This window comes from Camelus ferus, chromosome 14, assembly GCF_009834535.1.
Source record: "Camelus ferus isolate YT-003-E chromosome 14, BCGSAC_Cfer_1.0, whole genome shotgun sequence".
Taxonomy (NCBI): domain Eukaryota; kingdom Metazoa; phylum Chordata; class Mammalia; order Artiodactyla; family Camelidae; genus Camelus; species Camelus ferus.
In genome coordinates this window covers 16,822,399-16,943,183 of record NC_045709.1, presented here as the reverse complement: position 1 = coordinate 16,943,183, position 120,785 = coordinate 16,822,399, and the positions used below count along the sequence as shown (strand labels likewise).

Here is a 120,785-nt window from a genome sequence, read left to right as displayed (position 1 = left end):
AGTTCTGTTTCTGACTCACTCTAGCCCTTTAAATTACTCACTTCCTGTCTCTGATGGCATTTGCTTGTTTATAAAGCAAGGTGACACCTGAGGGCTGATAACAACTGAAAGCTTATAAAAGATTTCAGAGCACCGTGAGCTGTGTAAATGCTAGATGTTGTTTTCAATAAGGAAAGTGAGTGAGTGGAAACTGCTAAGCTCTCCCATGCACTGCTAACTACTTTGTCAAATTTAAAAAGTACTTAAAACCACCCCAAGAGGGGTCTTGGTATTCACTCTTCCTCATGAGTCATTTCGTATGAGGAACAATGAATAAGACAAGAAGCCAGGATTCTGGGTGATGGGGGAGTGGGGTGGAGTGGGGCTGTCTCTCTCCTTCTGATTCCCACTTTCAGTGTATTTAACTATGTGCCTGCAAAGGGAACGATGCATAAATTATTAGTACCCAAAGGCAGTTCCTGTGAAGGGAAGACAGTGTGTAACTGTTGCAGTGACGTTTCCTTCCAAGGGGTGCTGAGTGGAGCCAAGTTCCTTGTGGATGTTTACTCCCCCTGTGGAGGCGGGTCTTCCCTCCAGCATCGCTCCTCAGTTTCTGAGCAACACCCTGAGGCAGGAGGGGGGCCTTGTCTTTCTCCTCCAGCCAAGCCCGGGTAAGCAGTGAGTGCTGTTGGTCCCCTGGCCTCCCCCACCACGAGCACCTTGCAGATCAGAAATAATTAGCTGATTCATTCCATGGCCAGAGGCATGAGGCAATGCCAAATGCCAATTAGCTTGGCATGTAAGTACACAGCTTCCCAGCAGTCAGGTCTAATGTTAATATAAGCACTAAAAAATGGCAGGTAGTCTGGGGAGTAAAGTTCCTTTTGTAGAACATGACTGGCTTCAGGCCTAAAAGTGAGGCCCTTGATATGTTAGCTTTTCTCTTGGGCTTTCATAATAATGCACCGCGTGCTACCTAACATTAAGGATTTTAGCTGAGCCTTTTATCTTTCCATTTGTGGGAGGAAAAATGGTAGGGTATGGGTGACACTCTTGTCCCTGTCCACTTAAAGACAAAGATGGTGGGCTCTTCCCTGTCACCCTGATGGGTGTTCAGAGGTCCCCTTTGCTGACAAGTGTCCTGAGGGCCCTGTTGGGTGGAGGCTACGCTGGTGGCAGGGCAGGGTGGATCAACAGCCCGTCCTGCGGGCGTTGCTGGAAGTGAGGGAGGAAGGTCCCAGCAAGTATAGATCGGTTGGTCGACAGCAGCAGGTGTGGGGACTGGGCCATGTACTGTTCTCATTCCGAGAAAAGGTTTTCGTTCTCTCTTGGGAAGGACCAGCCTTACCCTCAGGTGGGCCTCCTTCCAATGCTGAAAAGACCAAAAAGCTGTAAAGTTGTGTTCAGGCATTTCTAAAAAGCTCAAATATTCATACATAGCCACATATATAAAATATGCACACACAGCATGTAACTGTTTACAATGTGTGTATGTAACACCAACACACACGTATATATGTATTTTACACACATTATACATATATGTTTGTGTACATTCTCATATTCTCAAGGCAATATCAGATCTTGAGAAACTCCTTCTCTAACTATGTTTTTTCTGGGCAACATGGGAATCACCTTCTTAGCATCTGCTTTCAAAGACTATCACACAGGAGAAAGCAGTTCTTTCCAGCTTACGACAGCATACATGATACTAAAACTGGAATAGGCCATTTGGGTTTTTTCCTCAATTTATATTTCATTTTGAGAAATAGTATCTTGGAAAAAATACTTCTGGTATACTAAATGGTGAGGGCCTGGTGCTGTGAGTACACTTTGGGATGTGTCTACTGCCATAGGAAGTGGGTGGGGGCTGGGGCAGTCAGAGCCCAATTAACTCCAGGAGACTCCCAGCCCCCTTGTATCCAGTCCACGGCTAAATGCCTGTACATCTGCAGACCCCACCTTTATGACCAGACCCCAGAACACGCTGCTGACAACTCCTTCCCCTGCTGAACACCCTCCCCTGACAACTATCGTGCACTTAAACAGCTACAACAAACTGAAGCTCAGAGAAGCACTACAGGAAGATCTCAGACCTTCAGAATGCTCAGGGACCTCTGGGGCTGGTAGCCTTGAAACTGCCACTTTATTTACCTTTTGCATGGTATGGGCATGATCCCAGAAGGCTGGTCTGCAAAGGTAATCTGCCTCCATACTTTAAAGGGCAACCCTTTGCTCTGACAAAATTATGGGCCTCTTAGCTTCTTGGATATTCTATCTAAAATTATAATGGTTTTCTAATTGATAAATGTCAAGCCTGAGCTTCTCAGGTTAATATTTTACATGGCAAATGAGATCTTTGGACATGGCTATTATAGGCATATAAGCCCATGATACACCGAATAGCCTTGTGAACACGGTACGTTAGGATTGCATGCAATTGTGTTCATTTTGGACGCTGTCTTACAACCTATGGACAGGAATCAGTTATGAGCTGGGTTGCAGAGCTCAGTAGAAGCCCCTGGTGATTGAACATACCGAATATATTTCTACAGAACCTGTTCCTAAGTTCTTTTGACAGGTCAACTAACAATTTTTAAGGCAAGAGAGGGATGTATTCTCAGCCCTCTCCTTTACATTTATAGTTTAGTGACCTGAAAACACATACACACCCCAAACAGCAAACAGGTGCCACTCTTCCTGGAAATGCCAGCTGATTGGCGGAGACCACTCTGAACACTGTAGTGCAAGAACTGTGAAGTGGTCAGTGGGAAACATGGTAGTTGATTAGATAGCCATAAAGGGTATGGGCAGTGAGAGGGGCTGGGGGTGATTTGCTGGATAAATACAAGGGCTCTTCTTGGGAGGAGAAGCCAAGGTAGGTGAAGAATCAAATATCACATCGACTTAGGTGTCCAGTCTGTCGGATATATTTTTATTTCATCCAAGCCCGTTAAAACAACTGCAGCAGGCATTCAGCGCATAGTAATAGCCGTCTCAAAACTTCGGAAGTTCAACTAGAATGTGTGTAGTGAGTGTAAAACAAGTGACTCAGTTTAAGGTAGGAAATGGGAAAGAAAATTGGTAAATTCATTGTAAGCTAGTTATATATGAAGCAATTAAGTTAAATTCATATATTATCTCTAAACTTACAGTTGCCATATTTCATGATTTCCCACTGTTAACCTAAACATGTTTCACAAACCTTAACCTTCATAAACAAACTATGCATTTTAATAGGGTAAAGACATGTTTGTGGTAAGATAATTTCATAAGAGGGCCCTTATCTCTTTGCATTGGATAGCAGGAAAGAAATCTGTCACTTGCGAAAGAAAATAGAAATAAGTCAAATTTATATTCCTTGAGAACTTTGCCTCAATCTGATTAGTTAGCAAATAGTTTTTCTTTTAATTGTTTAGTTCACTAGGCCATAAATTCAGCTTCCTTATCAGCACAGAGCAAGGCATTCTATAGCGCAGCAGCCAGAATAAACAAAAGCACCTGAAGCCCAAGTGATTTGCTTCAGTTTCCCTGTGAGAGAGTCATAAAGCTGACTCTCTTCTTAAATAGAAGCTTGTGTTTCTGATTTCGTATTTTCCTTTCTTAGAGAAGGGCTTGTATTCTACTTGCCCACAGAAAAACCAAACAAATATTAAGATGCTTTCAGACAGCAACTGAATCACTTAGAAACTGCATTTGGCCGCCAGCCACGAAGACCTGACGCTAGTGACTTAAGCAAATTAGGTTATTTTCTTTGTCATCAGAGAAGGATGGGTGTTGGCCCATGCGCAGTGCCTCTGTGCATTGTGAAGGACCCATGCTCCTTGTAACTCCGTGCTCTTCCATTTTTGGTATGCGACTTTCCTCTCGAACTTGCCTCATGGTGCAAGATGGAAGGAGTTTCAGCAGCCATCGTGTCTCCATTCTAGGGAGGAAGTAGGAAGAAGAGGGTCTGGAAATCTTCCTGGAAGCCATCCTGGAAATCACACCTAACAACTGACGGTATTCTGGATGACTCTCAGCCTCTCCTGTCTCCATGACCCTCAGGCACTGGATCAACTCTGCGTTAGGCTTGAAGCAGCCTGCCATTGCCTTGCCTCCTGCCTGCGCGCAGGGCCTGGGGTATCCAGGCTTCTCCATCGCCACCCTTGCACGAGGAGCAGCCGAGGCTGCCTGACACCCACACATGTGTGATTTGACTGTGGGAGAGTTACTCCTCCGTGGGTCAGGCTTTGGCTAAGGGGAAGTGAGAGCCGTCAGATCCGCTGGTGGTCTTGGAAGGTTTTGGCTGCTGCTGTTGTGAAGTGACTCAAGAGGCTTTAGAGCTGGGGGGGGCCCATTTCCCCCAAAGTACTCGGCCGTGTGGAGGAGCTGGGAAACCTGATGAAACTTACCCTTCCTAAGACTCAGTTCACCTGTAAAATTCACAGATTGGTTATGATGAATAAATAACATAATGGGCATGAAATGTGAACCACACAGCAAATGAGCAGTAAATGGTCTGTATGATTACAAGAGTTTTCCATTCCCTGGCTTTAATTCTAGAACATGAATCCCTCCTGCCATGGACGCCAAACCATAGTAGGGGGAGAGTCACAGCTGCAGTGCCTCTGGCTCCCAGGGAAGATGTTCCTTCTGTGTTCAGCACTGAAGCTCCAGTTCTGGCTCCGTTGTCAAAGCTGCAGTCAGTCCATCTCCCTGCAAGAATTCAGGGATATTTCACGACATTGGCATTTTAATTCTCTCCTTGTCAGCTTTCCTACTGCATATGATACATACACAGGCTGCAGAATTTGGATAGTAAGTTAATGGAGGATTAAGCCTGCAGACTCTGGGGTCTCAATCACTATGACTGATGAATAGGGGGCAGGGCTCCGTGAGCTGGCCTGGCAGATAAAGACCTTGCACATTTTGGCTGTGTTCAGGGTAGGCCCTTGTGTAGGGACCTGCAGCTGCCCAAAGACTGCCCTGTTATCACTTTCAGTTTCCCCAGATCAGGACAGAGAGTGGTCTGGCAGATTATCCAGTCTGCATTTGAACATCAGCTCAGCCACTTACTAGCTTTGTGACCTCGTGGAAGTCATTAAATGTCTCTCCAGCTCAGTTTATTGTTTCATCTGGGAAGTAGGTGCTATGACCTGCCTATCATGGAACATATATTCAATAAATGATAACCACTATTATTAGTAAACTGGGTTCATCTTTGAGTATATGTATGTGTGTGTGTATATATATATGTATTTAAAGCAGATTTATTGAGGTTTAGTTTAGGTACAGTAAAATTCATTCATTTAAAGTGTATGGTTTGAGGAGTTTTGGCAAATGTATATCCATGTAATCACCACTACAATCAAGACAGAGAACATTTTTATCGCCGTCCTCCAAAATTTCTTTATACTTCTTTGTAGTCAATCCCTGACCCCCATCCCTGGCCTCAGACAATCAGTGATTTGCTGTCATTAGTTTCTGCTTTTTCTAGAATTGCATAAAAATGGAATCATATACTATGGTCTTTTGTGTCTGGCTTATTTCTCCTTGAATAATGTTTTTGAGATTTATCCGTATTATGCATATATTAGTAGTTTGTTTCTTTTTATTGCTGAATAGAATTCAGTTTATCAGTTGATGGACTTTTGGGATGTCTGCAGCTTAGGGCTATAAATTACAATGCTGCTGTGAACATTCGTATGCAATATGGGCACATATACTTTAATTTCTCTTGGGTTGATACCTAGGACTGGAATTGTTAGGTTATATGGTATGTTGAATTTGATTAAAACAAAACTACAAACTGTCTTTCAAAGTGGCTGTACCAATTTGCGTTTCCACCAACAATGCATAAGATTTAGAGTTGCTTGAACTCCTCACCGCTACTTGGTATTGCCATTTCTTTTAATTTTACTGTTCCAATGTGTGAATGGAGATATCTTATTCTGGTTTTAATTTTTTATTTCTCTGATAACCAGTGATGCTGAGCATCTTTTCATGTACTCATTGGCCACTAGTATATCTTCTTTTGTGAAATGCCCAATCTTCTGTCCATTTTTAAATTGGATTGTTTCTCTTCTTATTGTCATGCCGTGGTGAGTCGATTTCTGGACTCTATTCTCTTCCATTGGTCCATATGCCTGTGCTTCTGCCAACATCATACTGACTTAGCTTTATCATAAGTTTAAGATTGGACAGTATAAGTCTTCTAACTTTCTTTTTCAAAGTATTTTGGTGTTTCTAGGTCCTTTGCAATCCCAAATAAATTTTAGAATCATCTAGTGATTTTCTACAAAATGTCTGCTGGGATTTTGATTGAGATTGCATTGAGTGGATAAGTTACTTTAAGAAGAAGTGGCATCTTAATGAGATTAAATCTTCCAATTCACAACATGGTATATTTAGCCAGTTATTTAGATTGTCTTTAATTTCTCTCAGTTAATGTCTTGTAGTTTTCAATATAAAGATAGTGTGTATGTTTGATGAAATGTACTCTTAAGTATTTTTTTGATGTTACCAGTAAATGGGTTTTTTTCCCCCTAAATTTCACTTTCTAATTGTTTGTTGCTGCTATATAGAAATTCAGTTGATTTTTGTATATTGACCTTGATACCTGTGACCTTACTAAATTCACTTATTAGTTCTAGGAGCAGCTCTGTAAATCTTTGGGATTTTATATATATATGTAATATGATTATCTAAAAATATAGATGGTTTAGTTTCTTTCCAAACTGCCTGCTTTTGTTTCCTTTTCTTGCCTATTGTATGACTAGGACTTCTAGTAAGTTGCTGAATTGAAGTAAGGGTAGTAGACATATTTACCTTGTTACTGATCTTAAACAGAAAGCATTCAGTCTTTAACCATTAAGAATGATGTCAGTTGTAAGAGTCTCGTAAATTCTATCAGGTTGAGAAAATTTCCTTTTATTTCTAGTTTGCTTAGAACTTTTATCATAGATGTGTGTTTAATTTTGTCAAGTAGATTTTCTGCATCTGTTGAGATAGTTACAGGGTTTTTCCACTTTAGTATATTAGTATGGTGAATTATATTAATCTATTTTCAGATATTAAGCCAACCTTGCATTCCTGAAATAAAACTTACTTGTTTTTAATGCATTATTCTTTGTATACATTGCAGAATTGAGTTTGCTAATATATTTTTAAACGATTTTTGTATTTATATTTATAAGTGATATTCTTTTCTTATATCTTTGAATGTTTTTGGTATCAGTAATATGGGTTAATGATATAAATTAAGAAGTGTGGTAAGCTAAATAATGGTGCTCAAACTCCAGAATTCTTGATTATCATCTTATATATAAGTAAAATTTTGCTAGTATGATTAAGTTAAGATTCTTGAAATGGGGAGATTATCTTGGATTGTCATGATTGTCTGTAAATGCAATCATAAGTGACTTTACAAGTAATAGGCAGAGGGAGATCTCACACAGATTGCAAAGGAGAAGGCATACAGAAGAGGAGGAGGAAGTGTGTCTATAGAGGCATAGATTGGAGTAATGTGGCCACATGCCAAGGAACGCTGGCAGCCACTAGCTGCTGCAAGAGTTAAGAAAAGGATTCCAGCAAGAGACTCTGGAGGGAGTGCAGCCCAACTCACCCATTGATTTTGGCCCATTGGTGCTGTTTTTGGATTTCTGGCCTCCAGAATTGTGAGGGAATAAAGTTCTGTTGTCTTAAGCCAGCAGGTTTATGGTAATTTGTTACATTAGCCTCAGGAAACTAATAGAGGAAGTATTCCCTTCTGTATATTCTGGAATATTTTGTGTAGGATTGGTATTATTTCTTCTTTAAATGTTAGAATTCGCATGTGAAACTCTGGGGTATACTTTTTTATGCAAAGAATGTAAATTATAATTTCAATTAAAAAAAATTAACACAGAGCCATTGAGGTTCTCTATGTTATCCTGAGTTAGTTTTGGCTATTTGCATCTTTCAAAGACTTTTTCCACTTCATCTATATAGTTGGGCTTATTGGCATAAAGTTATTAATAATATTTCCTATCGTCTTTCAAATTTCTGTAGAATCTGTGGTAAAGTCCTCTCTTTCACTCTGGATGTTGGTAATTTGTTTCTTCTCTCTTTTGTTCTTGATCAATATAAGTAGATGTATATCTATTTCATTAATCTTTTCAGAGAACTTTATTTTAGATTCATTGATTTCCCCTATTGTTTAATTTTTATTTTTAAATTTCTGATATTATTTTCTTTCTTTTACTTATTTTGGACTTAACCGATTCTTTTTTTTTAGGTTCTTAAAGGGAAATTTTAAATTTATTTTATTTTATTTTCCCTTTTTCAGTTTCATTAGGTAGAAATTAAAGGGGAATTTTAGATCATTGATTTTAGGCTTTTCTTCATTTCAATTACAAGCATTTGAAACTATAGTTTCCCTATACACATTTCTTTAGCTTAAGTTTTGATATCTTGTATTTTCAGTTTAATTTAGTTCAGAATATCTTCTAATTTGTGATTTATTTCTCTCATCCTTGGGTTATTAAGAAATATATTGCTTAATTTCTAAATTGATAGATATACTCCAGATATGTTTCTGTTATTAAATTCTAATTTTGTTCTCTAGTGGGTCAGAAAACACATGCTATATGAATTCAGTCCTTTTATATTTACTGAGATTATTTTGGCCAGGCACATGATCTATCTTGGTATCTGTTCCACATGCACTTGAAAATACTGCTGTTGGTAGGTGGAGCATCAGTAAATAATTTGATCACATTGGTTGGTAGTTTTGCTCAAGTTTTCTATATTTTTACTGATTTCATGTTTACTTGTTCTGTCAATTACTGAGAGAAGAGTGTGAAAATCTTGGCTCTGACTGTTCTCTGTTTCATTTTAGAGCTTCTGCTTTACATATTGTGGAGCTCTTTTATTAGGTGTCATACATGTATGATTGTTATGTCTTAACTTTTTCCTGTCTCTGGAAGTTTCCTTGTCTTAAAGTCTATCTTTTCTGACATTAATAGTCTCCATCTTTCTTATGTTTACTGTTTTTATGATATGTCTTTTTCATTATTTTACTTTCCATCCATTCCTACCTTTGTATTTTAAATGCTTCTATGATAGCATATAGCTGAGTATTGCTGTTTATATAGTCTGAATATCTTTATCTTTTGATCAGAGTGTTATTACATTAATGTAATTAATGATGTACTTGAATTTAAGTCTACCATCTTGTCATTTGTTTTCAACATACATTGTCTCTTTTTGTTCCTCTGCTAACTCCTTTCCTGTTTTTTTTTTTTTTTTTTTTGGTGAATGAAATGCTTTTAGTAGCATTTTAATTCATCTATTGGCTTTTTAGATACATTTCTTTGCAATTAGTGCTTGCTCCAGGGATAGCAACATGCATCTTTTACTTATCAGAATTTAATTAAGTTATAGTAGGAAACTTGCATCAGTATATGGAGCCACACGCATTTGTATTTTAATACTCTTGTTGGTTTTTATTTGATGAACTGCTATTAATTTTTGTTTTTGATATATGCTAGTTGCATAATAGAATGACCTTTTTAAATGTGAACCTACTGAGGGATTTCCAAAAGAACGTCTGGGGAGGAAATTAGAGGGGTGCATGTGGTGTGACACCATACATATAGAATATAAAAGGCAGAGGGACTTCAGAGAGGTTGCGGCTGATGGAGAATGGGAGAGGGGAACGTTGCTGCAGAAGGCAGGACAGAGCTGAGGCTCAACCACGCATGACCTATGGCTTCTGAAAGATAAGGAAAATTGGAGACTGGGTGTGTGGGTAAAGTTTGGAAACTCAGTTGAGGCACTTTTTAACTTAAGAGATAAAATTAACAAAATAATGTGTTAATAGGGAAAAGTATGTTTTACTAGGACCTTGACTATTTTACAATCTGAGGATAAGCTGAGCTACAGAAAACCAGTGAAGATTCCTGGAGACATTTATAGAAAAAAAATACAATGTAATGAAATAAATAAACGAAAAAGAATGAATGTAACTAGAATGTTGCCATAATTAAGAAATCTAGTTACTAGCCCCATTTTACAGATGAGAAAATGGACTCTTTGTGTTTTTGCATAATGTATAAAGTTAGGTTAAATTAACAAATTCTTGGTTTGTTATAAAAAAAAATTTCCCCTTGTAAAACACTAGCAAGTGAATTGTGTTCCGCCCTGGGTTTTTCTTTTCTTATTTGTCTGAATGTTTGTCTCTTCCTGAGGAAGGTCTTAACTACTGTACCTGTGCTGCTTCTTGAAAAAGCATCCTTAATCGCCAAGCAGATGCGCCAGCGGCAAAGGAAAACAAGAAGTCTTGAGCAGCTCATTAGATGAACCCTAGGATAGGACTGGTTGCATTTAATTCTCAAGGCCCTCTTATTATATTTCTCTTTAAGAGAGAAATTGCAGTATGGTTCTTGTAGTGTAGTTCTTCTGCACTGGGAGATTGTCTTGTCTTGGGAAATTTTAAGATTTCATTTTGACTTTTAATGTGCCAGCCAAGTTATTTAAAGAGTCAAGTAAAAATCTTACGTATTAGGATGATGAAAAGTGTTTTAACTACTTTAAACAATTTAAATCACTTACCATTGGGGGTAAATTGAGAAAGATAAAATGGATAAAGAAGCCCAGGTATGCTGGCACATGGTATTGTCATGGTTGAAATTGGACATGATGATGTTCCAAAATTTAATTGAGTGTAATCAGCTGCAGCATGTAGCCCAGGACTGCAAGAATCCTGTAGCCAAGACTCCTCAGCCAGTGGCAGTCGCAGCATTCGTCTCAACAATAGCCTACATTTTATCATCTCTTGCCCTCAGCTGCTGACAGAGGACCTTCCCCTTTGTCCGCATTTTTAATTTGAATTCGACCTTAAATAATACGTTTGGAAAACACACCAACATAATGCTCTTCTCAAAGGAGAAAAGCCTCTGGTATCCCCTATACTCCATCTCTTAAGCACATACTCAAAGTGGGAGATTATTTTTATTGATTCAATCATTCATTTATTGGTTAACACATATCAAGCATCTGCTTTGTTCCAAGTAGTATGCTAGGAATATAGAGTATTTAGAAATGAAAAAGAGATAATCTCACTGAGGTGCTCACTTCACGTGCTTCTGTGAGATCTTGTTTAGAGGTTCTAATAGGACAGATAAGCGTTGAGTGTGCCTAGGAATCCTCTTTCTTCCTAGGGAAGGAATATCTTTTCTCAATGAACCTGATATTTGGGTAAGAGCACATGATCCAGATCAGCTGACCAAGTCTGGTTTCCAAGAAAGTGACTGATACTATGGCCAGATAACCCTTATTTCTTAAAACAAAACAAAGCCTAGCAGGAAGACAGACATGTAATGCACAGAGTTAGTGTAGTGTGATGAGTGACTGTGTGAGGGCTGCAGAAGCAGAGGAGAAAGTGGCAGAGAGGGGTTGCTGGCTGGCTTCATAGATGGCCTCTTGGAGTAGGCAGCCCTGGGCTTTAGAAGAGCTGGGAGCTCACTGGGACGTGAACGTGGGAGAGCATTGCTGGCAGGATGAACATCTTGTGCCTCTGAATAGCATTTATCACATTCTGCTGTATGGCTTTTTGCCTTCCTCCCTCAGACCATGGGCTCCTCCAGGCCTGAGAGGGCTGTGTCTTAATTGTCTTTGCGTCCTATGCTCTAGCAGTGTGTTTTCAAATTGCTGTTTTAGCTCGATGGACTAAAGGTGCACTGAAAACGTCTTCTAATAGATTTCATAATGGTGCGAGGGTATATGCAGACCTTTCCCCACTCAGTATGAATAGACAGTGTGAAGTCAAAGACTGTTTCAAACCCTGGTTCACCAGTCATTGGGTCATATAATCTTGAGCACGATACCCTCCCTGAAACTTTTCCTTATAAGAAAAATGAGAAAAATACCTACTTTACACCTTGTCTTGAAGACTGAATGAGATAATGCGTATGACGTGACTGGCATATTCACTGACATCTTGCTCCATATTAATTCCCCATGCCCATGTATAACATGCTCCTTAAACTGACTTGGAATTTAGTTGCTACATTTGTTGGAGGAAAAAATTAAGGACCTGGAATATAGCTCACCAAAGAAGAAAAATTCTGCTCATGTGAAAAGTAAACATGTTTATAGCTTCATACACATTCATACACGTTGTTATATATCTGCATATTGCAAATAGTTGTGCTTCGATGATTCTCTTGGGGAGGATGCTTTAGTTGACTGATGGTTATACATGCATCCCAGGTGTGTTCTGGTAAGGCAGCATCTGGAAGTCAGGAGGCTATTTGCAGGATGCCATGAACATTTGAAATGTTAAATTTAAAAATACTGAATATATATTTTGCTGCAGAATCATTGTGATAAGTAATAACCCAGGAGAAAAGAATTCTCCTTGTTTAAGAATATAATTTTGGGGAGAAAAATCTAAATATTCTCTCCACGAATCTCTGTGAATCAGGAAGAGCTGGCTGTTGTTTGGTTTAGGGATGTGGTAGCGCCCCCATTTTCCTTGGCAGCAGAGTTTGACAATCTCTGGTCTGTTAGATTAAACTGTTTCAGTGCAAACCAGTTCTAAATCACTTTAAATATTTCTTAAACTGGTATCTTTCTAAATATTGACCCAGCCTTGAGAGCGGTGTGCCATTTTGGGGAATAGTCAATTTCTGGAATAATAGTAGAAGATTTAGTTTAAGCACTCAGGGTATATATCATTGAATGATATAAATGGCCACTTTCCTCTTATCTGTCCACCCAATTCAACATCATTTTTGAAGAGGGGAATAATTAATTCCATATCAAGGCTCCAAATCTTATGAGTCCTCCAACTACTTATTCCCCGCAGGGACCGAAGAGAAGAAGCTGACACTCAGGAGCATTATCTTTGATGGACAGTATTTTCCACGTTCTGTCCTGGTTCAGCAGCATCTAAGAGCCAACCTCAGACTTGGCCACTGGATGGAGGTATTTTTGTGTTCTCCCTGTTATGTGTCTCCCTTGATTAAAACACCCAGGACAGCAGGTTTAAGTGGCTTGATCTGTGTGAGAGACTTAACATTCCTAGGAAACACTTGTAAGTAAGAGGTGAGTGGATCCTTTGGGACTAAAGAAGGCCTCATTCCTCTGAAGAATGTTACAGCATGACTCCCAGTTCTATCTACTTCTCCAGCCATATCTTCTGGTGCATCTTCTCTCTCTAACACACCCTATGCTCCAGCTGTGTTGAGCTGTTAGTGATGAATTCAGGAGGAATTCACAGAGATACAGAAGAGAAATACGCTGCAAACACATTTAGTCTTTGCACATGCTATTCCTTTGCTTGGAATATCCTTCACCCCAGTATCTGCAGGAAAGCTCCTATTAATCCTTCAAAACCCTCCTCAAGTGTCACCTATTCTGTGAAGTTTTCTTCAACATCCCAAGAAGTTAGATGATTTTTTCCTCTGAGCTCTACCAGCACATTTAGTATTTCAATCTTAGTACTTATCACACTGTTTTATAATTTACCTGCTTATCTGTCTGTTTCTCTGGGACATGCGTTGTTAGTTGCCTACCAAAAACCTTTCCCCATCTCTTCTTATGGGTAGAATTTTTAAAAAATTTCCTTGTTTCCAGTGAGGGCCTTGAGGGTATAGAGGGTTTAAATTTCACGGACTCACACAGCTAGTAGATAATGGAGCTGAAATTAGACCCTGGTCTCTAAGTCCAGAAGGCCACTCTGCCTCAGGGCATTTGCAGATTAACTTTTTTTTTTTATTTTTAAAATGAAAAGAAAATTAAAGTATAGTTTAAAAATCGAAGTATAGTTGCTGTACAATATTATATAGGTTTACAGGTGTACAATATGGTGATTTACAATTTTTAAAGGTTTTACTCTGTTTATAGTTATTATAAAATATTGGTTATTTCCTCATGTTGTACAATGTATCCTTGTAGCTTATCTCATACCTGATAGTTTGTACCTCTTATCCCCCTACTCCTGCATTACCCCTCCCCCTTCCCTCTCCCCACTGGTGACCACTAGTTTGTTCTCTATATCTGTGAGCCTGCTTCTTTTTTGTGATATTCACTAGTTTGTTATTGTTTTTTAGATTTCACATATATGTGACATCATACAGTATTTGTCTTTCTCTGACTTATTTCACTCAGCATAATGCCCTCCTAGTCCATCCATGTTGCTGCAAATGGCAAAATTTCATTCTTTTTTTATGACTGAGTAATATTCCATTGTACATGTATATGCCACATCTTCTTTATCTGTTCATCTGTTGATGGACCACTTAGGTTGCTTCCATATCTTGGCAATTGTAAATAATGCTGCTATGAACATTGGGGTGCATGTATTTTTTCTAATGTTGGTGTTGTTCAGGTATCCAACTTCAGGGAAGACTCAGCCTCCTCCTCAGCCCCTGAAAGTGAGTTTTGAATAACCTAAGTCAATGATGGCAATTCTAGTCTGCCTGCCAGTAATTGGTTTCAGTTTGAGTGTGTGATGGAGTTTTGGCCAACAACGGGAAATCAGCCATGGGGGGCGTTTCTGAAGCTTGATTGTGCATATGAATCACCTGGGATTTTGCTACAAGGCACATTCTGAGCCTGCGGGTCTGGGATGATGCTGAGGGTCTGTGTTTCTAACAAGCTCCCAGGGAGGTAGATCTGCATGCTGCAGCCTGAGGACCACACTGAGTAGTAAGCTAAGGGGGCTTCTGGGTTAAGTTTCTTTACTTTTAAAAGGAGACATGAGAGAAAATTTCCTTTAAAGCCTCTGACATCAGCTGGTGACGTGTTGCCTGCAGCTGCTGCAGGAGTCTTGCAGTGGGCAAGGAAGTAGCTGGCATGCAGAGAATGGCAGAGGGCAAAGATGGAGAAAAACCCTGGTCTGGAGCCAGTGCTGTCAAAGTGTGGGATTGATCAACCCGGGAACCACCCAACCTTGGCACATTGTATTATGTTCTGGAGGTATTCTTTTACGAAGTGTTTATTTCAGTTATGTATGTGTGTGTAGTAGATGTACTGGGTCATGATGTAAAATGTCTTTCTGACTATGGGCTATGGTCACAAATACTCAAAAACACTAGCCTGGCCAAAGGGCCACTTGTCCCTCTGGGGGACGACACAAGAGCACTGCACTCCCACGGGAGGCGAAGCTGGTTCCCTGAGCTCTGCCCGCCAGACAGGGCTCTGTGACATCCCACACGCATTCTGTCTCTCTCCAGTCACCAAGCCCCCTGCCCAGAGGTCCAGCCCAGGGACTATTTCCTTTCCAAATCTTCCCTTACTTCCTGGGGATGCGGCACTCACTCTGCAGTTTCTTCATTCAGCTGCTGCCTGTACTTGGCACTGAGGCTGCTCTGAGTCCTGTGAGTGGATGGGCCTCTTGCTTGCTAGCTGGCTCCAGGCCAGACCACGTGGATCCAAACCAGGGCTATTTGACCCTTGGGTCCAGCTGTCCGTGCCCTGCCCCCGTGGTAAATGGACCGAGTCAGCGCTGGGGGCTCAAGGAGCTTTAACCAGTTAGCGGCCTGGAGTTTGGACCGGATCTTGCTGTGCCTGCTTCTTGGAGTGCTGAGGAAGGGGCACATTTAATGACAGGACTTCGGTCCTGAATTTGAGGCATCACTCTGGAGACTTTTTGAGACTGTTGGGAGGAACACCAGCCCTGCAAAGCCTCTCCTGGGAGAGGGTGGAGAAACCCAGCTCCCCATTTCTTTCCCTCCCTCCTTGTCCCAAGCCCCACCACCATTCCTGTCTCTACTGGTTCTGCAAATCTGGGTGAAATCTGAGGTGCTGGCAGGAGAGGTGTTAGTACTTTTCATTTTTCCTCTACGGTCTTCCTCCACCTGGCTCTGCACGAGGAAATCTGACCCATGTGCCAAGGCAGAGCTCCCACAGCACCCAGGCTGTGAAAACTCCCCCAGTCTTCCTTTCCAGAATTAACTGTGCTTTCCGCTTGGCCCCTCAGGGTTTTGTTTGTGCCTTTATTTGAGCTCGTATCACATGCTGCCTTATTGCAGTTTTTGGGTTTCTCTCTGGCCTCCTCTATGTGCTTCTGACCTCCTTGAAACTGTGTTTTATTCATCTTAAAACATGCTGGGCATGCAGGAGGTGCTACACACATTGTAGGATTGATGTGCTTTTATTTTTAGGGTTAAAAATCATCATTGACATGAGTGGTCAATTGATTTTCAACAGGGGTGCCAAGATCATTCAGTAGGAGAAAGGACAGTGTTTTCAAAAAGTGGTGTTGAAAAAATGTGTATCCACGTGCAAAAGAAAGAAGTTGGACCCTTACGTTATAGCATATACAAAACTTGACTCAAAATGGGTTATAGACCCAAATGTAAGTGCTAAAGCTATAGAACTCTTTGAAGAAAACATAGGGGAAAGTCTTCATAATATTGAATTTAGTGATAAATTCTTGGCTATGGCACCAGAGGCACAGGTTAAAAAAATACATATATATGTATAAAGTGGACTTCATCAAAATAAAAAACTTTGTGCATTAAAGAATGCTATCAAGAAAGTGAGAAGACCACCCACAAAGTGGAAGAAAACATTTGAAACCATATATCTTAGGAGATGGAGTAGGGGCTTGCTCCGTCCACTCCATGCATTGACCTGGTATTACAGTATTTCCAGGAACGGTGCACCCTCTTCGGGGGAAAATAAACGATCGTGGAAAAGAAAAAAAAAAAGAGAGAAAAAAACCCCATATATCTGACAAGGGATTAATGTTGAGAATATATATGAAACTTTTATAACTCAGTGACAAAAATACAAACAATTTGATGCAAAAAAATGGGCAAAGGACTTGAATGGACATTTCTCCAAAGAAGATACACAGATGGGCAACAATCACATGAAAATCACTAATAATTAAAGAAATGCAAATCAAATCCACAATGAGATACCACATACACCCATTAGGATGGCTATTATAAAAAAAAAAGATGATAACAAGTTCTGGGGAGAGGATGTGGAGAAACTGGAACCCTTGTGCACTGCTGGTGGGAATGTAAAATGGTACCATCTCTAAGGAAAGCCGTCTAGATGTTAAATTTTTTGCTTTAATTTCAAAAAATTAAAAATAGTAAAATAGCAATTTCACTTTTGGGTATATATTTGAAAGAACTGAAAATTGGAGTTATGTTTAGTGGGTACAGAGTTTCAGTTTGGGATGATGAAAAAGTTCTGGAGATGGATGGTGGTGACAGTTGTACAACAGTATGCATGTACTTAATACCACTGAACTGTACACCTAAAAATGGTTAAAATGGTCAACTTATGCTACATTCATTTTAACACAACACAACACAACACAACAGAATGGTCAGTGAGTTGCTAGTCTAGACAGTAGGGATAAGATGGTTTTCTCTCCTACTGAATGGAGAAAAAGGATCAAGGCATTTTCGAGGGCTCAGGGTCCTAGGGGGCTGTGGCATGCCTTAAACATGGCCCACTTCTCTGTCTGCCCTCAAAGCCTCCTGCATCTCCACAGAGATTCAGAAAGTTGCTCAGTATCCAAGTTGTGCTGTAAGCCTGTGGTTCTGGAGTGCCCCAGGGCTCCTGGAGTTTCCAAGAACCACAGTCCGGGGGAGGGACAGAGTTCCATCACAGCGATTTTGGTTCAGAAATTCCACTATAGAAGGAGGCTGAGACTGCCTTTCCACGTCCTGAGTTGGCTGGAGCGTGAACCACCACCATGAAGCCGCGTCAGGGCCTGTGTGAGGAGCCCGCGGGGTAGCTCGTATTGGTCAAGGCACCTTCTCAGGACAGGAGCGTCCCATGGGGTGCTGACTCACGGGAGCCTGTTCCCCAGGAGGACTGATCTGTTGCTGTGGTGGCCTGTGATGCTGAAGTGTCAGCTCTCCAGGGGACTGACTCAGAAACAGTGACCTCTAAGCTGGCAGTGCTTCTTGATCTAAGACCTGGCTTTGAATCCCCGTGCTCGCACCTGGTGAAGGAGTCATTCTTGAAAAAAATGCTGACTTTTCCCTTTGAAAGAGAAAATGCTCTCCATTTAGCCTAAATGAGATAAGTTTGTTCTTGTTGTTTTTAATCCGTGGCTATTCGTTGAACCATGGTTTCTGCATTGCCTTCATCTCATTCTCTTATTCTTAACTTGGAGCCTCCTCCTCACCTTCCTTGGACTTTGATGCGATGTCCCACCTCAAACAGATTCCCTTTATCTTCCAAAGGCCCTTCCAAGACCTCGAAGCCCCTGTTCACCAGGCTGTGGCCCAATGTGACCTGGTATCTGGCTGGCCACAGGGGAACTTGTTAAAACCAGGCATGTCTAGGCCCCATAACCTTTGATTCAGTGGCTCTGGAGTGGGATCCAGGGGGCTGCGTATTTTAAAAACAACTTTATTGACATATAATTCACAAGGAGGGTTGTATTTTAAGCAGCACCTCTGATGACCTGATGAGCAGCCAGATTTGGGGACCTAACCTGAGGTGGAGGTCAGCCAGACCAGGCACTGCTCCAGGACGTACAGAGGGAACAAGTCCAACAACAAAAAAAATCCCACTCCCGTGAAGCGTGCGTTCTAGTCAGGCAGTTACAGTCTAGTCTATCAGTAGGGAAATGACATAATTGCAGATGCTGAAAAGTGCTATGGATGAAACACGGTCATGTGAAATAGAGTTGCTGGGGAGGAACTTTTGGGGGAATCCAGGCAGATGCTCTGAGCAAGTAGAGACGTGAATGATGAAAGAGGCAGCCATGTGAGGAGGGGGGAAGAGGGTCCCAGACAGAGGTAAAATCAAATGCCAAAGTCCCACAGGAGGGTGAGCTAGGCAGGGCCAGGGACTGAAAGCAGTCAGGTGGCTGGAGCATGGTGGGGGTGGGCGAGCAGAGGAGGATGACCTTATAGAGGTAGGCATCAGCACACTGTGAAGGCCCTCCACCCCGGGTCATGGCTTGAATTTTGAAAAGATCTTTATAAAGATCACACGGCTGCCATGTGAAGGATAGACTAGGGGCACATGAAGAAAAGGGGCTGTTGCAGAAATTTAGGTGGGAGCTAATGGGAACTAGGGGGTTGGGGTCATGCCAGTGGAGATGCGGAGAAGGGGTCAGACCTGGGATCTGTTTTATAGGAAGAACTGAAGAACCTACTAGTGGATTAGATATTGAGTATGAAGAAAAGAGGGCAATTGAGGATAGCTCCTAGGATTTTGGGCTGATCAAATAGAAAGAGGTACCATTTCTTAAGATGGAGAAGTCTTAAGGGTGTGAGATAGCAGATTTGGGGGAGAAAATTATTTGGATTGTGCTAATTTTGAGGTACCTATTGGGCATCCAACTTAAGAAGTGAATAGTTGGATTTACAAGCCTGGGTCTGATGGAAGAGTTCAGAGGTGGAAACATTTGAGAGTCAACAGAGTACAGATGGGCTTTCAAGCTGTGGGACTGGGTGAGATCATGGCAGGGATGGGGGAGAATATGGACAGAGAAGACGACCAGAGACGCGGGTCACTCTAACATTTAGAGGTTTGGAGACAGCTGAGTTGATGGAGAATGCGTATGTTGCTAGGTAGAAGAGAACCAGGTGAGTGTGTGTCATGGGAGCCTAGAGAAGGCAGCTTTCAAAGAGAGCTGTCATCCTTGTTGGATGCTGCCGAGGGAAGAAGTGAAAATGGACAAAGAATTGACCAACGTCTTTGGCAAGATGTAGGTCTTCAGCGGCTCCAGTGAGAGTTGTTTTAGTGGTAGGGGCAAAAGCATAACTTCAGCAGAATGAAAAAGTCCTTTGTCGTAATTCTGTGAGGACAACTCCTTTCCCTCACCCTGAGAGTGTTTAACTTGCAAGATGGAAACTCTGCTCTCGTTAAACCACAGCTCCCCACGCCCACTCCCCTCAGCCCCTGACAGCCACCATTCTATTTTCTGTTTCTACGAATTTGACTATTGTAGATACATAGAAGTGGAACCTCACAGTATTCATCCATTTGTGACTGGCTTATTTCACTTAGCATAATGTCCTCTAGGATCACCCATGTTGTGGCATGTGTCATATTTCTTTCATTTTAAGGCTGAATATATTTTTCTGGGCTTATTTATTTTATGTTCTGTTCCCCTCCCTGCCACAGTTTCAGACACACAGTTGTACCCTTTGTTATTTGTCCTTGTCTCAGGGATTTTTGCATTTGCATTACATTTTTCTTTAGTCAAACCAAGCTGCTAACAGGGTGAGGAGTTGGTATAAAGAGTATTCAATGAAAATTACACGAAGACAGTCTAGAAATATCACTAGTGCAAATCCATTTGTGATGCAAATTCCTGAGAACAGATAACTGGTGAAACTCAAAGAAGAACAAGTTGAAAATTATTGCTTCTGCACTTTTCTGAAATCTAAGCCATCCAAGACATAGCTCAAGATTGGTGGGGGTGGAGCACACTGGGGGCGGGCAGGAAAGGAGGGAAGTTTTTGGTGTAGCAAAGGAGAGATGATTCCCTCAGGACAGGAAGACACAGAGATCAGGGGGTGAAGGAAGGCAAGGACCTCAGAGGGATGGTGGGTGGAGGCTTGAGGCTTCTGGGCTCCAGGACTTGGCAGAGACCCAGTGCCTCATCTGTGGGACGGGAGGCAGGAGTTCAAGGGACCGTGTGAGCTTGGATCTGCGAATACCACAGCAACTGCCATAGACTGGGGGGAGGGGACCTCGCTCCCTTTTCCAGAAACTTCCTTAGCTTCCTAGAGTTGATTCTAGGGCAATAATAATTGACATCAAATTTCTTCCAATCTGTTAGGATGAGCTTCAATTCAAAATTAAGGTGACCTAAATAGAGTGGCACTTCCTTTGCACCTGAGTTTGTGGACTGAAATTCATTCCCACTATGCTCTGAGTTATCTTCAATCTCTCTTCTAAATGAAAAGCGTTGTCATTATCTTATGTGCATCAGGGCATAGGGGTTCATAGAACAGTGGAATAATAGATGTGAAAAGTTATAAACACCGAATAAATGGAAAGGGAGAAACAGCAATGTCCTGCTCAGAATGACAACTTCCATCTCATTAATCCAGAAAGCGCCAACAAGCCTGAGACCTGGCCAAACCAGAGCGAGTAGTTCTCTTTAATAGTATATGATCAACAATATCAGCCTGAATAGGTTAATATCTTTTATAATCAGAAGTTCCTAGAGAGCAGGAACTGGTAGGGAGCCCAGCTCCACAGGTCACCACCAATGTGCAAAAATTGTTTACAATTTTTGTTAAACAGAGAGGAAGGGAGGGAAGAAAGGAGAACAAAAGCTTGCTTTCTCTGCCTCCTTCCTGAAATTCTACCTTGCATCCTAATAATGTAAACACTCCTGGGAAGAGAAGGCTAGAATAAGACAAGCTGTTATCAATCATTTATATTTACACTTGGCTCTTTCACAGGACCTGAGCAGATTTGCTGGAAAGTGTAAACCCTGTGAGCGGTTAGAAGCAGCTTCCCGCTAGGGAAAAGCACCTTCCCTTCCCCTAAAAAATGTAGGGCGATGAGAAGAGATTTGCTTGACCCGGAAAACTGGCTCGGGGCATTCTCATCAGTACCAGACCAATGTGCTTTTGATGCAGATGGTAATTTTATAATTTCTACAAGTAATGGTTCAGGTGTTCACCCTACACTCTAGAGTTTCAGGCTTCAATCTCCTAACAGTTTAATTTTCGGAGGGTCATTTGTTTTTGCCAGAAGGCATTCTTTGGGTTGGCAGCCAGACTCACTTGAGCACAGGCAAGCCTGCACGTCGCAGTGCCTTATCCAAATGGAAAAAGTGCAGAGGAAATATTAATCAGGTGTGAATCTCACAGATGAGAGAATTGTGAGGGGTGGCCGGGGCAGCGGAGAAGCAGCATCTGTCTAGTGTTTGCTAGAGCACCGAGCCCAGAAGGATGGGTTGCCTAGCAGCTCCCAGTCACTCCAGCCCAGTGCTAGGCAACAAGATGCAATCTGTCAGGCGCAGCCCATCTGCATTTTCTCCTGGTTTCTAGAAGACACGCAGGTATTTCAGAAGCATCTAATTAGCTTCTATCTCATTCACTTTACCGTCTATATCAGGTATCCTCCTCTGTTCCTCACAACCCCCACCCCTGTCTGCTGTTCAAATGCAGTTCCCACATAGGCGGGGACCTAAATCTTGCAGGGAAATTTTGTGCATTTCAGAAAACAGGAAAATGAGAATTTGTCATTTGGGTTACATTAGGCATTTTCCACTTTTCATTCAGCCAGGTCTCTGTGGTCATTTTCAAGGCTTCTTACCAACATACAAACTGTTAGATGTGCAAAAAGAAGTCTGCTGATGGGTGCTAAGGAAACCAGGACCCATATTTTATTATGGGAGCAACCATCCAACTGCCTTCTTGCTCCCGCACTGAAGGGAGGGAAGAGGGGACGGTGGTGCCAGGCTTTTCTGATTTCTGTGGCCAGTCAGTAGTCTTCACCACATTCTTTCTATGTGTTAATCCTTTTTTGCTGTTTAATTTTCATGCTAATTATTATTATTCTGTTTTGCAGTTGAGGAAACAAAGGCTTAGGAAGTCCAAGTCTCCAAGACACATAGTTCTTTAGTGGCTTAAGTGTCACCTTGATTTTATGAGACATAGTCTCTGCTCATTGGGAAAACTCTATTCTAGTTGAGAAACCTGTAATGATTCTGAAATACACACACACAAACACACACACACATACGCACACATACATATACACACACACATTAAAAAAAAAATTGAGACCATATGTAATAAAGAGGGATTCAAGAAAGTGTCCTGAATCTTCTTCCAGGGAAACCAATAAAGGGCAGAGCATCTTGGGTTCTGCAGGCCAGCTTTCATCTTCAGGTGGCAGTGAAAAACTGGAAGCCACGGGGAGCCTAGACTGCACTCTGCCCCAGGTTTTGGTTGAGCTCAGCTCACAGGGTCACAAGCTCTGCTCTGCCTGGATCTTCATCTGCACCCATCTCTGCAGGCTGTCCTGGGGCTGAACAAACTACCACCAGTCCAGAAACGGGGTTGAAAATGAGATAAATATTAATCCTTCCTGGCACTGCAGTGCCCAGTTCCCCAAGGAGGAACTAAAAAACACAGGGGAAATCAAGTAACCTCGAGAATAGAAAGGAGGGGAAAAAAGAATAAGCTTGCTTCAAGGTCAAAATAAATGAGAATTTACAACTGTGTGAACTTTCACTTCATTTTTAGAATAGCCCAGGGAAAAGTTCATTGCTTCTGGAAAAGAGTCTTACGACATTTGAATGCTGTAATACCTCAGCGCCCCCCACCACTATGGCTTTGTTAAGGTGTTGATTCTCAGACCACCTATGAAGCGTGATTATGTAGGGCAATGATCTTAAACTTTTATATGCTTATAAGTCATCTTGCCAAAATTCAGATTCTTGGGTGAAGTGGGTAGACTGGTGGTGGGGCCCAAGGGTCTGCATTTCTAACAAGCTCCCAGGTGACACCGATTTTGCTGTCTCAAGCACCGTACTTTGAGCAGCAAGGCTGTCAGGGCTTCCTGATTGGAGTGAGACACTGGGCCAGAGGACCCCACAGGTCTTTTCTGACTGTTATTTAAGATCAGAGTATGATTGAAACTGAAACCATCATAGGTACAAAAATTGGCAGACTCACTAAATTTCGCTCTCTTTGTTCTCTGAAAAATTCCCTGTCAACAGAGCCTTGTTTTTCTTCCCCAGCAGCAATGAGGTTTGAAGTGATGCTTGACATCATGGTGTAGAACCTCTCTGAACCTTTGCCACAGGTCTTTGCAGTAGCTGTTACTACTTTTATGTTCAAGGTGAGGAAGCTGACAGTCAGTGCTGGAGTCAGGGCTAGCACCCGGATCATTTGTTTTCAAGCCCTAAGTTGTACCTCTAAACCGCATATAAACACCTCACAGACCCTCGAGAAAGGGAGAGGGAGCAGGTGTTTATAAACTCAGCTGTGACCAGTCTGCTGGGGTCGTGGCAGTTACTCTGGGCTGGGGGTGAGGGTTGCAGGGAGAAGCAGTGTTAGACCAGTCACCTCTGGGGAGAGATAGAAAGTTCGGTGTGACCCTCTCTATCTAGTGCCTCCTTTTTCTTGGCCTTCCCTTCACGTGCACTCCCTGAACAACCACACACAGGCAGGCTGCTCTCAGTCCTTCTGGTGGGGCCTGGTGGGCCTAGAGGAATAGGACTGGACTCCATTCAAAATGAGATACATTTAATTTATTAGTTTCCTTGTTCCAGTAGTGATTTAAAGACATTAATAACAATTCCTGTATTCCCATTTCCAGGGTAGCTGGGAAGACTTTTGAGAAAAGATTGTTCAACTGCAAAAACAGAATTTCTGACAGTGGAGCTTGAGAGATTTTCATTAATGTGCGTGGGAAGGGGGTTAGTGATGGAGGGAGGGTATGAGGCGGGAACATCGCTGCCCGCAGGTACTCAGATCCATCCCAGCAGGGCCTACTCAGGTCAGGGGAGAGGGCAAGGCCCCCACTCAGCACCACTATGTACTGTGGCTTTTGAAAGATGCTTGACACCATTAAAAAAAACTCATAGTAGGTGAGTTTATTCAACTGGGTTTGGAAATGGCCATGGGGTATGAACACAGTCTGCGAAGAAGTAAACACTGATTAACAGCGATGTCTGCTGGGCTGCTCCGGGGACCTTTATTACATTTTATCTAACAGCCTCATTAACGGTCTAGAAGAGGTAGATGCTAACAGAACTTTAATTAAATTCATGGTGGATATTAAATTGGGAGTGATTGTGAATCTAAGGGAAGGCAGAAAGGCAACCCAAGAGGCCTGAGAAGTAGAAGACAAAATAAAATTCCGCATTAACAGGTGGAGGGAAATGCCTTTGAAACACAACTTGCATGGAAATAACGAGGGTTTCAGTTGTTGGCTTACTGTGTGCCCGACGCTATGCTGGGTGCTTTGAAGGTGCTGGCTCATTTGTTCTTCCCAACAACACACTGGGGCAGGTGCTCTTGGAACTCTCATTTTGCAGGTGAGAAGACTGAGGCAGGAAGAGGTGAAGTGGCTTGCAGAAGGCACTCAGGTGATAAATGGTCTAGAAATTAGAAAAAAATCCCCTTCAGTCTTTCTGTCTTGTATTTTTTTCCTGTCGAGTTACAAGGCAGTAGTGAAACCATGCTTTTAAAATGTTTCTGGTTATTTGGTTTTAGTGGAAATGTGTATTTTGTGTGTTAGCCTAAGAATGACCCATTTAAAGAAGAGCTTTTCAAACAGAGATGTTCATAGTATCCAGTTCATTACCGCCATGCATTTGGGCAACGAGTCAGCCTTCTCTGAATGGGGAAGCCCATCACAAAGCTGAATGTGTGAGCAGGGCCCTGGTCTTCTTTGCTCACTGCTGTGTCATCCAGCTTCTAGAAAAGCACCAGGCACACAGGAGATGTTCCAGAAATAATTATTAAATGCACTTCTATTAGGCCACGTTGATTTTGCCTCAGCTTCAGTTTGGAATTCAGAAAGCATTAGGTAGAGGTTTTAATGGCAGAGAGAAGGGACGTGGGTGCCAGGTCATGATGCACTTCTGCTCTGAGCACTTAGAGATTTGAGCTGTGGCACAATTACCATTTTTAATGTCTAACCTGGGCAAGGATCTGATGAGGGTTTCCTTGCTCAGAAGAGGGCTTGTGGCTGTGACACAGGTTTGGGAGAATCAAGTGAGAGTAGGGTGGAGAAGGCGTCTGTCAACTGTGAGGCACAGAACAGGCGCCAGTTGTCATCACACAGTCAGAACCTTGCACAGTGTTTATCAAACATGATGGCACCCCCAGGCCACTGTTTGGAAAACAGTTACACTAGTTTAACCACTCAAATAAATTTACTGTAACACCAAGAGAGGCCAGGATAGCTCACCACTTAAGAACAGATGGCAACAGACGATGCTTTCTTCCCAGGTGAGTTTCAGAATCTTTGGGGCTAGGGCCCAGGAATTTTGTTTTTAGAAAAGGTTCTGTGTGATTGTGATGTTCTACCAGGTTTGAGAATAACGAGAAAAGCTGCTTCCTAAGGGGAGAGGCAGAAGGGGTAGGGCTGGGAGGACCAATGGCCAGGAGGCAAGGAAGTGGCTAACAATGCCAAAGGTTGGGGAATTCTGGAGGACCTTGAATTTTAGAGGGGAAGAAGTCATAGGAAGTGGTGCCAAAGTCAAGGTCAGGGTGAATGCAGAGCCTGCCATTTGTTGGCCAGCGGAGGGCCAGGCAGGTGTTTAGTGCCTCTATCAGGAGAACAGGGCAGGGTAGAGCTCAGAGGTAGAGCACATGTTTAGCATGCATGAGGTCCTGGGTTCGATCCTTAGTACCTCCATTAAAAATAAATAAATAAACCTGATTATATAAATAATAATAGAATAATAAAAGAAATGGGGGACATGGAAAGGATTTGTATCCAGAAGGGCCCCACAGGGTCCTGCTCGGTTTCATTCGTACACAGACCACACCATCATCACCTGCCTGGCATCTTCAGGAGTCCCCAGTGATGTCTTCTATCGGGAGAGGAAGTGGAATCACTAGTTCTAGTAACTGAACATGGTCTTGCAAATAGAGGAGAGTTGTCTCTAGGGTCCTCCTATACTGAGAGTTATTAACTAGTGTCCCCCTTTTCATTGACCCTCTGACCCATTTCCCCAAGACCAGAGGTGGGTGTAAATTGTGGTCATTCATTGATTCAGCAACCATTAGTTGAGCTCCTACTATGTGCCAGGCCCTGGAAATTCGGCAGGGAGCAAAAGAGACGGGTTCCCTGCCCTCTTGGGAGCTCACAGGGAAGTGGGGGAGACAGACACGAATGACATAATTCGATAAATGCATATACAATTTAAAAATCTGTACATGCCACGAAGGAAATGTCCATGAGATTTTACAGAAGGGCCTGCTGTGGTGCGAGTGTCTGTGATGGTGATCATGAAGGATGTTCTAGCTGGGATCAAAGGGCAGTTGGCCAGGTGAGGGGTGGGGAAAGAGTGTTCCGGGCCGAGGGAGAACTTGTGCAAAGTGCTGGGAGTGAGGCAGACCAGCAGGGCTGGAAAGAGCTGCAGGGTGTTTAGGCTGAAAGGAGGCCTGGCAGGGCCCATGCACAGGGTGGCTGAGGTCAGGGTTTGGACCTCCGTCCACAGGGAAGTGGGAGACCTTGGAGATTTTGAAAGGAAGGGTGGTGGTGGGGATGCGGTGTATGTATCAGAGAAGGGCAGAGAGGCCACGTCAGTTTTCTAGAGCTGAATGTCTCAGTTCTGAAGACTGCAAGGCTGAGATCAGGCCGTCAGCAGGGCTGGTTTCTCCTGAGGCTTCTTTCCTTGGCTTGTAGACGGCTGTCTTCTCCCTGTGTTCTCGCACAGTCTTCCCTCTGCGTGTGTCTGCATCCTCAAGTCCTCTATCTTATAAGGACACCAGTCCTGTTGGATTATAGCCCACCCTCATGACCTCATTTTACATGAATCACCGCTTTAAAGGCCCTGTCTCCAAATACAGTCAAATCCTAAGGTCCTGGGTGTCAGGACTGCAACATAGAGAATTCGGGGTAGGGGGACACAATTCAGCCTGTAACAGAAGTGTAAGTGGATTTGCGTTTTAAAGGGCTTCTCTGGCTCTTGGGAGGAAAGTGAATGAAGGGACGAGCCTGAAAGCAGGAGGCAACAGAAGTGCCTGTGATGGCCCAGGCTTGGCTGACGCCTCACACTGTGACACCTAACACCTGTCCCAGGCAGGGTTTCAACCCTCCGTCCTGTCTCCTGTTACGACTGTGTTGCATTTTCATGCAGAATATTCTAATGCTATGAAAACTTAAACGTTGTCTTACCAGCTATACTTTTTAAAACATCAAAGGAGACACTACAAAATTTTACACTGGAGTAGTACCATTGAGATTGAGTTTTAAAAAATCTAAAAAAAAAAAAAAAAAGAAAGAAAGAAAGACAGAAAGAAAGAAATCCCCCAGTCATCTAAAGGCAAAAGGGAATCATTTTTTGTAACTTAATTATGGAAACACCAGATAAACAGAATGATTTTATATTATCGCATTTTTGCTAAAATGTCACTTGAAATAAAAATAAATGAACAGTTACTAGCTGTTCTTTAAAATGTACTTGTCTGACTTGTCAATGTTTTAGAGGATGAAAGACGGAAGAAAATCATGCTACTTAGCTACTGAAAATTCATCTTAGTTTTCTAGTACTTGATAATATAAGAAAATCTGGAGCAGCAAATCAGAACAAATCAGAATCATCTCCCAATTCAAATCATCACCATCATCACCACATATTTATCATAAGGAAGTGCTCTTTAAGGTGTTAAAAGGCAGCAGTAGTGAAGAAGCACATCCGGAAAATAAGCTGTGGCCCAGGATGGGGAAAATGACAGGCATCAGAATTCATTCACACAGTCATTCAACAATGTGTATTTTGTACCCACTGTGTGCAGCAGCCAACCTCACATGTGGTGATGGGCCACCTGCGTTAGCATCACCTGGGAAACACATCACAAATGCAAATTCTTGGGCCTCATCCCAGACCAAATCCAAACATCTGGACAAAAGGCTGAGGCATCAGACATCAGAAGTCACTGCGGATAATTCTTAAGCTCAGCAAAGTTTGAGGGCCACTGTCAGAGATAAATGTGTGTTGTGCTCTGTGGGAGGAAAGAAGGGAAGTCAATTCCATGCATCTGCCCTGAGGATTTTCTGTTGGGTGCGGAAGCCTACATGGAAACGTGCGTAAGGAAACACACCACAGCATAGAATTTCTCGACTTCAAGAGAACACAGCTTTCGTTAGCCTAATCCTTCCACTTTGCAACGATCAGCTAACACCAAGAGGGCTAGCTAAGCCAGGGTCATGCTTGAGGGCGTGATGGGAATTGAACCCAGGCCTCTGGTTCAGCATTTGGTCCACTTTCTGGTGACACCTTGACCTCTAAGCTCATGTTGCCTCAAATACACTCAGACAATTAAGTAGCACACGGTCCTTCCAAAGAGGGGGGTTAGCTTCTACTTGAGTTGCTTGGTTTTGTTCTTTAAGGGGACACATAATCCTTGCTCTTTTTCAACTTTGAAATAATAAAATCATGCAAGCATTCTGCAAAGCATGGCCCTGAGAAAAGCACACCATCTGTGCTGGTTGTTGACTAGAACATGGACTGGAAAAAAAAAAGGTCATCCAGGCGGTGCTCATGCCTGTTGAGCTTCACTGATTCCTGGAATTCTGAAGTAGCCTCCTGGAATTAATTTTTAACTTACCTAGGTATGTTTCTTAAAATAAAATTTTGATCTTTCTAAGGAAAAACATAAAGGGATGGGAGATTATTTTGTCCTAAAAGACTGAGGGGGAGTTACCATCATCTAGAATGCAAAATGTTTTGTGAAAAACTAGAAAAGAAATAGTTATATTACATTGTGAGGGATTTAACTCTGAAGAAGGGAACCACCACCAGATAGAAAGTGTTGCCGTCTCTTTGTCAGGTGGACTTTGAAGACAAATGGACTATCCCCTCTCTTGCACTTTTCTTGGTTTTTTTTTTCATCCAAGGTCATTGCTTCAATCACCCTCTACATTCTAAAGTCCTCCAAATCCTAATTCTCAGCCTCTGCTGCACCAAGGATGTGATGGAGATCCTCTCCTTGCCTGTTGGTCCCTTGGCATTAGGTGTCCAAAGTTCCCTGGTGGCAGAGATAGTTGAAAGTTCAATGGGACTCTTGCTGTGTCCAATAGCAGGCCTGTGCCCCTTAAAGACCCAGAACCCGTTAACTTTCAGAGCTTAGAGATTCAGGGATGAGAAGCAGAACTTTACCATGTGGTATTAAGTGGGGCCAGTCCTGCTCACACCCCTTGGTTTCTGGGTCCATATTTTATCCTAGTGGGGACAAAGCACTGGTCGCTGGTTTAGTACGTATACCGTGTTCTGCAGGACAGACTCCACCATGGGGGGTATTACACCCTAATTGTCTGCTCAGCTGTTCCTCCAGCAGATCATTCCATCCCTCTGTTAGGCCAGCAGCTTCTGGGTGATATGATGATGGGTGAGTCGAGTGCCTGTACTACATCCCTGCTGTAACGGGGGGCTGCTCATGTTAGTTTTGTGGCTGCAGTGTTATGAGGGCTGTGAGAATGTGGATCAGACGCTCTGAGCCTTTAGAAAGCAGTGCTGGCTGAGACTCTGTGAGCAAGAAAGGCAAGTTCACATTAGAATATTGTCAGTTCTGTCAAGAGGAATCGCCCCCCATGGACGGGGTGCCACATAGTTATTCTCCCACTCAGGTGCTGGTTGGTCTCCTTAAAGGAAGGTGCCATCTCAGGGCCCAGTATTGGTTTGTTTTGCTGGCAGGATTTCATTCATTCATTCATGCATTCATTCATTCGGTAGCCAGGTCAGCTTTGGCAAGAGGAAGGCCTATTGTTGGGCCCGTGCACGGCCTCCATCCCTGCCCGATGGTTACTCCAGTCGTGTGACTACTGGGGCAGCACGATGAACACATAAATATTTTTAGATTTCCTCATTTTAATTGTCAAATACAGCATTTATAAATGTAACCGAGAGCATCAAAAGCTCTTGGGGGCCCATAATTTTTAAGAGTGTAAGGAGGTCTTGAGCCCAAAACGCTTGAGAAGTGCTGTCCTCGGCCAGTCCCCGTGTGTCTGGTTGGTCAGCGCTTCTGGGCGGTGGGCCTGCCCTTACCCAAGGGCTGGGGGCAGGGCATGGTGAGCCCCCGAGACTCTGTGGCCGGTGAATGAGGGACAAGTGGCTCCCCAAAGGGAAATCTAGGAGCCATTGTCAGCAGAAGGGGAGGAGCATACTGTGCTCCAAACCAAGCAAAAAACCCACAAAATGAAACAGTGGGTGTCTACCACATTAAGGATCTCAGTTTCATTGCTTTTGAACCCTCGGGGCCTGGTACAATGTAAAGCAATTTTGTTCAATGACTGAGGGAAGGAAGGAAGGAAGGAAGGAAGGAAGGAAGGAAGGAAGGAAGGAAGGAAGGAAGGGTGATTAAGTAAATAAATGAATGAACAAAGGTTGGGGAATGACCCAGATAACCTCTGAGGTCTTTCTAACCCTGTGGTTTTATATCCCACCCATGGAGTAACATTCTCAGGCCTGCATTTGTGCGTGTGTTATGTTCAGCAAGGTAGGAGGATGGTGACCATAACTTGGAGGTGGCACTCTTGGAGCCCCCACAGCCAAAGGGGCACTGAGAAGATAAGACCAGGGGTAACCTGGAACCTAAAACAGGTGGGAAGGTGGGTCAGCAGCAGCTTGTCCACTGCCTGCCTCCTCCCCTGCCCCATCAAAGCACAGGCAAAACAATCAGAAAGCTGAAATGCTGGTGGAAAGAAGTTAGGCAGCCCATTGCAGCCCTGAAGAGGAGGCTCAGGAGTTCATAGGTAAAAGACAGGGTTGAATATGATACTTCAAGATGACATGACCGTCTTTGGACCATGCCAGGATGACATGGACAGTGAGCTACAGTCATGCATTTAGGAGCAAGTGCTGTTTGGGAGTGAGTGGTCCGTACACCTGAATATGAGACACATGTTTAGGGATGTCTTTACAGAGACTCAGAGAAGAGTGCAGCTCATAGAGCCCTGCAGGACTGGGTGCGAGTCAAACAGCTATGGAGGGGAGGGGGGTGGCAACAGGAACGCTTTTAACAAATAATTGCAAGGTGGTGTCCAGAGCTAGGAGATGCTGAAGTGAGTCAGATCATTACACTGGCTAAGGAGGTTTAGTTGAGAGCACTGATCATATCCAGGCTCCAAGCTGGGTGCTCCCTACCTCACTGCACTGCTGTTGGAACTCTAACAAAGTCTGCCCCATGTGGGTGCAGATTTCTCTGCCTTCTTAGAAGGGCCAGTGACTTTTCGGCTTCCGAATGCCTAAAATTGAAGTGTGTGAGATTGGGAATTGCCAGCAAATTTACTGAAGCCAGGCAAAGCGTTTTGAAATTTTAGTAGGGACTTCTCACCCAATAGAGATGGGCGGCTCGTCTTACTTATTGGGATGGTTCATGCTACAGCCGAACCCAAGAGGAGGAGGAGCAGAGGTCTGGCGCGGTGGGGGGATGGGGGGCTGCACTCTGACGGAACATGGTATCTGCATCCTGTGTGGCCTCACAGTCTGGGGAGCACTGGAGCTTGATAACCGGGATGTGCATTGAGAGGAAGGTGAGATTTCTCACCTTGACCTGTCCTCAAGGAACAAGACTTGAAGAATTGTCCTATGTCAGAACCTAAGGAGATATTGAAACTGAGTCTGTACTTAGCAGGATACAGGAACTTTATGTCTTCTGATCCCATGCTTTGGATTTTTATTATTTGTATGGATCTGATGGCCACACTTACATGGGTAGGGAAAGTTTTAAGTAAAATATAAAGAATAAAACAAGTCATGAATAAGTCTACCTTTCAAAGATTGATGCTGATGCCATTTTAGCAGTGCATACATTTTTTCTCTGTGCATCTGTGTACATTTAAAAAATAAAATGGTAACTGCATTTCAAATAAGCAAACAAACTAACAAAAAGGATGACGAGGAAATATATACGAAAGCACACGTTCATAAAGTGAAAGCTCTCTGGGAGACCAGTACCTCCCTTGGAAGGATAACTATCTGGAGGACAAGGTCTTTGAAATGGAATTTAGATTTTCAGATGCAGGAGTATCCTATATTCTCATGTTATCTGTCAACAAAACAAAACAAAACCAAACAACAAAAAAGACTTTCTTTTTGGAATGGTGGATGGACGATTTTCTGTAGGTGGATGTGCATATGTACATTTTTAAAGGTAATAAAAATTCACAATCAGTAGCACAGATGTGTTACCTCTCATGTTCAGGGTTGGGAAGTTAGAGGACAATTGAATAGAATTACATGAAACAGGCTGGTGGCAGTGAGTGGCACAGTGCCTAGACATGGCAGACAGTGAATGAGTGAAAAGATAAAATGGAGGCTCAAAGGAAAACACTTGTTAGAAATGCTCAGATTGAATAAACATTGTGTGGAGAGAAAAATGAGTTAAGAAGTCTAAATCGGGGCGTTGTTGGAAGTGAGGAAATGAGTGAGCGAGAGGGGTAACGGAGGCAACAATGGATCCAGCCAGTGGCCCCCTCGTGCCTGTGATTTTACACGTGGTCCATCTTCTTTAATGCTTGTCATCGTTAACAGCGACAATATAGTTAATAACAACACCTGCGGGAAGCAGAAGGACTGCTAGTCCCGGTCCCCTGCTGGGTGATGCCCTACTGTATTTGTGGGCGTTTCAGGTAACCCACAAACACTTGTTCTGCCGTTAAAATCTGGTTGAGGGAGTGCAGACAGGTAAGAGGAAATTAAAATTTAAGGCAGTATGTGGAAGATGCCAAGTGAGAAGTCCAGGTGATGACTGCTAAGAGGTTCACAGTGGGAAGAGACCTCTGTGGGCAGCGCAGCTCAGGGCAGGGATCTGAATGCACAAACTCCCAGATGTAGCGCGACCTTATTCAGAAAGCCATTGTAAGGAAGACAGATTTGGCTGCAGATTAAAGTGTGAATGACAGAGGAAAGACTTGAGGCAGGGAGATGAGTCAGGAGATGATGACAAAATGCCAGACGGAAGGCACAGGGGGCTTGTCTTCTAGGGTGACATAGGGTTGGAAAGAAAGAAACAAATGGAAGAATCCACACAACCTGGTGGCTGATTGGAAGTGGAGAGCCAGAGAGGAGGTGTAATGAAAGGTGAATTCGAGCCTGGGAATCAGAGAGAATCATGTTCTTGGCAGAATAGATGTTGATTTTGAAAATAAAGCAATGAGCCTGAGATGTGGCAAATTCCAGGTGACAAGAGGTATTCCAGGAGAAGTGTCTGGCAGGTGTTTGGTAGTGGATTATGGTGACAGTTCAGAGCTGAGTGCTGACCTGGGGGTCATGGGCATAGTTCTTTGTAATTGAAAATTCAGAGTGAATGTTCTCCCAGAGGGAGGAGGTTTCGAGAGAAAGATGATTGAAGAGAACACAGGAGGAGTGTGCCCACAGCAAGTCTACAAAAGAAAGCAGGAGCAGCACTGGATATGAACATAGAAGGTGCTCTAATCAGTGAGGCAGAGACTCAGGACAGCGTGGTACAGAGAGCCAAGGTAGGAGAGAGTTTCAAGGAGGAATGGGTGGGAGATGCTGTGAATTGTTACAAAGAGATCCTAGAGAATCAGGACAAAATACTTCATAACTTTCTGGTTACAAACAAAGCTTTTGCTATATTTCTTCATTACTGTTTTTTTAAATGGACTTTCATTTCTTAGAGCAGTTTTAGCTCAAAGCAAACAAGCACAGAATACTGAGAGTTCCCGTAAGCCCCCTGCCCCCACACATGCACAGCCTCCCCCACTATCAGCATCCCTGCCAGAGTGGTGTATCTGTTACAATTGATGAAGCTACGTTGACACATCATTATGATCCAAAGTCCATAGTTTAATTAGGGTTCACTCTCGGTGTTGTGCACTGTATCATTTTCACAAACATATAATGATATGTATCCATTATTATAATATCATGCAGAATAGTTACATTGTCCTAAAAATCCTCTGTATTCTACCCATTCATCCCTCCCTCTCCCCTTACTCCTTAGCAACCACTGTCTTTTTACTGTCTCCAGAATTTTACCTCTTCCAGAATGTCATGCAGTTGGAATTATAAGGCATATACCTTTTTCAGATTGGCTTTTTCAATTAGTAATATTCATTTAAGGTTCCTCCATGTCTTTTCTTCACTCCATGCCTCATTTCTTTTTAGCTCTAAATGACATTCCCTTTGTCTGATGTACCACAATTTATTTATCCATTTACCTACTGAAGGACATCTTGGTTGCTTCCAAGTTTTGACAATTATGAGTAAAGATCTGACAGATCTAAGAAGAGTTGTTGATTTTCAGTTAGTTCAGCTTTTCACTTGTTAGGGTGAAGCAACATGTCAAGCTCCTTACATGTCGCACCGAAGATCAGAAGCACACGATTCTCTTCATTACTTTTTAACCCTTAGAGAATGTCAATGAATAGTGCTCAGTCTGCAGCCAGCAGAAGTGACAACAAAGAAGTATTTAAGGTTACAGCTTTGAGAGAGTGGGGCACACAGGAATCAGTAGGTTCTGGTGGGGGGCGGCGGCAGAGGGTACCGTGGATCCTCTGCCCGTTTATCTCCCTGTCAGAAGCCCTAGGGGGAAGGCACAACAGAAAGTAAGGAAGGGTGGAAAAAAGACAAACAAAGATCTTATGAAATTCTGACAACAACAAATAGTTGTTTACCAGATGGCCTGTGAACAGTGAACTAGGACTAATGAGAGAAACATTTTTTTCTTCACCAGCACTTTTTTCTTCATTATAGCAGAACGGGTTACATAGGAACATTTAGAACTTATTTCTCTGATATTGTAAACCTTGGATAATATCTACTAGTGCTCAAAGTGAGGCATTATACTTTTATAATTTAAGTCTATGGTATTTGTATGTTGCAAATATGGATAACACAGACTTTTGACATATTTTCATGCATAAGCAATACTTTAAGCTTCCAGTATATGTAATAATCATCATTCTTGATGAAAATAAAGAAATAGCATCAATGGAGTGGTTTTTATCAAATGGGAGCCAGAATCCCCTGGAAGAGGGATCAAAGGATTTGTCCTGCAGAGCTGGGAAGAGCTGTGTGGAGCAGCTTCTCCCCTAAACCCATCTCAGTGCCATCCTCCGTGTCTGATCCTCCTTCCACTGTGTTCAGCACCCTCACTTGCCTTTTACTGCAGCTGGTCTTTTGGTTCATTCATCCAGGTAGCTTGGGACAAGAGAGAACGATGGTGAGAAAGACGAATGTGGGGCTTTGAGCAGTAAAGCTAGCCATTCCTTCTGTGTTCTTTTATCGTGTTTTGTAATCTTATGTACGATTCTAATTAGCTGTATCTCCCTATCTCGTTGGGGAGTGAGGCTCAGGAGCACAGAGTTCTAATTTACCTTCTCATCTTCTTCAGGGCTCAGCACATGTCTGTTATCTATCGGGTGCTCCATAGCGTTTGGTGGAATTGAATTGACATGAAATACATTGAACTTAATTACGCTGAAAGTAAATGGCTGCCAAGGCCTGCAGTAGTGCCACATGACAGGTAAGGGCCCAGGCTTTCCAGTTAGCCCCGTGAAACGTCCGGAATTTCCATACTGGATGGGCTTAGGAGTGGCTGGCTCTTTGGGAGAGAAGAGGACAAGGGGATTTGTGCTAAAGCTGCGTTAGCATAGAAATCACCTTGCTTGGACTAGATCAGGTAGCCTGCTTAAGCCACTTTTCAGTACCACCTTCGCTATAGACACACATGGGTTAAAGTAATTTCCCCAAACCTCAGTTCCCACATGTGGAAAGTGGGAATAATAATAGTAATAGTAATAATAACAACCCCAGCAGGCTGTTGTGACAATTGCTGAGAACATGTGTGTCACGTCTTTAACATTCCGTAAGCACGCAAAAAAAAGCTGTCTTTATTATTACTGTAATACCTTCACTTGGTTGTATTCCTCACACATTAGAATGTTAGAGCTAGAAGGGAGCTCGGAAACAGCAAAGACAGAGCCTTTGGAGTCCACAGAACCCACCGTGGGTCCCGTCTCTACTGTCTCCTAGGAGGGTGACCTTGGGCAGGTCACTCACCCAGTAAAACCTCCTTATGTGAGAATCACCTGGACTTGTTAAAATTCAGATTCCAAGGCCCCTCCCCAAATATTCTGATTAAGTAGTTTAATGGTGCGGCCCAGGGATCTGCATTTTACAAGTTTCCAGGTGATTCTGGTCCACGAAGCCCGTGGACCATAGTTTGTGAAACGTTGACTTAATCTCTTGGAGTCTCAGGCCGTTTCCTCCCACAATGAGGCAGTGCTACCTGCTCTGTGGTTTGTGTATGGAAGCATCTGGCTGTGAATCTGGTTTATCGAAGGTGTTCAGAAACGGCTCCCTTCCCTCCAGATATTGTCTGTTCAGCTATTTCGTCCATCCATGTGCATCCACTGCCAGAGACAAGACCAAAATCTCTGGAAGGTGCTAGAAGTCGACAGAAATCAGCTAATAAATTAAGGTGATTAGAGTCTGGGAAACACACAACGTAGTTTGAAGAATGTACGCTGGTAATAGAACGGATTCCCATTCCCTCCCCACAAGTCAACCATGTATGGAAATCAGAAATTCCACCCTGATGAGCATGTGCTCAGATGCCAGAAACCATGGAGCGGCAAGCAGGGCCGGCACCATCACCATCGGCAGCAAGCAGTTTCCAAACGAGTTTTGGAAATTTGATTACTTGCCGGCCTCTGATTCATTAATGTAATATTAGAAGAAAACTAACAGGGGATGATGACCTCAGAGGACATTTGGGGAGAAGGCCAAGTCCATGCTGAACTGAGTCAGCTACAGAGAAAATGAAACCAGTTTGCCCAGGAGCACAGGAGCTTTTAAGGTTCTGTTTGCTGTGTGTACATTCCATGGTCTTAGCTGCAGATGGCTCCTGCTGTTGCTATAGAATGGCAACTTTGAAGCCCTGGTGTCTATAATAAGACACATGAGCTCACTTGTTAATGCTTTTCCTTCCTGTTTTACTTTTCAGTATGTTAAGCTGCTATTTAACTTAGAATTGTCACAATCTGTGGCTTTATATAATGATATAACTTCTTTCCTGTATAATTGGTTAAGACTTTGTGATACTTCTGATTGGAGGGGGATTAAAAACTATGGAGAAACATAAAGCCGTATTTATATAAATGCAAAAAAAAAATCATTTCCATCAACTCTCCCCAAAATGAGTTGAGATAAAACCATTAAGACTTTACTTTTTTTTTTTTCATGCAGAGAATATACTTTAAACTGATTCCCCTTTCCCCTCCTTTTCATCCGTTGTTTATGGACATAGGATAGATAGCAGCTGGGGAGGAGATGAGAAAAATCTACTAAAAACTGGTTCTGTTTAACAGTTTAAATTCAAATTTGCTTTTTAAGAGAAGGCTCTTGTAATGTTTTATTCAGGTTTAGCCATGGCAACATCATTAGAATTGTAGCCTGCCTCACAGATAGAATTTTTATAATTATAAATTGCTAAATAAAGCTTTGAAACAGAATCTGATTTGTCTATGGGGAGGGTTTTTTTTTTCCATTTATTCATACATTTGCTCATTCATTCAACAAACATTGGCTGCTGCCATCTGTGCTAGACAGGGAAAGAGGGAGTTCAGAGAATTGTGCCCTCAAGGAATACCGATCTTTTGACCCAGCTTCCATGGAGTCCTCTATGTGCTCCATCCCAGCATGTTGGATATTTGATTGAAACTACTGATTCAGCAAATACCTGTTGAGTGTTCCCTTTTTGTTGAGTGAGGGGCTACATGGTCCCTGCCTACCCATGGGGCTCTTGTGGGGATTAAGTGGGTTAATGCAGGTCAAGTGCTTGGCTCTACACTTGGGGCTTAGACGGTGTTTAATAGATGCCAGAGGAATGAAGTCAGTCAACTTAATGCCCAGTGGGAAACTGTTTTTGGGAAGAGACTGGTAGACCCTATGGTAGTGGGCTTCAGTAGGATGAGATGATAGAGAAGGATAGGCTTTTACCATCTTTTGGTAGCAATAATTCTGCACATCTCCTGCAGTCATGCTTTCCGACCTGCTGGTTTACTTACTTTTGCTTAGGCTTCTCTCTTTGGTTTCAGCCACTTTGTGATTCCTCCTTCCCTTCCTCCTTCTCTCCCAAGTTTCCCTCATATTCACATCTTCATTCTGTCATAAAATCCCAGCAATATTACTCCACTAAATTTATTCAAGGTAATATAAGAGCAGCCATTAGGGGACCGGCTGCCCAGGAAGACCCATAGGAACACTGAGTCACTGGTCTGTAGGAGTTAGGGCCAGGGGCTAGGCTCAGCGCCTATAGGTTGGGCTGACCTGAGGATGGGAGGTCATGGTGTTCCTATTATAGCTGAAAGCATCCATGTACCTTCGACTCTTGAACAACATGGTTTGAAACACATAGGTCCACTTACAAGCAGATATTTTTCAGTGGTAAATACTCTAGTACCACATGGTCCATGGATGCAGAGGGACCATGGATATGGAGATGGAGGGCCAACTATAAACTATACCCAGATTAACTCCTACATTGTCGAGGGCCAACTGTGCATTCATACCTATTGCTATAGGCACCTACATATAGATCTTACTCAGGGGACTTTTGATATTCTGAACTATGGAACAAAAATGGTGATTCCTCTGTTGAGAAACACTGAAACTAGGATCAGTGACTGGAATATTTGAAATAAAAGAATGAGGGGTTGTTGATTCTTGGTGGCGGGTGGGGTGGGGAAAACATCTTGAAGAGTTCAGCTGTTATTTCCTTAGCACTCATTTAGATATTGTAATTATACAAGATTGTAGTCAAGGAAAATATATGTCTTCTGCACTTTAAGAAAAATTTTAACGAAGAAAGGACTTTGCTTTTTTGCCTCCCAAAGAGTCAGTCCCTAAACATATCTTTTACCTTCCATGGAGGTAGTGTCTCTCCTACCAGTCTGCAAATTCCATGGGGACAGGACCATATTTACTATTGGTCACCATAAATCCCCAGAGCCTGGTACAGTATCTGGTACCCCAAAGTGCTCAATCCATATCTATTGATGTAAAATAATCAGGTGTGTGAAGTCATTTTGAAAGACTGCATTCTATAGCTCAAATAATCTGAACAGGATTCTTGACCAAGTGACAAACTAGAAAACCTAAGAGATCATAGATAGCAAACCAGAACACGGTGTTAAGGAATAGTTCCACTAATGGAATTTTAAACCGTTGATATGAGTTCCAATAACATATTCTGTTTTTAAGCAATAATTGTTTGAGGAACTCAGAATTGACAGGATGACACTCTTACTTCTACAGGGAAGTTCATGCTGAAGGCCCAAGCCTGACTGTTACTGTGATGATCTAAACATTCATTGTGTTAGTGGGTTCAATCTTCAGACTCGGGGAGGAGTGATTTGTAAGGAAGACATGAAGGAAAAAAAAAATCAAACCAAACAAACCCTGACTTCATCTTTTTAGCATCAGCAAAAAATGACCAAACCCAAGCCATCTGTGTCATTTGGATTCCCTGCATATATGGAACCCAAATAGGTGAATTCAGCAGAGCTGGTTTACTGACAGAGTAGAATGACTGTCCAGTCTGCATAATTAGTGGCAGTTGGTTTGAAATCAGATCAAAATATGCATGAAGGGCAAATAAGTTGACTCAGTGGCTCACCTAAGATATAGTCACATTCTAGGGATGAGAAAGAAATTAAGTTAAGCCAAGAAGAAATCAGGATATGGAAGAAAAAGAAAACCGATACAGATGGAAAATAAAATCTCAGTATTGTATCTGTCAGTGAATTCTTGGCTTACTTTGATAAACTATTGATAAGAGCTGACAAGCATTTTGTTCTATTTGATGGATTTTCTTCCTTGTTCACGATAGCATCTTTCATGATACTATGTTATTAAACAGGGTTCCAAACCTTAACTAACCAATAGTTGCCTCCTGTGTTAAGGATAATGACTTCATATAGCAGGAAAGTTTGTTTTAGGGAACTGACAGAGTGTGTCTGCAAATAGGCAGCTGAATTGGACCCAAGATTTGGTTCTCAAATTTACTGTGGCTCATTAGAATAGTTTCTGGAGCAGAGGGACAATTATTTCTTGGATCTTGGTGCCTGCAGTTGTATAAACAGGCCGCAGAGGAACGGAATGACTAAATGTTTACGTTGCATCTTTTTAACCGGGCATGTATGCACGTGGCTGTTATCACCGGTGCCAGGGAATCCAAACACAAGAAAATTATTTCTAATTATTGCCAACGTCCTTAATGGAACTATTTGTAAAAACAAAACAAAACTATGTGAGGTAGTTTTGTTATATATATTTTTTTATGGTCGTATAGTCCTTTACAATGTTGTATCAATTTCTGGTGTACAGCATAATAGTTCAATCATACATATATGTACATATATTCGTTTTCGTATTCTTTTCCATTGTAGGTTGCTACAAGATACTGAATATAGTTCCCTGTGCTACGTAGTATAAGCTGTTGTTTATCTATTTCATGCATAGTAGTTAGTATCTGCAAATCTCAAACTCCCAAGTTAAAAAATATGGAATACTTCATGAATTTACATGTTGTCCTTGAGCAGGGGCCATGCTAATCTCTGTATCATTCTAATTTTAGTATATGTGCTGCCAAAGTGAGCGGTATTACATTGTTTTGACTCTTTGTTTCAGTGTGAATCTCTAGCAGTATCCTTTTTTTTTTTTTTTTAACTAATTACTGTTGAAATGCATAGTACTCACAGACAGAAGTAAATGTGTTTAAGGGCACCTTATGCTAACAGGTGCAACTCTGGACTGTCAAACCTGGGTCCAGAATCTTGACTGAAACAGTTATGAAGGCTAAGCTCGTCCCAATCTCTTCCTCTTATGAAACTGGGAGGGTCTTGCTTCACGTGCAATTTTATGAGGACAACAATAGAAATAGTTGAGGATGACTAAAATCATACTATATATTAGAATGAAAAACTATACACAGTTCACTTTATCTATAACTCAAGTATAATCATATGAAATGGAATCCCTCAATGGGAGGATTTACAGAGCTCAATTTATAATTTTAAAAAACGTCAGAGGTAAATCTGCCAGCAATTCCTCTGTATGGGCAGGAATGGGAGTCACTTTGGAGAATATGTATATTTTTAATTGTGGTAAAATATACACAACATTTTAATTTAACTTTAAAAAGTTACCATTTTAATTGTCTTTATGTGTATAGTTAGTGACATTAAGAACATTTGCAATGTTGTACAATTATCAGCATTATCAATTTACAGAACTTTTTCGTCATACCAAAGTGAAACTTTACCCGTTAAACAATAACTTCCCATCCCCTCTCCTCCAGGCCTGCACAACCACCATTCTACTTTCTGTCTTTACGAGTTTGCCTACTCTAGGGATCTCATATAAGTGCAGTCATACAATATTTTTCCTTTCGAGTCTGGCTTATTTCACTTAGGGTAATGTTTTCAAGGTTCATCCACGTTGTTGTGTATGTCAGAATGTCCTTCCTTTTTAAGGCTGAATGATCCATTGTGTGTCTATACTACGCTTTGTTTCTCCATTCATCAGTTGATGGACACTTGAGTAGTTTCTACCTTTTGTCTATTGCGAATAATGCTGCTATGAACATGGGTTTACAAATATTTCTCTAAGACACTGCTTTCAACTCTTTTGGGTGTATGCCACAAAATGAAATTACTGGATCATATGATAGTTCTATTTTAAATTTTTTGAGGAACCTGCAGATTGTTTTCCACAGTGACTGCACTCTTTTATATTTGGAGTATATATTTTTTTGATGCAGCCTCTTTTTGATATGAAACTGTAAGGCAAGCAGGCCCTCTGCCATGGGGAATCTGTCACTGGCCTTTTTTGTTGAATTCAGCAGTGTCTCTTTCCTTGGCGTTCAGTGTAGGAAAGAAGAGATGGACTAATGACATAAGGAGCCTGGGGTCCTGACTGATGTGGAAGGCTATCTCAGCCCCTTTACTGTTCATGTTACCACTTGAGTTTTCTGCACTGGACAGAGGGGAACGCCCTGACACTTCCTGTGCTACACCATTAAACTCTGGCTGCAGAACCTCAGGGAGAAACTGTTAAATTTTCCTACCATCCAGTGGGCTCTGGTATAAAAAAAGCTGGCAGGACACAAAATTAACATCTTTTCTTGATTAAAAAATAGTATGACAACATTAAGTTCCATATTAATGGAAGAAATGCTTTGGCATTCATTGAAAACAGTGCTTTGGGTATGGAAAATTATGTGAGGAATAGTGCTAAGTTCTGAGCCGTGTTTTAAAAAACAATGCCACCAGTTCATTTGTCTGAATGGGACCGAACATGGTGGAAAACCATTAGGGAAGAGATTTCTGTTCACATTTAGGTTCTTCTTTTAAAATTGAGCCATTTTATCTCTTTTGAAAAATGAAGAATTCTCATCGGCCCACCCTGACCACCCCCACCCCCAAACACACACCAGGGTCTCATAAAGTAGCTTTTCTATGTGAGTGATTAGTTTCTTTCTCTATGCAGATTTTTTTTTGGGAATTGTCATTTTGTGCCTACGAAACAAAAGAAAATTTGATTCAGAAGATTAAGAACACATTTTTGCCTGCTCTAATTATAAAGATGAAAAGCATTGGGCCTCATCTCAACAATGAACTTAGAGGATAAATATATGTTTGTCCAGATGTTTACCAAGCTTGAGAGAGCACATTTCATTTACCCTAAACCTCACAGCACAAAGCCTTCCACTGGGCCCCAATGCCCACACACGGCACCTCAGTGCCCTCTAGTTTGTGTGGAAGGACAGTGACACTTAACTCCGGGACAAGGGCCTTGTCAGTGTCAAGAGGTACTTGGCTTGAGCTATTTCAGTGGCACAAAAAAACCAAAACAAAACATTAAGTGTATTGTTTTGGTGAGTGTTTATATTCGTGTTTCATTGTACTCAGTAATGAAACACTTCTTTTTCACATGTCTGAGTAAATGAAATGATCAAGAAAAAATGTGTCCCCCACATGTTCAAAAGCAGAGGAAACTGCTAGCTAACTCTGGGATGCTATATATAGTAATAACACTAATAATAGCTTTTAATTGGTGCAATTACTTCCTGATCATTGAGGACCCCTATATAGTTTTTCAATTATCTAGGTTCCTTTGATGGTTAATTTTATGTGTCTATTTGAAGGGTGATTTTGGATGAGATTAGGATCTAAACTGGTGAACTTTGGGAGTAGCAAGTTGTTCTTAATATTATGGGTGGGCCTCATCTAAGCAGTTGAAGGCCTGACAAGAGCAAAAAAACTGATCTCCCCAGGATCCAGGTGCCAGCTGATTTGGTTCCTGGTGAGGACCTACTTCCTGGCTTGCAGACGGCCACCTTCTTGCTGTGTCCTCACGTGGAAGAAGGAAGGCGCTCTGGTTGTTCTCTTCCTGTAAGGAAACTAATCCCATCATGAAAACCTCAACCTTTGAAACCATGAAAGACTCATCTAACCTTAATTACCTATAAAAATCTCCCTCTCCAAATACATAGGACTTCAACATATGAGTTTTAAGGGTACATAAACATTCAGTCCATGAGGACATTGTACAAGTCACACACTGTGAAGGTGTTTGCAGAAATGCTGCTAGGAGTGCTTCTAAAATGTTAACTTTTTGACTTCAGCTGGACTTGGATCCATCATTCTCCTGTTTTAAGTAGTTAGTTTTACACATGCAGAGGTTAAATATACTGCATCTTACTTCACTTGAAGAGGAAATCTGTGGTCCTCTCAGCTCAGTAACAGATGGCCAAAGTTTACAAAACCACTAAGAAAACATAGTCAATGTATTAAAACAAAGGTCACTGCTAAAGTTGAACCATTTCGTTCATGTTTTGATCCATAAGGTAACAGTGCTCTAATCTGGAAAAAGAAAATACTGGGCATCATTTAAAAAGCAGAAACACCCCCATTTAGCTGTTCAGAGCAGTTTCTTTTTTTGGACGAAAAGGCACTAAATAAAATATTTCTAAGGGAATGGTTACATGCAGCAACCTTGATGAGAAAATTACTGACGTGATTGGCATCCCAGTGCCTTCACTGTGATGAAAATTGAATTATCTTCCTCTTAATATTTTGTGGCTAAAAATTTGCTATGCAATATGGCATTAATGAAAAATCTGGAAAAGAATTAGGAAGTAATTATTGTTTACATGAAACTATTCAATTACTTATGGAAGAAAATCGCTCAACTTCAATCTGACCTCATTCTCCAAAGGGAAAATGTACACTTGACAGTCCGCTGTCAGTATCTGTCTGTCTGTCTGTCTGTCTCTCTTAGTATCACTCTCATGGTTAATCAGAATGTCTCAGGCATTGTAGAAGTAAGAAATCTAGGGAGAAAATATCTTCCTGACATCACAATCAATTCATTTGTTTATTTATATTTAATTGATTGAAATAAGTATGTGAGCGATATTAAAAAAATTATTTTGTGCCCACCCTGATCTGCATCGGCCAAAGGATGATCAGAAGCTGTGGTTACTCGGGGCACATGCGTCTATCCGTGATTCCCTATGTACTCCACCCTCCACCTCACCCACTGCCACGACTGCAGGTGTTTCGATCATGCTAGTAAAGGTGAAGAGCAAGGGTGCCGAGTGAAGTCGGGAGTCATGCCTGGGAGGCGAAGGCGCAGCTCTGAGAAAGGGCCTGGGGGTCCTTGTGAAGGAGATGAAAGAGGCAGCCTTTCTTGTAGACCCTTCAGTCCTTCACGTGAGGCCGTGTTTCCAGGAATTAAATTGTGACAACATTTACTTGGGGAGTTTAAAGGGAGCAAAAGAGCACATCACCTTTGAGCTTTTCTTTTCTTTTCTTTTTTTAACATGAAAGTGACACTCAGTATGTAGAATGAGGAGACAAGGGGTCACTATGAGGAGACAAGGGGTCACTATGAGGTGACAGGGGGTCACTATGAGGAGACAGGGGGTCACTATGAGGAGACAAGGGGTCACTATGAGGTGACAAGGGGTCTCTATGAGGTGACACAAGAGTGGAGAGTCAGGGAGAGTAAAGCAGTGGGACAGAAGGGCTGGAGTTACGCCATGCCTTTCTTAAAAGTTTAAAGATGCTATAATTTCTGTGGCATATAAAACCCTCAAATCCCCAAAGACCATACATGAGTCAAAATAGTGGATTGTGTCTCTCTCATTTTTTCTTGTCTTCTAATAATAGTATTAAATAACTGTATCATCTTTGCTGATAAAGACATCACAGTGACCTCAATTTTCAATCACTTGAATGTATCCTAAGGCAATTATACTTGTTAGGTCGTATGAGACAATTTCATATGAGAAACATATATTTGAATTAAATACAGCGATGATAACAATGACATGCATTGACTGCTTAACACATGCCAGACTGTTCTAACTGCATCACTTCTATTAACTAATTTCATTAAGGAGAGGAACAAGCATCATAGAAAATACAAATTTTATGATTGGCAGAATAATTCATTTTTAAAATGTGGAACTGCTAAATGTAATAAGGTAAAAATAAAACACATGTGGTCGGTCTCGTGGGTCCCAGGTGACACGAAGAGGTAAGGTATTTATGATATCTAAAATGAACGAGGGATTGACATCTAGAATATGAGGAACTTCTGCATATCAGCAACAACAAAGTACTCCAATAGAAAAATGGGCAAAATATGGAAGAGGCAGTGTACAGACGAGGAAACTCTTTGATGTAATAAACATATGGAGAGATGCCCTAACATTATTAATAAGAGAAATGCAAATAAAATAATGAGATATCACTTGGTGCCCATTAACTAGGCAGTAATCAGAGAGCTGGGTATTGCCTCCTGTTGCCAAGGATGTGAGATGAGGAGCATCTTGCCCTGTTGGTGGAAGAGTAGACTGGGGCAGTCATCTCGGGGCCGGTGACCTTACTCAGTCCAACCACGTGTGTGACCAAGGGTGTTGATTGCAGGTTGTCTAGGGCAGGTTATAGAGGCAATCTGATGTCCCTCATCAGGAGTGGATAGGGAAAAGGTGAGGGTGAACCCCCGTGGAGGACTATATTGCAGCTAGAAGCAACAGATTCAATTTTCCTATAGGAGCATGCATAGCTCTTAAAACTATAGCACTGAGTGCTAAGAAACATGAATTATATAACATGATTCTATTTCTATAAATAAAAGGTATGTCTTAGCTATATACTTCTTAGAAGAAAACATAAGGGAAAAACTTCATGGTGTTAAATTAGGCAGTAATTTCTTGGCTACAACATCAAAAGCACAGACAGGCCATAAAAGAAAAAAGTAGATAACTTGGACGTCATCAAAATTAAAAACTTCTGTGTATCAAAGGATACTATCAAGAGACTGAAAGGCAACCCGTGGAAGGGGAGAACATTTCTGCAAATCATGTATCATATATCTGATAAGGGATTAATACCCAGGATATATAAAGAACTCCCATAACTCAACAACCAAAAAACAAACAACTAGATTGAAAAATGGGCAAAATAATCAATCCAAAGAAAATATGTTCAATATCACTCATCATTAGGGAAATGCATATCCAAACCACAGTGAGACACCACTCCACACCCATTCAGATGGCTATCTATCATGAAGGCAAAAACAAACCGGAAAATAACAAGTATTGGCAAAGATGTGGAGAAATTGGAAACCTGTGTATTGCTGCTGGGAATGTAAAGTGGTGGATCCACTGTGGAAAAAAGTATGGTGGTTCTTGAAAATATTAAACATGGAATTACCATATAATCCAGCAATTCTACTTCTGGGTATATACCACAAAGAAGGGAAAGCAGGAACCTGAGCAGATATTTGCACAGCCATGTTCATAGCAGTGTTATTCACATAGCCAAACAGTGGAAACAATCCAGGTGTCCGTCAACAGATGAATGAATAAACAAAGTGTGGTACAGAAATGCAATGGAATATTATTTGGCCTTAAAAAGGAAGGAAATTCTGACATATGCTACAACATGGATGAACCTCAGAGATAGTTTGTTAAGTGAAATCTCAGTCACAAAAGAACAAATATTGTTTATGATTCCACTTACGCGAGCAACCGATAGTAGTCAAATTCATAAAGACAGAAAGCAGAGTCGGGGTTGCCAGGGTTTGGAGGGATGGTGGAATGAGGAGTTACTGTTTAATGAGTACAGAGTTTCAGTTTGGGGTGACAAAAAAATTCTGGAGTTGGATGGTTGTGGTACTTGCACCACGTTGTAAACGTACTTAATGCAACTAAACCGTGCACTTAAAAGTGGTTAAAATGATAAATTTTATGTTACGTATATTTTACCTCAGTTTAAAAAATGAAAAATAGATTAAAAAAGACAAAAAGAAAAAATACATAATTTCAATAGTTTCAGTGTAAAAGTGCAGTCATTTTTTTTAAAAAAGGAGAAGGGAGATGTGCTTATCTTTTTACTGATGTGAAATGGTCAAAACAACATGTAATAATTAAATGATGTTATGCAAATTTTTAAAGTAATTAGTTTGAGAATATGTTTTGGGAGAAATATATATTTGCACAAAGCAACAAACATTTCAAGGTTTCTGTAAAACACAGCAGAATGTTTGGTGAGGGAAGGGGAAATGGATTGGCTGCAAGGATAAGAGGGAATAAGCAAGTAAATGGAGCAGGAGAAGGGAAAAATACTTCTAATCTCTCAACTCAATTCAGTTTAATAAATACTTATTAAGACTTTACTTTTTCCAGACACTTTATTTGTATTTGTTCTTTCTGATGATATCTGAGCATAAATATGATTTATGAACATGGGGTAATGAGACTGTTTATTAGCTTTAGTTAGGGAATTTTATGTGCCACAAGAACAGAGAGAAAAATAAAAATTTATTGTTGGAGAAAAGTATCTTCTAAGATCCTTTATCTTGCTTACATGGTAAGATAAACTGACATATAATAAATGAGATTCTATCTTCAATGTAGCTTTTATCTTGAGCAATGCTATTAAACCATTAAAAGCCAAGAAATATAATTAAAAATAAGCTGTAATGTAAAAAATGTGATAGATTTTGGAAAAGATATTTCTAAGTCCTACAAAGCCAACATGCCCTAATAAAACGAATCCTTAATAACCCCCAATCATTTGTTAAGTCAACAAATATTTATTAAATTCCTACCACGTGCCAGACACTGGTGCTCAATGAGCATTCTAAACCATAAATTTCAAGTTCATATCTCTACCCTAGACTCTGGGTTCCAAACCCACAGCACAGCCTTCTGTGCATGACTGCTTGCCTGTATCAAAGGGACTTTACACCCAACATGTCCAAAAAAACCTTGTGATTCATCCCCAAGAAATGTTGTTCCTTCGGTTATTTTTCTCTCGGGGAGTAGCTCAGCCATGCAGCTCATTGGCACAAGCCAGACTCTAAGTGAGCATCTTGATCGCTCTCTCTCTGTCACTTGTCTTACCCAGTGGCTTGACCAAGTCCTGTTGATTTTATGTTTTAAATATTTCCCAAATCCATTCACTTCCTTCCATCTTCAGTTGCCATTGCAGTCCAAGCTACTTTGTTACCTCTTGTTTCTTTTTTGTTTTCAGTGTTCATAAGTAAAGTTTTACTGGAACACAGCCACTCACTTATTTACCTGTTGTCTACAGCTGCTGTCACACAGCGTCAGCGTGGGTACTGGTGACAGAGACTGTGCAGCCTGCAAAGCCGTACCAACTATCTGGCTCGTTCCAGAAAAAGTCTGCTGGCCTCTGCTCTAGGATATTTCTTATCTGAGTAAATCTCTTATTTCTTGACAGGATTCTTTGCCTAAAATATGCCCAGCCGTTCACCTCAGTGTCCACACTGAAGCCAAATCTGGTTGGATCATCTCCTATCCCTCCTCCCCTCTTAAAAATCTATGTCTGTTAAGTTGAAGAAAAAAATCTTTAGGTGACGCATTCATGGTATGCACCTGCCTATCTCTCTGTGCTCTCATCCCACCCTCTCCTTTCTTCTCTTTGCCCTTTCACATTGGCCTTTAAGTCCCTTGTGTGCACCATGCTCCCTTCTGTCGCAGGATCTTTGCACATGCATTTATCACAGTGTTGGAATACTCCCTCATTCTCCTTTTCCTTTTTCTTGCATAGTTCATGTGTTCCCTCACAAGTGCTTAATGAAAACCTGCTACATGCAGGCACTGATTCAGATGTTGGTGCTTCAGTGATAAACTCCCTGCCCTCTCGAAGGTTTCATTTTGGTGCGCTGAATTTAGACACTGGTGGATTAACTCTGATTTAGCTCAGCATTCCTTCTTCAGAGAAGTCTGATCAAAGTCGATCAGGTCTTCTTGTTACAAGTTCTCAAAACCTCATGTACTCCTTGCTAGTACTTATAGAAGCTTGTAATTATGCATTTATTTGAGAGTTTATATGAATAATATCTGACTCACCATTAGTCTGTATTGTAGTTAATAATACTGTTTTGCACAATTACCTAATATAATTTTTCTAGGCTTGTGGAGTTGAGTTCAGATTTGTACATATGTTCAAAGAGACCCTGGTCTGTCTAGGGGAATATTTGATAGATGGGTTGAGTGCTAGGATCTAAGGCTTAGGAAACAGTCTTGTCTGCACTGGGGATTGTGGCACCCTACCATCCTCACCTCCTGTTCCCTTGTGTAGCCCCTGCCCACATAGACCAGGGCGGATGTGGGTAGCCAGTAGAACACAGCAGAAATGGTAGCACATCAATTCTGAGATCAGGTCATAAAAGACATCATAGCTCCGCCTTGTTCTCTCACTCTCGGGGAGATGGTCCGTGTGTCATGAGGATGCTCAATCAGCCATATAGAGAGGTCCACATACGAGGAACTGAGGCCTCCTGCCAACAGCCAACGTGCTGCCTGCAACCTCAGGAAAGAAAGAAAGCACCCAACTCAGCCACCTCCAGATTCCTGAACCCCAGAAACTATGAGCTGATAAATGATTGCTGTTGGAAGCCAAAAAACCCCAAAAACTGTTTTGCATATTTGAAAGTTGCTAAAAGAATAAATCTTAAAAGTCCTTGTCACAAGAGAAAAAGTTGTCTAATATATAAGGCTTCTTTTAAGGAAGGTGATTCAGCAGTTAAAATCAAGTTTGAAAGCCACTGCCCTAAGTCCTGTAAGTGAAAATTGAGGAGGCATGCAGGAGCGAGTCGCAGGAGGGCGGAGGCTGGAGGTGTAGGCACAGGTGGGCTGAAGACAGCAACGTGCCTCTTCTCCCAGGGCAAGATGGCCCTGACTGGGAACAAGCTTTCCATTAGGTGACTAATTCAAGTGTTTCTGCCTTGGGAAAGCACGTTAGATTTGAAGTGTTTCTGAAGATACTGTTTTCATTATCAGGCATTAGATACTGGAGAACAGAATGAAAGTTCCAAACTAGATTCTCACTCACATTCAATTCCTGACTTCCCCTCTGTGTTGTTAGAGGCATGTTCTACAGACATGAGACTACCACATACAGAGATGGTATTTATCTTGGGTTTGATGAGCAGAAAAAAAATAATTAAAGGATGAGATTATCTATTTTATTTAGATGGCTACTTTAAAAACACAGGTCAGTACATGCTACCAGTTTCTCCATTATTTCCTCTTTTGGAAATGCCTGTTCTGCTTTACTCCAATCCCTTTTTGGTTTGCAATATAACACAGTTTAAGGAAATTTGCTTGGGATCTAAGGTGCTGAAAATCTTGTGTATACAGAATAATAATTGTCATGATTTTTATTCTTTCTTCTGTATTTGCAGCTCTACGCTTATTATAATGAGTTTTGAATTTCTTTTTTTTTTTTTATTTCTGTAAGTGGCTTGGCTTTCCATAACAATAGCCCAAATAGTGAATTTAACACATTGTAGATTGTAAAAAACAATTTATTTCTTATCAGGCTTAAAGAAATATTCCTTTTGTCTCATTAGGAGCTATTGTATTCTTTCTTGTACTACAGAAAAATTCTTTCTCACTGCACGTAACTTTACATATATGAAACTTTGCAAATCGTCATTCTATACCTTGTAAGCAAACTCACCATATCCTTACTGAATTATTATTTAATACATACATCACAACCTTGATTTCTTGGTGCTTATGTTCTCAGGGGACACAAAACAAACAGAACCTGTACTCTCCTTCTTTGAGCACATATGGGTCATCTTTAATTTAAAAGTAACTTTAAAGTTTGTTTCACCAGTGTTTTGCATGAACACTATTATTATTCTAAAAGCCAGTTTGCCTCTTTATGCCTTTGATTCTTCCGTCAGTTCCTGCTCATTAATGCACACAGCACTATTAATTAATTCATAGCAATACTCTCTGTTCTCTTCATAATGTGGTCTGAATGGCCAACTTGTTCTACTCAGTAGATGTCTTCGTTAGGCTGCCTCTGACAACCCCTGTAGCTTTCCTGGTGAGGTTTCCACTAATTCCAAACCTATTGGTCCACATGAATGACTTACATTTTTTTTTTCCCTAAAATGAACTTCCTTGCTTTTGTGAATCTTGAGACTCATCAGGCAACATGCCAACCAGGAATCAGTTTTCCTCTGTGCTCTTCATTCTTAATGAACTAAAATAATGGTGGGGCCCCCAACAGATTCGGCACCTCCCAGAACATCTGAGATATCCGGCTGGATCCCATGCGGATCAGCCACGCCGTGCTAACACCTCTGCATTCACTGCATTGTTTTCTCATTCTAGTCCCTGACTTCTGTGGGAGCTGTTCACAAGAGCAGCTCCCTGGCTGTCATGCAAGCTTGATGCAGACATTTTTAATCAACATTTCTTTTTCTGATTATAAAACTAATAATCTAGAAAATTTCAAAATTATATAAAGAACACACAAAGATCAAAATTATTTGGGATGTCACCCCACCGAGGGAGCTAGGATTAACATTCGGGTGCATTTCCTTCTGGCCTTTTTGTTGACACACACATTCATACGTATACATCCCTCCCGACATGTAATAGGATGTCCTAGCTGAAACCACACTGAGTCCTCCTGAGCTTAACTATCTGGAAATTGACTGGACTGCTGCCCCCTCCAGGCATGAGTGTATGTTTGATTGGGGGCATGGTTCTCTGGAGCAAGTGTTTTGGGAGAGGGATGTGCTGGAATTTTGTGTCCCTGAAGGCCCAAGTAAAGATAGATGAGGACAGAGGCAACAGGGAGAAAGGTGTGGTAACCCTTCCCCACCGGGCCCTCCACATGGAGTTGCAGCCTTTAGAGGGAGAGGAATTGTAAAAAGCAACAAAATGACTTGCTTTTATGGATATTTGAGTTTGGAGTCACAGAGTATGGTTTGGGGCCTGGGTGACAATGTGCTGGAGCTGAAGAGGAAGCCATTGCTGTGTTTCCTGGCACCAAAAGTGAGGATTCCAGGAATGGAGCCCGCCTTGAGCAGACACTGGCATTTCCTGCTGGGTGTTAGTAGCCCTTCCCGGGGCTACACCAGCAGTGGGCAACGTCTGGGGAGCAGGAACAGGTGAAAATGCTAGATGCCAGGTGGTCCTCTACCTGAGAGTCAGATATGAGCACGTGCAGGGACCTTTGGCAGGGGGGCATCCCAGGTTCTGGGTATGCAGATGGGAGCAAGAACAGAAACTGTGGCATCTAAATACTGGTGTGACAGCATTCACATTTGTAGGCTTGTGACGTCTGGGGTTTCCAGTTACATACTTCTTTGTCTCTCTCATGTTCTCTATTAAAATTGGGATATAGTCTGTGTATACTATTTTGTATCCTGCTCTTTCCCCCTTGTTAGTATAGTTTTTCTCAAGCCACTAAATACCGTCTTTAAAAAGGCTTAAGCTTATAAAACAAGTTTCAGAAAAAGGGAAATCATCCCTCTCCAGACATAAATACTCTGCGTCTCCAGCATTTAGTAAGCAGGGAAGGTAAAACAGGAAGAGGAGAGAGCAGGGATATCTGTCTATTTGAAAGTAATTACATTCACCATCAGTGAACATGTAGTTACTGAGTTCCCATGCCATAGACACTGGTGTAAAGAAAGTAAAAAAATATGCCTTAGGAAACTTCAAAGATAGTTTGGGATACAACATTTGAACTTAAGAATTAAGTAATAACAGAAGTTAAATAATATTTAATAGTAGCATGAAACATTTCACGGGAAATCACATACTAATACACGGCCTACGTGACAAGGGTGAGTCATGGTATAATCATTGTTGGAAAGAACCTTCGGAATCTTCTTACCCCAACTTCTCATTTGTGTCTCTAAGCTGGCGCACACAACATGTTTGGTAGTTGTGTGTCTGTCTCCTCCCTCTCTATGACCCACCCTCCCTCCCAGGCCCTTGGGTGTAAGGGATTGCCCTGGGCCATTGCCACAACTCAGGGCTTCTTCACAGAGGGAAAAATGCATTTTAAGCACTCAGGAAAGTTTGTGGCAATAAAATGAATTGCATATGTCATGTACATCGTTGTCCCACATTGCTTTGTAATAATATGTGATCAGTGAATGAAGGTGGACCACACAAACAACAACAGCTGCTGTGGCAAAGAGGGAAGAGCAGGAGCGGTCATGGTCAAAACATCCGTCATGTATTGACTGCATTTCCTTGGGAAAATTAGTGAATGCTTCTGGGTCTTTCTAGTGACTGGGTGAATCTAGCTGGTATGTATTTCTTGCCTTACTCCTAGACCCGTTTAAAAACATTGCTTTTTCTTGTATCATTTGGTTTTGTTTCCATATTTAAGTATTAAGTCAGTTTGTGTCATCCGTAAAGTTTCAATACTTTGAAGGTGTTTTGAACATGGGTGACCGTGAGAATAGAGGTCACAATAATGGACCTGGGGTTGCTGGAGGATAAGGTAGTTTCGAAGGAAGGTCATGACTTGCACATATATTAGTTTGCTAGGGCTTTCGTAACCAAAACACTGGCTTTTAACAAGAAAAGTGTCCTGAACAAACCCATCCCGTTCTCTCATGGCCCCTTATTTTCATTCCTCTCTCCTCGCTCCAAGTGCATGCTTTGTTAACACACACTTGTTTGTGTTTTCTGAGTGTCCTCTTTAGGGCGTAACTTGCTTCCTCAATCAGATGACAAGCTCTCTGTCCATTTCCTCCTTCTTTTCTAGTCCTCAGAGGACGCGTGGAGCACTGTAAGGGACCCCTTTTCTGGATGAATATGAGAAGTTGCCTGCAACCTGGGCCTCTGGCTGGAAAATGGAGAGGAAGGAGAAGCCCACTGTGGTGCACTGGTCAGACTTTCTGAGGGGGTAGCTTTTGCAGCTGAAGTGGGAGGTCAGCTGCTGGAAGCAGTTCCACTCCCTCATGTTAGATAATATGAGGAAAGGCTGTAGCTGACAACAGGACCAAGAACAGCATGACCTAGTAACCGCTGTAGCCAGAGGAGCAGGGAGAGTCTGTTCGCTGCAGTGGCCTGCTTAATTCTCCCCAGTGGTCCATTAGGAAGAAGAAGAATACATTACTTTTCTTAATGAATTTGTAATTTTTAGGAGGTTCTGGAAAATAAACTTAAGAAGCCATTGGAGTATTTTTTTCCCCCTGATTTTATACTCTTTCAACAGAACTTTTAAGAAAGAAAGGACTTAGAATGCCCTACCCTCCCAGAGCTTCTCGGACCTGGGTGGTGACTGGCGCCTGGGGCAGACCACCCCAGGGAGATGCTGCTCTGAGGCGCTGGAGGGCTGCTCAGGGCCACCCAGCAGCCGAACAGCCTACACACCAACCCCGATCCAGCACGAACACTGCTGGCTCCACCGGCCTGAGCGAGGTTGATGCTCAGAAGTCCCCTTGGTGCCTTAAAGTTCCTCTGCACCCTTGTTCCTGTTTCCACGGAAAAGCCCTCAGGTCCCAGAGAGACAGACCTAGGTTCAGAATGAAGCCGGGTGCATGGTTCCATCAGCAGCTCACAAGACTAGTACTTTGAAGGGAGAAGGGTAGGACACTGAGGAAGAAGGCGAGCGAGTGATTATAATGGTGGACAAAGGAATCCAAGCTTTGTGAAGAGGGAAGTGAGGTGATGGGTAGGGTCAGGATGATAGACACCGGCAAGGTCAAAGGACTGTCAGTCCTAGTGGAGTCAGAGAGTCGTTGCCAGGGAAGTGCTAGTGGGAACAGGAGGGAAGGTGGTGAGTGGCAGAGAGTAGGATGACTGAAACTGAGATTTCAGAGGCGATGCAATGATTGCTTATGACAAAGTCTAGGGTATGACATGGGAGTCTGTGGTGAAAGTAAGTTGGAGACCAGGATCCTTGGAGATGAGGAGGCTATTGTATTTAGAGGCCAGAAAGCTGGAGAGAGGGTCTGCATGAATATTGAAATCATCATAAGGGTGAAGAGGGAAGGACCATGAGTCAGATGCTGAAGTCTTCAGTGAATGAGAGGAGTTTACATGGTTGTGATGGAGGAACTGTAGGCTGATGGCACATCTTTTAAAGTCCTGGGGGCTACAGGGAGGATGGAGAAACCATTGTCCAGAGGAGACAGCAAGGTTTTTTCCCTTCTCTGCCCAAATTGTGCTTTCCCAGCATGTCCCTTGTCTGTTTTCCTTTCCATTTCTCTCCTTGAATGCCTGCTCTCACATTTGCAATTATGATTTGAGATATGTTCATTCTTTGAAACTCAACATCTGCCCTTTGGAGAAGTGACAAAATGCTTAAACTGGGAGAGCAGAAGTATGGGAGGAAGGACAGAAGGGACAAATGCAAGAGATATTTTGAAGAAAGAGTCAACACAGTCTATCTGACCATTGCATATAGAAGGCAAGGGAAAAGAGAAATGAAAGATAACTCCAGGGTTTTAAGCCTGGAGATGGGAGAATATCGAATATCATCATCACCAAAAGAAACAGAGAAATGAGCAGGAGGAAGTAAATGTGAGGAAATAAAAAGAGGAAAAATTAATTATTTTTGGTGTAAATAATTATTTTTAAAATTTTGCTATATACTTTACTAACTATGTATGGATTTGTGTGTGTATTTTAAAACACAAACTGGACTGTGATTTACCTAAAATTGCATAACCTGCTCTTTTAACACAACAATACATTGTAAACCTTCTATGTCGTTGCATAGTCTACTGCAGTGATATTAAGGTTGTTTCATTTCTTTTGCTGCATTCAATTCTTTTGCAATAATTGTTCTTGTAGCTAAGTATTTGTTCACATTCACGATTCTTTCTTTTTTATTCATTTTTTTCTCCAAATACATATTTAGTGCTGAGTCCATGAGATCAAAAATGAATAAGAAACAGTCCTGATCCTCAGGGTTCACACAGTTTAGGGCAAGAAAACAGACTAGTAAATAGGCCTAAACTTACAAGGCAGGTGTTAGACTCTAAATTCTCTGATGCCCTAGAATATTTTATTGTTTAGAATTTAATTTAAAATTTATATCCTCAACACATGGTAAAATAGCATGATGATTTCTTTAGGTTAATTTTTAGAAGTGAAGCTGTGATTCAGCATCTTAAGGTTTCAATCTGCGTCGCCCAGTTGCTCTCGAGAAAGGCTGTACCAGTTGTGCTCCCAGTGAAGATGCAGTGGAGGAGGATGAGTCTCCCCTGCTGCCCCCTTCCGCCTCTCTCAGGGTGATAGGTATCCCCAAGTTGTAGCTGGGAACCCAACTTTCCAGCTGCAGATTAGTTTCTTAGCTTCCCTTGCAGCTAGGTATGGCCATATGACTTGTTTTGGCAAGTGGGATATGCAGGAAAGGATGTGTTTGCCACCTTCTGAACCCTTCCCTTTAAGACGCTTACTCCGGATACTCTCTTGTTGATTCCCTAGATGGCTGAGAAATGGTGATGACAGGAGAAACCTTGGAAACACATGGCAGAACCAGCATAATCTCTGGGTTGTCTTCTCCTGGACTGTCATGTGAGTGAGAAATAAACTTCTGTATTGTTTAAGCTCCTGTATTTTTGTTGTTGTGGTTGTTGTTACCTCAGTTTAGCCTGCACCCAGTTCATATAAACATCATCTAAGGGTATCTCTTTCCCTAAACTCTCACCAACACTTTGCAGTTTAAGTCCCCAAATGCTCTCCCTTTTTATCTATGTTTCTTTATTGGCCCCCAAATTCTGTCTCCCTTTATTTACATGTTTAATGGTCATAGGATTACTTTGAGCTTATTCATTGGAATTCTAACAAGCGGTTCCATGTTTTGCTTCTGGTTTAACCTTGTGCTCCCAATTTAACTTCGGAGGCACCCTCTACTCCTCTCTCTGACAGCTAATCTGTAGGAAATGCTTTGGCTCTACTTTCCAAATAGATCTAGAATCTGACTCCTTTGCACCACCTCCACTGCTACCAACTACCGTGTTCCCAGCCCCCTTACCTCCCATCTTTTCCCCAAAGAGCAGGCAAAGCGATCCTTCAGAAGCTGCATGAGTTCACGTTGCTCCTCTGCTCAAACCCTGCAGCAGTTTCCTGTCGTGTTCAGAATCGGAGCCGGCATTCTCTGTTGTGGCCTCAGTGGCTCCTAGCTCATCCTAATCCGGTCAGCCACACCCTGAACTGAGGCCCTTTGCATTGGCTGTTCCCTCTCGGTCATTTATTCCTTGTCCAGATGTATTCACAGCTCACTCTCACCTCCTCCAGATCTCTGCTGAAATGCCATCTCCTCAGTGAAGCTCACCCCAACCACCCTGTTTAAAACCGCAACCAGTCCCATCAGCTGGCAGTCCCGTTCTCCTTCCTATTTATTTTCCTATAGCATGTGTCTCTGCGCAATATACTACATACTAAGCAATGTACTTAATATGCTTATTGTTCATTTTGTCTGCTTTTCACTAGAATGTACATGACACAAGAAGAGGGATTTTGTTGATTTTGTTCGCAACTGTATGCTAAGTGCATAGTTCAATGTCTGGCACATAGTAGATGTGTTTGTTTCCTATCACTGCTGTAATAAATTACCCCAAGTTTGGTGGCTTAAAACAATACAAATTAATTATCTTACAGCTCTAATATTGAAGTGTTGGCAAGGTTGTGTTCCCTCTGGAGATTCTAGGGAAAATCTGTTTCCTTGTTTTTTCCTTTTCTAAAGGCTGCTCACTTTTCTTGATGTGTGGTCCTGCTTCACAGTAACCCCAACCCCAACATCACGTCTCCTGTGAGTCTCTCTTCCTCCTAATTTCCCTTTTGGACACTTGTGATTACACTGGGCCCACCTATTGTATTAGTCAGCTTGGGCTATCTACCAACCAAATACCTAGGCTGGGGGGCTTGAACAATAGAAATGAATTTTTTCACAGTTCTGGAGGCTGGAAGTCTGAGATTAGGGTGCCAGCATGGTTGGGTTCAGGTGAGAGTTCTTTTTCTGGCTTGTAGATGGCTGATTTCTTGCTATGTCCTCCCTGGTAAAGAGAGAGGGAGAGGGAGAGGGAGAGGCTGAGAGAGAGAGAGGCTGAGAGAGAGAGAAAACTCCTCTTTAGTGTCTCTGTGAGTGTGCTAATCCCATCGTGAGGGCCCTACCCTTTCACCTCATCTAAACCTGATTACCTCCCAAAGACCCCATCTCCAAATACTATCACATTAGGGGTTAGAGCTTCAACATACAAATTTGGGGGGACACAATTCCATTCATGGCACTTGGATAATCCAGGGTAATCTCTCTATCTCAAGATTACTCCCATCTGCTGAGTCCCTTTTGCTCTGCAGCTCCCTTTGCCATGCTCATGGGTCCCAGGGATTAGAAGGCGCACGTCTTTGTGGGGGCCACATAAATGCCCATCACTGTAGGCGATCAGTAAGTATTTGCTGGATGAGTGAATAAACCTTTTGGAATTTTAAATAAATTTCAGGTTTTGGTTTGGTTTCTGTACATTTAATTCAAGTTCAAGCCAGCCTGACCTCACCTCTGGCATTCTAGTGGTTAATTGCTCCCATAGGATCTTGATGGTGGAAGCCCCTCACCCCCAGTCTGATGACACAGCCCCAGCCTTCTCCCCTGAACTGTTGCTTCAGCTCGCATCCCATGAAGCTCAGGTCAGATCATTGTGTAGTGTGAAATGGTAACAACTCCCACTTCATTCCTGTTTCCTCTTTTCCAGCCTCTCATTTCTCAAGACACCTTGTAGCCTGGGCCACAATATTGCCCTCTCAGCATTTGTCATTAATCTCCTCTAACACCATCCCCAGGTCATGCTTCCTGCGAGGGCGCTGGGAACCCCTCCCTTCCTCCCACCACGGGGAGCAGGGCTTGGTGCCGGTACTTTGGTGACCATACGTTGGAGTTTTACTAGAATGACTGATCACAAGCGCAGTCGTGTTGTAGTTGCTGCAACATCTAAGAGGAGATATAAACTGCCATTCACTTGTTTATTCATTCCACCAGTGTTTACTGAGCACTTGGCAAGGCATAAGGGCACCAAGCTCTGCCCTTGAGAAGCTCACTGGATACAATGTCACAGGAGCACAGATCAGAGTGAGAGTGACATGTGCTTCCTCCAAACCACAAGGAATGCTGCTGCTCTCGGCCAGAGTCTGTGTGTGGCCCCTGGGGACAGAACTAAGACACTCTGTTAGAAGGTACAAGAAGGCAGATTCTACGGAAGGAATAACAGTTGATTTGTTGTATGTGTCTTTGCCAGGTGGTGATTTCTCTGTCACAGGGAATGTTAAGGCAGAGGACTCAGGGGAGTAGAAGAGACCCCGACATGGGTGGGAGTTTAGATCATTTGACCTCTAAGCTGTCTTCCAAGTCCAAGATTCCATTTTTTGATTAGGGTGGAGTCCCAAGCTAGAGAAAGCTGTAAGATTAGGTGTATTTGTCACTATCAGCTGCAAATGACAGACCCACTCTGGCTGGTTTAAGCAGAAAGGAGATTTGTTTATTAAAGGATATTAAGTCACTTACACAATGGTTGGGATGCTTTCAGAACACAGTGGAGACTGAGCTTCCAGGAACAGGAAACCACTCCTACTCTTGTTGCTGCCAAGTGCTGGGTGTTGGGTGCGTCACCAGGAGGGATTAGATGCCCACTGGAAATGATTAGTGAGACTGGCTTCCCTCTCCCTTCCTTTCTCCCTTCTTTGCAATTAGCATCCACTCCTCAAGACTCTGTTCTTTCTTTTTCAATGTTGCCTTCATCAGAATATGGGTTCTAGGATTGGAATTTCCCTTTGTATTATATCATATCTTTTTTTCCTGGGAGATAAGTAAAGTTGGAAAAGAAAAGAGTTAAGGAGAAGAAAAGACTTAGGGAGATGAGGATCATTTCCATTCATAAAACATCAATTTTTGTTGGTCACTGCACCCGTGGGCACTACAAAACTGAGTTAGTCCTGATGTGATTATTTAGCCCACGTGTTTCCTTTTCTCTCTCTTACTTTTGTTTCTTTCTCCTTGGGGATAAGGGATGGAGAGTTAGTACTTACAAAGACAAAAGGAAGAAAATTCCTTCCTCTGATTCCATGCCTCAGAGGTAAGAGGTCAATATCTTCAATCAGGAGATGTTTTTAAAAAATCTAAATTTGTAACACAATTTGTGTAACTTTCCCCTGTTGATGGGCATTGGGGATTTCCCTATTGTCTGCTATTACAAACATCTTGACACTGGGCATCTGTGCACTTTTATCTTTGTGTATTTGTTGTTACTGTTGCTATAAGACAGAGTCCTTGAAGTAGAATTTCTGCATCACATGACATGGGTATGTGTATTTTTTATAGATGATGACAAATTACCCTCCTCCAAAGTTGTAAGATTTACATTTTTATCAGTAGTATATAAATGCACATTTTCCTGCACTCTAACACCTAAATGTTAAAAATTTCTCCCATTTTTAGGTGAAAGATAGTGTCTCTCTCTTTTAAAAACTTTGTTTTGCTCTCAGTTTAGTAGTTCTTGTTTGCTTACGTTTATTGGACATTTTAATTTTTTTCCTTTGTGACCTGCCTGTTCATTTCCTTTGATGATTTTCACACTAAGTGGCTTATCTTATTTTTTCTTTAAATTATTTACAGGAACTCTTTACAAATTATAGCTATTAACTCTTTGCAAATATTTTCTTATAGATCTGTCACTGACAATAGTGGCTTTAAACACATAATTTATTTGTCAACCTTTTTCTTTATGTTATGTGGGTTTTGCTTCATGCTAGGAAAGGCTTTCTTCATCACAAGATTGTAAAAATTTTCTCCTAGTGGCGAGGGTATAGCTCAAGTAGTAGAGTGCATGTTTAGCATCGCAAGGTCCTGGATTCAATCCCCAGTACCTCCTCTAAAAATAAATAAATAAACCTAATTATCTCCCCCCCCCAAATAAAATAAAATAAATTTTATCCTATATATTTTCTAGTATTTTAAATATTTTTTTCACTTTGCTATTTAATTCACTAGGACAACTTTGTTAATGTGATATGAATTGGAATCTAACTTTATTTTTTTTCCAAATGAGTGGGCCATTTACCTCAGTCTTAAGAAAATGTTTCTTTCCCTAAATTTTAGCTTTTGTTAAATTACTACACACACACACACACACACACACACACATCCAAAGCTGTTTCTGTACTTTCTACTATGTTGCACTGCTTTTTCACTTTTCCTGTTCCAGCAGTATATTGCTTCGATTATATTAGTGTAAATTCGTCCCTTACTCTTCCTTTCACAATTTTCTTGACTACTTTTGCACAATTGACATTTCTTTTATCACAAATGATACTGAATGTTTTTCATGTTTACACTGTATCTGATTTTTCTCATGTTAATTCCTAGTGTGCACTGCCAATTTTCGTATATTGACTTTGAGATAGAGGCTTGACATTTCCCAGTTGAAAGCTGGGCAGGCCCTGGAGGCGTGAAGTGAAAGGGCAGGGAGGTGGTCACAGTGCAGACATCCAAATTTGTGAATCACTCTCACAACTGAAGCCAGGACTAGTTGAGCTCTCAGAAGAGGGGCATCGGGAGGGAGGTGAATGGAGGACCAAAGACTAAGAGGTGGGGATGGAAAGCAAGAGGAAGAGGAGCCAAGCTAGAATCACGGAATTCACACTGTAGAAGGCAAGCTATGAAGATCAAAACGCTTGGGCCATGTAGGAGGCCCTCGCTGAAAAAAATAAGACCTTCAGAGTGGACCAGATGGATGCTAATTGGGCCATCCAAGCTCTGAAGTGTTGACCTTGGTTCTAATCGACAAGAGACTGGCCATATTCAAAGGAAGAGTGAGTCTGGTTTTGTACTATGTGAAAAGTCTTGTCTTTCCAGTTTTCAGGGCAGCAGTTTGCCCTGTGACCTCACTTCTTAGAAGCATCTAAGAGGAGCTGTTGATGTTCAGTTTGCTCATTTTTCTCTTGTTGTGAGGATGGAAATGATGACTTCCAAGCTCTTTATATAGCGACCAGAGACCTGAAATCCTTTACTTCAAATCTCTGGCAAAGTTTTCTTATTTACTCCTAAAACCCTGTAAAATTTCTCTCTACACAGTTTATCAGATACCTACCTGTTCCTTCGGTGTGCGTTTTGTTTGTTTCCTGGAGACCTCCCTCCTGAAACCCTCTGTTCTCCTGCTCCCATCTGGAATGTTTTGCTCTAAATTGGCTGCATCCTGAGGCTTCCTTTTGCTGCAGTCCTACACATTCCCTTTATTTTTCTCCTGCTTTGAATCCTCTGTTTAATGTAATTCATGCTTTCTCTTTTTTGGGGGGTTTACTGCCTTGTTTTAGTGGGGTGTAAAATCATGTTTATATCTTCATACGTTTATATCTTCAGGTACATGAAAAGAACTTTTTAAAAGGACATTAATGTCTGAAATGTCTATTCTGCTGCCACCCATGGTTATGAGTTTGGGTGTGGTACAGAATTCCAGGTTGAAAATAATTTTCCTTCAGAATATTGAAGCATGGCTCCACTGTTCTGTAATTTTCAATGTTTCTTTCGAGAAGTCCAAGGCTACTTTGGTTCTTATCCCGCTGCGCCTCCTGGAAGCTGTAGGATCTTACCTTTGTCTTTGGGATTCTGAAGTCCCACAGCCACGTGCCTTACTGCTTAGACTCACTTCACTAGAAGCTCATGTCCTTCAATTCTCAGACACTTTCTGTTTTCTCCATTCTTCCACTTGAGCGCTTACAAGTAATTTGTTTGATCTCCTAAATTTTTCTTAACCTTACTTTCCTGTTTTCCAGTGCTTTATTTTTTAAGATATTTTCTTATTTTCCAATAATTTTGCCAATTTAAAACTTATTTTTATTTGTTACACCTACTCTTAATTTTCAAGAGTTCTTTTTTTTTGGCTCTCTATTGTTCTATTTTTATTCTTATCCTATTCTTGTATCATAGATGCAATATTTTCTCTTAAAGGAAAGTATTAATGATGGTTTTTGTACTCTTCCATGAGGAAGTTCCCTTCATATATCTGGTGCTTCTTGTCTGGGTTCCTTTATATTTAGGAATGAATCACTAAGAAGCTGTCTGGAATCTTTCTGTGCATAGGCAGGGCTTGTGACAGATGGAGAGTTACTACCAGGAGTTCTGATGGAGTCCTGGAGCTAGCCTGGGAAGGAGAGTTGGGGGGTCCCACTGCTGGCTATGCAGAATTTGGTTTACTCTCCTAAGTTTGAGTCCCATGCCTCACCTATGCTGTTCTGCATGTGTGCTGTACCCAAGGCTGTAGCCCCTTGGATCCATTTCTCCAGAGAGAGTAAGTTCCCTATGGAGCTGGGGGATGGTGGAGCCAGACAGCACTTAGGGTGGAAAATTAGGATCTAACTGCTCCTGCTTTCAGGCCTCCAGAGGCACCTCTCCCTTCATAGCATTTCAGATCTGGAGCCTTTCTGGAGCCATATTACGTAAACCATCTTACTTCTCATGCATCTCTCCCTCAGCTAACTCACTCACCAGGCCTTCATTTTCATTTCCGTTACATACACTAATCTCTGTCAATCTTGCTGAAGATAGATATGTCTCTGCTTGTTGTATTGAGGGTAGTTGTGAGGAAAAGAAGGGAGGAGAAACATCTTGCCTCCAGCCCCTCAATGCCCTAAGTCCTTGACGGCCATGCTCCCTGCTCCTAGACACCAGCCTGGTTTCAGGACATGTTTAGTTGATGCGCAAGTCAGTTCCAGGCTAAGGAGGCAGGAGGAGGTGGAGGGGAGCAGGTGGCACAGGACTCAAGCCCTCGGGCTCCCTGCTCCACTCAGAGAAGGTGAATCCTTCGAGGAACGTCCGAAGCACACAGAGCCCAGTCTAGTGTCTCCACGGTCTACTTTAGCTCTAGAGAGCTCAGCAGAGCTGCAGCTTCCCGGGAACCCACTTGTCTTGAGCCCTTTATGGAGCTCTTTTCTTGCCTTTTTAGCAGCTTTTTGTCCACCACCCCAGTGCACTTGCTTTTGTTCCTTGGGCATTCCAGCTGCATGGTCTTGTTTTTCTGGTCATCTTAATGTCTCCATGTTTAATATTTTGGGACCTTAGGAGCCCACAATCATCTGCTTTAGATCACTGGTGCTCTATGCTGACCTCATCTTTCCCCCGAAACTTCCAGTTCTCCTCTCCTTCATCTTTCCTCCTCTGTGTACAAATATGTACAGAGTTCCTTATCTTGAAAAAATTTTCTCTGAACTCTGCTAACTCCTCAAGTGACCATCCTTTGTCATTCCTTCCACTGGCCAACTTGTCAGAAGAGTATGTACTTGATGCCTTTATTTTTCCATCTGACACAGCCTCTCATTTAATGCCTTACATTGTAATCTGTCTCGCTTAAGCCCCATCACAACTTAAAACATCTGCCTCCAAAGTCACCAAATGATCTAATTTCTAGATCTGTTGTCTTTTCTCACCAAGTTTGATCATCTCTCCTTTTTGAAACGCTCACATCCTTTCCTTGAAAAACATATTATCTTGGGACTTTTGGCCCTCCTTGGGGCTTCTTTTTTTCCCTTCCCTTTTTACTCCCCCTACTCACCTGACAGATGGAGATGAGGCAGAGCTCTTGGCTTTTGGTTGTTTATTTTGAACACCCCATCTTATTCACTATCCTGGCATCAAAAGCTCTGATCCAAAGCTCTAGTCCGTAACTGCCTTCTGAGCTTCAAAGCTATATCTCCAATTATTTGCTTAATGTCCTTGCTTACAAATTTGACTGACACTTCAAATTTAATGTATTTAGCACTGAATTCATCATTTATCAAAAATTAATTACAGCTCCTGATGTACTCAGGAATATCAGTGGTGGTGTCATTTTTATTTTCAACTCAGCTCAAAACATTTAAATCATCATTTACTTTTCCCTCTCAGTTGCCTCCCATATGCAGTCAGTCTTCTCTTGCATTGCCTCCCATCTCTGCTTCTTTTTCTTTGCATTTTCACCATGCTAGGCCGAAGCCTTCCTCAACTCATTATCCACCTTACTATAGTTGCTTTCAAAGTGATCTTCCAGTTTCTCGTATCTCCCCCTCAGTTTGTGTTACTGACAAATCAATTGATTGGGTTATTAATATTGTACCTTTCTTAAAATAAGTTGACACATCTTGCTGTTTGCTTTTGTAACTCCACTACTCAAAAACTTTCGGTGACTCCTAAATTGAGGTGGACCACAAAGACGCTTACAGATTTAAAGTTCAGCTCTTGGATGGTAAATCACTTTTGCTTTTGTTTTGCTGGCAAAACAAACAAGACATAGAAGCCTTTTAATTTAGCTGGAAGAGAGTGTGACTGTGTGGTTTCGTGGTGTAATTTTTTTAATTGCTGGAGTATCATTGTTATTTCACATTCATCAAAAAATGTAAATGCCACATGTAACAGAATAGCAATGTCTTGTTCCAGCCTGATGGCTTAATCTTACTAATCATGATAATATATGCTAGCTGGAGTTGGGAATAGTTCATGAAATACTAGAATAAATTTGTTGTGCTTACATTTTAAGGAAATTAATAGAAGTGCCTTCATCTGCAACATTTAAGACTGTTGATTTTAAATTTGTATGAAACAGTAGAGCAGGGATGATCACTGGGTGAGAATGGATGTACCTCTGTGAGGATCTTAGTCGTTCAGCACAGGGGCAGGTGTGCTGAGACCGAGGCACATGTACTGGAGAGGGATTCACAGATATTAACAAGGACTTACATTTGTCTGGGCTTTCCATATGTGAGTTCTCTGTGTGCATACTTTTTTTCATGTGAGCCTCACAAGCCTCTAAGGTGGTAGGGCAGACACGGCCATCTCCATTTTATAAATAAGGATCCTAACACTTGGAGAGATTGTTCCAGGGCCAAGATCACAAAGGTGCAGCCCAGACCGTCCATCCCCAGTTATTCATAGATCAGATAAACACACACTCAAAGGGACACTGTGTCTCTACGATTTCCGTCAAAAGGGCTCTTTGGTAACCGAAAAAACGTCATGACTCCATTTGGTCCTAGAGGGTGGGAGTGGCCACTTGGGCTAAATCCCTCCTCCCCTTCCCCTTCGCTAATCAGGTGTCGTACAGGGGACCCAGGGTCTTCCTGCTCCAGCGCAGCTCAGAGTGAAAGCTAAAACGTGATTATTCAAAAGACAGATGCAAAAGGCTAATAAAGGTTAAAGACAGTTACTCAAAGTCCAAACCTTGGTGTTTCTCTCAGAAGAACAGTCACAGATGTCATTTGAAGTTCACCAAGTAATTCTGCAAGATCGAATTAAAGAATAACTGCTGGGTTGAAATCATTAAAAGATAACAGTAAGAGGGAGAGAAAAGCATCTCCTTTGTTTTCCTCGAAGGCGCCCTAGACGGGGGCCTGCGGGACGCGCCGTTCAGGCCTGCGAGCATAGGGTGGCTCTTCACGCTAGCATCTTCCCCAAAGACCTTAAAGGAAAGTCCACCACGAGTCTTTCTCTCCCAGCGTTTCAAGTTCAGACCTAGCTCTCCCCACCCAGCCCTCCCAATACAATTTCGGCCAGCCCCTAATGGGCTGTAGTAATGGCAGTTACTTTTCTCTGTCTCCGAATGGGAGAGAAGAGAAAGCAGGTGCTTCCTGGCGGGCGGACCCCGGGAGGACAGGCAAAGATCCCGCGCCCATCTCCTTGGGAAAGTTGGCGGCCTCCTTTCCTCGACGCACCCGGTCACAGCCGCTTTTCCAGGAGGGCGCGCGGATGGGGAAATAGAAGGCGGCGCGCAGGGAACTAGTGTCGCCGAAGGATCCTCAGTGGCCCCTGGTAGCCGAGATGAACAGGTGCCTTTTCTCCGACGCCCGGGAGCGGCGCCTGCTGCACCTTGCCCGCTGTGGCGCCCCCTGCGCGGGCTCTGGTTCGCCCTTTGCGCCCCCGCCTCGCAATCCAGGGCGGGGAGAGGCGCGGGGCCACAGGTAATTATTGCCAGGGGAAGCGGGGGTGGGCGCGCCGGCTGGGGGCGGGCGGCGCGGCGGGGCGCGGGCATAAAGGGGCGCGGCGCTGCGCCCCAGCGCCCGGCTCCCGCACAGCATGCCCGCCCGCGCCTCGCCGCGCCGCCCGAGGCCACCGCCGCTGCTGCTGCCGCCGCTGCTGCTGCTGGCCCTGGGCGGCCGCCGCCTGCACGCTGAGCCCGGCGACGGCGCGCAAACCTGGACCCGCTTCGCGCGCCCTCCGGCCCCTGAGGCCGCGGGGCTCCTCCATGATACCTTCCCCGACGGCTTCCTCTGGGCCGTGGGCAGTGCCGCCTACCAGACGGAGGGCGGCTGGCGGCAGCATGGCAAGGGCGCGTCCATCTGGGACACGTTCACCCACCGCCCCCTGGTACCCCCAGGGGACCCCCCGGCAGCCGGACTGTCGTCGGGCGCCTCTTCGCCGTCCCCTCCCGCCACCGGGGACGTGGCCAGCGACGGCTACAACAACGTCTTTCGCGACACCGAGGGGCTGCGCGAGCTCGGGGTCTCCCACTACCGCTTCTCCATCTCGTGGGCGAGGGTGCTCCCCAATGGCAGCGCCGGCGCCCCCAACCGCGAGGGGCTGCGCTACTACCGGCGCCTGCTGGAGCGGCTGCGGGAACTGGGAGTGCAGCCCGTGGTCACCCTGTACCACTGGGACCTGCCCCAGCGCCTGCAGGACGCCTACGGAGGCTGGGCCAACCGCGCCCTAGCCGACCACTTCAGGGATTACGCTGAGCTGTGCTTTCGCCACTTTGGCGGCCAGGTCAAGTACTGGATCACCATCGACAACCCGTACGTGGTGGCCTGGCACGGCTACGCCACCGGGCGCCTGGCCCCCGGCGTCCGGGGAAGCCCGCGGCTCGGGTACCTAGTGGCACACAACCTCCTCCTGGTGAGTTCGAGGGGCCAGGCGGAAGGCCACGCCGGGGCGAGGGCCGCTGCAAGCGCCAGGGGGCAAGAGGGGTGCCTGAGCCTTCGGTCAGATGAAGCTCCATCTGAGCACATCTGTGAGGTCACCAGGGATTCCCACGGGTTGCGGGGCGGGGGTGAACTGAGCATCTTGGGCTTCCCTGGAAGGCGTGGAGTTGGGAATGGGAGGGGAACCCCCGCAGTGGGCGCGCGAGTGAGTGCCCTTTGGAGACCTTTTGTCAAAAAGGAATTGGAATCAGTTTCTCCTGTGAGAAAAGGGAGCTTCTTTCTCTAAAGGTAGAGGGATTCCTAGAGGTAAGATAGGGAGGGCCAGAAGCAGCCACGGGGAGAAGGAGGAGGTGGAGGAAAGAAACAAGTTTGTTGGGTAGCCACGGAAATAGCATTACTCTCTGCTAGAGTTTGTAGGGATGTCCTGAGTTCAGTATTAATCCAGTAAGGTCTATCTTGCTTGTGGCACAAGTTCGCACTGCAGCAGATTCGAAGGTGTCAAAATCACATCTCCTGAGGCGCAGGTAAACTGTCTTTGAAAGTTCCTTTTGTGCAGGATTGAGAACTGCATCCACCAACCTTAATCAGCAGGGGTATGAAGACCCCATTATACAATCTTAAACAAAACTAGCCATAAAATACAGAAACAGCCACAGGGTGATACAGACTGAGTCCTACAACAACTGTACTTCCACGATGCTGCTCTCTCCAGCTGAAAGGGCTCCTTGGGGATGAGATTATGAGCCTGACACAACTGATTTTTAACACCCTTGTGTGAAAGGCTTAATACATTTTGGCAGCAGGAAGGATTGACGTGCTGTAATAAAGTTGTCTCCCAAATAACTTCCTTCTTTTTCTCCTTTACTTAGTGTTCAAGATCAGGTCTCATTGTTTTGAGGGTTCATTTATAATGTCAGTTTTGCTGGTACACTTTGTACAGAATTTTGTACCATGAGAGAATATTTTATGTGTATGTGCAAACATTTTAATAAAAGTGTTTAAATGTATAACTTTTGGCACTGTATGTCGGTGACTCATGGGCCTATTGGAAGACCTATTTTGAAATTTAGAATTAAACCACATATTTTGAACAAATTCAAAATGAACACCACTTCTACACACTTTTAATTGAAGCCATAGATAACTGAGGCAGAACAGTAGTGCTTGTTGAATTGACTTACTGCTTGGAGCTGCTGATAATGTTGTAATAATGGCTAATTAGATTGTATGTCAGTTCCACAAAACCTGTTTGCCACTACATATCATGAAAGAATGTTGGATATGTTTGACAAAAAAGTTTGTGATTCCATATTGATATATGTTTTTCATTAAGATACTTCAGAGCAGTGGCAATAAACTTTTTCAGTCTGTCAATCCTTTTAAAAAATCAGAAGACCCTAACCACCACCTGTTTATGGTTGGTAACAGAAAAACCATGGGAAAAGCTTACCCTTCTTTTGAAGAAAACATAAGCAAATTTTAGTTAATACTGGAAACAAGAGATTTGTGGACCAGCTGAAGGACCTAATAGACATTCCTGCAAAATCACTACTTTAGATTTAAATCACAAGCGTTCTATTTTTAGAACACATGTGATAAACTCTGTATAAATGCAAAAGTCATCAACTGATATTACAGCCACTTATGCAATCATTTCAGACATAAGACAGGGAATTTGGGACTGCAGGAGCTTTCTGGGACTCTGGTATATTAAACAGACAACATGCTTTTGATTCTTGGGTCCACTCAGCCTTTTGATTAACTTTTTGGTTATTTTTTTGTATCCTTACACAGAAAAACTTGCCAAACACTAACCGTTCTTCCCCCCAGAAATGCAGTGGACTTTGTGTTCACAAGAAATTAGTAACAGGTGGACAGTTGGTTTTGCTGATGCTGCAAACAAAATTATAGTTGCTGTAAAATATTAATTTTGCTTTCAAATTTCTTTGGTTTGGAGTTCAGTCATTCTTGTATCTTATAAAGAAGTGAGTTGTCATGATCAAAAATGGTATCTTAAATTATTTTTTTCATCTGAGATATTTTCATTCTGATTTCAATATTCTTTCTTGGTGCATGTGATAGAGGGAGGAGGATAGGGAGGTTTTGATATTATTTGAAAAGATAAATCATATTCCACAGCTTTTGGTGATGGAGTATTTTGGTAATACATTTCAGCCAGGGCTTAGATATTGTTGGTAGGGGCCACTGCATAAACATCTGCATTTAGGATCTGGTGCTGGTGAGGGATGAAGTTGGCCAGCATCCCTTCCTGCCCCACTCTGTGCTCCCACTAAGGTACTAGTGGACTAAGGAGACCCCCTGGGGAGACTGGGGGTTCTCTCCGCAGAGAGTCACTGTCTGATGGCCTGGAGGACAGGAGGCAGGCCAGACAGACTGCAAGGTGAATAACGGGGTGGAGGCTCTGCTCAGAATGGAGGTCTCCGTGTTCTTTTGTAGGTTTTTGGTATTGGGGTAAACCTAGATAAAAATAGACTGTGTGTGTGTGTGTGTGCGCGCTCACCAGAAATGAAAAGGAGATTTCCCTGTGGAGCCCTGGGAGTCCAGGCTGCTTTGCTCCATCTGAGCATAACCCAGAAAGAAGACTCTCCTTCTCTCTCTGACTTGAAGAGGGACTGCTGTGCCTTCACATCTCTTGAAAGACAGTTCTTTTTTTTTTTAATTAAAAAATTTTTTTTTAAAAAAATTGAAGTATAGTTGATTTACAATGTTGTGTTAGTTTTTGGTGTACAGCATAGTGATTTAGTTATACATATATATTCTTTTTCATTATAGGTTATTATAAGATATTGAATATAGTTTCCTGTGCTGAACGGTAGAATCTTGTTGTTTATCTATTTTATATATGATAGTACCTTCTAATCCCAAACTCCTAATTTATCCCTCCCTGCCCCTTCCCCTGTGGTGACCATAAGTTTGTTTTCTATGTTGAAAGATGGTTCTTGATGGCCCCTGAAGAACTAGTAGTAAGGCCTATAGTTGGGAGTCAGTGGGAGTCAGCGGGAGTCAGTGGTGCCTCTGAGTTTTCGCTCTGCCCGTGGATTTCTGAGAGGACCAGACCCCAGTTGAAGATGCACATGGACGTCCCAGGGAGTCTTGCAAATGCTTATGCAGGGAACCTGTGGGGAAAGACACTTCTTTTGCTTGAGGAGGTGGGGCTGGGAGGTGTTAGTTTGGGGATTGTGTGCAGGGCAGACGTGGCTGGTCTTAAGCATTAGTTCTCCTGTCTCAGCTGATCTGTTCACAGCACTTGTGCAGCCACTATTCTCTCATTCTTGCCACACTTTCTCAGCGTGGCTTCCAGAATCTCACTGTCTCTTGCTTTCCCCTCAGCTCATTGGTGATTCCTTCCCAGTCCCCTTGTTCACTTATTCTTCCTCACCCCGCCTCTAAATATTGGAGTGCCCAGGGCTCCCTCCCCTGGGGCCTCTTCTCTGGATTCCTTCCAAGTGAGCTCTTTGAATACTGTCTATATTCTGATGAGTGCAAATTTTTGAGTCTCTAGCCAGAACTTCTGCCCTGAGCTCCAGGCTTAGATAGACAACTGCCTTCTCCACTTCAGTGTCTAATTGGCATGTCATATCTTATATCCAAAAGCAAGTTCTTATTTTCCCCATCTCCATTATGGCAACTTTACTCTTTCAGTGTGTTGGGCCCCAAACCTTAACTCCTTCCTTTCTCTTACATCTTATTTTCTATGCATCAGCAAACCCTATAGCCCTACCTACCTTCAAAATGTATACAGAATACAGCCACTTTTCTTTTTATCTACAGCTACTGGTCCAAGCTCCCATCAGATTCTGCGTGGATCACTGGAATAGCCTCCTAGCTGATGTCCTTGCTTCTGCCCTCGCCCCTTGCACTGTGCAATGATGGGTATTCTCAAAGATATCATTGTGTGTGAACAAGATAAGGTTCCTTCTTTATTAAAATCACACTTTTTCTTCAAGAACCAGCTCACATGCTCCCTTTGGCCCCACACCCAAATGCCGTCTCTTCCAAGAAATCCCAAAGTGCTTCATTCTTTTATATATATATATATATTTATTGAAGTATAGTCAGTTTACAATGTTGTGTCAATTCCTGGTGTACAGCACAATGCTTCAGTCATATAGGAACATATATCTATATCTATATCTATCTATATGTGTTTTCATATTCTTTTTCACCATAAGTTACTACAAGATGTTGAATATAGTTCCCTATGCTATACAGTACCTATTTTATATACATGAGTTAGTATCTGCAAATCTCGAACTCCCAGTTTATTCCTTTCCACCCCCTTTCCCCAAAGTGCTTCATTCTGATGTCACCTACCACACTTTTGCTTTTGTCTAACCATTTGCCTCCTTTGACCACTTCACTACCCAGGCAATTCCTTAAGTAAGGGAACCAGGTTGACTTCATCTGTCCTAAATGCCATCTTGCCCTTGGTGGGTGCTCAGTAAGTGGCTTCTGACTATTTAATAGCCTGATTTTGCCTTTGTAAACTGATGCTCCTAGGGTCTGCTCTCTTTGACAGTCTTCCTAGCCACTTTCCTAAGGGACAGGAAGTACCAAATCCTCATCAGATAGGAGGATCAGTATGGGACAGAATCTCACATTTTCAGTAAAAATTTATGATTCCATCGTAAAAATTTTCAAACAATTGGAAACTATCTATGGTCACTATGCAATGTTATGAAGACGTTTTCAGAATGGGAGGTGGGGGAATTCTCTTGGTTGACTTTAGGAGCATATATTGGAAGTGACTTTGTTATCTAGTTGAATTTTCATTCCCCAAGTATTCAAATTATACATGCTACGTACTTTGGGGAAGCACTTTACCAATTTTCCTCTCATTAAAATGTTTTTGGTACATGGCCAGAAAAATTAACTGGGTTGAATGTTAATGTATTTTATAGACTATTGGGTTCAGTAGTGTGTTTAATCAGAAATGGTTAAAGTATGTCCTGAAAAGCTTGACTTACTCCCTTTTGAATACCTGACTGAACCCAGTGTTTTTTGAAGGTTACAGTCAAGTCCAAGAAAAAAATTTAAGAATAGGAAAAGAACTAACAAACTAATTTCAAAATCATAGCAATGTTTAACAATGCCAATTATTTTGAGTTGAAGAAAAGAGGGAAAATACAGACTACTAAGCATTCAAATCATATCAATATGCATTTCTTAAGTGCAAAATGAATGAATGCACAACCGTGTTACCTAAATATGTAGTTAGTTATAAATTTTGCACACAGAAGTCTTGAGTTATCTTAATTCTTCAAACAATATGATTTCTCCAAGCCAGAATTTTATAATTAATTTGTACAAAAAGTATGTTTCTTTCAATGAATGTTATTCTCAGGTATAAACGAAATTTTAGGTGTAGGAAGAGAATAATATACATGCCTACTGGGAGGACAAGAAACAAAGAGTGGATCAGTAAAAATACACACTGTTACTGAATTCGCCAAGAGCCGCATCTTCTTAGGAAACTGCAAAGTGACTGCTTGTAATCTATACTTAAACAGATAAGCATAATCTATCTTTTATGTACTCTGCCTTGATATGTTCTGAGTATAGAGTTAATCTAAAGAACCGCTATATCTCTTCTTCCTTCTATCTTGGGATAAACTCTTATTTATACTTCAAAGACTTGACTTACTCCCATTTTGCATAACAACAGGCAAAAGGGATCATTTACTCATTTGTAATTCCCTGAGGTCAGAAACTGTATATCATATCTACTTTTAAATTTTTAGTGCTTATTTCAGTCCTTGGAGCAGAAAAAATATTCGATACAATTTTTAATGAATGGGTAAATATATATATAAAGTTATCTCTACTAATTTCAATATGTCCTTTTTTTTTCTTTCTTGTAAAGTGAATTTTTACAGTCTGCTTTTTCACCCAGTATCTGGGAAGGAGTTTTTATTAAAGAGTGAGGAAGGACAGGAAAGAAAATTCCCGCCCAGATAGGTATGTGAGCTTTGTGCATTTCCAAGGCAAATAATATCCCTCTGTCTATTAAGTGCACTATTATATGGTAATTAGAATGTTAGAATTAGAAGGTTCAGGGAAATCCCAGGTCAAATTTCTTCTCAAGACCAACTCCTTGCAGTGGTCCTCCTGGGGTCTTCTAGCTTCTGCCTGACTATTTGCTGCAAGAGGAACGCAGCTCCTCTCAAGTTGCCCACTCGACTTGTCTTTTACATTGAACAGAAACCTGCCTCTGTACAGGACTCATCTCTGGTTCTCTCTGCCCTCATAAATCTCAAATAGTAAAACAAATTGCTTTTTGACGAGACAGCTTTTCAACTATCTGAAAAGGCCACTGTGTACTTCCTCAGTATTTTCTTCTCCATTCACCCTCGCGGCTGCACCTCTGAGAACTGGAGGGAGGGGGCATTTGGTAAGGGCTCCTTCTTGGGAGCCTGCTGTGGGGCAGGCAGGAGCATCCTTGAAACCTGGGGATGTGAATTGGACCCTTGGGAGGCCTCTTCATCCTCTGACACTTGGGGACAAGGTGGGGAGGGAGAGGGAAGAGTTGACCTTTCTATCTCCCCAGAGGGGTAGGTCTTTGTGGAACAGAGCAGAACAGGGTTGTCTGTGGGACCTGCCTGTGTCCATTGTCCTTAACAGGGGGCTGCCCATGGTGGAGAGACTGAGGGCACCCAAAGTGGGAAGGGCATTCTGTGTCCTGGGTTCTGGGAGGCAGCGGTGCCGCCAGCCCAGGTGGAGCAGTGTTTCCCGGTGCGCAGTTCACGCCACAGGATCAGAACATGGAATGGCTGAAACTCAGGTAGGAAAGGAGAGGGAGGACACAGAGCAGGAGAGGTGAGCCCAGGCTCTTTGAAGGCCCTTGCTGAAGATCTGATACGCAGGACAAATTTCAGCTGGCCCAGATGTCAGCGCACACGTCTTGTTTTGGACACTGAATCCCGTCAGTGCCGTCCAAGACTGCATCGATGGTTTTGGCTGTCACCTCCCTGCAGACTTGGATTAGTTTGCAGTCAGCTAAAACCTCTTAGGCTTTTTAATTTTTCCCCATGTGAATTGCTGTTAAGCCAGACTTCCCCCTGTCACCTCCTTTGGTCGTTTATTTTTAAACTTTTAATCTTATTAAATTTCAACCTCAATGTGCAAAGATAAGAAGAGGGTTACCACAGTTGGTAATTCTTAAAAACTGAAAATAAATATATGAGGATGATGGGTTAAAGGAACAGCAGTGCACAGGTGTAGTGGGAAAGTATTTGGCTATTAAAAAGTTGATGTATTGTGGTTAAACTGTTGCACGTGGTATGCTATTAAGAGAAGAATGCTGTTTGGAATATTATGTCTGTTTTGTGTCTCTGTTGTGTAAGTAAGTGTGAGCAGGCAGAGAGCGCTCTTCAGCTCTTTGGCTGTGCTGGGTTCTCGCCAGCTGCTGCCTTTTCCCCCAGGCTTCTTCCCTGACATGCCCAAGCCTAGATTTGATATCCCTGCTTTCTGCTCTTACACAATCCTGTATTGTCCTTCTAATAATACTTCACACATTTTATTGAAATGATTTGTTTGTGTGTCTTCCCCCCAAAGACCTCAGCTTTGAGACGCCAGGAGTCATGTTGACCTTGCTTTAGGGAGTGTGCAGATATTTGTTGCATGAATGAAAGAATGCACTGTCCCCTGCCCTCCCCACCTGAAAATGTGAAGGCAAAAAGGAAGCTGTTAACAGTGGCTTGTTTCTGGATAGTGGGATTACGAGTGATTTTTTTTTCTTTCTGATTGTCTTGAGTTTTCTAACTGTTCTATAAGCAAAATGTTATTACTTTTGTGTTGGAGAAATCATAAGCAGTGTTTCTGGGGAAAGATGGAAGACTGAATTTACCCATCCAATTTTTTTCTCTCTTGGAACCCCATTAAACTTTAATAAAGAAACTGCTAAAACAAGGAAAGAAGAGGGAAGAGAGGGAAGGAAGGGAGAGGGAGAGAGACCACAGTGAAGAAAGCAGAGCAGTGGCACAATTTGGGAACCTGAGAAGCAGATGGACAAGGATTCCTGACTCAGTGGATCTGAGCAGGCTGACTGCGAAGTTGGCAGTGCGAGAAGCCAAGAACCAATCCTACAATTGCAGAGTCTTACAGAGATTAGCAAAACCAGAGAGTAGCAAAACCAGGTACCCTGGAACTGGTGGTGAAGGGAGTGGGTGCTAGAATAAGAACTGGTTGAAAGCTGTGTAAGAAACAACTAGGTTGCTCAATTTCTTCCCCTAATCTCCACTGCTGGCCATCTGTCCCTTCTCTACTCAAAAAGAAAACTCAAAGTGAATTCTCTGGGAAGTATAAAATGGAAGGTGTCTGAATGAAGAGACTTCAGGCACATCTGAGGGCATGAGCACCATATTGAACATAAAGACAAAGTAAACTTATGGGACTGAAAGCTGAGACACCCCCCCAATCCTGCCCCAGCCCTCTCCTCCCAACAGTCTCTCGGAATGTTGGTCATGTGACTTCCACTTTCCAGGGAGAGGCTGGAAGTATCTTCTCCAGGGAGTCTGATGAGCTCCTGCAGAGAGACCTAAGATGCTGAAACTACAGGTTCCACAGCAAATGGCAGAGACAGATCACTCACAGAGAAGCTTGAAGCCAACGTGCCCCACCCATGTGCTCAGACCTTCCAATCAGAGTTTTTGCTTCTCATTCTTAAACATGAGTTGACAATCAAGAATCAACAGGATCCAAGGAAATCCTCTAACATGAAAAATAGAGACCCATCCAAACAAAGGAAAAAAAAAAGCGTAACTTTTTGGAAAGAAAACTTGGAGGAAACTGAGAATATACAAGGAGGGAAAAAAGCTAAAAGAAAACTCAGTTAAAAGATACAAACTTCTAGTTATAAAGTAAGACATGGAATGTAATGTGCAGCATAGGGAGTATAGTTAATAATACTGTATTGTGTATTTGAAAATTGCTAAGGGAGTAGACCTTAAAAGTTCTCTCAAGAAAAAAATTGTAGCTATGTATGGTGATGAATGTTAACTAGACTTATGGCTAGATTATGCTCATCATTTCATTATATATACAAATTTTGAATTATTATATTGCATACCTGAAACTAAAACAGTATTATATGTCAGTTATATCTCAATAAATAAATTTTAAGAAACCTCAAAAAAAAAAGAAACCTCAGTAAATTCTTAAAGAGTTAAGAGAATATGTTGCATCTAGAAAATCATAGGATAATACAATAAAATAGGGGAAAAAAGAGCATTTGGAAATTAAACACATTATAGCAGAAATGAAAAATTTAATAGAAGGATTAGAAGATAAAGGTGATGAAATCTCTCTAGGAATAGGGCAAGAAGACCAAGAAATGGAAAATAGTTAAAAAAAAAAAAAAAAGTAAGAAAATCAGTAGACCAGCTACAGGTCCAACATTCAAATAATAGGAGTTCCAGGAAGAGAGAATTGAGGTGTGTAGTAGAGTGTTATACCTGGGGGCCCCATGGAACCATGCTTCTTCGTAATCATGCCCTGTGTACTTGCCTCCCACATGGACTATGGGCTAGAACATGTGACTTGTTTTGGTCAGTGAGACAGTAGCAAGTGTGATGCAAGCAAAAGTTTGATCACTACGCTGACATTGGAACTCTTCTTTCTGTATCACTCTCTCTTAAAAGCCAGTAGTTGGTTGGGCTAGATCACTGAAAAAATTAAGCCATATGGAGAGAGACTTAGTGAGAGGAAACACCATCTTGGACATTCCCAGCCCAACTGAGATCCCAGTTGAATGCAGCTATATGAGTGACCTTCGCTATGTTACATGGAGCAGAACTGCCCAGTTAAGTCCAGTTAACCTACAAAATCAACTACGTCCTTGTAGATCCCCTAATTGGGGTGGTGTGTTTTGCAGCAACAGATAACTGAAATAAAGAGGAAGGAAATAAGGAAGTAATTCATAAAAATTTCCTGGAACTGTAGGACTTGAATTTCCACATTGAACTTGAAGAACTGGGGAAATTGTTACAGATCATACCTGCTGTGGTGTTTCAGGATCCTTTCTCCTAGGAACTCACAGTCACCTCTTTAGTCAGTGGGTTATAGATCTGAAAACCGGCAATTTGGGAACCCAGTGAGGGATGATGACTTTTTATTTTGCTCTATTAACCATCTTCACAACTCCCTGCAGAGGCTGGCAGTTCCTCTATGCCATTGCTGCAGTATTTGGGCCTCTTGGCTTCTGGCTTTAACACTGACTGCTGCCTCCTCTCTATTATTTAGGGTCACTTCACTCCCCTGGATGGTAACAAGCCCAGCTCAGCGATTACCTCTCTCACCATCAGCCCTGGCCTGCAGTAGGGTGCGTGCCACCACTGAATTTCTTAGTGATGCTGGGGCCCCCTCGTCCTCATGGCCTCTGTGAGTGGTGTGTCTCCTTCCCTGGCATGTCTGGGAAGTGCTGACCTCTGGTGGGTGGGTTTGGCCTCACATAATATATTCATTCCATCAGGCCTCCTTTTCTTGGCTTCTTTTATTCTTTCCTCTGTCAGCTATCAGGGCAACTCAAGCATTTCTGCCCACTCAGGATTGGCCATCACATTCTCTGGGCTTCTCAGAGCCATCCTAGCAGCAAGTCTGCCCCATCGCCTAGTGTCCTTCTCAGAGCATTTAAACACATTTCTGGAGAAAGTGCTTCCTAATCAATACTCTGTCTTGTCCTGTCTTATATTCCAGTCCTTTGGTCAAGGACCCTCAAGGTACCCCTCCAGGTCATGCCAGTCCATACTAAATCTTGAAGCCACCTTTCCTCTATCAGGCTCAGCTGTATCCAGGTGGGTTATGCTGGGATTTAGCCCTAGTTAGAGGCCTGTCAGCTCCTAAAGAGGGCACTGTTGGCTTTTAGGGGAGAGGCCCCTTCAGCATAGGGAAGTGCTGTATCTCACTAGGGAGGGTAGGCCGCCTCTGTGCGCCCCAGATGTACCTAGGGGTCTGAAGAGCCCAACTTCTCAGACAACTACTTTCCAAGTTTCAGAGTCCCAGTCCCAATCAGGGCTCTGACCTTGGCATAACAGACCTACCTTGGCTGAGCATTTAAACATCTCTGGAACTCTGTAGCCCTGTCAGGCCCTAAGTCTGATGCTAAATTGTGTCTGTGCTTCCACTACAGGAGATAAGGCTCTCTCTGTAAGCTACCAATGAGACCCTCTGGCTCTCATATCTCTGTGTGGGGACCCAATACAATATAGCAGGAACCAGCCAATTCCCTCGCCTACAGACACTGGAATGCCTGGGTCATGCACCTATGGCAGCATTCCGCTCCACCAGGACATTTCCCCAGGTTACTACTGGGGAAATATTTAGCAATCAGGGCACTATCTTGTGCCAGGAGACCATCTGCCCCCTAAATATCACTCAGAATGGCATTCTCTTTGCCTTCTAGGAAGTGAAACCTCACTTGCATTTGTATGGTCTTCTGAAAAGCAAATGTCAAGACAGCATTAGATATGCAGGACATTTATTGAGGGGAAACAACTGTGAAGGGTAGAGGGGAGCAAGTCAGAGAAGGCAGATGCACCTTTAGACCGTAATGCATGTCTGACACTTGTGAACAAGAGTGGGCAGGAAGGAGGGTGGGGTGGGAAGAGTCTCAGATGGCCAGTTCAAGTCTAAGATCTAGCCAGGCCAATGAGGAGTCCTTGAGCCAACACTATCTTTGGAGGGGTCCATGGCTTGCAGGAATGGGTCAGCCTTAGTAGCCCTGCCATGTTCAGTCATAATGGGGCAGCTATGAGAAGCATGGCCTCAGGGCCAATGCTGTGGGCAGTCAAAGGGGTAGCAGCTGGTGCCATCAGTCACTTAAGCTCCTCACAGCAGGAGACCTGAGTGGCACATTTTCATGGCTACTACAAAGACCAGTGAGTTATGCTATTGAGAAGAAAGGAACTAAAATTATTTCCAACAAGAATTTATTTGTCTACACTACCAGTCATTCGTGAGGGTAGAATAATGAGATTTCAGGACATTCAAAGACTCAAAGAATACATCTTCCATGAACACTTTATTAGGAAGTTATTGGAGGATAAACTCCATGTAACAGGATATAGACAAGAAGGAAGAAGACGTGCGATATTCAGAACAGTAGGTCTAACCCAGGAGCAGATGGTGAATTGTAGACCTAGGAAATCAGCTGTGCAGCAGACCTAAGAGCAACCAGTCCAGGAGAGGGGAAGATTCCAGAAGTGTGTCTCCAAGTCAAGTATTGGAGGCTGACGTGACCTTGCAGAAGTTTGTGCTGAGAGGCTATTGGAAAGTATGGGAAGAATTAGCCACAGGCACAAAGAAAACTGAGGAAGTGAAAAAGCATTAATAACTTCAAGGAAAACAAAAATAGGAAATAAAATTTAGTCTTAATGACCATTATAATGCTCAGCTGTAAGTAATAGTCCTGTTGGCAGAATCATGTCAGTACTGAATATTGGTTATTCAAACCCAAACCTGCTGTATAACAAAATTACCTGTGTGAGAGAACTAAATCCTCACCTACTGTAACAGGAAGTCAGTGGATACCGTCTGAAGTAGGGAGGTATGGGAATGTGTAAATTTCAAAAGAAAAAGTCATAGAAGTCAAAGATGGTTACCTCTGGGGAGGAAACTGGGGACAGTAGGGGTAAGAAGTAAGGCAGGAAATGGATTTTTTTGTTGTAAGTTGCATAAAAATTTAAAAAAGAAATAATATTACCATCACTTTAAAACTTAACTTTGCTAGTTATCACACACATTTGTAGCATTTTGGTCTGGAGAATTCTTTTTGAATCAAGCATTTCCCAATTTTCAGATGAATGCCAAGTGAGTTTTCATCTTTTAAATGATAAAAATGTTGAAAAGAAATAATACTAGCTATGAGTAATCCCTGTGGGATATTTTTAGTCACGTTCTCTCAAGTGGGCATCTCCCATTAATCAATGTTTCGAACATCTATCAATGTTTGACACTTAATAAGAAACTGGTACATTTTTGTTTAATCAATGAATACTCTTAGAATATAGTCCTTGAAGCATTAATTATTCGTACAGCAACAGTACTGTCTTACATATGCCCTGCTTTTCCTTTTCTTGACCCCAGGAATATCCTAAGAAGGCCTGGCAACTGTCAAAATTATTACATAGAGAATCTATTGTGTTCCCAGATAACTTATATAATACTGCAAAAGATTATTCGAGGTTAGTTTGGCACTTAATGAATCCCTGTTGCCTCCTCATTATCTTCTCTTCCTCAGTACTGATGTACTTTTATCAAGCCATTATGTAATTTTGCTTATGGATTTGTTGTTTCTGAAATTCATATTTTCTCCCTTTTTAAAACTAAGAACATTTTCATTTTTCAAGCACCTTGATTTCTATGATCCCTCAAAGTACCTGATGACTGCTCCATGGTCATAATTGCAAATTCTTTTTGGGGATCCCCTGTTGGAGATGATGAACTTGAAATAGCATGCAGTCTCCTGGAACGCTTTCCTCCAGCAGTAATTAGGAATCCAAGTTTTAAGAATGTAGTCTGAGGAGAGATACAGTAGAAGGGCAAGAGGTAACAGAATTGGACATGCTGGTGACAGTAGTTAAAAGGATGCCTCAGGATACATAAAGACAATCTGAGAAAGAGCTGGAAGGCAAGGGCAGGACTGGAGGTCTTCAGGAGACCCAACAGGGGTAGCAGTCAGAGAATTGAAATGATTGGTCTGTGACCTCAGAAGGCAATATTGAATTTCATATCAACTTCAGGTAATACACTGATTTTAGAAATACATGACCTCTATATAAACAAGCTCAATCAATCATTGAGAGCCTGTACCTATTATTCGAGTCACGTGCTGTAACTGCACACAGTTTGTAACCCTGGATTTTATTTCATACACATGCAATTCTGCTGAGGAAGCTCAGAGTAACACATGGGTTGATAGTGTGATCTGCTGGGGGGCCTGCTGCAGAGGGTGATGCCTAGTGGGGTGAACAGGTTGTTTCATGCAAGTGAAGTGGGCCACGTAGAAGGAGTTGTGTCCCTTGGGGAGCGTTTATCTCAGTGAAATCTCTGTTGGGAGGGATGAGGTATGGTCCTGCCAGAAAAACACATGCAGGAAATTAAATACACACAAACTGAAAAAGGAATAGTCAGAGAGTATTAAAAAAAATTCTTGAACATCAACAGTGTGATTGTTGAAAAAAGTTTAGTAAAAGGATTGAAAAGTGAAGTAAAAGAAATACTCCCAAAGTAGTACAAAATGACAAAGAATTGGGAATATTAAAGAAAGTGGAAAAAAATTTAGAAGATCAAGCACAGAAGTTCAACATCAAACTAACAGGAGTTACAGAAAAGGAATAAGGAAATGAAAAGCAGGCAATTATAAAAGAAATAATATAAGAAAATGCTCTCAAACTGCAGAACACAAGCCTTTAGCTTTGAAGACCCTTCTGAGGTTCTAGCCCAGTGAATGGACAGTTACAGAGGGGTTTAGAAAGCTTGCTTTCCCTAAGAAGCTAATGGAAGCCATGCACCAACAAAATTACAGAGTAAATAAATGAGAAGAAATGGGTTCTAGAAAAGTATGGCTCCAATCCATAAGAAATAAAGAAAAATCCTAGGGTGAGAGTAATTCTAGACAGCACCTAGTCCAGATGTAGCCAAGAGAATGGAGTGTTCTAGCAGGGAAGGGAGAGCTCCCAGTGAAAAAGTAGACTTAATAGAATAGACAGTATGGGAGTGAATATGATGGAGAATCACAAAAGTATTAAAACACACATGGAATATTATGCAAGTTTAATAATGAGGTGATTATTTACTCAAGGGAAATTTAAAAAGCTGTCCCCATAAAAGGGGAAATGTTAATGGTGTCCTGTTTGGCTCTGCAATGAACAATATTTATATAAGAACCTTGATGTGAATATTGAGTGATGATTTGAATAACAACCGACATTTGGGAGAACAAAGGAAGAAAACTGGAGGATGTGAGAGCTAACTCTTCATTATGAGGAGTTATTCAAGTTTGGAAGAAGCATTTTATTTAGGAATATGACGGTAATTACTAGAAGGAGCAGCTAAAAGTTAAATGTAGCTGTCTGCAGGGAGCAGAAGTGGGAGTTTGAGAAGGAGGGGGGAAGACACTATTTTTCATAAGCCTTTGGTACTGTTTGATTTTAAACTGCAGGAATGAATTTATTTAGTTGAAAATAATTTTGAAAAACCTGTACCACTGACTAATGCCTTACAGTTTCTGAAGTGCTTTTGTGTATTTTGGGGGACAGACAAGTTAGTTGAGAGGTTCAGAGAGTTTAGTTGATCGAGCTGGGGTCAGAACCCAGGTTTTCCAAACCCCTGTTCCCAGTGCTCATTGAGTTACTCCATACTGCCTTCAGCACAGCGCAGGTATCATCTGTGGGTGTGCTGGTGTTGTCTAGACCAAGAATGAGTTCATCCTAGTCTACACATCAGCACTCTGAAATGGAGGAAAATGAGGCCTAACGTCTCACCAATGTCTTTAACCTTCATTAACATCTAGAGACTCACCACTGCTAATTAAGAAAACAAGCACTAACCCACAGATGTCTGTTCCGCTTACTATTGCTGTGTGGTATGCCCAAACTTACTGACTTAAAATAACCATTTTATTTTGCTTACATGTTTGGGTCGAAATTAAGGAAGGGCTCATCCAGGCAGTGCTCATCTGGGCACTGCAAGTCATTTAAGCTTCCACAGAGCTGGGTGGGAGTGGCAGTTGGTGCTGGCTGTTGACCAGATACCCCTGAGCCTCATGAAGATGGTGGCCTCAGGTCTGTCAGACTTCTAACGTAGCAACTGGCTTCCCCTCCAGCAAGCATCCCAGGAGAACTAGGAGGAGGTGGTGCCAACTTTTGATTTCACCTCGAAGTTATGTAGTGTCACTTCTGCCAGAGCGGTCACGACCCCCAGACTCAGGGAAAGGGGCACGGATCTCCCGGTGGGGGAAGTGGCAAGGTCACACCTTTGAGGACCGTGGGGGATGTGGCTGGAGAGTCTATTTCAGCACAGCATCACACACTTTCTAGCTCACAGTGATCTGCTGAAAGTGCCTTTTTCCATCTCCTGAGAACCTACGCAGCTTTCAATATATGGCTTAGAAACTACCTCCTACGTGAAGACCTCCCTGATTTCCCTCAACATGAAAGAATTTTTCTTTTCTCTGAACCCCCATCGTGTTTTTAAAAAATCCTTTTTATGACACTTTCATTCTTGGGTCATAATCATTTTGTTACCTGTGCCGTGATCCCTCGTTATCTCCTGCATAATGACTTGCTCATTGTGTAAATATTTGCTTAGTGAAATAATCATTACGTGATAACTCCTTTAATAGTCGTGAAAAAGTGCGTTTCAATTCAGAGGTCTTCTTTTTTTACCCTCACAATTCTCATTTCTGAAAAGTGAAAGAAACCAAACAATCTGTCACGAGGGGTTACAGCAGAAACCGTGTGTGGCTGTTTCCTGGTGTTTATTGCAACTCTGTGAGAAATAAAGAAGACGGGGGAATGAAAACCATGTCATTGACAATCTGATAGAAAAATTTTTCTTCTTTTTTTTTTTTCCCTTTTCCTTTGATGTTTAAACCCTGTGGTTTTTAATTTTCCCTTTCGTCATAGAGGAAGACGGGTCAAGCAGCTATGATTCTAGTTCTCTGTTCTGGAAACACTCTCACAGGTGTTAGACGCATTTGGCCTCCACTCCGGCTCCTGCCCCCTCACTCACTGCCTTCCAGCGGCAGGAAGGGCTAGCTGCTGTGCCTTGGGGCCCTTATTTGTGGCCCATCCTCTACCTGGAATGGTCTCCCTACCCTACCTCCAGATCCACAGCTCCCTCGCCTCCTCTGGGCCCCTGCTCAGAAGCCACTTTCTCAAACCAGGCACACCCTGAACACCCCATTTAAAATGCTTCTCCCAGCACCCGGACTTAGTGGGAGAAGAGAGGACCCCTTCCTGGCTCAGGAAGTGCTTGCCCGGGGCCTGGAGGAGAGAGGAGTTCACCACATTCATAGATACTGCAGATGAAATGTGTGACCATGAATTTCTTGGGTTGGGTTTTTAGCTTCAGAATAGAAGACCTTGGAAGAGCAGTTAAAAAACAAAACAAAACAAAGCAAACAAACACACAGCCTCTGGCATAAGAGTGGCTGTGAAAACGCAGTCTGCCATTCCTTACTCGATCCCCAGACAGAAGCACATTCTTTGGATTTAGTAGTTGCTCAACACTGCAGGGCCCAGAAGCTTATGCGTGTTAGTTATCACCCTTGATGAACATTTGTAAATGAATCCAACCAAAGCCCAAGGGGACCAGCTTTTTTTGTGTGTGTGATAAAGAATAATCTTTGGGGATTATTTAGGATCACAAAGGGAGACTGTAAGGAAAAATTTTCCTAGACTTGGAAATGGGGCAGAAGGATTACCAATGTCTTTCTGAGCTGAAGCCAGGAGCAGGCTTGGCCAGGTTAATCCCATCGCTGATTCTGACTCTGGGGTGCAGAAGGGAGTGAACCTTTGTTAGAGTTGCTACTTACTGTGGATTAGGGTATTTTAAATTCTGTAAGGGCAGATGTTAATGGAAAGGATTCCTGCCTAATAGGAGCACGTATGGATTTTGTCCTATTGAGATGGAAAATGAAAAGATTAAAACTACGACATAGTCAATGAAAGGAAAATCAAGATTCTTGTGAGTGCCACCGAAAAGGAAAAAAAAAGGCATTTTTTTCTCCTTGGCACCCAGGCCTCCTTTATTTTGTTCTATATTTTCATACTACATTTCACCTTCTAACATTCTTTTAAATTTACATTCATTAAAATTTGTTGTCTCTCCTCCTGCTAAGATGGAAGCTCCACGAGGGCAGAGGCTTTGTCTGATTTGTTCACTGTTGGATTCCTAGGTGCCAGGCTGAGGCCAAGTATAAAGTAGGTGCTCAGTGAACACGTGCAGAATGAAAATATCCTTTAATGTAGGCCAGTGACTTTCAAATTTTTTTGATCTTGACCCCAGCCTTAAGAAAAGCATTTTACATGTTTGATGCTTTCACAGCAGGAGTTACTACAGGCAGGGCACTCTGATATTTTCTAATTAGTTCTATTTTACTTCAATTTTCAAAATTGCTGTGGCTATGCGTAATTTGATTTCACGGCTGGAATCTGTGGTATGAAAAACTTTGACTTAAGACCATGTTGAAACTGCTACCACATAAGGCAAATGGGAAAAAAAAGAGGGGGAAAAGGGCCAGCGGATTCCTTTCTATTATCGGCTACTCCATAAAGCATATTTCGTATTTCTGTAATCTTATCCTGTCTGACAATGTAGAAGCCCTCACACATTCACATGTCACTTTCTCTTTAGGTGAAAAGTGTTCTCTACTGCAAGGGAATTGAGTTATTTCAAAAGCAGAAAGCTGTAAATGAGCCTGGGAACTGTTAAATGATCTTAAAGCCTCAGAGAGAGACAGTCAGTTGGCATCTGCTGTTGATAACTCAAAGCAGGAGAATTAGGTGAGGAGGCAGAGGTAAATATTTAGAAAGTAAAGGTGACTATTATGGAAGAAAAACTCTTTCCTCAATCTCATTGAAATCAGAGAGTAGCCATTGCATGAGGGCATTATAGGATTACTTTGCTGATTATAGTAGCAGATGTTTACCGAAAAGAGCCTGGCTGACTGATGAAGCTTAGGATGTTTTTGCTGATCTTGTGAACACATCCCTTATCAGAGTCCTTTATCTTCTTGTCTCTCTTTCTCATCTAGCCTGATGTCACCTTACCTGTTCCTTTCACGGCTCTCATTTTGTTGCTGTTAGAAAAACAGAAGCAAAGCCCAGGGATTTGAATTCCTTTGTGTCTTTGATAATGTTGTGATTAATGGAGCAGACAGATTCTAGTCACAGGCCGGATATTTTGTTAGCAACCTAGCATCGACGATTTGGAAGGATTTTCATATCGGTGTGATTTAGTATTAAATAGAGTGATTTAACTGATGTTGATTAGTTCTGTACAGATAAATTAATGAGGCAAGAAACCTAATCTCTGATTTATTGATGTATTTACACAGTGAGCTATGAAAAGATTTTCATTTGAAGGAATTTTTAATTTAAAAACAACTGAATAAGGCCTTTTATGTAACCTACTTTGGAAAAATTAAGACAAAAGGATCATAAGTAAGAAAACTCCAAAATTACACCATGATTAAAAAAAAAAAAAAGCTACCTTAGTCTTTATCTTACCGAGTTGTAAAAGCATGCCTTTAATTGAGTGAGTTCTTACAGAATCTCAAATTTGTTTATATGTGTATTAAGGGATTCTGTATTTGCCAATGACCAACCCCAACTAAAACTAGGTTTTATTTAAAGGTTAAAGAAGAAACGGGACTTTATTAGAAGGACACTAGAGTAATTCTCAGAACTGGGGAAGAGCTCCAGGGACTTTGGGAATCGAACTTGCAAATCGCCATTATCATCAAGGAGGACAGTCTTTTTCCCTCACTACACACATGCGCACATGAGGTCCTGTGCGCGCCTTCTTGCGCCTGCTGCACACACGCGTGTGCGCGTGCTTGAGTCAGCTCGGCTTCTTCACGTCCGCTGCAAGGATCTCTTCCCCTGTCAGCATCTCCGGATTAACTTCCTTCCACTCCAGACTAGGGAGACACCCTTGCCTCTACTCCAGTAGAAAAATCTCAAGGAAGATGTCTCATTGGCTAGGCCTGAGTCATTCGATTTGAAGTAGAAGAAGAGAAAACAGTATTTTATTTGTACAGCTTTCCTGTAAGACCAGTGGATAATGCTAACAATTTCTTGAGAACAGATATTGTACCTTATCCATGTTCAGTGTTTCCAGAACCTAGTATGACAGTACAAAGTAGGTGCTTCATACACCAGTTATCAAACTGTGCACTTAAAAATTGGTAAAAAAGTAAATCTTATGTTCTGTGTATTTTACCACAGTAAAAAAGGAAAAGAAATCTGTTATCTTATTGTCCATTTCTCAAAACTAGCATATGCCATAATTTCCTGTGATTTCTAGAGGAGATCTAATCTCAAACTTAGTTCCATAGAATTGAATAATAGTTTTAGCAATCATATGCAGTAATCAGATTCACTTTGAAGATCTTATAGATTGGAAATCAAAATGTTATGCTATAGAACATACCAATATATCAGATCTGGATGGAGAGGTCTTAATATCAGGGTCATATATTTTCTTTTGGGATTTTTTTGGAACGTTGGGGGTCAGTTTTTCTATCTGTGTTATGTATGTAGTAAGTAGTGGCATTCATCTAATCCTGCAATTTTGTTCATTTCTGTATTCCCAGTACTTATGTGTCTAGATTTAGTAAGTGTTCAATAATGATTGTTAAATGAATGACTATAAATTTATTGGCGTGAGAACTAAGCTGTCTATCAAACTAGTCACCTTTATAAATCAGTAAAGGTGTTTGAATATGTAGCTCCAGCAAATATCTTCAACTCTTCAGGCTGACTGTTAGTCTAGCTTTGTACTGCACATGAGCTGTTATCTTCAACACTTTCCTTTTCATTGCCTAGCTCTAGTGAGTTACAGCGTGATGTGGACTGAGTTAAAGCCCCAATTTTGTCATCTCTTCATTGTACCCTCACCCTTTGCCCAGTAATGTTGCTGTGTCTTCCGCTCTGGGTTTGCATTCAGCCCCATCCTTGACGCTGGCCTTGGCCAGGTGACTTGCTTTAGACATCAGGATGTGAGCGGTGATGAGATATGAAATTGTTAATTTGTGGGAGGCTGTAAGGCTTGGTGATTGAGCTAGAGATTCTACTTATTTAATTTGCTAAGAAGTACAAAATAAAGTCAAGCGAGCCCGGCTGCTGCCTATTTCCATATATTTGTATGGCTGGGTGTCAGGGACGGTGAACGTGAGACCCTGGGCACAGGTGACCGCCTAGGTGATAGGGGCAGGTCCCACGCAGCTTTTGAGGAGCTGCACACAGAGACTACTGGTTATTTTTGTGGATAAAAATTATAGCTGGCTGTTTTTTTTTTTGAAATTATTTATGTGCTCTATTAGATGGTTGTTTTGTGGGAGGCTGCCTGAAAACTCTACCTGAAGGAACAGCAGTTTATAATCCACGCGGCTGTGCTGATAGAAGTAAGAGGAATACTTTGGTCTACAATCACGAACATTAGGCCAACTGGAGTATTTACGTAACAGCCCAGTGTAGCAGTGACTTTTAAGAAAGGTCTCAGATGTGTAATTGTGATACTGTTCTTGAACTTGTGGCAAAAGGATGCCAAAGTGGGGAAAAAGTCTTCAGTTCTCCCTGCAATTTGTGTAGTCCTTTGACCTTTCTCAAAAGAGTGTACCTTTAATTTAGAACTAACACAACATCTTGAGGGCTCTTTTTGTGTAGGAGGTAGACACAGATTAGCTGTTTGAATGATTTTCTGTTTATGGGCTGCATTTTCAGTTCTTTTACCATTCATCTCAGTCCATTTAATTAAGATTATTTGAAGGATTAGATTAATCCTTTAAGAATTATTCCATTCAGTTTTTTAAAAAAAATCTAAGAAATGATTAAAAAAAGTGACCTGCTTAGTATTACCTCTGGAATACATTTGAATGATTAATACCATCCTGTCCTCTCCAACTTCAGACTCATTTACCCAGCTGCCAGCCAGGCATCTTCACTGAGATAACAAACTCCTGACCTAAACAGAACTTGACCACTTCCCTTCCCCAGTCCCTTACTTAGTTGCTTTCTCTGTCGTCCTCCCCTCCTCTTTCCCCCCCTCATCAGTCATGTGTAACAGCCAGCTCATCAGCAAGTTCTACTGATTCCATCTTCAACAATAGCCTAAATCTGGCCGCTCCTCGCCATCTCCTTTGGTCCAAACCAGCATCATGTTTTGCCTGGACCATTGTGCTAGCTGCCTAATGGGTCTCCTCGCTCCCATCTTGCCTTCCTAGAGTCTATTCCCTACACAGCAGCCAGTGACCTTTTAAAAATCATAAACCAAACTTACTACCACCACACTTGAATAATAATCGTTAATGAACCATCACAATTCTAAGTGCTTTCCATACATTGAACTTATTTAATCCTTATAAAGATGTAAAGATAAGGTGCTACTGTTAACCCTATTTTACAGCTGAGGAAACAGAGGCACAGAGAGTTAGATTATGTGTCCAAGGTCACACAACTAAGAAGCATACAGTTAGAACAATCTGACTGAATCCATGCTCTTAACTGCTGTGCTTTATCACCTAGTGGCTTTTCTCTTACTCAGGACAAAATCCAGACTCCTCACTACGCAATATTTGTGGGGTTAATCCATACTGCTGCTTGAAACAGTAGTTTGTTCAGTCGCGAGCATTCCAGTGGGTGTGGTTGCTGGTTGTGGCTTTAGTTTACATGTCCCTAATGAGGTGGTGTTGAGCACCTTTTCATGTGCTTATTGAACAATGATGCTCTTGCAAAATGTCTGTTCGAATTCCCACCCCCCACGGTGGGAAGGGAGGTGGTTTCTTGTTTATTATCAGTTGATAGGATTATTGTACTTATTTGGATATAATTCTTTTTTCATATACATATTTTAATACTTACCCTCAGTGTTTTTTCCTTTTGTTAACTTTTGATGAACAGATTTTACTTTTGAGGAAGTCCAATTTATCAGTTTTTCCTTTTATGATTAGTGCGTTCTGTGTTCTAAGAAATCCTGTCCTACCTCAAGATCAAGAGGCTGTGTTTTGTTCTACAGGCTTTATAGTTTCAGCTTTTACATTTGGATCCACATGAATTTTTATGCAAGGTGTAAGGTTGGATTTACTTTTTTTTCCACGTATTTTCACAGTTGTTGCGGGAGAGTTTGTTGAAAAAGGCTTTCCTTTTGCCATAAAATTGCCTTGGTACATCTGTGGGAAATCAATTGGCCATGGGCTTTTAAAATTCTCCATTCTTCTCCTTTGACATATTTGTCACTGTGTCACACTATATTGATTATTATAGCTTTATAATAAGTCTTGAAATCAGGTAGTGTGAATGTTTCAACTTTGTTCTTCCATTTGCAAGTTACTTTAATGTTCTAGGTCCTTTGAATTATCATACACACTTTAGAAACAACTTGTCAATTTCTACAAAAATTGCGTTGGGATTTTGGATAGGATGGTGTTGAATATAGAGGTCAACTTGGGGAGAATGGATAACTTAACAATATTGAGTCTTACCATCCCTAAAAATGATTATCTCTCTCCATTTATTTAGGTCTTTAATTTCTCCTACACTGTTTTGTGTAGCAGTCTTGCACATCTTTTGTTATATTACTCCTAAGTTTTTATGGTTTTGGTGCTGTTGGAAGTGGTATTGTATTTAAAATTTGTTTTCCAAATATTTGGTGTTCATATATTAAAATACAATTGAGTTTTGTATCTTGACAGTGTATTCTATTAACTTGCTAAATTCACTTACTAGTTCTAGTAGGTTTTTTTAGGAGTCCTTAGGATTTCTATATAGATAATCATGTTTTCTATAAATAACAGAGGTATTTATTTTTCATTTTTCAGTTTCCATTTCTCTGTTGTTATTCTGTATTTGTTTGCTCTATATCTATCTTTACCTTGAAACCCTTGAACATATTTTTAGTAACTATCCTAAAATCCTTCTGGGTCATTTTGGCTTTAGCTGCTGTTTGTTTTGAATACCTTTTTTTTTTCTTTATTAAGATTTTCATTTTCTTGCTTTTTCAATGTGTAGCAATTTATAAAACCCTGGATATAAACCCTAGACCATATAAATGACACATGGTAGGGAATCTAGCTTATGCTGTATTCCTTTAAAGGGTGTGGTATTTTGTTCTGCCAGGCAGTTAAATTACCAGAGGCTTCTCTTGGACCTGCCAGACTGGATTTAGTTTTTGTTAGAGCTGGTCTGTTTCAGTTCTGTTCTTACTCCCCAGGAGTGGCCTTTTGGGTCTCAGCTGAACGCCTGAAGGCCCAGCTGTGCTCCTCCGCTGTGGCTTTCCTGAACTGCCGTGTCCCCAGTCCTGGACAGCCTTCATATTCTGCTCTCAGACCTTTGGCAGCCGCTCTTTGTTAAGCATTCCGAAATCTTATCTTATGCATATTTAGCCAACAACCTTCGAAAATCCCCATGCAGAGTTCTGGGCCCTTCCCCTGTGCAGTTTTCTTCTCTTCAAGACTTAGCCCTGCTTCAGCAGGCATCACTGGCCTCTGCCTTCTCAGCGCAGAGAGGCTGCTGTGCATTGCTTGGGCTGCGTTTCCCTCGCCGAGGTCAGGGGCGTGGTGCAGGGCAGACGGCGGGGGTGGCTGTGGAGCTCACCTCCGATGTTCCCCTTCATTCACTTTTTTAAAATACTTCGTTTGTGGGGACCTTCGTGTTGGGCTCTGTGAAGGATACAGGTAGGTGAGTAACAAGGAGCTTACATTTAGCCAGAGAGGAGATGTCTATATGTGCTGTGGAATTCAGAGTATTTTACTTGACTTCCAAAATTTGGTGATACTAGTGCATTGGTAGAAAGAAATATGAAGTCCCTTTATTTCTAGATTTCTCAGACCCTAGATTTCAAAACATAGACTGCGGCTAGGAAGGAAGTAATCACATACCAGAAGGAAGTGAGAAGGATGTCTTATGCCCCAGATTGGATCATTAGTGCATTTTGAGGCAATGCAATTTTATTCTCAGAGGCCTACCATGCCAAATCCTTTCTAATTTATTTATTGATTTTTGATGGTGGGTACCTGAAAGTTCTCTGTCTCTCGAGGTGTCAGAAATGAAATACAACCAGTGTATCTTGTGAGAGAGTTTTTCTGCTCTGGCTCAGAAAAGTGTTGGCTTCCGTCCCAGACTCTTTGATCTGATTCGTACTGCCAGCCTTCCTCCCTCCATACCTGCCTACTGAATACTTACTCTGCACCAGACACTTTGTTAGAATCGGAGAATAGAGAGAGAAACGACCTAGTCAGTGCCTTCAAAAGACCTGCAATTTAGACACTTAAATGAATTCAACATAATATGGTTCAGGTCTTCAGTAGAGGCCAGCTGTGGAGACATATGGAATGGATATTTAAGGGTGGGGAGGGGGAGGAGGTCAGAGAAGACTGCCTGGAGGTGGTGATGTCTGGGCTGAATTTTGAAAGAGGGTGAGGCTGGAGGGACTGGGAGTAGCTAAAAGATGAGAGGCCTGCACCTGTTAAAGGAAGCCTCGGGGAGTTCAGGATTTCATGTAGCGTTCATTGTGTCTAGGACCTGGGGATTTAGGCAGAGACTGTTGGGCAGGTTGGAGGGCACTTAGGCAGGGGTTAATCAGATCACAGCTTTCAAATAACCAGCCTGAACGGTTCAAGCAGGGCCTGCCATCCAGCTCCCTTGAGTGATTTTCCTTTTTTGGTTTTAAGTTTTTTCCTTACCTCTAAAGCAACACATGTGTAAGACATAAAAAAATACAGGTAAGCAAAATGAAGACAATTACACTGCCCACAAAACCTCTTTTAACAAGGTACAAATCCTTCCAGATCTTAATATACATATTTTTCCTTAAAAGAAAAGTTCTATTAAACTCTGCTTATTGCTTTGTAACCTGCTTTTTTTGTTTAGTTAGCGTTTTAGAAACATTTTTTACATGTTAATAGACATTCTTTTGTTTTATTTATAATGTTTGAATAGTAGTATATTTTTAGTCACACCATAATGTATTAAAGCATGCATGTATGGGCGTAAATGTAATTGAATATCGGATATTTCAATTGTTTTTCAATATTTTGCTATTAGAAATCGTATTCAGATGAACATTCTTGCCCATACCTTTAATTATTTCCTTGAGTCCTTGTCAATAGCTTTATTAAATCTCAGTCTTAAGATAACAAGCTTGTAAGATTAACGTGCTGGAATAATTCGAAAACAATGCAAAACCATACATAACCATCTCCTTATTGATCATCCTAAGTGGCTGCAACGTTCGAGATGGCAGCTTTTGTACACCCAGCCTCATAGTGTTTGATTACTCAAATCCACCATCAGAAAATGGAACGAACTCTTGAGGGGGTGACGGAGCAGAGTTCAGTTCAGGGTAACAGACGGTGGAGGCCCTGTGTGCCAGGGAGGGGCTGAGGGACTCCTCCAGGAGTGCAGTAGGGATGGAGGCACCGTCATCTGCAGTAAGTGATGTAAGAGAAGTGATGTAAGAGGGCTCAGTGTGGCAGGTGGGGGTGGTGGTGACAAAACTTACTGGAGAAGGTGCCGCACTTGGAATGACCATCAAGTTGGGCTGCTGTGGAGAGCGGTCAAACAACAGATTCAGTGAGGGGTTTTGGAGTAGGGTGAGTGTTTAAGCCAAATGTTATGTAAGATGCTTTTTATATTAGTCAGGGTTCTCCAGAGAAACAGAACCAGCGGGATATACAGAGATATCTAGAAAGAGATTTATTATGAGGGATTGGCTCATGTGCTTATGGAGACTGAGAAATCCCACGATCTGTTGTGTGCAAGATGGAGGTTCAGGTAATCTGGTGCAGTTCTAGAGCAAACCTGAAATCCTGAGGGCCAGGGGAGGCCATGGTGTAAGTCCTGATCTGAGTCCAAAGGCCTGAGGACCAGGAGTGCTGACATCCAAAGGCAGGAGAAGATGGATGTCCCAGCTCAGTCAGAGAGCAAAGTCACCCTTCCCTCCCCTTTTCACTCTGTTTAGGCCCATGGGATTGGATGATGCCCACCCACAGTGGTGAGAGCAATCTTCTTTACTCAGTTTACCAATTCAAATGCTAATCTCTGCCAGAAGCACCCTTAACATTTGTTAAGTGGAGCACAGGGTGCCCGTGGTGAGCCTTGGTTCAATAACTGACTACAAGAGAAATTGAAATAGAGAAGCTTGTCACTCACGGGTCCTGGAGGATGTACATGGCACATCTTGAAGGACCACACAGGGAGGTCAAGGCGGAGCACAGATGGACAGAGACAGGACCCGGGACGCTTACCTTTAATAGGGCCCGTGTGTGAGTGCTCTGGTGTTTCTGGGCCAGGTCCAGACTGATCACTTCAAACCAAAAGAGGGTTTTCCTGGTAAGCCCCACAGGGGTCTTATCTTAGGGGTGCATAAGGCATATAGATGCTAAGAAGCAGGAGTGACCTGTTGATCACAAAAGGCTGTAGAGGAAGTCAGATCAGTCACTTACACTGCTTGTGACTGCAGGCTGCCCTCCAGGGGACGTGCTTCATGAGGGGACGACTGTCAGTTCAAGGGCCCTGCCAGACACATAGGACACAAGAGACGGATGCCAAGGCAGAACACGATGGAGTAGCTTAGGTAAACGCTTGACAAACGGTTTACCAGCCATCTGGAGTGGGGTCCCTTAGCCCAGTTGAGCTGACGCATAAAATGAATCTACATACTTTCCACTGCTACAAACTTATACTATACTCCCCCAAAATAACTGACTGCTCGAAAACTGCTTTCACTTGCGTCATATCATTTAATCCTTGCAATGTCCCTGCAGGAGAATAGATGCCATCCCCTTTTGTACAAAGAATTACCTGAGCCCTACATGGGCAATAGATAGAGGATTTGGGATCCAAACTTAAGATTCTTCTAATCCAAACTCCAAGTTGGATTACTACATCACATCACTGCTATGGGCTGAATTCCTTAGCAAGTGGTGTCTCCTTTACCTGCTGTGTTTTCCTTTTTGGTCTTCTGATCCTTTAGGGAGAGAAGGAATGAGCTTCATGGAGACCCTACCATGTGGAAACTCTGTTAGGTGTTTCACAAAATGTATCTTGTTTGATTCTCCTTACAGCCCTGTGAGAGACGCAGGAAAGTTAGTCTTACCTGCCCAGGTTAAGTAATGTGGTCCAAGACACACAAACAAAGTGATGGAGCAGGAATTTTATCTAACATCAAACACCACGTGTGCACTTCCTTATAGCCAAGGTCATTTGTTCCTTGCCAGATCTCCTCTGAGCCATGTCCAAGTCCTCAAAGTTTGAAGACTGGTCTGTGATTGCAGACGGTTCTACTGGATGACTCTGACCTCAGCTACATGCAAAACTGACCCAGGTCAGGAAGTTCTTGGTTGCTCCCACTCTCTTGCCTGGCACCCTGACTCTCCCCATCATGGTACTTGTTCTGTAGGGATATGTCTGTTAGGTTAGGACCTGACTCTCTGTAGACCTCACGTGGGCTGAATTGGGAAAGTCCCCTGGTCTGATGTCCTGAGTACTAGTCTGGGCTGCTCCCTTTCTTTTCTGCTTAACTGTTCACTGAAGAGATTTCTTGTTGATGGGGAAGGGAGAGATAGGGTGGTGGAGGTGAGGGACACAGAGACGGGGGAGACATCACAAAGCCAGCAGCATAGCACAATTAAGCCCCAATTTCTTGAATCATATGGGCAAATGCCACTGTTCCTTCTGATCAGTATTTTATTCTCCATCTCCTTCTTAGCATATATATAGATGCTTCAGGTCATGAAAAAAATACATTCAGTGCAATGAAACCTAGTAGTCGTTTACTAAGAAACTAAAAATGAAAGACATGCACTACTTTATTCTATTGAAATGTTTGGCCGAACGTGTAAGAATGATGATGAGGCCATTCTTGGACACTTGCACTGAAATGAACCAAGGGAAGAATATTAAGGAAAAAGAAAGAGGATGTTTGGCATACAGAGTGCAAGAGCTTTTTCAGGCCCAGGGAGTGGAATGAAAATTGGCATGATCACTGGGAGAATATGAGTCAAACAGAGAAGTAGAATTCAGTTTTCAAAGACGATATATTAGGAGAGCAAAAGGCCGATAAACAGCTCTTGTATTTGGAGAAAAACAGGGAGAGTAAATCAAGGAATTTAAAAGTAAAGAGAAACGTAATTCAACTAAGGGAGGAAAAAACCCAACTATTTTTTGTAAATAGAAAAGAAACAAATGAAAATAAGACATCAGAAGTCAGTAAGATTTTATAGGAGTCTAAAGTTGATTTTATGGAAGCAAAGCCTATTTCACTGCTGTAGGAAACTCCCAGCTGAGTGCTAACTGTGGACATCTGATCTCCTCGAAGCTGCATTTAAGCTTTTTGCTCTTGGCTTCTATCTTGCACCCTGTGTCCGGCGGGAAGCCAGCAGTGTCCCAGAGTTCTGAAGGGTGGGCCAAGTTTAGATATTGGAGTTGGTTCTTTAATTTATTGCACTGTAGAGAAGAACAAAAATTGTGAGAGCATGTGCTAGAATTTTAGTTATGAGAGATAAATACAAAATATTCAGTTGACTCCAACAACTGGAATCAACTTGAAAACTCCCAGTCTCTTAGGATAAAAAAATATAATCCTACTTAGAAATTCCTGGTGTAATCACAGATGAGGGATTGGTTCTTTCCATGAAGCTTATTAATTAAAAAAGTACATAATCCAAAGTCAATTAAGTAGTAAGATGCTATAACAAATACTTATTTCATGAACTTTTCAAAGTATGAATAATAACGACACATTAAACATGAGAAATTCACATTTTTCCACTGGCTGCTGGAAAACAATGGAAATAACTCCAGTCATGGTAGCAGCTCACTGTGGGCTGACTTACCTCAGGAATTATTTATTGGTTCCAGGTGACTTGTACACCGTGGGGTTAGTCATTCGTTCAGGCTTGATGAGAAACAGACACAACAAAAACTGGGGATTCAAATATGCGCTGTATTTCTCCTCACAATCAGAGAGAAATTCACTGTGGTTTTTCTCCTTATAGGCTCACGCTAAAATCTGGCATCTCTACAATACTTCTTTCCGCCCCACTCAGGGAGGCCAGGTGTCCATTGCCTTAAGCTCCCACTGGATCAGTCCTCGAAGAATGACCGATCACAGCATCAAAGAATGTCAAAAATCGCTTGACTTTGTCCTAGGCTGGTTTGCCAAACCCATATTTATTGATGGGGACTATCCTGAGAGCATGAAGAATAACCTTTCCTCTCTTCTGCCTGAATTTACTGAATCTGAGAAAAAGTCCATCAAGGGAACAGCTGACTTTTTTGCTCTTTCCTTTGGACCAACCTTGAGTTTTCAACTGCTGGACCCTCACATGAAGTTCCACCAATTGGAATCTCCCAGCCTGCGACAACTCCTTTCCTGGATTGACCTTGAATATAACCATCCTCAAATATTTATTGTGGAAAATGGCTGGTTTGTTTCAGGGACCACCAAGAGAGATGACGCCAAATCTATGTATTACCTCAAAAAATTCATAATGGAAACATTAAAAGGTAGGATTGCGTATAAAATTTCAATTTCCTGCCAAAATCCACTGGAAAAACAATCTTTAAGATGATCTGTAATAAACCATGTGTATTTATAGTTTTTAATCGGAATGTAGAAATTCACTTTGGCAATAGTAGGAAGGCATTTATGTACCAACCTTTCTCATTTGGGGCCTTGAGGAACTTAAATTAATTTTAAAAACTCATTTTGTAAATGAGAAACTGGGCTATAATGTTTAAAATTACTTGCATAGTTACTACTCTAGGTTTTTAGATTGTATTAAAGATTAAGTAAATCCCAAGATATCTAGATCCCTGTACAAGTTTTGGGGTTCTTATTGCTTGTACTGAGTAAAACACTTTAAAACAAAGGAACATCCACATAAGAAAAGAGTAAGTCGTTCATTCCTTTAAAGACAATTCATTTGTTGCATCAGGCACAAGGCTGGGTACTTAGGATAGAAGGTAGAACAAGACATCCTGGCCTGAAGAGAACACACTATAAATAAGGGAAGTCCAAATAAAAACATAATTGGAGACAAGCCTATTTGTGAAGACATTTATTTATAGAGCTCTCTAGGTTTGATATGAGCGTTTTGTCAGTGAGGATGTTCAGTGGATTACCCCAAAGTAAGCATTATACATAACTTATTTCCTAGAGTAGTAAAACCCTCAAATGCTCTTGAGCTGTGAGGCCAGTGTAGGGTCACGTTGCTCCTGTCCTCTTTCCTTTGCAGCCATCAGGCTGGACGGCGTGGACGTCATCGGGTACACGGCGTGGTCCCTCATGGATGGCTTCGAGTGGCACAGAGGCTACAGCATCCGACGTGGACTCTTCTACGTCGACTTCCTCAGCCAGGACAAGAAGCTGTTGCCGAAGTCTTCAGCCTTGTTCTACCAAAAGCTGATAGAGAAAAATGGCTTCCCTCCTTTACCTGAAAACCAACCCCTAGAAGGGACATTTCCCTGTGACTTTGCTTGGGGAATTGTTGACAACTACATTCAAGTAAGTCAGCTGACAAAACCAATCAGCAGTCTCACCAAGCCCTCTCACTAGTAAGTAGAGCTTCCTTATTAGGTGTCATGGCATATGGTCCATTCTTCAGGCCAAACACGCTGCCTTAATGAGCACATTAAGGGCGCGGTTTGGAACGCTGCCCCCTTCTCTCCAAAAATCTTCCTAGCTTCCTCTTGCACTTTATTTTAAATCAGCTCCAAAAGGGAACAAATTAAAAATATATGAATCTTTAAGTTCTCATAAGATTTTAGTAAAAAGATAAAACATTCTCTTTTAATACAGTGGTTTTTCAATACTTTTTAAAGCTGCTGAGTTCTTCCATGAACAAGATACAGGACAGACTCCAGGTCATCTGAGGCCTCAGTGGAGCTGCCGAGGCTGAGGCAGGGGCATTAGGCAGAGCCCTCCTGGGGCATGATGCTGTGAAGCCCTGAGCTTTCAGAAATACCTCCAGCTGTGAAAACTTTGCTCAGTGATTCATTGATCAGAATGCCCTTTCTAGCAATGGTCATTGAAATGGTAAGGAAGTTCTTAAAAACGGTCAACCAATTTTTATTGGGCACCTGCTCTGTATTGATATTAGAGACAGATTAATCTCTGTCTAATATTAGTCCTCAATATTATCTTTAATTTTCTTAGTTTCAAAGGAATTTATTTTCTGAAGTTTGAATACTTTAGCGAGCACTTCCTGGATGCTTAGTGTGTACAAAGCCCTGTGTTAATTGCTGGGGGTGCTCAGTTGAGAGTGCACACTGACATGAGGCAGATATGACCCCTGCTTTCAAAGGAGTCTCTTGAGGGAAAATGATGGATACACAAAAGAAGTAACAGAGTGAACAGAGCATGGTGTAACTGAAGCAGAGTGGCAGTGGGAACAGAATCTGAGTGTGAAAATAGAGACCAAATTCGGTATCCATTGAAGAGCACTGGGGTTTAGCATGTTGGGTACTTCTAGCCAATCCATTACTTCTCTAGGGGAGGAAAAATAACTTTTCCTCTTACCCTGCTGAGTTCTTAGCTGAGACCCCTGTCATGAAAGATAGATTAACATGAGAAAAACAAACAGAAGTCTATTAATATGTGTACCTCATATGTACATGGGAGATACTCTGAGAAAAATGAGTAAGTCCCTGAGGTGGCTTAGCATTCAGGCTTAAATGCCATCTTAATAGGGAAAGGGGAAGGGAAAGTCAGTGCTTTTTAGGAAAGGTGAATGATTTTTAGGAAAGATGAATGCGCCCTTAGAAGAACAGATGGGAGCTATGATGGTTTGTGACAAAGTTTGCCTGAGTGTGATATTGGCTTCCAATCTCCTCTCCTCTGACGAGGGTCGATCTTCCCCGGTTGATGAAACTCCCATGAAGGGATTTATGACAACCCTTCTGAGTTCCTTTTGGAGGCTCTGTCTATCTTTGGAGGCAGATAAGGGGAGTTCAGAGGAAGCCTTTCCCTTGCATTTGCTGTTTTTTCAAGTGCCTGCAGCTCAAAATAATCAGTATGCTGGAGGGGCAGATTTTGAGGTGGCACGCCCTGAACTCCTGCAGTCATATTTTGGGGCAGTGCATTCTGTGACCCTTTAGTTCAAAAGAAGTATTTGGAAGAATGCTTGGATCTGAGGAAAGACCTTATAGTTGAAATGGGTTGCTGCTTTTTGGTAAATATCAAATTGAAATCTTTGATTTATAAGGAAATAAATCAACACCATCCTTCATACTTCTTTTGCTGAGTTGCATTATTTTTACACCTTTTTCAGACCTCCAGCTAGCTTTAGGGACAGTCTGGACTTCCGTCCCTTCCTTACATTTAAAAGACAGTGAGGAATGCTGTGCTCCCAAGAATGTCTGAGCCCAATAACACGGTTTCCTAGCTCCGCTCTGCTCAGTTTGGGATTTTCCTTGCTGCTCCATCTCCCATTCTTCCTCAAACCACTGCTATTTGGAACCTCCCCATCCTAATTTTTCTCCTGCAAGTGGGATCCACAGTGGAGTTCGAGCAGGATCTGAAGGAGGGAGGGACGAAGGGGGAAGGCCACCCCGGGGTCCGTGCTTCTTCCTCCCTTCATTTGTGCTGGGGCGGGTGGCTCCCTGGTCCTTGTTCTGCCTCTTGACCCTCTGCCGAGCCCTGCTTCCTGCTGGGCCCTGAGCCCCTAGTCATTGTGGGCTTGTCCTCTGCCTGGATCTCTGATAGCAGCCCAGCCTGGGCGGCTAGTTCCCAGCTTAGTCCTTTGAGAAGAGACACCTCTATCAGCATCTATGTGCAGACAGTGTGAACTCGGGGAGCAGTGGGGACGCTGCGGGGAGCCCTTTCACTCCTGCTCTGTTCCCATCCAGGGGCTGTGTTTGCTTTGGAACTGGTCAGTAGTGAGAAAGTTTTAGGAGTACATCCTATTTCCTTGAGAGAGAAGAGACACTGGTCAGATGCAGCAAGTATGGCAGTGGAGAAGAAGGGGGATGGGAGAGAATCCTTTTTCTGCTCCTTGGAAGCGGTTGTTTAGACTTTGCTCTGGTGTCAGCCATCTCTTCTCTCAGGATGCACTGCCCTTTCCCCTCATCAGCTCAGGGTTGCTGCGTCCCCTCCTCGCAGAGCCTCCGATCCTCTCCTGTGCTCACCTAGCCAGACGCAAACTCACCGTGGACGTGAACTCCCCCAGAAGCTCTCTAGTGGGAAGAGGCTGCAATTGCTGTTTTGTTCTCCCTGCTTTTAACCTTGGGCTTTGCGCTGTTTTGGTAGTGCCCCTCCCAAGCTAACTTCCTAACTGACAAAGTAAAAACAGGTTTTCTGTTAGGGCAGTTCTAAGGAGCATATGTGCATGTGTTAATTTATAAGTAGGTCTCTATACTTTTCATGTGTTAGAATCCTAAGAAGTGAATGTTAACTACTGAAATTTACCTCTTCACTCCTGGCTAGTATTTCAAACCCCCGATACGAATGAGGCATGCATTTCACCTGAAAAACTTTAAAAATAATATCCCATTAATACACCAGCTATTGGCAGTCTGACCTTAGGCTTATTCACATGGATTGTCATTGTCCTTGGACCTAATTTCCTAGGTGAGAGGTTTGTTTTCCCATAACCATGGTAAATACAGGATGTAGAGCCTTTTTTTTTTTTTTTTTTTTTTTTTTTTTTTTTAACATTGGCCACTGTTAGGGGAAAGTTTCTTCTATAATATACTGAATGCATACATTGTACTCATTTCTTCTGAAGGCTTCAACTTTATTATTTCTTTTTTATTAAGAAATAAGTCAACAAATTAATGGAGGTTATATAGAATTTTGCCTAAACACCTATTTCTAAATGTCCTGTATTTTTAAGAAATAGATTTTTTTTCTCAGAAATTATACTTTAGTCTCTCATACTTGTTTTCAGATGGGCTGAATAAAATCTGTTGTTCTGAAACAATTATGGTAGAAAAGTTAAAAATTTAGTCAACTCAGAGTGCTAGAAAAATAATCCAAAGAAGTCCTTCAAGCTATGAACACTTTCACTTCAAAAGAGCATGCGAATATTTTCTCTTGCAAAGCTGAGGAAACATGATTTGTGGGTGCATCACAGTGGAAAAGTACTGCAGACAGCATTCCCACAGTGTTAGAGGAAACGTGCACATGCGTGATCGACAAGAGACAGGTCTCCAGAAAAAATAACTTCCATCTGACATGCTGTTTTTTATTCCTTTCCTTTATAAACACAGCACTGACCCCTCTGGAGGAGCAGAAGCTCATTTGCAACAGGCCTGAAAAATGCAAGGAAACCTCTGCTAGAGATTCAAAACTGGAGTTTTGACCCCACAGAGGGTCAAACCCAGGGACCATAACAGGATTATGTGTGAGGAGAAAACTGGCTCTGGTGGCAGGTCTCTGGGATGAACTTGCAGTTTCCATTCCTGTCATGGTTTGCACGTGGAGAGGAGTTTGTGACTTTCATTTTGCAATCTGCCCACTTTTCCAAAACGCCTAGTTTCATTTTGGAGGCTTATAGCTCCGAGATCTTGAGAACCATTATTGTCATGATCATCACAGGAAAATAATTCAGAGATTTTTAAAAAGCTATGTTGAAACGTCCCATTATGAGTGGATGATAATATTGTTTCCACATTCTCTATCACTTTCTGATATCAGTCAGCCTGAATTTGCTGAACTCTGTGACTGATGCTCTTGCCAATAAAAGGCAAGAGTTACCCTTATTTCGCATTTCCTTTACCTAGAGCAAACTTCAATTTAGAACATGGTTTTAAAAAGCACAATTTAGGGGAAGGGTGTAGCTCAGTGATAGGGTGCCTGCTTAGCATGTATGAGGTCCTGGGTTAAATCCCCAGCACCGCCATTAAAAAAATAAATAAGCCTAATTACCCCTCCCCCAAAAGAAGCACAATTTGATTTTAAATACCATCTCATTTTCTGACTCTCAGGTTTTAAGCTTTATCATTTTTTGGTCTAGTTTTTTTTTATTTGAAAATCTCATAACATTAGTGATTTCTTATGTTAAACGGAAAACATCCAAGATACTTCGCTTGCTTAACACAGACCAGAGGTATGTGAAGATCATTAACGTTTGTCATCTGAAGTGAACCCAAAAATTCAGATTTTTTTTTAATGTTAAAGTAAGAGTTCCAGCGTTAGAGAGGACTATGGGTAAAACAAATGTGCATCAAAGTGGAATGTTTTCTTCCCCAGAAACTTACTATTTATGAAAAATAGTTTAAAAATTCAGCTAGAAAGGTTTCTACTTTTGCTCATCTTGCTGGCTGGCTTTGTTGACAGACCCGCATAGAACGACTTTTCTAGGACTATCCATGGTAGGCTAACAGTTACTTTCCTCCTGCCAGGTGGACACCACTCTGTCTCAGTTTACCGACCCCAGCGTCTACCTGTGGGACGTCCACCGCAGTAAAAGGCTTATAAAGGTGGACGGGGTTGTGGCCAAGAAGAGGAAATCCTATTGCGTTGACTTCGCGGCCATCCGGCCCCAGATCGCCCTACTCCAGGAAATGCACGTTTCGCATTTCCACTTCTCCCTGGACTGGGCGCAGATCCTGCCCTTGGGGAACCAGTCCCAGGTCAACCGCACGGTCCTGCGCTACTACCGCTGCGTGGCCAGCGAGCTGGTGCGCGCCAACATCACGCCGGTGGTGGCCCTGTGGCGGCCCGCCGCCCCGCACCAGGGCCTGCCGCCCCCGCTGGCCCGGCACGGCGGCTGGGAGAACCCCCGCACCGCGCTGGCGTTCGCGGAGTACGCCAGCCTGTGCTTCGCAGACCTGGGCCAGCACGTCAGGTTCTGGATCACCATGAACGAGCCGTCCACGCGGAACATGACGTACAGCGCGGGGCACAACCTCCTGAAGGCCCACGCGCTGGCCTGGCGCGCCTACGACGAGAGGTTCAGGCGCGCTCAGAACGGCAGAATAGCCATCGCCTTGCAGGCGGATTGGATAGAACCAGCCTGCCCGTCCTCCCTGAAGGACCAAGAGGTGGCCGAGCGAGTTCTGGAGTTTGACATCGGCTGGCTGGCCGAGCCCATTTTCGGTTCCGGGGACTATCCCCGTGTGATGAGGGACTGGCTGAACCAGAGAAACAGTTTCCTCCTGCCTTATTTCACTGACGAGGAAAAAAAGCTAATCCGGGGTTCCTCTGACTTTTTGGCTTTAAGCCATTACACCACCATCCTTGTAGACTGGGAAAAAGAAGATCCGGTAAAATACAACGATTACCTGGCAGTGCAAGAAATGACCGACATCACCTGGCTCAACTCCCCCGGTCAGGTGGCCGTGGTGCCCTGGGGGTTACGCAAGGTGCTGAACTGGCTGAGGTCCAAGTACGGAGACCTCCCCATGTATATCATATCCAACGGCATTGACGACGATCCGCACGCAGCCCAAGACAAGTTGAGGATGTATTACATGCAGAATTACGTAAACGAGGCGCTGAAAGGTAAGGCGCCCCCGGAACAGCGGCCTCTTGAAGGCTGACCCCTTGAGGGCACGACATCTGATAGAAACTCTCCAACATACACACACACTGGTGCCCTCAGAGCAAGTGCTGACCATTTCTAGCCACAGGGACAAAGTACAAGCGCTACCTAGTACTTTCCCCAGGGATAAAGGCGTTTGGTTAAAAGTGGAAGACAGACAATCCCTAGCAGCTGCTCTGGGTGGAGAAAGGCCAGACTATGTCCTAGGTCTCAGATGACTTCACGGCAGTCTTGCTTGCTTCAGGTGCTTAAAGATTTAACCCACGTGCATCGGAGTAGGTTTAATTATGTAACACCTACTATGCTAAACGTAGCTCAATCTTTGTCTTGGTATTTGTCTCTTTGTTTTCAGATAAAAGAAGCCTTTTCTGATTAAGTCTAATTTAATCTGAAGTTTTATTAAATGGTATTGAAAGTCTCTCTGATGAAGCAGAGCTATATAAAAGTGAAGTGTTGTGCACAAAATGTTTTAACTTTTCTCCTGTCCTTTTGTTTTTCTAGCCTACATATTGGATGGTATCAATCTTTGTGGATACTTTGCTTATTCGTTTAATGATCGCACAGCTCCGAAGTTTGGCCTCTATCGTTACGCTGCAAATCAGTTTGTGCCCAAACCATCCATGAAACATTACAGGAAAATTATTGACAACAATGGCTTCCCAGGTCCTGAAAGTCTGGGAAGATTTTGTCCAGAAGAATTCACCCTGTGTAATGAGTGCAGCTTTTTTCACGCCCGAAAGTCTTTACTAGCTTTCATAGCTTTTCTACTTTTCGCTTTTGTTATTTCTCTTTCTCTTATTTTTTACTACTCTAAGAAAGGCAGAAGAAGTTACAAATAGTCCTGAAATTTTTCCTATTCAATTGTGCACATGCATCAGCTGTTAACTATTTGTACTTCTCGGTGTTGTGAAACTGTAGATTTTATATATTTGACTTTCAGAAAACATTTTTGTGGCTTATGACAGAGGTTTTGAAATGAGTATAGGTGATTGAAAAATACTGAATAATGTGGATAGTGCCTGGATTTGTTCTTTTGCGGGGCGGGGATGGATATGATAAAAAAAAAAAACTGACAGGGGCCATCATTTCTGTAACACATTCTATAAAAAAGTACGAGAAATGGGAACCATTCTTTAACATTTTTACAGAAATTGAATGGCAAGGTTAGGAATATTTTTATCTGTGCCCAGTCCTAAATGTAATCTTTATCTTGTCATAATTGCAAGTGTTGGAATCAAAAGTTAAGTCTCAAGTAACCATCTCTCAAATGCCATAATATGCCTAATGGTCTCTGTTGAACCAAATTTCTCTTAAAAAAGAAGATGGCAGAATAGAGAACAGATGACAAAGGGCCGTAGGCTGGAATGCTCCTTTGAAAAGCAGTGTTTCTGTCAAATGCTGCTAATATTAATTTTACATATCTGGTTAATGATATGCTTAGCAGATCAAATTAAAGAACTCTATATTTTAGATAAATATACAGTATATTTCTTTATATTTTGAAGTGCTCTCTAAACCCCAGGTCCTTCAGGGCTTTGTGTCACTAGGGTCTTGTCGAGGGCCTGCACATAATCTTCACTAAATGTGTACAGAAAAATAAGCATGAATCATGCAATGTTGCGCCCTTGAGGAAGCATAAATCGACTGTGAAGTGCGTTGTACTGCAGTGGCTGGAGGAGGCAGAAAGGAGGGAAAAGTACTTGTTATGAGCAACATTATGATTAATTTGACTATAAACTCTTTTATTTGGAGCAGACCTTGGAATGAATAAGGTGACCTTTCCTGAGAGAGTAAGAATGAAATAATAACTCATTTCAAGAGGAATGACTCCACTTTCTGTTCTTTAGAATGTGCCACAATTTCTTTGAATTGAGTTTTAAAAATACTTAATAGGGTCAAAAGCTTTTGGGCTGATAACACTGGAAAACTCATTTCTGTGATTGCTGAGGTCTATTTTATATTTTTGCTGCTACTTCTGTGGAACTAGCTTTGAACGAGTTTTGTTTTGAACTTTTACACTGAAACATGCTACTTATTTTTACAAAGGGCTAATTAGGTCTTATCCTTTATGCCCCTTAAATAAGTCTTGCTGGTTTTCTGATAGGGAAGTCTATTACACTGGAGTTGAGGATGAGCCTAATGTTTGTTTTATAGATAAGCCAACATTGTATCAGGCAAGATAAAAATACTGTACTATATTATGTATCAGAGGTGGCATGATTTTTTTTTTCCACGAAAGATAGGCTTTTAGTGGTACTCTCTCAAAAACTGCAAACTAGAGAATAATAGTTTATTTTATGTATATATGTTTTCTGATTATAATAGTAGTATATATTCATTGTAAAAATTTAAAAACACAGAAGGTATATGTAGAGAAAAAAATTACCTGTAATTTCAACACCTTGAGGTAGCCATTATTAACTTAGCCTATGTAATTTATTTTACATAATAAGTGAGTGAGATCATATTATAAATAATGTCTTTATTAATTTTCATTGTGTACCTTTCCTTTGTCATTAATCTTCAAAGGCATGAATTTTAATAGTTGTAGAATAATTCAACTATTTATCACAACTTATTTAACCATTGCTATTTGTCGGACTACCTTCTTTTTGTTAATTACTGTTAAATAATGAACAGTGGATGTTGTTTAAAAATGATTTTCTTACTACAATATTTAATTTCCTTTAGTGTAGAAGTAATTCTGTCCCTTGATAAAGTATTGTATGTAATAAATCTACCTGCAACTTTGTCTTCTTTCATAATCAAATGACTGGATACATTTCTTAATTTTGTTTTTCTTTTGAGTTGATTAAACCACATAGACTGTGATCTGAGTGGTGAAGAAAGGGGTCTGACAGCAGGAGGAGTAACTTTGAGGGAGGGTGCCCCAGGCTAAGTCCCTACGGTTGAGCTGAGAGGGAATTTCAGACACTGAAACAGACAAGAGACGCCAAAGAACCCAAGAGAATTGACACCTCTGAACCATTCAGCGAAGTTATCTGGTGAGCATCATGCTAACTTTGAGTTGCCACAGTCCTTTGGAAGAGAGAGGGTGCCTCTCGGGTCCCTCCGGGAACTCTGCTGGGAAGCGGGCGGCGGGAGGGGCTATAAAGGTGGGACTTTATGGGTCCCCTTTTCTTTACCCGCTTCCAGGGCGTTCTGTTCTTCCATTGACACTTTACTCTCATGAATTCAGGGTTTTTCACCGCTTTACACATATTTTTTTAAAATACAGAGACCGTTCCCCTGGAACTCCTACGTCTCAGTCCATTGTGGGGCCAGCTCTACAGGGGCATTAAGTGGTAAGCTGTGGTTCCCAGGCCTCTGGGTTAATTCTGCCATATTTGCATTTGCTCTACATTCAGGGTTCCTTGAATCAGGGGTGGTGAGGTGGGAGGGGAAGGGATGGAAGTGCGGGGTTGGGGTGGGGGCTGGGTGGCCAAACACTTATGCCCGTTCATTTTGCCTTAGTTTGGAAGGATGGTTTTTTGGATTCATTCAGGGACAGTCTTCGTTTTATTTTTTGACTTCCACAGAGAGTAATTAGAATCTACTAATGCCTTGGAAACATTTCTTTATATTATTTATTACAGTGCCCTCCAACAGAGATACAATGTAAGTCATGTATATTAAATTTTCTAGTAGTCACATTAAAAAAATTAAAAGGCACAGAAAATAAAGCTTAATACTATATTTTATTTTCCCTAACATATCCAAAATATTATAATTTCAACATGATCAATATAAAAATGATCGTGATTTTTACATACTACTTTTGGGCACTGAGCCTTAGAAATCTGGTGTGTGTTTTACCCTTACTTATAACACATCTTGTGCTCAGTTTGGACTAGCTACACTGTATGTACCCACGTGTGGGTAACGGCTTCTGTATTGGACAGTGCAGGTCTATAAAGAAAGGCTTGTTCTGCTAAGTAAATTAACTGCATACTTGAGATATCCAAAATATTTAAATTAGAAGAATAAACAGTTTTTCAAGAATCTTCTAAGCTCTATAAATCCATAGAAATAACTGGCATGTAAATTTACTATTAAACCAAAACTACTGATTAAAACAAATGTTTCAAGGACTCACGTGAACAGAAGAATTCTACAATTCTGAATATCGTAATTCAGGTGCTGGAATTAAATTACTTTTCTTTTTACATAGCCTATAACTCATTCTTTGCTCTTTCTGAATTAATAGAGCAATTATTGTATCGTTCCATCTATAACATGTCCATTTAATATTTAATATTGAACAATGCAGCTCAGAACTTCTGCCTGGGGAGGAAAATGTTAGTTTGGGTGACATGCATCAATATTGACGGGAGGGCCCTGGTTCTAGAGAGGAAAACAGACGCCGTGTCTGCTTTGTTTTGAGTGTTTAACCCAGTGTCTGATATAAAAAATTGTTTAATAAATGTTAATTAGTTCAATAAATGTGGGAATGGATAATGGAATAAATGAATGAACAGGCTTAGCTCACTGACACCACCTTTGTCCAGAGACTGATTTAGTAGGGATGGACCATTAAGAATCAGAAACTGCTGTGTATTAGGTGCCAGACAGCTCAGTTCTGTGTATTCAGAGGAAGGAATGATAACGTACAGATAATAACCTTTGATAACCTTTCTAGGTTGCAAGGCAGGAAACTGCTGTTCTATCATCACCTCTCTCGATTAATCACTAAGAGGATTACAACTCTTTTCTTCATTATTCACACTGTCCCTCAACTAGTCAGTGATTTTTTTGTTTGCAAGACTTGTTATTGGGTCAAGTTCTTTATCTGCAAATAAAAACAGGAAACTCATCTAGAAAGAATCCCTTTACATCATCTCCAAATATAATTTCCTAAAACATGTAGCTTTTTGCTCAGACCCAGTACCTTTTTCCATTTTTATAACTATTAAATATTGTTGGAGTTTTGTTTGTCATAGTACATTTTCTGAACAATTTTTGTCTCATACATTTCTGGTAAACCCCCACTGTTTGATATTAAGGAGAAAAATGTCAAGAAAACCCACAAGGAAACTTGAGTAAAGAGTGGAAATGTCACTAATGACTGTAACAGGATGCCTAAAATATGATGAATTCCTGTTTCATTACATTATTGCTACAGACCGGCAAAGACTTGGTGACTGATATTCAGCCCCTTTTTTGATCCGATAGGTTAGAGAAGAAAAAAATTTCAATCTACATATTACTGGAGTCAGAAAGGCATAGAGAAAAGAGTCAGCAAGACCCAAGTTCAAAATGTTGCTGAGCCTCAATTTCCTCATCTATGAAATGGGAGTAACGTCCATCATAGTGCAGTGCTGAACATAGTAAGTATTCAGTAAATAAAGCACCTACCCTAGATGTATTTTTTCCTAGACTAAGTCCGCTTACTCTTAATGCACATATGATATCTTGTTAATCAGATTTTTAGAGCTCAGTAACATAAAATCAGGGACTATTTTAGTCAAATGATTTACCCAGAACCCCATTAGTTATTTTATTTGTGGTTTTGAATATACATCTTCATAGTCTGTCCTAAACAACAACAACAAATCAATCCCCACATTTACTTAATAATACTAGATTATTTTCAAGGATTCAAATTTCACAAATGTTGGATAGATAGAATCCTGAAGATAGTTTGGCAGAAGATGTTTCTATATCAGTATGTTGCACCATCTGCTCTTTTGAAATCATCTAATGACAGACAAAACACTGAAATTTGTATATTTGTTATTTAGTTGGTAAATAATTAAAGGCCTATTAACTAAATTTTTATGTGATCCAAAAATCTTTGGTAGAGTTTCTGATTTTGGTATAATCTTTCAATATGCTTATTTTATGGTAAAGCCAATTAATTTTAAATGAGTTTTTTATTTGATATAAATTATTTGTAACTGAAACATTGTCCCGTAATAAATTGCTAGAATAAGCTGACCTTTTTCCTTTTTTAAGTCTCAATTGATTAGTTTGTAAAATTCGTTTTCCTTTCAATATTGTAGCAGTTGTCTGATTATGGCCTTAAGCATAAATGTGTTGCATTTCAGCCTATTTTGATCTCCTAGTGAATCAAAGCTTTTGCTAATTTAGTTCCAAGTTATTAAATTGCAAGTTCCATGGTGTTTCAGGGCCATGCTGTTGCATTTAAGACATGAAGGTTTTATAACTTTTTTCCGTCTTTAAATTATGAGTATTATGAGTCTCTGGTAAGTAGCCCAAAGGCTTCAAAATAAAACATTTCAATCGACAGGGGCAGTAGTAGTAAGCCTTGGAGCAGTGAAATGGAGATATAATTAGAGCTAATGATTGCCAGGTCAGGTGAAAAGATTCCATTAGTAAAAAAACAACAAGATGAAAAAGGAACCAGATTTCCTTCCAAATTGGTACCATTCTGAAATGTCCTTATTTTATTGGTGCCTGTCGTGAAGCTAACAACCCAGCAAAACAAACACAGTTGGGGTTACTGGTCCATCAAACTGACAAGATTAGAGCTGCAAGCTTCCGGCAGTGCGAGGACTTGGCTGCAGCGGTTCACCAGGAGGGAAGGGAAGCTGAGGTGAGGGAAGTCAGGAAGCACAGGAAGGCCTTGGAGCACCCATGGGTGGTGGAGCAGGGCTCAGGACTGGGGGGCCCTGAGGTGTGATTTCAAAATGCAGATAACCAGGCCTTTTCTTCCCGTCCACACCCTCCGAGGTGCCCTTGGGGAGATGGCTGCAACACTTAAGGTTTGGCAGGGGGCTCTCCTGAGAGATTCTGATGGGTGCTCATTGACAAGTGTGGGGTTACGCAGATGTGGTCAAGGACAGATTCAGTGGATGCAAGAAGGTGTGGAAGATGGAAGGACAAAGAGATTGGGCCAGGAACTGGAATGTCAGAATTCAAGATGAAGCATTTTCAGTTTGTATCAGGAGGGCTGGGTGAAGAAGCAAAGCCATCGGAGGTGATGAAGCCTGGAGAGTGTTAGTCCAGGGTCCGGGGAAGGGCATTACACGGAGGCTGGACAGGCTAAGGATGACTTCAGCATTTATGAGGGTGGGCCCAGTGGAGAAGGGGAGGGATGCAAAACATGGGTGAGAAGTATGAGTCATGAAGGTGTGTCCAGAAATCAGAACATCCCCGAGATGAGGAACAGAAACAGGTGAATGGAAATGGCTCCGAGGAGCAAGGATTGTGCCAGCTACTGAGCGGAAACAGAGGCTTCAGTTGTGGAAGGGAAGAGTTCTCATAGATGATCTCAAACCAAACTGGGCTTTTCTGACGTCTAGTTCTGCTCTCAGATTTGCATTATAACCTGAAGCAAGTCCCCAAGCCTGCGGAGTCTTTTTGTTCTTGTCTGTACAGAGAGGGAGTTAATGAAGGCCAGTAGGTTTCAACCTTGGTTACGTATTAGAATCATGTGGCAGCTTTAAAAATCCCTCAGCTAATTAACTCAGATTCTCTTGGGGTGGGATCCAGGCAGTGGCATTTTTTAAAACTCCCAGGTGATCATAATGGGAAGCTATAACTGAATCAGTAATCTAAATCAGTACCTCTCCAACTTTACTTTAATTTTGTTTTTTTAATAGTAAAGGAGGCTTTATTAAAGACAAATGACTAGGGGTCATGACAGTTGCAATAGTGGACTGAGACTGGGCTCAACTCCAAATACATGAAAAAGCCAGGGTGTCATAGCCATCAAGCAGAGTGAAGGGGGTCATTGGATGCAAAGAGGAGGTACCACTGCTAAGGGGATACTTACTAACTGGCTTAACAGCTGTTGGAAAGGAGGATCCTCTATGATTGAGGGACGGATACTGTTTGTTCTAATGGGGATCCTAAGAGAGAGAGAGAGAAAAGAACTATTTTTGCTAGAATGGTGGAAAGGGCCAGAACAAAACAGAGTGGTACCATGGTGCCAATTTAAGGCTGTCATAATCAGAATTTTCAGATACAATGTTCCAATAAGAGAGTCTCACTTTAAATGCATAATAATTTTTGAAACAGAAATTCTAGACCTAAATAACTATATTTTTAATTCTTATTTTTTATTGAAGTGTAGTCGATATACAATGTCAATCTGGGCTGGTACTTTCTGTTTTGGAAGATTATTGATTAAATTTTTAAATAGATACAGGTCTTTTCAGGTTGTCTAGTTCTTCTTCTGTGAGTTCTGGCAAATTGTGTCTTTTGAGAAATTAATCTGTTTCGTCTAGATTATCACATTTGTGGGCACAGAGTTCATAGTATTCTTTTATTATCCTTTTAATGTCCTTGAGATATATAGTGCTGTTTCTCCTTTCATTTTTCAGATTAGTAATCTGTGTTCCTCTCTCTTTTTTTCTTTGTTAGCCTGGCTAGATCACCGTCAATTTTATTGATCTTTCAAAGAACCAGCTTTGGGTTTCGTTGATTTTCTGTATTGGTTTCCTGTTTTCACCTTCGTTGATTTCTGCTCTAATTCTTATTTCTTTTTTTCTGCTTACTTTGGATTTACTCTTTTTTTCCCCCTAGTTTCCTGAGGTGGGAACTTCGATTATTGATTTTAAATCTTTCTTCTTTTCTAATACACATTCAATGCTATGAATTTCCTCCTAGGCACTGCTTTTGCTGTAGTCCACAAATTTGGCAAGTTGTGTTTTCAATTTCATTTCATTCAAAGTATTTAAAAATTTCTCTTGAGATTTCTTCTCTGACCCATGTGTTATTTGGAGGTGTGTTCACTTAAGCTCTGTGTATTTTGGTATTTTCCAGTTATCTTTGTGTTTCTGATTTCTAGCTTGATTCTGTTGTGGTCTGAAAGCAGACATTGTATGATTTCTATTCTTTTAAATTTGTTAGGTTTTTTTTTATGGCCTCAATGTGGTCTGCCTGGTGAATGTTCCATGTGAACTTGAGAAGAATGTGTATTCTGCTGTTGTTGAATGAAGTGGTCTATTGATGTCAGTTACATCCAATTGATGGATGGTGCTATTCAGTTCAACTACGTCCTGATTTTCTGCCTGCTGGATCTGGCTGTTTCTGAAAGAAGAGTGTTGAAGTCTCCAACTACGATAGTGGATTCGACTATTTCTCCTTGCTGTTCTAGTAGTTTTTGCCTCACATCTTTTGATACTCTGTTGTGAGGTGATGTTAAGGGTTGTTGTGTCTTCCTGGAGAGTCAACCCCTCCATCATTATGTAATGCCTTTCTTTATCTTTGATAACTTTCCTTTTTTTGAAATATGCTCTACCTGAAATTAATACAGCTCTTCTTGCTTTCTTTTGATTAGTATTAGCATTGTTTATTTTCCTCCATCATTTACTTTTAATCTATATTTATATATTTAAAGTGGGTTTCTTATAGGCAACATATAGATGGGTCTTGTTTTTTGATCCACTCTGACAATCTCTGTCTTTTAATGGGTGCATTTAGACCATTAAGATTGGAAGTGATTATTGATATAATTAGATTAATATCTACTATATTTGTTACTGTTTTCTATTCAGAGTCCTTATACTTTGTTCCCATTTTTGTTTTCCAATCTTTTTCTGCCTTTTGTGGTTTTAACTGAGCATTTTATTTGATTGCATTTTCTCTCCTGTCTTAGCATATCAGTTATGCTTAATTTTTTAAAACTTTTTTAGTGGTTGTCCTAGAGTCTGCAATGTACATTTTCAAGTCCACATTCAAATATCACTAAACCACTTCACAGGTAGTGTGAATACATTATAGTAACAAAATAATCTCAATTCTTCCGTCCAATCCTTGTATTATTGTTGTCATTATTTCACTTATGTATAAGCATTCAAGCATATATGATATACACATAAGCACACATAATCAAATATATTGTTTCTATTACTATTTTGAACAAACTGTTACCTGTTAGAACAATTAAGAATAAGAAAAATAAAAATTTTAATTTTTCCCTCACTAATTCCTGCTCTGATGCTCTTCCTTTCTTTACCTGAGTTTCGAACCTATGTTATTTTCCTTCTCTCTAAAGAAATTTTTTAAACATTTCTTGTTAAGCAGGTCTCTTGGCAACAAATTCCCTCACTTTTTGTTTGTCTGAGAAAGCATTTCTCCTTCACTTTTGAGGGATAATTTTGCAGGTTACAGAATTCTAGGTTGGTGGGGTTTTTTCTCTCAACACTTTAAATGTATCGCTTCACTCTTTTCTCATACGTTTCTGAGGAGACGCTGGATGTAATTCTTGTCTTTGCTCCTCTGCAGGTAAAGTGGTTGTTTCCTCTGACTTCTTTGAGCATTTTTTCTTTACTTTTGATTTTATGTGGTTTGAAAATGAAATGCCTAGATGGAGTGGGGTTTTTTGTTTTATTTTTTTGGTGTGTTTTCTTTTTGTTTGCACTTATTCTGCTTGGTGTTCTCTGAGATTCCTGGATCTATCGTTAAGTGTCTGACATTAATTTGTGAAAATTCTCAGTCATTGTTTCAAATATTTTTCCTTTTCCTTTCTTTCTTCTCCTTTTGGTATTCCCAGTGTGCACACATTTTACCTTTTATGTTATCCCATAGTCTTTTGGATATTCTGTTCTGTTCTGTTTGTTTGTTTTTGTCTTTGGTTCTCAGTTTCAGAGGTTTCTACTGAGATATCCTTAAGCTCAGAGGTTCTCTCCTTAGCTCTGTCCAGTCTGCTTAGAAGCCCATCAAAGGCAGTCTTCATTTCTGTTGCAGTGCTTTTTATCTCTAGCGTTTCTGTTTGCTTCCTTCTTAGGATTTGCATCCCTCTGCTTACATCGTCCATCTGTTCTTCTGTGCTGTCTTCTTTATCCCTGAGAGTTCTCAGCATATTAATTATAGTTGTTTTAAATTCCTGTTCTGATAATTCCAAAAATTCCTGCCATGTCTGGTTCTGATGCTTGTTCTGTCTCTTCCAATTATGTTTTTTGCCTTTTGGTATACCTTGTGATTTTTTCTTGATGGCTGGACATGATGTACTGGGTAAAAGGAACTGCTGTAAATAGGTCTTTAGTCAAGCAGTGGTGAGGTTAGGGGACGGGACACATTCTATGACCTGTGATTAGATCTCAGTCTTTCAGTGGGTCTGTGCCCCTGGGCTGTGAACTTCATAAGCGTTTCTGAGTTTTTTCTCCTGTCTGAGGTGGGACGGGATGGAGAGCGTGAGATGGAGTTGCATGTTTCCTTATCCCATGTGAAAGTGTAGAGTTGACTGGAGTTGGGTACTTCTCTTACCCCAGGTTAGTTAGGCTTTGGTAATACCCCAGTTGCTTAGGCTCTGGTTAACTAGTTTCTCCTGAGGACCGGCTTTGTTAAGAAGAGCAGAGTGCTCTGGAATATTTCAAAATGGTTTGTTTTCTCCTCTCCCTGCCAGAATCATGGGGGGATTTTTCTCTGATAGTTCCTGGTGGAGCTCCTGGAGGTAAATCTCACAAAATAGTGGGGACTCCCCAGTGAGTGGGTCCTCCTGGAGTTTTAGCCCTCAGAGTTGTCCACACTGAGCCTCTTGCAATCTGTGAGTTATAGTTCAGGTTTTCCTGCCCTGGCACTGGTTCCTGGTGCAGTGTCCACTCATGAGTCTCAGCCTGGGTAAGCCCTGACTCCCTGCACTTGTGTGTCTGCCTCTCCAGTTGGGGAGGAGCAGTTTGCCCTGTGTCCTCCCCTCTCATGGATCCAAGAATAACTGTTGATTTTTTTAGTCTGTTCAGCTTTTTATTTGTTGTTAGGACAGAGTGATGACTTCCAGCTCATCACCGCTAAAGAGCTAGAGACACGAAGGGAAGAGACAATGAAACGCTCTCGTGCTTATAAAACAAACTGTGGGGCTGCTGTCAACCCAACTGCAATACCATCACAAAATATAATCTCTCACACCTCAGCGGTCTCTTCAGTAAAGCACAAATCTACAAAGTCTGCCAAGGCTTACAACTGTTTATATGATGGACTTTTGAACAGTTGGGTCTGGTTCTCTTCAACATCAACCTAAAAGGCTGGATAACATCATCATGATTCACCATCGTGGTTTTGTTAAAGTGAAGTGGAAACAGCACATATCTGATGCATGTAAAGATGACTTGCACTGCTATTTTTGAAAGTCTTTAAGAGTATTGTGTTAACACAGGAATTTATATTTTTGTTCACAACACTTTGGAATACGAATGACAAGTGAGTGTTTTATTTCTGGATACAGTTATGCAATGACAACATCCTCGTAAAACGACTTTGCAAACAGTGAGAGTTGTCAGTGCATTCATGGTGGATGTCTCGTGGGATATTCATTATCTTTCCCTTCATAACTCTTCCTTCTGTTTCCTGACTTTTCTCAAGTCAGCCCTTGGAGACATTCAGTCATCAAATTCTATGGATTTTTTTCATTCTAATATCATTAGCATCCACCCTTCATTTGGATACTGACTGCCATTGTCCTCTTTTGAACCTTCCACTTTGATTTTTCTGGTAATCTCTAAATGGCTTTCTGGCGTGTGTCCATCCTGCACATCAAGTGCTATTCGGATTCGGTCACTCCTCTCCTCAAACACTTTTAATGCGTGTCCCCACTCCCCACAATCAGCTGATGTTTGCTCTCATGTCTCCATTCTCATGTCCTCTGGCCTGTTCATCCTCAATCTCACTGAACGTTAGAATCAGCACCCACTCTCTCCTGTCCAGACTGGCGTGGTTGTCCAGTGTCTTCCACTCAATTATGTAAGTGCTCTCGGAGGGGACCTCATCTTAGTTGTCTTGTCATTCTCTAGAATGTATATTAATTGCTTAAGAAACATTTTTTGTGTGATTAAATGCTTAATGAAGAGGGGTAGAAACTACAGATGGTTCTGTCAAAAGAGCTAACTCTTTTTTTCAGTTACTGAAGCTCAGTTGAACTCTGTCACCTGGAGATTTGCCAACTGGACTTCTCCTTAGCAATATTTGTGATAACTGGTGTTCATAACGATTACCCCAGGGCTGTACAAAATCTTGAAATGCCTTCTCAGTCATTTAAAAGATCATATTAAGATGTTTGTTTCTAGTTAACAGATTCATTATATGTATCATCATGGATTTTCCATTAGAAAAGAATTAAAATACAATTAAAAATCACAATAATATCACATTGAACACTAATCTTCCTTTGATGATTAGTTCATTCAACAAATAATTAGCACACACTTAATATGTGCACGTTAATGGAGTTATTAAGCAGGATATTCTACTGTAGGCAATTTATATATATTTGAAAAGCCTTGTGCATCAGTTGTGCTAGGTAATGGTTTACTGGAATTGGCACATAGTGTGATATTTAATCAGTTTTTTTCAGTAGAGATTAAGCAAAATATGGCTCTTTAAAATAGTCTATTTTAGAGAGCAATTACTAAAATTTACCTATGAAGCAAAGTCCTGTAAATCAAGTCCAGTTCTTGGGTATTCCTTTAAAGGTTGTAGAGCTGCTTGGCGTCCTGATTTAGTGGTGTCTTCCGTCTCTGCTTCTGGACCTTGAGCAGTGGTGTGTCAGAAGCACTTCTCCCAGCATTTCTCAGTCTGGGGCACATACAATCGTAGGAATACAGATTCCACTAGATGCTTCAGGCCCGAGTTCTCATGCGTGGTTATGAATTGGAATCCCCCGGGGAGTTTTAAAAAAACCACTGATGCCTGGTCCCATTTGCAGGGATTCTGGCTTAACTGGTCTGGGACGTTGCCCTGTGTCTCTTTCTTTGCCCCAGTGCCCACTGGGTGGGCCTGCCAGCCCCTCCTTTATCCTGCAGCTCAGAGGAGGCAGTGGCTTCTGCTGTTGCTATGTGCTGACTTTCGTCATTGTCCTCTGTTGGCTTCTCAGCTCTTCCGGTGCCCCTGGAACCAACTACTTTGCATGATGTCCCCTCTGCAGTAAAATCTCAAAGTGGTTCCTCTTTCCCTTGTGCCGGTTTTCAGGGGACCTTGACTAAGACAGCTGGCAGTGAAGACAGGGAAAGTGAATTATGCACAGAATGGGGCAACCTTGGACTGCCAGCCCCGGTCCTGGCTGGGAGGGCAGAAGGGGCCCAGCGAGTGGCAGGGGGAGAGCGGGGAGGGCAGGGTGGCCATTTCCAGAGGCTGCTCACTCAGCAGCAGAGACACCTTCAGATGGCCTCAACACCACACCTCATGGGAGAATTTAATGAAACGCTCTAATTTCATCATTTTGATGATTTAATTACCTTGTGATAGGTCACATTTTTATGAAGTCCATCAGGGAAGAAGTGAACTTTTTTACTTGATGCCTATCTATTTGTCTACAGGGTTGGTTAATCAGTCCTGATTAACTTTTTAGTACATACCAGTACTAAAAGTGGAAGACACCTAAATGTGAATTTCTTTTTCAATTCAGAATTCCTTTTTTCCAAACCCTGATGTTTTATGCTTCAAATTCATGACCAAACAGCAGGTGTTTGAAAAGCCTCATCCCAGTTAAAAAAAGAAGCCAACTTCAGAAAATGCTTGTTCTTTGTCTTGTGCAGGGAAGAGGTGGGGCTCTGATCTGTATGACTTGTGAGTGCTGTCGCACCGGAGCGCTGCTGACAGCCGCCCTGTGAACCAGGGGAGCAACCCGGGTCATCAGACGGAAGCCGTGTAGTCACGTGTGTTTGGTTTGTGGGCTGTATACGTGGACACTCGAAGCCCAAGTTCAAGTCAGCACAGGGGTGAACACATGCAGACTCAGAGCCCTTCTTTCACACACACACACACACACACACACACACACGCACTCACACACACACCCTCAGCTGATCCTACAGCGGCCTTCACCCAGCTGTACTTTCTAA

The 120,785-nt window shown here is 41.9% G+C and overlaps 1 protein-coding gene, 1 long non-coding RNA gene, 1 other non-coding gene and 1 pseudogene across 3 annotated transcripts; 2 read left to right on the top strand and 2 right to left on the bottom strand.

Moving 5' to 3' along the window:
* Positions 1–16,455: 16,455 nt before the first annotated feature.
* LOC116668750 lies at positions 16,456–16,621 on the top strand (annotated as a pseudogene).
* A 24,494-nt stretch (positions 16,622–41,115) lies between these two features.
* LOC116668767 lies at positions 41,116–41,217 on the bottom strand. The gene has a single exon (XR_004326006.1). It is a non-coding gene; the product is annotated as a U6 spliceosomal RNA (small nuclear RNA).
* A 26,746-nt stretch (positions 41,218–67,963) lies between these two features.
* Positions 67,964–108,876, top strand: KL (klotho). Its single transcript, XM_032496320.1, has 5 exons — positions 67,964–68,790; positions 98,554–99,064; positions 99,796–100,064; positions 104,903–106,004; positions 106,546–108,876. Exons 1-5 carry the CDS (start codon positions 67,975–67,977, stop codon positions 106,881–106,883), a joined length of 3,036 nt encoding a protein of 1,011 aa, XP_032352211.1. The 5' UTR covers positions 67,964–67,974; the 3' UTR covers positions 106,884–108,876.
* Positions 97,268–119,978, bottom strand: LOC116668572. The gene is made up of 3 exons (XR_004325723.1): positions 119,365–119,978; positions 113,783–113,858; positions 97,268–98,002 (listed from the first exon to the last, which is right to left on the bottom strand). It is a non-coding gene; the product is annotated as an uncharacterized LOC116668572 (long non-coding RNA).
* Between the last annotated feature and the right edge of the window lie 807 nt (positions 119,979–120,785).

What these genes read in the sequence shown, in the direction of transcription:
- KL (XM_032496320.1), top strand. Translation starts at nt 67,975, where the DNA reads ATGCCCGCCCGCGCCTCGCCGCGCCGCCCGAGGCCACCGCCGCTGCTG. An exon ending in CATAATGGAAACATTAAAAG is followed by an intron (nt 99,065 to 99,795) that starts GTAGGATTGCGT and finishes TTTCCTTTGCAG; the next exon opens with CCATCAGGCTGGACGGCGTG. An exon ending in CGTAAACGAGGCGCTGAAAG is followed by an intron (nt 106,005 to 106,545) that starts GTAAGGCGCCCC and finishes TTGTTTTTCTAG; the next exon opens with CCTACATATTGGATGGTATC.